The sequence below is a fragment of the Miniopterus natalensis genome, chromosome 8, assembly GCF_054644295.1.
Source record: "Miniopterus natalensis isolate mMinNat1 chromosome 8, mMinNat1.hap1, whole genome shotgun sequence".
Classification (NCBI taxonomy): Eukaryota; Metazoa; Chordata; class Mammalia; order Chiroptera; family Miniopteridae; genus Miniopterus; species Miniopterus natalensis.
Genome location: NC_142088.1, coordinates 79838526 through 79982704, shown reverse-complemented (window position 1 = coordinate 79982704; position 144179 = coordinate 79838526).

Genomic DNA, 144179 nt, shown 5'->3' with positions numbered 1-144179 from the left:
TGCTCATTGATTTGCAAATATTATACCAGCCTTGCATCCTGTGAATAAATTCCACTTGGTCATGATATATGATCTTTTGAATATATTGCTGGATCCTATTTGCTAATATTTTATTGAGGATTTTAGCATGGGGTACTGTCCTGTAATTCTCTTTTTTGTAGTATCTTTGTCTGGATTTGGAATTAGGATAATGCTGGCCTTGTAAAAAGAAATTTGAAATGTTCTTTCTGCTTTGATTTTTTGGAATAGTTTGGGGAGGATAGGTGTTAGTTCTTCTCTGAATGTTTGGTAAAACTCCCCTGTGAAGCCATCCAGACCAGGGATTTGTGTGCTGGAAGTGTTTTTGATTACTGCTTCAACTTTATCAGCAGTTATCTGCCTATTCAATTTTTATGACTCTTACTGATTGAGTTTTTGCAGGTTTTATTTCTCTAGAAATTTGGCCATTTCATCCAGGTTGTCCAGCTTGGTGGTGTATAGTTGTTCATAGCATTTTCTTACCATCCTTAGTATTTCTGCTGGGTCAGGTGTTACTTCACCTCTTTCCTTTCTGATTTTATATATTTGGGTCCTCTCTCTTTGTATGTTGATGAGTCTGACTAAAGGTTCACCAATCTTGTTTATCTTTTCAAAGAACTAGCCTTTAGTTTCATCAATCTTTAGTATTGTTTTCTTAGCCTCTATGTCACTTATTTCTGCTCTGATTTTTATTCTTTCCCTCCTACTACTTACCCTGGGATTTTCTTGTTGTTCTCTTTCTAAGTCTTTAAGTTGTAAGGTTAGAGACTCTATTAGAAGTTTTTATTGATTTTTGAAGTAGGCTTGTAGTGCTATGAACTTCCCACTCAGGACTGCTTTCATTGTATCCCATAAATTTGGAGTTGTTGTGTGTTCATTTTCATTTGTTTCAAGAAAGTTTTTGATTTCTTTCTTGATCTCTTTGGTAACCCATTCATTGTTTAAAAGCATGCTATTTAGCCTCCATGTGTTTGAATGGTTTTTAGTGTTTTTATTGTAGTTGATTTCTAATTTCATGCCATTGTGATCAGAGAAGATGCTTGATATGATTTCAATGATCGCGAACTTGTACAGACTTGTTTTGTATTCTAGCATGTGGTCTATCTTTGAGAATGTGCCATGTGAAATTGAGTATTTAGATTCTGAAGCTTTAGGGAGGAATGTTCTGTATATGTCTGATCTTGTGTGTCATTTAAGGTCAGAGTTCTCTTGTTGACTTTTGGTCTGGAAGACCTATCCAGTGAAGTCAGCAGAGTGTTAAAGGCCCTACTATGACAGTGTTGCTGTCAATCTCTCCCTTAAAGTCCTCTAGAAGTTTTTTTTTATAAATATAGGTGCTCCTATATTTAGGGTGCATATATGTTTATCAGGGTTATACCCTCTTGTTGGATTGATACCTTTAGCATTATGTAGTCACTTTTCTTGTCTCTCGTTATGGTCTTCATTTTGAAGTCTATTTTGTCAGATATGAGTATTGCTACTACAGCTTTTTTTAATGTAGTTTTGCATGGAAAATTTTTTTCCATCTCTTCAATTGCATCCTGTGTGAGTCTTTTGCTCTGGGGTGGGTCTCCTGTAGACAGCATATATTTGGGTCATGTTTTCGTATTGACTCAGCTACCTTATATCTTTTGATTGGAGCATTTAATCCACTTACATTCAAGATATGATTGATAGGTACTTACCTATTGCCATTTTAATTCTTATGCCTATATTTCTCTCTCTGTCTTTTGCTAATTCAAATTCCAGCAGTCCCTTTAACATTTCCTGCAATGCTGGATTGGTGGCGATAAATTCCTTTAGCCTTTTTTTATCTGGGAAGCTCTTTATTTCACCATCTATTTTGAATGATAATCTTGCTGGATAGAGTAATCTTGGCTTCAGATCCCTGTTTTGCATTAGCTTGAATATGTCATGATATTCCCTTCTGGCCTGTAGTGATTATGATGATAAATCAGCTGACAGCCTTATGGGAGCTCCTTGGTAGGTAACTGATTGCTTTGCTCTTGCTGCCTTTAAGATTCTCTCTTTGTCTTGAATCTTTGCATTTTAATTATGATGTGTCTGGTTGTGGGCTTCTTTGGGTTCTTATTGCCTGGGACTCTCTGTACCTCCTGAACTTGTGTGACATTTTCCTTGACCAGGTTAGGAAAGCTTTCTGCCATTATTTCTTCAATCAGATTCTCTATCCCTTGCTTATTTTCTTCCCTGTCTGGCACTCCTATGCTTTGAATATTGTTACCCTTCATGTTGTTCCACAGTTCCACTAAAATGTCCTCCTGCTTTTTAATTGTTTTTTTCTTTTTTCTTTTTGGATCTCTGATTGATTGAGTTTACTACCGTGACTTCTAATTTGCTGATCTAATCCTCAGCTTCCTCTAATCTACTGTTTATTCCTTCCAATGTATTCTTTATATCTGCTATGTCATTCTTAATTTCCTTCATAGTCTCCATATCTTTTTTCATGCTGTTAAATATCCTTACAATCAGTATTTAGACCTCTATTCCTGATAGATTGTTTATTTCCATTTAATTTAGCTCTTTTTCTGGAGACTTCTTGGGGGCTTGTTTTTTTGTCTCCCAATTTTGGCTTCCTATTGGGTTTATTTGTATGTATTAAGTAGATCCCCTAGGACTTTTAGTTTTTTGGGGGTATCTGGTGCAGGTCAATGTCAGATGCTATTTGTGACTGGTCTTGAGTGCCCTGTCAGAACTATCAACAACCCTTGGCTTGAGGACCTCACTATGGGGGCTGGGTGCATTTGGACAGGACCAAGATGCACACCAAAGCCAGCTTTTCCAAGGCCAGGGTCCAGAAGCAGATCAGGCAAAGACTCAAAGCACTCTGAGGTCTGCCTCTGAATGCAGGCTGATTAATCTGATTCTCTTAATGAGCCTCAGGCTGTAGAAGCTCCACCAGGTAGGCGGAGAGGTTTTCCAGCAGTGTGCCACAATTGCTTCCCCCTCAGCAAAAGCTGCTTGGCAGGTAAATGTCTGCCTGTGAAAGATGCCCTCTGCCATATGGAGAAATAACAGCACGATAATCCAGAGGGGTGCCCTCTGAGTTCTATCTCCAGAACTCACAACCCTAGATTATCCTCACACAGCTTCAGTTCACTCTGCCCTCCCTTTGCTGGAGCCCAAAGAAAGTGGCTGAACACAAACTTTGTGTGTTTTCCCTTTAAGAGGGTGCCTGCATTCCCAGCTGTCTCACTCTGGTAGACAGAAACCCTGCTGCTTATCACAGCCAGATGTCATGTGGACACCTTTCTCAGTTCTGGAGCTCTGGGCTGGTAAGCCCAGCTTAGGGTTTGGCCCCAGATTTCTCAGTGCGAACCACCCACAGCTGAAATATCCCTCTGGACATTCAGCAGCTGCCTGTAGGAGCCCAGCCAGCCTTCTTGTGCCTCTGCACTTCGTTCCAGTCTCTATGGGATCGCTGTTTTTCCTCTTTGGTTATGAGGGTGCTCTCCAACATGTCTTTAGTTGCAGCTTATTATGCAGGATTTTTAAATATATTTTAGTTGTAATTCCAGTTTGGTTCCAAGAGAGTGTCAGTGTAGCTTCCACTCAGTCCACCACCATATTTATTCTCTTTATTTTTAAGTTTCTTATGACTCATATGAATTTAACCTCCTCTCTCTTTTAAAATAAAAGTTACTATAGCACATTGCACTTCTAGGTGTGTTTTGCTTAGTAGAAGTGAAAGATGCTTGGGCCATTTTGCAACCTACCAGGAATCTCAAATGTTAGTGAAGCTCAGCAAAAACTCCTGAACATTTCAGATAGAAGGAAATTGAGTTGTGACAGTCCTATGGAAGCTCAGGTAGCATTTGAGCATAAATCAAATGTTATAGGTTTCTCTCTTTCTTTCCCGCACTATCCACCCTTCCTGCTCCTATTGTTTTTCTCCTTTATTTTTATAGAAAACCCTGGGAAGATGAAATTATATGTAATATGATTTTTGCCTATTTAGCTAAATTTATGTGCAGGGTACTGAGTAACAATAAACCAAGAAAAGCACAATCTAATAACCTGGTAAATTGAAAAGAGATTGATCAAATAAATGATCGAGTAAATCTAGTGTTAAATAAAAAGAAATTTAAAAGGTAGTGAAGAGTGAGTTTATTATAGAATTTTGTTGCCTTGTGGTTGATAGTGGTGGTGGATTTTTATTTTGTTTGGTTTTTAAGGTAGAGATGATCAAATGATTCAGTTACTTCACATTCATTTTTATCAATGAGAATGACTGAGAAGTATAAAAGAAAATAGGTAAGAGCAACAGCCAACCCAGATTCATAACTATTAACAGACAACTTTTTAGTGTTTCAAATAGTTTCACATCAAAAATTCTTAGAAATTATACTCAGAAGTTCAAAATAATGATGTGGATACCAGGTGATTTGCTCCAAACATCTGAATGTGGATAAATTGGGTCAGGAAAGCTGCAAGGACTAAATGTAAGGTGTCAGAATGAGCCAGTGATGAGCAGGACTCTGAGATGCAGCACGCGCTCAGGGGCAGGACTCTGGTGCTGGGATCCTGATTCTGCCAGCTACTAGCTGTGTGAGTGTGAACTATGAACTCCCCATGGCACAGAGGATGTGCCCGAGCACTATGCTAAGTGACTGACCAAACTTTACCTTGGCTTCCACCTGTACTAGGTCATACCCCTAAAGGGGACCCCAGGCCCATGCTGAGCCTTTGCTTAAGAAAATTCAATAAAGCTGAAGGACAAAATGTACTTTGTCTCATCCCACACTGCCAGAGTATTTCCAGTAATTTACCACTCCTCCATAGTCTCTCTTTTGGTTTCTCCTTTTCACTTACACACAGTCCCTTTTTATCCTCTCTCTGTTAGCTTTTTAAAAGCCAAGCTCACCTTTGAGCTGGCTGGAGTTTAGCTCAGTTTACACTGGAGTCTCTTCCTTACTATAGTACATGAGTCAACGCTCTCTTGCTGCCCTTAACAGGTCTCTGGTACCTTTTCTCTCTCACAGCTCTTTTTATGGTTGTTTCCTGCCTCCAAAATGGTAGTACTTACAATACCATCTTCTCAGTGCTGCCACAAGAATTAATGAATAAACTTTTGTAAATTGCCATATTAATGTTTATTAAAATACATTTATTTTTTTCCTACTAATCCTTAGTAACTCTATAAATACAGGGACTTAAACTTTAATATGACTTACCCATCATGATTCTACACCAGCTTGTAGTGATCTTCTGCCCCAGTCTACTATTCCAGTGTCAGAATTCAATGTCAAGTGTGTCAGTCCTTCCTCTCAATTACTCGCTCTGGTTCCTGCCTGCAATGTTCACTTCTGCTTCCTCTCTGACATTGTGACAGCATGTCCTACCTCTGTAATCTTGCTCAGTGTATCTTTCTCTACAAAATCATGCGTCCCTTTTCTCTGTGGTCTCAAGCCTTGTCATCATACACATGTCATAACAGCTAGTACAGGATGGATGGATATTTCTTTCTAATGTACAGGGCTGCAAGGGCATTTACAATTTTGCTTTTCAGCTCACAAGTTGTTTTTATGCCCATTGTCTCATTTAATTCTTATAATAATTCACAACATATTTTATTCTGCTACCAGTATATTCCATGAAGAAAAAAGTCTTGCATTGTAAATATTTTAGCCCATTTACTTAACCTGTGAATGGTGAAGCCAGGCCAGATATTCTTCCCTGGGCTCACTACTTATTAAATGACTGTTATTTGGAGACTTTGTAAATGGGATCATGACGTTCACTTTGGAAGTCTGTTGTGATACCCCAAAACCATGACATCAAAACAGACAAACAAAAAGTTGAAAGTGTCTGTCTCAGAGAAAACACTTAAAAAATGCTATTTGACTGAATGATTATTTCCTCCCAAAATTTAAATGTTGAATCCTAATCTCCAGTGTGATGATACTTGAGGCCTTTTTGAGTGGATTAGGGCCTGGTGGTGGGTCCCTCACAGGTAGGATTTGGACCCTTAGAAAGTCACTTTGCCCTTTCTACAATGTGAGGTCATAATAATAAGAGAGCTATCAATGAACCGGGAAGCGAGCTCTCCCCAGACACTGAATAGCACCTTGTTCTTTGTCTTCCCAGCCAGCAGAACTGTGAGAAGTAAATGTTTTGGTTTATATGCCACCCAGTCTATGGCATTCAATTACAGCAGCCCGAATGGACAAAGACAAAAATGTTTCTTCCTTCGTTTTTGTGAACAAATGTGAATAGGCTATTTAAATCTAAGAAAATACACATCCATAAACAACGCAAAGTTCAAGTTAGAGAAAACAAAGAGAGTATGCTAATTTCAATTTAACATTGTCAGTGTGGACTATTTCATGGGACATAAACTGGGAATGCTTTTCTTTAATAGAGTAGGAGGTTTCATGATGCATTACTGAGCCCCTAAATAGCTCAAAGATTCTCTTGAGTTTTCTGCCTTCTGCTTTTAAAGAAAGGAATAGTCTAGGCTTGAATTATACTGGTTGACTATTGTATTAAACAATCAGGAAATTTTGGTAATTGATTGAGCAATTAGCAAAATAAGGAAAATAAATTTTAAAAAGGAGTGTAAATGTAACGTGACTATGGTTAACAATACTGCATTGTATATTTGAAAGTTGCTAAGAGACTAGATCTTAAAAGTCTTCATTACAAAAAAAAAAAATATTTTTGTGGCTATGTATGGACATGAATGGTAACTAGACTTAGAAAAATGTAAAGAGGAAGGATTTTAATTTGATTCTTCTTATGATAATTAACGAAAATAGCAATTTCACTTAACATTTATTTCAATAGTAAAATTATGGTTTCTTGTCCTAAAGATTTTATATTCATAGTGTACTTAGCCTTACTAAAAATATATAAGCAGCTACTAATTCCACACCATTTTCTTTGCAGAATGCCTAAGTTTTGGAAAGGTGTGTAACCTCCTCAATGCCATAAAGCCAGCAAGTGGGAGAATGGGGTGTTGTGCACATCCTCTGTGAATCTAAAGAGCACATTCTCAAAACTTTCTGTAGAAAAGACACTTTGGTACCTATGTTGAATTCTGGGAGAAAAATAAGGAGGCTTGAGAAATAAAGTTACTAAGAAATCAGGATGGATGTGTGCACAAAGTGCCCATTTTAATGTGTAAACTGCCCATAAATTTGGAAACAGAATAAAAATTCCATTATACTTCTGTGATCTCAGACACATCCAAGCCAGCCCCAGTGTAGCTTAAGTGTACTAAATGCAAAACCACAATACGGTAGTTTACTCTAAAATATGTGTCTATAATTTTGGAACCCCAGTGTTCATGGGAGGAAATACCACTTTATATTTCATGTGGTTTGTTTGCAAAAAGACTACTTTTGTCCACACTTAACACCAATTCTCTGTATTTTTCAAAGATTATACAGGATTCAGCAAAAGTAGGTTTACAGTTGCTTGTATGGAAAATAATAAAATAATTAATAATAATAAAAGAATAAATGTTTCACATATTTACAACTGTAAAGCTACTTTTGCCCTACCCCATACAATCTCTGCAACTTCTGTTGAAAGATATCTCAAATAATACGAAAACCAAAATAAATAAACATTTTTTTATTCTTATACAATGATAAATATCCATGAATGATAGAAAAATAAATATTTATTTATTGTATTGACCCCCGATATAATGACTGTCAACCAATGGTTGTTGGAGCCAATGCAACTCCAACAGAATCCCCAATTTTGGGTGCAGTGAAGAAAAACTTTATTCAGTGCAGAACAGCTCAATTGTGATAGAGCATGGCTGTGAAATAGCATGGCTGTGAGATGGTCCTGAGACCAGGCCTTTCTCTGGCTAGACAGCTCTGCTCTGCTCCCTGCTGAGCTGCTTGGTGCTGCACTGATTTGCTCTGCTCTGGTGAAACATCTTCTGTCTTTCAGCTCAGTCAGGGAGACACAGGCATCAGTCTTCATGAAAAGTGAAAGTGCCAGAGGGGAACTGGCATAGATAGAAGTCCCAGACACTGACCCCATTAATCTATCTCATGCAAGTGACTACACCAATTCCTTGAAGTTTGATTAGTCCAAAAGCCACTATTCTGATTGGTCAGAATAGAGCCACTCTGGTTGTTTGGAGATCTACAGCTCTGATTGCATGGGGAAAGCCTCAGTTCTACTGGTTGAAATAGGATTCCAGGAACTCCTTTGTAACAACTGCTGGCTCAGATGGCAGAAACACTGTGCAGGCAGGCATTTCAGTGCAGAGGTGAGAGTTCAGTGCAATCTGTATTCTCAAGTATAGTTTGCATGAGAGGACCCTATGAAGAAATGGCTGCTAGGCTCTCCTTTTTTATTAAAATTTGAGGTCAGCCACCAGGAGTCTTTCTTAATTGTCTTCTTTGTCAGGATTTACATGACAAACCTAGTATTTTTATAGCCAATAAATATGTAGTAAATAAAAGAAGAATTGTAGAGGGGATAATATTTTTACTTACTAAGTTAAAGAATTAAAATAGTGCACTAGAAAGAATACCTACACAGACTTTACACTTAAACAGACTTTAATTTGAGAATTCCTCCACTTAGTCTCAGAATGAACTTAAACATATTACTTTGTTGTAACATCAGTATCTTAATTTGAATAGTCAATATGCTGATTGATGGAAATATAACAGGACCTTTCTGAAAATAAAATTAGATAACATATTTATTACTTTTTATACTTCTTACATGGCATATAAATTATTATATACTGGTCATATTGTTATATGCATAAAGTATAAAATAAAATATTCAAATCATAAACACTAATTGAAAACTTTTAACAATTGAGCTTATAGTAAAAGAAACAGTCTTCCCTAAAAAGCTTTTAACATATTTGAAAAGATGGGACAACATACTAAAAATAACATTTATTTTAAAATTTGTATAAGCAAAAAATGTCAATTAATCATATTTTTATGGCTATTGGTCTCATTGCAGTAGAGCACAAATATGTTGGGGAAGAACTGATATGTAATAGGTTTTAAACTTTCCCTCATAAACTTGCTATCAAAATGACTTAATGTGTTTGAAGTTGATGAAACTCTGCATGGAGAATTGAGCTACTTCTGCAAGTTAAATGAGAATCTAGGATTCAGTTTCCCAGCAGGCAATATGCCCTTGGAACTAGGTTTTAATTGACTACAACTGAGCCTGGGAGAAAGAGAATTTACAAGTTGAAATAGGTTCTCCTGGCCAATTGCCTTGAAGAGATGTGTTGGGTAGGAAAAGCTGACTGGTTGGGGACCAAAGGACTTTGTTCTTATGGTGAAATCTACCATGTTCTGGTCCAGATTCCTACAGGTTCTAGAACTCAGACTTGTCAGCATCCCTTTTAATAGGATTTGAAAATATGAGTTCATGCTAAAAACGTTCATGTGACCAATGTATAAGACTAAAGTTTCAACTAAGTGATCCATGGTAAAGAAAAACAACTACAAATTGTGCTGGAGTCTTGCATAGGAGAGACTAAAATATTCTCTCCCTATTGGCAGATTATATTGATGGGAAGACAAATGGGATTTGGTATGTCAATAAAATTTCCCCTACTTTCTTATATATTCAGAGCCCTAAGTTCCATCTAGATATATGAGCATCTAACTAAAGACTGTGCAGTTAGTGCTGGCCATGCATTCAAAACCTTGCCAATGCTCTAATACATGGACTTGATGAGTACCTCCTGAGGAAGGAGTTATCCCACACAATGTTGGCTGGGCTGAACATGTGGTGGCAAAAGCCAGAAATACCCCTTTAGAGCAACGCATTTGAAGAATTCCATAATTCTAACACATGGAGTCTCCAAGTTAGCCCTACACTTTTTGTGTTTGGACTGCTTTGACGGAGAAAGAAACAAGCATCTAGCCTTTAAGTTCCAGATAGTTGGAGATTCCAAGATGGTGCTGGATTCTGTGGATTCAGTGGAAGCTACACTGACACTATCCCAGGAGAAAACTGGAATTACAACTAAAATATAGAAAAACCATCCTGACTAATCAACTGAAGACTAGCTGGAGAGTGCCAGGATAACCCAGGGCCTAAAGTGGGGACTGCATATAGACTGGTGGGATGTGCGGAGGCACCAGAAGGTTGTGTGGGCTTCCACAGGCAGCAGCTGAAGGTATGGAGGGGTATCTCAGATATGGTGGCCTCTGAGGCTTAAACCCTAAGCTGGGCTCCCCAACACAGAGCACCAGAACTGAGAAAAGTGCCCATATAACATCTAGCTGTGAAAAGCAGCAGGGTTTCTATCTACAAGGAAGAGATGGCTGGAAACACAAACAACCTCCTAAAGAGCCAACACAAAAGGTTTCATGTGTAGCCACCCATCTTGGGCTCCAGCAGAGGGAAGGCAGACTATGAGGAGAATATAGAGGTGCTGGCTCAAAGGATAGAAATAGAGCTCAGAAGACGGCCATCTGGATTCCTGTGGTGAGTTATTCCCCCATACTGAAGAAGATAGCTTTGTCAGGCAGAACTTTGTCAGCCAGGCAGCCTTTGTCTGAGGGAGAAAGCAATTGCCCCACCCACTGGAAAACCTCTTAACCCATTCTGTAGTTTACACCTTGCTGCAGTCTATAGCCTGTTACTCATTAAGATAAACAGATTAATCAGTCTGCAGGCAGAGGTGGACCTCTGGGTGCTTTGAGTCTTTGCCTGATATCTACTTTTGGACCTGGAATTGAAAAAGCAGACTTTGGTATGCATCTTGGTCCTGTCTAGACACACTCAGCTCCAGCAGAAGGATTCAGAAGCCATGTGTTGTTGATAGCTTCAAGCAAGGTAATCAAAGGCAGTCACAAATAGTGTCTGACATGGGCCTGCACCAGAGACCATCCAAAAAGACTGAGAGTCCTACCAGATCTATCTAATATATAGAAACAAATCCAAATAGGCAGCCAAAATGGAGAGACAAAAAAGCCCCAAATGAAAGAACAAGAAAATTCTCCAGAAGAAGATCTAAATGAAATGGAGATAAGCAATCTATCAGATATAGAATTCAGAACACTGTAAGTATGATAAGAAAAGATAGGGAAACTATGAAGGAAATGAAGAATGACATAGCAGAAATAAAGAATACATTAGAAGGAATAAACAGCAGATTCGAGGAAGCTGAGGATTGGATCAGTGAATTAAAAGAGAGAGTAGAAAAGTCAATCAATCAGAGATCTAAAAAGAAAAAATAAAATACAGGGGGGCAGTTTAAGGGAGCTGTGGGACAACATGTAACATAACGATATTCATATCATAAGAGTGGAAGATGGGGAAGAGAATAAGCAAGGGATAGAGAATGTAATTGAAGAAATAATGGCAGAAAACTTCTCTTACTTGGTCAAGTAAAAAGTCACACAAATTCTAGAGACAGAGAGGTCCCAAGCAAGAAGAAACTAAAGAGGCCCACACCCAGACACATCATAATAAAATGCCAAAAATTCAAGGCAAAGAGAAAATATTAAAGGCAGCAAGGGCAAAGCAGCCTGTTACCTACCAAGGAACTCCCATAAGGCTGACTTCTAACTTCTCCTCAGAAACTTCTACAGGCCAAAAGGGAATGGCATGAAGTATTCAAGGTAATGCAAAACAAGTATCTGAAACCAGGACCAACATATATGCTGTCTACAAGAGACCCACCTCAGAACAAAATACACAAGATGAGAATGAAGGGGTGAAAAAAAATTTTCCATGCAAATGTAAATAAAAAACACACCAAAAACTGGGGTAGCAACTCTCATATCTCACAAAAAAGACTTCAAAATGAAGACCATAACGAGAGACAAGAAAGGTTACTACATAATACTAAAGGGATCAATCCAACAAGAGGATATAACCCTGCTAAACATGGATGCACCCAAAATAGGAGCACCTACATTTATGAATAAACTTCTGGAGGACTCTAAGGTAGAGATCGACAGCAATACAGTCATACTAGGGGAATTTAACATCCTACTTACTTCACTAAATAGGTCTTCCAGATAAAAAATCAACAAGGAAACACTGATCCTAAATGACACACAAGATCAGATTGATTTAGTTGACATTTGTAGAACATTCCACCCCACAGATGAAAATATGCATTCTTTTCAAGTGTACACAGGACATTCTCAAAGATAGACCACATGTTAGAATGAAAAATAAGTCTCTACAAGTTTGAGAATATTGAAATGTTATGAAGCATCTTCTCAGATTACTTTGGCATGAAATTAGAAATCAACTACAATAAAAACACTAAAAAATATTCAAACACATGGAGGCTAAATAGCATGTGTTTAAACAATGAATGGGTTACCAAAGAGATCAAGAAAGATATAAAAAACTTTCTGGAAACAAATGAAAATGAACCCTGAACAACCTCAAATCTATGGGACACAATGAAAGTAGTCCTGAGAGGGAAGTACAAAAAACAAGAACCATTTCTAATAAACCATTTAACCCTACAACTTAAAGACTTAGAAAGAGAACAAAAGTAAGGCCCAGAGTTAGTAGAAGGAAGGACATAATAAAGATCAGAGCAGAAATAAATGACGTCAAGACGAAAAAAATAACACAAAAAGTCAATGAAACCTGGTTCTTTGCAAAAATAAACAAGATTGATGAACTTTTAACCAGAATCACCAAGAAGCAAAGAGAGAGGATCCAAATAAACAAAATCAGAAATGAAAGAGTTGAAGTAACAACTGATCCAACAGAAATACTAAGAATTGTAAGAAAATACTATGAACAAGCTGGACAGCCTGGATCCGATTGCCAAATTCCTAGAAAAAAAAACCCTGCAAAAACTCAATCAGGAAGAGTTTGAAAATCTGAATAGGCCAATAACTGCTGATGAAGTTGAAGCAGTAATCAAAAAACTCCCAGCACACAAAAGCCCTGGTCCTGATGGCTTCACAGGGGAGTTTTTACCAAACATTCAATGAAGAGCTAACACTTAGCCTCTTCAAACTATTCCAAAAAACCCAAGAGGAAGGAACACTTCCAAACTCTTTTTACAAGGCCAGCATTAGGCTAATTCCAAAACCAGATAAAGACACTACAAACAAGAGAATTACAGGCCAATATTCCTGATGAACATAGATGCTAAAATCCTCAAAAAAATATTAGCAAATCTGATCCAGCAATATATTAATAAGATCATAGATCATGACCAAGTGGGATTTATTCCAGGGATACAAGGTGGTACAATATTCACAACAATAAACCAATTGAAAGATAAAAATCACACGATCATATCAATAGATGCAGAAAAATCATTCAGCAAAATAAAACAAAACATTTTTGATAAAAACTGTCAGCAAAGTGGGAATAGAAGGATCATACCTCAACATAATAAAGGCCACATATGACAGACCTACAGCCAACATCATACTTAATGGGCAAAAACTAAAACCATTTCTCCTAAGAACAGGAACAAGACAGGGGTGTCCACTTTCACCACTCTTATTCAACATAGTACTGGAAATCCTAGCCACACGGATTGGGCGGGAAGAAAACATAAAAGACATCCAAATTGGAGAGAAGGGAGTAAAACTGTCATTATTTGCAGATGACATGATATTATACATAGAAAATCCTAAAGACTCAATCAAAAAATTACTAGATTCAGTAAATTAATTAGGCAATGTAGCAGGATACAAAATTAACACCTAGAAATTAATGGCATATTCATACAGCAATAATTCACTCTCAGAAAGAGAAGCTAAAAAAAAACAACAATCCCATTTACCATTGCAACACAAAATTAAGATAGGAATAAACTTAACCAAGAACATAAAGACCTCTACTCCAAAAAATACATTACATTGCAAAAGACATAGAAGAAGATATAAACAAGTGGAAGAATATACCTTGTTCATGGATTGGAAGAATTAATATCATTAAAATGTCCATACTACCCAAATCAATCTAAAAATTCAATGTAAGCCCCCATTAAAATACCAACAGCACATTTCACAGATTTAGAACAAACACTTCAAAAATTTGTATGGAACCAGAAGATCCTGAATAGCCTCAGCAATCTTGAGAAAGAAGAACAAAGTTGGAGGGATCACAATACCAGATATCAAGTTATACTACAAAGTCACTGTAATCAAAACAGCCTGGTATTGGCACAAGTACAGGCATATTGATGAATGGAACAGAACAGAGAACCCAGAAATCGACCCACATCATTATGGTCAATTAATATTTGACAAAGGAGGCAACAGCATAAAATGGAGTAAAGACAGTCTCTTAAATAAACGGTGGAGGGAAAATTGGACAGGTACATGCAAACAAATGAAACTGGACCACCAACTTACACCATACAGAAAAGTAAACTCAAAATGGATAAAAGACTTAAATATAGGATGTGAAACCATAAAAATCCTAGAAGAAAATGTAGGCAGCAAAATCTGAGACATTTCTCGTAGCAATATGTTTGCTGATACATCTCCTAGGGCAAGAGAAACAAAAGAGAAAATAAACAAATGGGGCTACATCAAAATAAAAATCTTCTGCACAGCAAAAGAAACCATCAATAGCTCAGCTGGATGTGGCTCAGTGGTCGAGTGTCCACCTAGGATCCAGGAGATAGGGGTTCAATTCCTGGTCAGGGCACATGCCCAGGTTGCAGGCTCGATCCACAGTTGGGGGCCTGCAGGAGGCAGCCAATCAATGATATTCTCATCATTGATGTTTCTAACTCTCTCTCTTCCTCTCTTTTCCTCTCTCTGAAATCAATAAAGATATATTTAAAAAAAAAGAAAGAAATCATTAACAAAACAAAAAGGGAGCCCACTTATGGGAGAACATATTTGCCAATGACACATCTGATAAAGGGTTAATATCCAAAATCTATAAGGAACTCATACAGCTTAACAAAAGGAGGCCAAACCATCCAATTAAAAAATAGGTCAAGGACCTAAACAGACACTTCTCCAAAGAGGACATACAGATGGCCAAGAGACATATGAAAGAATGCTTGATGTCACTAATCATTAGAGAGATGCAATTAAAATGACAATGAAACATCACTCACCCTTGTCAGAATGGCTGCCATCAATTAATCAACAAATGACAAGTGCTGGCAAGATGTGGAGAAAGGGGAGCCCTAGTGCACTGCTGGTGGGAATGCAGACTGGTACAGCCACTATGGAAAGCAGTATTGTGTTTCCTCAAAAAATTAAATACGGAGCTGCCATTTGATCCAGTGATCCCACTTCTAGGAATATATCCTAAGAAATCTAAAACACTAATCAGAAATAACATATGCACCCCTATGTTCATAGCAGCATTATTTACAATAGCCAAGATCAGGAAACAGCCCAAGTGCCCATCAGCAGATGAGTGGATAAAAATGCTGTAGGACATTTACACCATGGAATACTATGCAGCTATTAAAAAGAAGGATCTCTTATAGTTTGGGACAGCATGGATGGAACTGGAGAGTATTATGCTAAGAGAAATAAGCCAGTCAGAGAAAGACAAGTACCACATGATCTCATTTATGTGGAATCTAAAGAACAACATAAACTGATGAAGAAAATAGATCCAGAGACATATAAGCATGGAACAGACTGAGGAATTTCAGAGGGAAGTTTGGGGAGGGGAGTGAGTGGGAGAGATTAATCAAAGAATTTATATGCAAAAATGCATAACCCATGGACACAGACAATAATAAGGGGAAGGCCTGGGAGTCAGGTGGACCTGCATTAGAGGGGATCAATGGGGAGGAGGAGACATCTGTAATACTTTCAACGATAAAGATATATTTAAAAAAACTGTTCCTGATAGTCGATCCTTTGTCAAAAACAACCATATCTTTTCCCTAATTAACCACAGTGGCACCATTCAACAATCTTGAGGTGATGACTTCTTGCCCAATCCATGTAGCATCTGCACCAATTTAAGTGTGATGAAAGTTGGGAGAAATTTGCAGTCAATGAGTTCTGGAAGTATCATAGAATCATGCATGGGGGGATTTAGCAAGACAGGGCCATGCTGAGCAGAGGCCAAAGAGAAAATGAGGTGACATGTAGAAAGAGCAGTGTGGAGCCATTATACCTGAAGTGATAAGATTAGTTTTGAAAATAAGTCAAATAAATGAGGAAGGAGCACACTAATTATTAGTTAGGTGATTAGATTAAATTAAGTACTCTGTTAATTTTGCAATTCTGAGACATTTCTAGAGAGAATACACAATGAAGAAATTGAGAAAATAATTACACATTTTCCATATTCTAATGACCTCTTCCACTTATCTACTGTCCTATTTAACTACTTTGATGCTTCTAAGACATAAGCCCAGAAAGAGCACCTAGAAACACAAAGGACAATGACAGGGGTATAGAATATAGCTGTTCATTTCCGTTAAGCTTTGGAGAGGAAAGCTGTTATGTAAATCTAATCAAAAAACCCCAAACGAGAAAATAAAACAAACAAACAATAAAACATAATGGAAGTGTGAACTTTATGCTTCATGTTTGAGGAGGATTCATAGCTTCAGAAAGCTTCAACATCCTAATTATGTGAAATAAAAGTATTTTTCCCGTGATGATTCATTGTATTCAAAAATAGGAGAGTTTAAAGTAATGGATAAAAATAGGAGTAGGAAACAAAGAATAAAAGGATCATAAGTGAAAATGTAATTTTTGTAGAATTATTTACCTTTTCTATTGGGATTTTTTATGCTGTTTTTAAAAGCAAAGTCACCTGCCTCTGCTGCGTTCCAGCCAGCACCCCTGACTTAGTGTAAGGCCACTCACATCTCTCCATAATCTGCTGTGCCAGTCAGAGAGGGGGGAACTTGGTGGGGAGTTCACTCCGCTCTTCCCTTTCTCTTTAGCAGCTTGCTTTAAGATTGCTTGAAGATAATCTCCTAATGGAAATGCGGCCTTTGCTTTATAAAGGTGGTTTTATGTAGTCGATAGCTATTAAAAAGTGCTTAATGGGGACAAAATATTTATTGGGCTATGTGCTAGCTTGGACAGTTTGCTTTAAATTGTACAGATGACTTAGTCTCATTTAATACTTGTGAGATTATTCCTGTAAAAGTAATTTTCCCAGGATCTCTCAGCTAGAACGTAACTGTGAGACTAAATGCCCAGTGCCTCTGATCCTAAGCCTCCTTGAAATATGTCACTGGATGCCAGAACCTGCAGTCATATGATTAGTAATTTTATATATATATATATGTATATATATATATGATTCCCTTTTCCTACCGACACAAATATATATTCTCGTTTTAGGATTAGAAGCTAGCAGCAGTGGGGGAAACGAGTAGCCTTTGGAGGATTTTGAGGTTGAATTATATTATCTAACCTTTATTTAAACATAATAACTATCACCCTGGCAAGTGTGCTAAGTGGTTAGAGCTTTCGCCCTTACACCAAAAGGTCGAGGATTTTATTTCAGGTCAAAGGCACTTTTGATCCCTGGGCAACCAGGGCATGTGCTGGAGGCAATCAATTAATGTGTCTCTCTCACATCCATGTCTCTCTCTCTCTATCTCTCTCTCCTTCCCTCCCCTCCCCTCCCTCCCTCCCTTTCATTCTCTAAAAAAATCAATGGAAAAAATATCCTTGGTGAGGATTAACAAAAATAAATAAATAAAATAAAATAAAAAGTAAATGTAAATAAAGAAACATAATCATTAAGGGTGCTGGTTTGAGAATAGACTTGAGGAGACAAACACAGAAACAGGAATGTGTATTAAGAAGCTACTTCAGTGTCTCATGTAATGCAATGGAGGCATTGAGAAGTAGTAAGAATATGGATATGTATGTATTTTAAAAGTAGAATTAATAAGATTTCCTAAAGAACTATGAGAGGAGTAAAGAAAGAATTCAGCTTTCCCCCCCTGGGTAAGTTGGAGGGTATCATTAAATGAGCTGGAGAATTCTCAAGGCAGAGTGTGCTGATGTATATGTGGTGGCCAGTTCTGAACAGTTTCAGCGAAATGGCAGACAAATACTGTGAGTAGTCTCTTACTTTAAAATGTATTGAGCAATATGCTGAAATCTTCAAAATGAGGAGGGTTATTCTGAAAGGTCCAACAAAGCTCTCTTCTGTGGACACCTAGGTCTGGAGAGTTTCAGAGAGGCAGGTACTCCTCCACCACACCGCCCGCCACAGGGAGACACAGTGGACAAGCTGAAGTGGGCATTGCTCTGAACTGTCCTTCCTGCTCAGAAGCAGGCTGGGGCTCAGTTGTCTTGAGAACAGACAGTGAGTGGAACAAGGCTAAGCAGTTACAGAGTTCACTAACCTGAGTGGACATAAACAAAGATTAGCATACACAAACACACCTGCTATGTAGACCACACAATTAGCCAGTGAGGCATTTTTATTCCCTCAAAGAGAAAAAGAACATATGGGTACATGACCCCTACAATATCCTAAGTAGCAAAATTCACCGGAAAGTTATCCAAAACATAGAATTCAAGTTGGCTATCTCACCAGCTCATATCCCAAGTTTTTAATCTAACAGATTCTTCAGGAAATAGCTCTTTTGCAAAGCACATGTTCCATTCAAAGACAAGTAAGGTAAGAGAGCCAGAATGAAGTCTATGGCTATAAATTACAGGAGGGGCAGGGGAAGAGAGAAAGAATCATAGCAGTCAAGACATAAAAGGTACATCGCTAAAAAGAATCATGTTATAATGTTGATATCAAAGAAACATTTCTATATTATGTTAGATATAATATGTCCTTTAAAAAACAACTCAATAACACAACAGAAGAATATAAATAGCAATTGATGCAATCCAAGAAAGAATTAAATAAAATATAAAACCATTCATATAAATATAAATTAAAAAATGTAAGAAGCCACTGCTAAAACAGCACCAGGGATATTGGAGGAGGTCTTGTTAACACCTAGCAGAAAAAAACCCAGAAACAAGTAGAGTGTTAAAAACAATAAAAAATTGTTTTATCTAGAAAAAATTGATAAAGGACAATTAGATATAGCTATTTGAAGCTACAAAAATTATGATAAAAAGCGTATATTCCTTTTCAACCCAGGCCAAAAATATATACATCAAATAACTTCAGAAAAGGGAGCCATTCGGCTTTGCTAAAGACTTACCAGCAGCAATAGGAAACCACGTAGAAAATGATGAAAGAAAGTCCACATATCTTCCTGGGAAGAAAGTGTGGGCCAAGAATTGGATGCTCACAACTTTGTTGTTCAAATGTAAAGGCAGAAAAAGCACTGTCCGTCTGTTCAAGAATTGTTCAAAAAGGCAAGAATTGAGGATACACAGCATTCCTGCTGCTTTTTAAAAAAATGCCTTTTTCTGAAATTGAGATAATTGTGTTTTTTTCTAAAAAAGTATGTTGAAAATGTTATGAATTTACATATATAATTAAGGCACAATAAAAAGCTGTGGAAATTATGCTGAGAGAAAACAATGTAATTTTTTTAATACTAGTCAAACCAAGAAGTGAAAAAGACAGGAGATGGATGTAGTATAAGTTTGTTTACTTCCTCATTTTTTATTCCAAAGACAGTAAATATTACTTAAAAATAAGTCAAGAAAGGTATACTTAAGTGTATAGTATTTTAAAATTATAAAATAATCAACTAAAAAACAAAAAAAATGGACTGTAAATCTTCCGAAGTATAAGAAATATAACAAAACGTAAAAAGCAAAAATTACATAAACTATAAACAAAAATATTTAAAATGTAAGAGAAAATAAGACAAGATAATTATGCAAATGATATACAAAGATGCCTTTTGATTCAAGCGCAGTGTTGGGCGATTGTTATAGATACCATATGGCCCAAAGAGACTGAAATACTTACTGTCTGGCACCTTACAGAAAATGTTAGCCACCGCCTCCTTGCAGTGTAACACAACTACTAAAGATACAAATGCCACAAATCTTTATTCTTCATATATCATTATATCAAAATGTATAAATAAAAACACTAATAAATTAAAGAAAGAGTAGTAAAAAATGCAACTTTATGATTAGTAATTAGCCTACATATCTAACTTCAGGATAGATCACATAGCAAAGCATAAGTAACACAACCTAACGACATAAATAAAACGGCCCAAACTAAAACAGGATGTGACTACAAGTGTATCATATGCTGTTAATTGGTATACGTATAGGATTAGTGTAGGGCAACCCTTTGTGAAAAAGGGTGCATTTTGAAGCATTGCTCATGACAGTAAGTAAACAAACAAAAATTCAAAAACAAAACTAGGAATAACAAGTGTTAAACAAGAAAAGAATGGTTAATCTATAAATGTGATGATAGATATAATGCAGTCATTAAAAATGAGAATTTATATTCTTCCAAGAAATGCTAAGTGAAAATATAAGCAAGAAGAAACATAACCAACAAACACATATATATGTAAATATGTGTGTGGGAAATTTCTTAGAGATTACATTAAAAATATGAAATGAGTTTAGCTTTCAGGATTAAATTTAAGGATGAGGGTTGGGAGGGGCACTGATTATTTTAGGGTTCTTTTCTTTCATTATACATTGACAATGTTTTCATAATAATAAAACACTTATTTAAAATGTAAAAAACATAGGTGTCCCAGTTAAGTGGAAGGAGTATTGCCCTGTGTTTTCATTGTTAGATAAGCATGGAATGTATTAGAACCAAGAGAATGGCTGGGGCATTTTTTAGTATCTCACCTTCTTAACCTTTGGTGTGGTGACCCATCCTCGGCTTCTCTGGATTCTGGGGAGACTTCTGTCATGACATCAGTGTAAAGGAAATTAATCACCGACTTCTCCTAGAGAACTTACTTGAATATAGTTGAAAGCTTCAATTTCCTGCTTTGCTCCTGGGATATCATGACCAAGAACCAGAAAAACCTGCTTGTATAATTTTGTAATATCCAAGCAATTCACATTCAGAGACAGTGGGCCGCAGGCCTTCCCTTCCCCTCATTTCCCTTTAATGAGATGCCCGATTTGGATGTCTCATTTCACACTTGTTTTGTCTCTCTGCAGGTGATGGGATTGGGGCTCATCACATGCTTATATCCCTAAATGTAAACACATTGGCACCTACTGACTAGTCTTATACAATATCACCTGAGTTCTGATTTAATAAGAGTTTTATGTGTTGTAGAATTTCTCCTTTCACTCTTAGGTAATCTCAGATCTGTGATTCAGTTTTTTGGGTTTTTTTGTTTGCTTTTATCTTAAGGAAACCTATAATTAGGGGAACAAAGCCTGTACTTTAAAACCTAATGAAGAAAAGATTTATTTAATTCTCATTAAAAAGCAAAATACAGCTTGAGTGCTATACCTTTTGACACATATGGAAACTCAATATTTAGAAATTATAATTTTGGTAGGTTTCTTGTATCTCTGCACATTAGACCTCCACTAGGAAAATACATGAAAGTGACAGGTGAAATGTCTCCCATCACATGTAAGCAAGAGAGCAGGATAGACGAGCACTGAAGGGAGTGTGCTGTCGACTTCCTGTCCAATTTGGCAGAAGGTGAGCTGCCAATCAGCCATTTGCCTTTCACATACTTGGTGTTTTCTTTGCCACCTAGACTCAAGTTTCTCAAGCAAAGTGTTGATCTTCCAGAAGAATGACATTCATGACTCCACAGCTCTCAAAACCAGGGTAGGCTTCTGTATTAACTATACCCAACGAGGTGTTATATGAAGAACACTTGGAATTGGTACACTGAGGTTTGGGTCAGTAGGTTGTGGGTATGGAGCAGTGAGATACCATATCTCTGGGACTGTGAAGTCGATTTTCTAACATGAAAGACCAGTAAGCAGGTCACAGAGGGAAAGGAAGGAGGTGGGTGTACAGAAAGAAAGAAAGGCAGAGAAAGGAGGGGCACAGAAGGGCTCTTCACGACTTTCTAGTCCAATCCTACTTGCCTCTGAATTATTTATAAGTGCAGAAAAATTAACTACCTTGATTTTTCTCAGCCCAAAATGGGGATTGTTATTCATGGGATTAAAATATCAATGGGAGTTTAAGTTAAGGTTTGATCTAGAACCCAAATATTTTTTCAACACTTTTTTTTATCTTGTTCCATTCCTTCACTCCACCTCCTTAAAATCTATTTCTCCACCCTGAGCCAATCTCATCCCATACAGTGGAAAATGATTGAAAGTATTTCCCATTGATAAATGCAGGCTGAAATACAGAAGGAAAGGGAGGAATATCTCTTTTTCCAGAAGTCTATTGAAATTCTCATTCTGCCTTCCCAGCTCAAACTGAGTCTCTGAACCCAAATTCTGAATCCAGTATTGTTATGGACTGAATTTTGTCCCCTCAAACTTATGTGTTGAAGCTCTAACCCCATATGGGACTATATTTGGGACTTGGCCTTTAGGGAGTTAAGGTTAAACGAGGGATCTCTCTTTCACACACACACACACACACACACACACACACTCTCTCACACACATGAAAGGGCAGGTGAGGACACAGAGAAGGCAGCCATATGCAAGCTCTGAGGAGAGGTTTGAGACCAACCCCAACAACACTTTAATTTGGCACTTCCAGCCTTCGGGATTGTGAGGAAGTTGATTACTGTTGTTTGGGACACCAGTCTGTGGTATTTGTCATGGCCACTCAAGCCCACTAAGACAGTGTATTACAGGCTCTGAGAGAACTATGGTTTGTGTGTTTCTTAAAGCATCATTGGATGGGCTTCAGCATTTCATGAACTCCTGAGTATTAATGTAAGTGGTTTAATTCCAGAAGATTCCTTACCATGTCCACTATAAAGGGGCATAGCTTTCATCAAATATTCAAAATATCTGTGACCCACAAACAAACTTTGTATCAGTTCTTACATTTCAGTGTGTATCAGATCACCTGCAGGCTTATGAAAGTGCAGGTTGCTGGACTTCACTCAGCCTCTGATGCAGTTGTTCTGGGTGAGGGCCAGTGACCCAGGTGCTGCTGCTGCTGGTCCGGGCACTCCAAGTTGAGAGCAACTGGTTTATATATAATTTTGAGTCTCCCTGAATAAATAGATCTTTATTTTCTGATGATCTCTGACTTACCAAAGACTCATGATTCACAAATATAGCTCTCCCATCAGCTCCTTATTCTTAGAATCAAATCTGGCTTCTGAACTCTACTCAGGTATCCCAAAGGAACCACAAAGATTTTGTATCCACAATTGAAATAAAAACATTTCCTCTAAAACCTTATTTTCTCACCTATATGCCTCTATGTTCTCCTTTCTACCCATCTCCCAAACCTGGGATCTGGAAAACAAAACACCTTTGAGACCCTTCTGAGGTCAAGTCATCTCACATCGTTAATATGTTTTGATTCAGTTGAAATGCTTTTTGTCCTCTTGGATGCTATTTCAGTCAGGCACTCACTTATTTCACCTGGGAGACTATAGATTGTGGAAGCTGCTCTTCATGCAGTCAGCTAATATTAGGATGTCAGAGACATTGTCATTTTCCTTCTGAATGCTTGTCTGAGCCATGTCTGGGGAAGCTTTGCTGCCTGTTGACTGATGCCCTGCATCGTCACAATCAGGAGGATGCAAGTCCCCGTATATATGTGTGCATGTTTTATTGGTCAGTCTCTCTGTAGTTTGTCTTTAAAGATCTCAAGGTGGGAAGTGAGAGATTAAATGTCTTTGTCAAGTTTAGACACACATTGTTTTTAGAGAGAGAGTGGACAGAAGGGAGAGAGAGAGAGAGAGAGAAACATCGACATGAGAGAGACACATAGATTGGTTGCCTCCCACACAAGCCCCAACCAGGGCCATGGATCGAACCTGTGACAGAGTTATGTGCCATTGACCAGGAATCAAACCTGCAACCCCTCAGTCTGAGGGCTGACGCTCTTACCACTGAGCCAAACAGGCCAGGGCTAGATACACATTTTGACGAGAATCCACCTGAATGCTCTTCTGAAGATCTTTTTACTATAAAATATTAGATACTTTGCAACACAAACAAATTGATGACTTCCAAAGGGTAAAAAAATAACCTGAATTTATGCATACTTAGTTCCATTATAGCAGCTTATTCCTGAGGCTACTTTAGGAGGAAAGATAATCATCTGTAGACAAATGCAATTTTGCCATGAATAAGTCTCTTAAGATTAGAGAATTAAGATTGACACTAATTATGCATAAGTCATTATTGTATTTATCTCCTTGGTTAGAGAGGAAGACACATATATAATGATGGTTAAATTACCAGTATTTATTCAGGTTGCAGTTAGAAATCTCCCTTCTCACGCCCTTGAGGAATACCATCTGGCTCAGAATATTGTGGATTGCTAAGTGCTCTCTAATAACAAGAGTACATTGAATTGATTTGAAGGAAGGTTTTTGTTTTGTTTTTTTCTTTCCTGTGAGCAGGAATGACTTACGTAATCTCTGTAACTTTAATTACTATATTACATTTTTGTGAAGGGATAGTTTTCTTTCAGTTCTCTCTCTCTGTCTTCTGAGAATAGATACTCTAACCAACATGGACATCTGGTATTAACTGATTGAATTATCTTTTGCCTGCCCATTTTTGTTTAGTGTTTCTGACACTTTGTTGTATTTGATGGTGACTGGTTGATATATCTCAGTCATTCTACAAAACTCCAGGTTATTATGTAGGTAAAGCTCAATTACTCTCTCTTTGGAATGTTTATGGTGAAGTGGAGAGTGGAAAGGACTTAATTAGGAAAGAAAGGGTTCCCCCGGCCAGGTGGCTCAGTCGGTTGGAACGCCGTCCCACACACAAACGATTGTGGGTTCCATCCCGAGTTGCGGTGTGTATAGGAGGCAACCCATCAATGTTTCCCTCTCACATCGATGGCTCTCTGTCTTTCTCAAAAATCAATAAAAACATATCCTCAGGTGAGGATTAAAAAATAAAAAAGAAAGGCTTGCTTCCCATTCGTGATGCTGTTGGTAAGCTCCTGAATTTCCAAGTGTCTGACCTTCCTCATTGGCTAAAAAAAGGAATAAAAACATCTTCTACTGCTTTCCATGGAAAATTATAAACTCTGAGAAATATATGACATTACATGGAATATCTTCTGTTTTTCCGTCTGAGAACTTGCAACAGTTTTAATTTGATATTTATTTTGTGACTCTTTTATCTGCCCCCTGTTGGCTACGAATTCCATGACAGTGCACACACATCTGCTCTGTGTTGTCGCTCCAGTGTCTCCAGATGCCTGGCACATGGTGGCTCAACCAATACGTATTTGTTAAATAGTTAAACAAAAGTTCAGTTTTAATCAGCAGCCATATGTGGATATTTTGCTTCATCAGTGGGTGGAGAAATTACCCTTAATGTTTTCTGTGTCCAGAAAGTGGGAGAAAGTGTAGTTAGGGGAGTGTTCAGCATTTCTATACACCATGATACGCAAAAATGTTTTCCATGAGGAACAGCCATTATTTATACTCAGAGCTCGGAGCAGTAGTGTTTGCATTCTGGAAACTCCTTGAGCTGAAGCTATCAGGAAATGCTGGACCAGAACTCACATTTAGATTGTCCCACATTATTGTCTCTGCAGCCCTGGGATATCAGATGTTTTTAATAGAGTGAACTAGAGCAGAACGTAGCTAAACCCTTCCCTTTCAGACAGATTGGGTACCTGATGTCCCAGTACATGGAGAGACTGGCCTATCACAAAGAAGTCTTTGAAGCAAGTGGTGGTCATCTTAAGAGTGTTAAATGTCTCCCAAGATTGCTCTCCCTGAGAGTATCAGTCAATTTAAAATAATGTTTGAGGCAGAGGAAAAATATTGGGATAATTTGATGTGCAGCCAAATTAGTAGAATAAGTTTCATAGCTGACATTTGCAAGGTGAATGGAAGGTATTAACTTCTTTCATATTATGGATTTAAATTTGACACCTTAACCTTAAATACTTAGCAGTTCCCCCACCTCCTCTTAAAATAAAATTTAAGAGATTCTTCTTGGGTCCACAGTACCTTATGCAAACCTCTGACCCAAGACCAGGGCATAATTTTGATATTTGCATTTGGATGTCTAATTATTCCAACATAATTTGTTAAAAGGCTCTGTAGCCCCTTTGGCTAGTCTCTGCACCTTTCTCAAAGCCAATGACCATATCTGTGCAGTGCTTTCCTTCAATTATTTGTTCATTTTCATCTCCATGCCCCTTTCTTCACAGATACCAGGCTCTGTTGATGGCTTTTGTTTTATAGGAGCCTTAAAGCCATGCAGTATAACTGTGCCAGTTTTATTCTTTTTCAAAATTGGTTTAGCTACTCTATTTTTTTGCCTTTCTACATAAATTATAGAAACCACTTATCTGTATCTATAACAAAATTTTCTGGGATTTTAATTAAAATTGAATTAAATCTATATATGAATTTGGACAAAGTCAACATCTTTTAAAGACTGAGTCTTTCAATACATGAATATGATATGTCCTCCAAATATTTAGGTCTTCTTTAATCTCTTTCATTAGATTATTGTAGTTTTTAGCATAAGAATCTGAATATGTTTTTAGATTTATAGCTAAAGATAGATTTTAGCTTCAAGTAAAAAATATTTCTTCATCTATTAAAAAAGTGTTATTTCTTCTTTGTTTCAAATTGTTTATTGTTAGTAAATATAAATACAATAGATTTTGTCAGTTGACTTTGAATATTGTGAAGTATTTTTTTGAAAACCTCATGAGATATCCTGTATGTACAATCTATTGTCTTTTAGTAGGGATAGTTCTTTTAGTTATTGTTCAGATCTATGTGTCACTTATTTTAATTTCTTGGCTTATGGCACTGAGCAGGACTTACAGTATGATGTTAATAGGATTAATGAGAGCAGACAGCTTGGCCTTGTTCTCTCTCATGATGTAGACTGGAGACACTAGTATTTGCACTCTCTGTGTATGTGTATGTCCGATTCAAATTCTTGATATTATTTCCCACCATGGCAAACTTGACTGAGCACTGTGGAATCTTCAGTGGCTTCCTGAGCCTTCCCACCTCCCTGGGGCCAAGCCCAGGTCCAGATAACCCTGCTAACTCAATCCCTTCTGCTGTGGAGTTGTTACCGTAGCTTCTCTGAGCCATTCTTGGGTGAAGGAAGGAGGCAGGCTGGCTCTGTATTAATTAATGCAGCAACAAGAAAAGTCAGAAAGATCTATTTTGAACATTTTCTTTTTTCCTGACTCTTCTAGAGACTCTTTCTTTAGGTGATGTAAGGCAATGGAGGGGAGAAAGCACCAGTCCAGAGTCACTCTGAGATGTGAATGAAAAGAGCAGGGTAGGTAGCAGGTAAATGCAATCAGCAACCACTAGCCAGTGTTCTTATCTCAATTTTCCTATTTTGAACAACTTCACCTCCTTCTTTGCTTCAATTTATTTTAGCTTCCTGCTTTTAGCTTTAGAGAATCCATTCCTCTCTCAACTCCAACCAGTTCAACATAGTTTCCTATAAGTCACTCTCCTTATGAGTAAATCAGTAGGTAATTACTGGGTAGCCACTCAGCCCTGGTGGCTACTAGGATCACCTGGGAGCCCTGAATCCCATGTACAGATTATGATTTAACTGTCCTCTAGGGGATTTTCCCAGATGAGTTTAATATGTAGATGGGGTTGAAGAATATCTATGTCATGCCGGGGTGGGGAGTTGGCCTGGAGGAGCAAAGGGTGGTAACCTGCCCTCAGGCTCTAACAGCCCACTTCAGGGGTGTGACCAGTCTGTAGTTGCATAGACACCACAGGAAAAGTTTGCCAGATGTCCAGTAAAGTGTCCAGGTCCTATAACAATGTCTGTGGTTGGTGCAAAATGAATGAACCCTGCTGGTCCCAGGGCTGAATTTATATGACTGTATTCTCTTCTTTTCTAGTAAGATTTTCAACTATATTTATACTAAGATCCAGGTGATTCCTCTGATCTGCCCAGTACTTGGGAACTGCTGATAACTAGCATGGTGATATATCATACAATGTAGACTAATGAGTCCAAGCTGGGAGGGAAAGCTGGGACCCTAGGCAACGAGGGAGGGTTGTTGGAAGAGCTGGGGCTGGAAATTCAGGGAGGCAACAGAGAGGCAGAAAGGACTAGATTTGGGATGTACCAGACATATCCTGGCAACAATGACAGAAAACTACTGTTTACCTCCAGATTCTAGCAAGCTCAGATGCATGTATAAGAAAATTATCTCTTTTAATCTAACATCATGCTTAGAAGTTATAGAGAACAAAAGAGTTCTGCTTTTATTTTTGACACTCTCTCTGAAAAGTGGACACTGAAATCTGTTACCCCAATTTTTTTTTCTTAAGAAGATTTTTGAATATCTTCTTATGCCGAAGTACTATGTTTGATGCTTTAATTCATTAGATATTTTTATTTGAGATCTATGAAGTTAATATTCTTATTTACATTTTACAGGAAAGAAAACTAGAATTCCAAGAAAATATGTAATTTGCTCAATAGTATTCAGCAAATAATAAGCAAAGTGAAGGTCTGAACCCTGATGTGACTGATTCTAAAGTCAGAATAACACCAAACATTTCCTTTCAGTGAAGAACAGCCACATCACTGTCAGTGCAAATTGTTCTGAGAGCATGTGATCCTCTTAGCCCTGGAAAAATATCTCAGATTAATTCAGTAAAATGCAATTATAGAAAATATAGGAATGTACATAGAAGTATAGCTGGAGAGATGTGATAAACCGTGGAACAAGGGAAAGGGATGAGCAGGCTTTGATCTGGTAGAATTTCACTCCATTTAATGCCACATTTTGAGGCTAAATGACCATCTCACAAACAGGAGAAAGGTCACAGTATCAGGGGAAGCAAAGGCAAAGCAAGTGGGATAATGCAGCAGGTGCCCTTTATATTTACTTTATTTTTATTTTTTGACCTTTAAAATATATTATTAAATAAATATATTTATATATTTGTACTTTGATTCTTTTTAACTTTATTCTTATTGTTGACATTATTACAGATGTTCCCATCTCTCCCTCCTTTTGCCCCCTTCCCCCAGCTTCCACCACCCCTTCCCTGTGGCCATCACCACACTGTCTTCTGTGTCTATGAGTTATGCATATATGTTCTTTGACTAATTCTTTCACCTCTTTTTATCCAGTTCTCCCCTCCCTCCTGCCTTCTGCCATCTATCAGTCTGTTCCATATATCCATGCCTCTGTTTCTATTTTCTTCCTCAGTTTATTTTGTTCATTAGATTCCATATATAAGTGATATCATATGGTAGTGCCCATTAGTGGTTGAGTGGATTAAAAAGGTGTGGTACATTTACTCAATGGAATACTATGTGGCCTTAAAAAAGGAAATCTTATGCCTTATGACAGCATGGATGGACCTGGAGATTATTATGCTAAGTGAAATAAGAAAGACAGAGAAAGACAGGTGCCCTTTTTAAATATTGATGCAAGAAATAGAGCAGCACACTTTCCAACTTTTGCTTGCTTTTTTTTTTTGCTTTGATTCCTTCCTTCAATCTGTCTGACTCAACCTATTCAGTCATGCTTACAGACTAACTGTGGCTTGCTGGCCTTGGCCAGCCTTGAGGAATTTGGCTCTCAGCCTCTATCTTTTCTCACTCCTGGTCTCATCAAAAAGAATGCCCCATCCCAAATGTGGTACCCAGGACTCAGGATCCAAAACCGATCTTGCTGAGAAAAAGCTGCCATTATAATAGAAAGAATGATGCATTTTTAGATTTATGTTTTATTCTCAATTAGTCCTTTGAGGTAGGAAGAGCAGACAGGTAGCTCTATCTGCCATATGAGAACCCTTTGGTATAAAGGACCTCCATTTTGGTTATTAAGTGACTCCTGACACTCAGCTACCTTTTCCATGACTAAAGGCTGCTGAAGAAGATTGGAGCCCTCACTGCTAATTCATTCTCCAGGTGGATTTCTAGGCTTAAGTAGAAAACTGCCACCATCACCTTCAACTCATATTCAATAGGAGGTGCAGAACTGGCGACACTGTTGGTTGCTTTATAAAGTGGCATTTAATTGTACAGCCAGAATAGCTCTTTTCTCCCCACAGAATATGTAATTCAATTATAATAGCATGTTGAGCAATAATGTGGCACTTTAGTACCAGATTGCTTTGCCATCATTAATTAATGCTCCCTCTCAAGGACACGCATCTTTTTGCTTCAAGTGCCTTAGATCTCACTGTCTTTTGCAGTTTAAAGTAAATCAGTCAAGCAGAGCTATCCTCGGCACAAACACTGCAATTCAAAGCATGGGGTCAGGTTAACTGGATCCTGTCAGTATCTGTCACAAATTAAACAATCATTGTCTAGGACACGGCACAGGTGGGCATTCTGTTTAAATCTATATTCTGCAGCTTACTTTTAATTGGAGATTAAAAGTCGATGAGTAGATTAATTTAATTTTACTCAGATGTGAACACTTGCTCAGTCACCTGTGTCTTCTTAATTCCTGTGTCCCAGGACAGGCACACATTAACCAAATTCATTTCACTTCTAGTTCTGGTTTTACATTTTGGAATACTGTAGTGCAGAGTCTCAGCAACAAGTCTGCCTGAAAGCATGCAGTGTTTCTGTATCCTCTAACCCAGAGCCTGGATATGCAAATCTCCCAGGAGCTTTAAGTTCACACTGAGAGAGATGTGCAGAGGGGATGCAGCAATTTGGGAAAGAAAAAATATTATTCATGACATTAAAGAATTTCAAGTAAGAGATAAAGATAATAAAAGAGACATTGTAAATTGAGTGATGGACTTAATCTTTATATAAACAATAGAACGCTGCTATTAATCCAATGCTATTGAGAATATCTCTATCAGGACACATTTTCTCACGTCTAGTGTTCATTAAGGACCCACTCTGCCCAGCACTGTGCTGCATATTGCAAAGGTGGGGTCTCTAAAAACCCATTGAGCGTTAAATCACACATGCCATTAGGTTTTTTTTGCTTGCTTGCTTGAAAAACAGATGTCTTAGCTTCTTTCAGCCTTAAAGAGTAAGAATCTAGCTGGGTTTGTTGGTGAAGATGTAATTTATCAATATAGTAATCTCAGATAATTCTGCTGAGCCCAGTCGGTCCTTAGAAACTCCTGCTGTTGGACAGAAACAGCAGGGTGTCCTGACCATCCTCGGTACCTGGTTATTTAACAAGGTATCATTTATCATTAGGTGCACTGGACACAAGGATCTACCCTAGGGTTGAGCAAAGTAAGACCTGTGGTCCAATCCTGGCCCTGACCCCTGGTATTTTATGTCGTAAGAATTAAGAATGTTTTGTATATTTTTATGTATTTGAATAAAATCAAAAGAAGAACAATATTGCAGGACATATGAAATTCATAGTGTCTGTAAATAAAATTTTATTGGAACACAAACATGGCCGTTTGTTCACATATTATCCATGGCTGTTTTCACACTACAATTTGTGAGTTAAGTACTTGCAATAGATACCCTACATGTTGTGAGTTAAGTACTTGCAATAGATACCCTACATGAACCACAAAGACAAGAATAATTTAAGTCCTATCCTTTACAGAAAGTGTTTATCAGCCCTTCATCCTGTATTCTGAACAAAACATTCAAAGCACATGCTCCACCAAAGCCTTTGGTGAGAAGTAGGAGGTAAAACCACATCAAAGAGCTAGTATGGAAGGTTATTCATCAGGATCAGAAACTTGAACACTTTATCCTGTTTCCCGAAATCCACAGCAAGAAGATGTCCTCTAGGAGAGGGGCTTTCAATTATGTCTCTGGAGCAACAGCAGAAGTCTTGCGCAAGAAAGTGGCAGAAATGCAAATTCTCAGGCTCAGCCCCAGACCTACACAATCAGACATTCTGGGGTTGAGGTCCAGCAATCTGTGTTTTAACAAGCTTTCCAGAAGATTCTCAGACACACGTGCAGTGTGTGGGGACCAGTGTTTGGGAATCACTGGGCTAAGAAACAGAAACAAATCAGAGAATAGTTACCACGGGTGGACGGAATCCTGTGCTACCAAGTGTACAGGTCCATCTCTCTGCTCACTGCCTGGTGTTGACAGAATAAAGACATTTCTAGACAAGCACAAAAGAAAAGAAAATTCTATTCTGTGGGGGTGGGACATAAAGTTGGAGATCCCTTATCTGAGATTTTAAGATAACAATGCTTCTAAATTTTATGTTGACATGAGTTTCTTGGCAAGAGATCAAGCACTGAGTGAAACTGATCATGCTTCTGACATCTTACATAAAAAGTCAATTTATGGCAGGTGAACTAGGCTCATTTTATATGCAAGAAATAGGATATCATTAAGGTAACTGATGCTTTACAATGATTTTCTTATCTCACACTCTCAAGAAATCTAAATAATTTACTGTGAAGTTTCTCACTCCTTCAAAGCACATTTTTAACAAGTCATCTTGCTTCCTTTTGAGAAATGTAATCTGAAAAAGACTCAAAAGGAAAAAAATATATATTGAAAGATAAGATCATAATACTAAAGAGTCTTTCCAGATGCCTCAGGAACATTCTCAGGCAGTGACAGATCAAATTTACTCCTCAAGATTCTTGACTATGCTATGTTTTAGTTTCTCATTTAAAAATACAACACAAAACAAAAACAAAGAAACCCACAAATGTGTTTCTTGGTGGTAATGATAATCCTTACACCATGACGGAAATGCACCTCCTATTTATTGAGCTCTCTCTGTATACCATGCACTGTCCCAGAAATTCTCCACAGAGTATCACAATCAGTCGTAGAAATCCAGTGAGGCAGATACCTTAGAGGAGAGACATGTCAATTGGTTTTGAGCTACTTGGAGAAAGAGTAGATTGAGGAGATAATCACAAGTATGAAAGGTTCTGGGTATAAAGAAATTCTTCTGGGAACAAGAGAAAATGTGCTGCCACACTGTCCCACCCTGGGTCTCTCCAGCAGAGGACACAGCACAGTTCTGTCTTGAGCCCCATCTCTGTCTCCACCTCCCACCAAGGCTTGGGAGCTTTGAGGGGATCTAACAACTTGTTCTTAGCACATATACTGATAGGCCTTCTCTCTGGATGGCACTGCCAGCAATCCATGGCGACAAGCAGAAACCAGAGTAGGAGCTGCAGAGCAGGGCAGAGTCAGTCAGGTCAGAGGCTGCTGGTGGGAATAGTGAGCTGCACAGTGGGCTTCCCTGGACTCCTTGGGAGCTTGGGGGTTCTGGTCCTCCCTCTACTCAGCTAAAGTCTTTATGGCCAGTGGATACGTGGGGCCTGATATATCTTTCAGGATTATATTATTATTATTATTATTATTAATTTGAGAACTGAAGGTGGGCCCACTAGGTCCCTTTGCACTATAATTTGGTAGTTTCAAGTATTCTAGGATTGAAACTGATGGTAGCATTTATCTTGCAGTCCCAAGGGACAAAGGCTCAACATCATCTCTGGGTGTAGGCAAAAAACTTGCACCTCAGGCCCCGGGTCAGTTCAGAAGACCAAAGAATAAAACACTATAGACATAGTGCTTTCTCCCATAGATACACACCTTCTCCATTGGAGGTTTGGACCTGAGTGGGGCTGTGATGGGTCAGGAGGAGCAATCCAGCTCATCAATCTTGACTACTTAACCAACATTTTCACAAGATAGCCGATAATTTCCTCTACCAGAAAGATCTTCTCTTTTTGGTTCTCTCACACATACACACTCAGAGGTGAGCACAGTTACACTAACATTCAGATCCACACAGAAAAAGTACTCCTGAAAGCAACTCAAATATTTTACTGCTAGTAGACCACTTTGTGCTTTACATGAATCATCAATGAAGAGGGGATGGAGGAGATAATTAGAAGTAGGAAAGGCTCTGGGTATAAAGCTCTCTCACATAAGCTGTCACATTTAATCTCCAAACAGGCCCAATAAATATTATTATCACTACTTTTCAGAGGAGGAAACCAAGTTCACAAAGTCACAACAATTTATTCAAAGTCACTCCTAGACTTGACCTTGGGTTTTTTAGTGACTCCTCCCACCCTTTACATTGTTCTCACAACTGCAAGTCTCTCAGCCCTCGAGGTGCCTCTTGAGGTTGTTGCAGAAGCAAATGCTGCCATCACAGGCCATTTCTACTTCACTGAAGGCATTGCAGTGGTCCAGTTATTCCAACATATTTTCAGCCTGGTCCCGTCATTGGAAATTTTAAAATAAATTCATCCCTTTGAGCAAACAACAGATCCAAATGAGCTCTAGCAACCAATTTTGCCTTTAAGACTTATTGTCACTGGGGTTTTAACCATGTTATTAGTTCTGATGTTTCAAAGAAAGAAAGCACACTTTGGAACACACACCAGAATCTGAGCTCTGTGTGTGGAGATTTCTCTTTCTCCCAGTGGGCCCTGGGAGGTTATGGAAGATGAGCTCATCTTGTCTTTTTCTTCATCATCTTTGTCCCAGAGAACCTTTTGGAAATAGCTGTTTCACCAAAGAAACGATTGTCAGACTTATTATTTAAATAAATACAACACAATTCTGTTGGCCTCTGACTTGAGAAAAATGCCGTAGCAGAGCTGCTTTGGACAGGGTACTGCTGGTGGCAGGCTGCCCATCTCAGAACAAGGCTTCCCATGAATTTAAATTCAGAGTGAAGCTACTTTTTGGTTATTATGCATTAATCTCTTAAGTTAATTTTAATGTCCTCAAGATGTAAATCTTTTACAATTCAGAGATGAACTAATATAAAATATTCATTGGTTCTGAATAGAAGTGGCCGCCAATTTCAGCTCTGTCCTACAAGCTTCTGCAAACGGAAGAATATTTTAGATACAGTCTGAGTTATGACTCAAAATTATTTCATGCATATTTAGAAGTTGTATATTCATGACTGTTTTTTGTAGGAACATTTATTGTTGACTACAGTAGTTTTCAGTTAGCAGATCAGTCCTGCATTGTGACTTACCTGGCTGTACCATCTGTTAAAAATGTTAATCCTGCTGAAGTCCTTCAGTTTGCATATGGTTTTGATACAGTCATAATTAGCTAGTTATTAATAATAGGCAAGGAACAAAGGGAAGGCCAGACATTATTGGCATGTTGTTTAAGCTGAAATTTCATATTGCAGGGAACTGGGCAAAAGGAAGATAGACACATGCCAAGTAAAGTTGGGGTGACTAGGGAAGGGGACAGAGATCATTGGCCAGAATGGGCTTGGCCAATGCAAGCAGGCAAACATTTGGGAATACATAATCTCCTAACAAAGGAGCTTGTGTTCTTGTTTCTCCTCTCTTGGGATGCTCTTGTTGCATTTGACTCTTGGCTTATGGGACTTTTGCCCGTGTTTCCTCCATAGCAATGTGGCCCTGCAGATCCCACATGCAATGGACTGATGGGCTGCAGCTGGAAACACAAGCTAAGCTAGCCTGATGCTGGACTAGACCCAGTTGCAATATGGAAAGGAAACTCTAAACACAGGCTCTGATTTTTAGCTCTACTGAGGCCCCAGCTACACTTATATGACCTGACTAAGGGAAATGGGACTTTGGAAGCCCAGGGATGTAATTCCATGGAAATAAAGCTTTCTACCATGTCTCATCCTCCCACTAGTCTCAGAAAATTCTTTTTCTCAGGATATCGAAAGAACTCCACCCCAGCAGCAACCAGGAGAGACGAGGGACCCACAAAGAGATCTTTTAACGTATAGGAGAGGGGACCATCTCCTCTGGTTGCTGCTGGCATGTGCCTTGACTGGAATGCAATTGGCAACCTCTTGGTGCATGGGACAATGCTCGACCAACTGAGCCACACCAGCCAGGGCAAGATATGCCATCCTTAAGCAGGCATCTCCAAGAGACACTTGGAGCGAATTGCTTTCATATTTTTAAATTTTGTCACAGACTCCTCTTTCTAGCACAAGCCTTTAGATACAGCCTAGTTCTTCATGGAGCTATGAGAAATGTCTAGTGAGATTAAAAACAAACAAGCAAACAAGCATGATTTTCTAAAATTCTGGGTTTCTGCAAGACATATTTTTTTTCTTAAAAAAAGCATGTTCTTGAAAAATGTTGAATGAGGACATTGACTCAATACTTAACAAGGTGATAATTGTCTAGATTAGTTTTATGATTCTGTGAGGACTGGACGACCACCATCAACAGTTTCCAATGATGGTGATAACATATCCAAATTAGTTGACATACACAGTTTTAAAAATGAGCCAAACATGTACATGTTGTCTGTCTATATAATACCAAATAATCTATTTGACTAGAATTTATCATTTATAACTTGTTTTTCTCCTCTTTGGTCATTATGTAGAAATATCTCCACCAACCTTAAACTGAGTTTATGCATCTTTGTATCTCACAAAATCGGTCTTGGCTGGAAGGGAAAGAACTTCCACTGTTATTCTTAGGCAATACTCAAAGCCTGTTTCAATGGTCAGTATGTTTTAAAATAAAAAAGTAGAAAAGATGATGACAAAAATAATATGAGACAGAGAGACTTCACAGAACACAGAAATAAGACCTAACTATCTTCTGGAACCAATTTCCTACTCTTAACATGAGCATTTGCTCTATTACTCCCCCTGACAGTGCCCTGTAAATCATGCTCTCTCCTTGGCGCTCTTCAAGTGCCATATGTTGCTCTCATTATTGCAGCTTGCCTGGGGCTGTTATGATAAGAATCAGATACATGCAGAAATGGAATGGAATAAGAATGCTTATGGATAGTTTCCCCCTGGCTATTGCTAGGTTATAATAAACATGTTAATTCTTTCAATTTTACTTCATAAACACCATCCTTCCAACTTCCACTCAATTTTTTTTGGTGTGAGTGATCATCATACCATTATCATCCAAAAGCACTTATTGGATATATGCATGAGAATGCAATTTGTTATTCAAAGCAAATCAGACAGCCTCAAGTTACTCACCTAGCATTCCAATGTTAGGAGAGAAGCTGAGTGCAGGAAAGTGCATCTTCCAACCATTCGTACCTGTAAAAGAAAGAAGAGCTGCAAGGTGCTACTACAAGTTAAGATGATGAATATGTGTTTTATTTACTGGCCTTTAGATTTGTAGTTGAGGTGATATAAAATCATGCAAGGTAAACTTTGTAATTTTACACAGGGATTGGAATAGTTAAATAAATTATTCAAATATTTATTGAGCATTTATTTTATAACTTAGAACTGTAGTGACATTGCAAATAGCCAAAAGAAACTTTCCCTCTCTCATAAATTATATACAGGTGACACCTAAAAGAAAGCTATGACCACATAGTTAAACCCTATCTCACTCATTTATTACACATAATCCAAGTTTAATCCATATACTCTCCCCACTTTAAAGATTAAAAATTTAGACTTGGAACCTAATTAGAAGTTGAATCACAATGTAGGAAACATCTCATGGTTTTAAATTATGTTCCTCTGTGCTGTCTCTATGCTGATAGCAATTCAAGATGGTAAATGAAAGAGTGCTTTCAGGAGAAAAAAGGACTTTACAGATTATATTGGAAGTCCCAGATGAAGAAATCACAAAAGAAAAGAAGAGATAAACAGAGGATATAGAACTTGGAGAAGTATTGAAGATACTGGGCTTAGAACAATACATTAGGAGAAAGCTGAAGGATTCCAGATTAAAGAAACAGCCCACATGAATACACCTATAGGAAGGAGCAAGCCCCTTATGAAGAAGGGTACATGTGGTTTTTTAAAAAAAAAAAAAATTGTTTTTATTCTCACCAAAGGGTATTTTTTCCATTGCTTTTTAGGAGAAGGGAAGGGAGAGAGAGAGAGAAACATCGATGTGAAAGAGACACATCAATTTGTTGCCTCCTGAACGTGCCCAGACTTAGTCTGGGAATCGAGCCTGCAACCAAGGTATGTGCTGTTGGCTGGAATGGAACCCGGGACCTTTCAGTCTGAGCTCCGTCACTCTAACCACTGAGCAAAACAGGCCAGGGTGGTATGTGTGTTCTTGATCTATCCTGTTTGAAGAAAAATTGTAGTGACAAAGAAATATGATTTTTTGCCAAGTCATTTATCCCCTTTCCAGCTGGAGGCTATGCCAAGCTTGCTGAGCAGAAAGAAGATGTGGGAATTCATCTCTTCTATCAGCTTAGAAGCTTCCACTCTGCTTTTGAGCATCTTCAAATTACAAAATTTAACTTACATCAATTCTCTTTCTATCCACTGAAGGAATATCACTTTGCCAGTGTCTCCCATTTTCCTAGTGGCTTCACAATTTTTATGTGTGTTTCTAAGTCTGAGTAGAGCAGAGCTGGAGGCCTAAATGTTATTTTAAGGATCAGGTGAAGAAAGTAAGAACAGTGCCCTGAGCAGATTTCAGACAATAAACCCCTTCCCCTCACTTCAGCCATGCCACAGTAAATCCTGATCTCCTCCCTCAGACTGCCCAGCCTCTGCCCTTCAACAGTATATAGACTTTTAAATCGCCACTGTTTAAATATTAAAGAGGTAGCTCAATTAAAATTAGAATGAATTTACCATTACTTTTCAAAAAAAGTAAATATTGAGGACCTGTTGGTGAAATCATTGAACTAACTTTGCATCTCTTTGGCTAGGAAATCACCACTGGGCCCAGGGACTGGTAACTAACTTGTCGTGGTGTGATAACAGAAATGGAGAGCCTTTCTGAGTTGTGTTCACTGCAGTGTCACCTGCTGACCTGGAATAACACAAAGATTCTAGTTCATGGGCTGCAAATTGGATCCAGCAGCCCTCTTTCCTCATCTGCCCCTTCCTGTCTTCTGCACTTTATGGATTTCCAGGTGGCTGGATATAATCTAGGCTTGTGGGGCAAGGAGAGTGCAGTACACAATCTGCCTCTGACCAGCTGTGCATCACTCTTATTTCCTTTTGCTCACAAGTCCTCTGTGGGCCTCAAGTTTCTCCCCAGCAAAATTCTGTAAGAGCCATTCAATTGAAAGATCCTGTGAAATAAAACTTTAGGTCCCAATCAACTGGATGACAACTAAGTGTCTAGAGATAAGACATTTAGTCATTTAGTACCTTTGATAGTAAATTAGTATATTAAACTCAGACATTTCTCTATTCCCAACCAATCTTTTTCTTCTATCAAAATGTTAATTAGCAAAAAACATTTATAAGTCTGAATAATATTTTTTATTTTCCCAAGTCTAAAGATTTTGAAAAACTACTAGGGTACAAAATAATGAGTCTGGAGAGAGAGAGAGAGAGAGAGAGATTGAAACACACAAATACCAATTTGTGAGTCCCTCCTGTGGGCCAGGTGTTGTGACACTGTCAACACATCTTGCAAGGTACCTAGGATTATCCCCAACTTTCTAATAATCTGTTAGAAAGTAGAAGTCATAACTTATTTGTATTTAGAGTCCTTGTGCTCCTATCCTGGCACATGTTGCTATTCATTTTGTTAATAAGGGAAGTGATAGAGTAGGCAGCTAGACATGAGTGGAACAGCAACCGTAGTCCAGGTAGAGAATGTCACCTTGGGTGGAAAGTTCCAGGTGCCTAGCAAAGGGAAAAACTGGGAAAACAAGTACTGTAGCCGAAGATTTCTCCCCCAGGGCAACCTTTCCTCCCCTGTCTCGTCCCTAGTCATGCAGTTTAGACCCCTTTAGAAGAGGAACTGGAGCTAGAGAAAAGCCTCTTACGACTCCCATACAAGGAGAGGAGAGGACAGGACAGGCTCCAATGGTCAGCTGGAAGAAGGAAGCAGTTCCTCCCGGCTAAAAGGAGTCCTTGCCAACACCCCAGAGCAGCATTTTGAGCACCCGCTCTATTCTTTTTCTCAAGTGTACTTCCTCTGCTTGATGAATAAAATTTCTCTTGCATTAGAGTTGTTGGCTCTGAACTCTTTCTTAGCTGAATTCAAGGACCGATGTCTATCTCCACATTGCCTGTTAGCAGAAGGAGAGAGACAGGTAAGCCATTCAATAGTTTTCTCAGGACCCAGGTAACAAGGAGGCAGAGAAGGGACGGGTCACCCTTTAACCATCAAGTTGAGCCATCACTGTTGTTGCATCTTTAGTCAGAGCTAGCCCAGTAGAGCTAAGCATCATCCTTAAGCAAAGGAAAAGCAAAGAAAACAGCAATGTTTTAAACCTTGAACATACTCCACATCCAAACGTCCCACTGGCTTAAGAATAGCTCTTTTTGCTGACAGTGGATCAAGTGAAAACATGACATATGAAGGGCTACAGCCAGTCCCCATTGTCTTGGTTCTGTGTAGTGATCTATTTTTCGGAGAACTCCACTGAAATCAGAACTCAGTTATGTCAAATGTACTGTATTTAAACAATGATTTGTTCTACATGGTATTTTGGGACACAACCTCCTGGGTGGTGCCAATGGTTCATTCATATAACAGACTGCCATTAACAACAGCCGGCCATTCTTAAGCAATGTATTCTACAAGACATTTATTGCTAATATAAACTACTTTCATTTATTTATTTTTCTTTTATTTCTTTCCATCACCATTTATCCCCCCATACTCTCTCCCACCTCCACCCCACCTCTCTGATCACCACAATATACAGATGATTTGTGGATTTGCTGGTATATAGATTGGGCACTTAACACTATGCAAATGACTGAAGAATCCTGGAGATGCACGTTGCTTCTCCACATTTCCTCACAACCAAAGACAGAATCAAAAGATTTCCCATTACAGCAAACTCAATCACTCAGTCTCTCACTCATTTATTCATTCTTATGCTTTTATGTTTCCCCTCAACAATGAATATTTTTAAACACTGTCACCTATTTTAAAAAAGAAAAACTTAGGGATTCAAAGATGAGAAAGGCATAGTTATTTTTCCTAAAGACTCGATTTGGATAGGTGGCAAATATAAACGCAAGCCTTGTGCATGCAAATACTTGGAAGATAAAGGCATCCACAAGGGGCCTGCACTGTTTTATACATTTTTACTCTCAGCATCCAAATTTAGAATAGTCCAGGTTATTTAAACTGTCCTATACTGGGCTTTCTGCCTCTAGTATAACCTCTCTGAATACAATTATTTTAGTTATGGCCAGGTTTTGTTGTTGTTGTTTTAAACATGGAGAGGGGCACTGGAGTCTTCTTACCCATTTTTTCAAAATAAATGTTTTCATTGATTTCAAAGAGAGGAAGGGAGAGGGAGAGGGAGAGGGAGAGGGAGAGGGAGAGGGAGAGGGAGAGGGAGAGGGAGAGGGAGAGGGAGAGGGAGAGGGAGAGGGAGAGGGAGAGGGAGAGAGAGACATCAATGATGAGAGAAAAATTGATCGGCTGCCTCCTGCACGGCCCCCACTGGGGATGGAGCCTGAAACCCATGCATGTGCCTTGACTGGGAATCAAACAGCAATCTCCTGGTTCATAGGTCAAAGCTCAACAACACTGTGCCACACAGGCTGGGCTGGGCTTGGCCAGGTTTTGCGAAGCAATCTTGTGTGTTTTATACTTTGCTTTATTGTGTAATTGATTGTGTGTATTTCTTGTGGTCTTTTTGCTCACTTCCCTTTTTTTCAATGTCTTTACAGGGGTTCATGCTAATACATATATGTTTATTATATATCTTGGGTGCTTTTTTTGCCTCATTCAGTGATAACAGACAGTGGAGAAGCGAGACCAAGGTAATGATTCAACCCAGGACTGTTGGATTCCTTCCATTCTCTCTGAATCCTTGTCAGAGCCTAAACACCTGGGAGCTGGGATCCTGTCTGGACCAGCAGGAAGTTAATTGGTTTGAAATGAAGCCTTATATGTCACAGGTCCTCTATGAAACCATTGGCATTTATTTCTCATTAGCAAAATAAGGTATTCAACCCAAGATGTGATTTTTACCCTCCGACAGGCAACCTTCTTGTAAAAATGCAGTGCCTGCTTTTTGTTAATTCGGGTGCATCTTACCTGCACAGCGTCAAGAGAGAAAGCTGTGGCATCCTCAGGAAATTGTTCCACTCACCAAGGCCTGTTAATCTTAACAACAGGCCCCTAATAAGCAAATAATCTTTGGAGTTCAATGTTCTGAATGCCTCTGGGACTTGGATTTGTTTTCAGTTTCCTTACTTGACCAATTTTCACTAAACTTAGCAGAACTTTATAGATCATGGTTTGAAGTTGGGTTGTTTTTCATAGTTCATAGGAATAGTACTTTTTGTCTCTCATTCTTTTTGTTTCATCTGACCTCAAAGAGAAGTGTACTTATTTGGCTAACTTTCACTTGAGGCCTAGAGTGACCTTTCTAAAACAAAATCCTGATTCCTTCCTTTGTAATCCTTCAGCGACCCTGTTTTTTTCAGGGTATGTCTTAACTCCTTAATGTCCTTCTTGATCTAAAACCTGCCAAAATTCAACCTCATTGCTCAAATTCTCCCTTCACGTTCTAGGCTCAGCATTCCTGCAGTGCTCTGCAGGAACCCAAATCCCACTCATTCCTGGCCTTTGAGGTCTGTCTGGAATTTCCTCTAAGGTGAGACAAGATGATTTTAAGTTGCTCATGGGAAGAATGCTGAGATAGTCATTCTAAATAAAAAATTTTATTTATGATAGGATGTATGGTAAAATAAAAGTTAAATTTTTATTCTCCAGGGAATTAGTTTTATAAATTTGATTCATTTCCATTTTAAAAGAAAAAAATATTGTAAGAAGAAATAAGGTCTATCTACTTGTTTGTTCCCCCAGTAATGTGTTAATAAGAGAATGAACAGTGATACATAGAAATAGCTGGTATAGAAATTATTGACCATCACTTAATTTTATATTAATTAGTGTACCAACACCTACTCAATAATAAAACCCCCAATTTTCATAAGTTTATTTCTTCCATTGCAGGTGTTTCTAGTTGGGGTAACTCGCTACCATATGGCGACTGAGGGACCCAACATGCCTCCATTGGCTTTGCAATCTTTTAGTGCTTCGGGGTTTTCCCTTCCGGATGCCAGATTAACAAAGAGAAAGTAGAGACAATGCAGACTCTCCTGAAATTCCCCAAGACTACAGCAGCATGTTTAATGTGTGCTACATTCACAGTGTGGGCTCTAATCACAGGGCCAAGCTCACTGCAAAAGGAGAATTGAGAAATGCATCTTGTGACGGAGAATCTTCTCACGGGCACCAGAGGGGGAGGGTGAATGTTCACTATTTCTGACAATTTCATACCAGGTCATACATTTCCTATGATTCCAGCCTTCAGTATATTTCTCTTTGAAAGTTTGTGTTACAAAATTAATACTTTGTTTTATCCATCAATGTCAAAGTTTATAGAAAGAAAATAAATGCCCACTTACAGGGAGTGTCTGATTCTTCAACCTAGCAAATCAGTGGGCCGGCGTCTCTTCTCTCGAGGGAGAGCAGGAGAGGAGGTCCTGCTCCAGCCTGCAGCTGTGTGCCCCGAGTGCCCTAAGCCAATCAGCAATTCCGTCTTCCAGGCAGTTGCAACTGGCCAAAAAATAGCCATATGTCCCAATTTAGATTAATAGAGCCAGGTATGGACATTTTTTTTTACTTTCATAGATAGTGAAACCTTGCTTTTTTTTTTTAGTGATTTTAAAAATGAGAAGCAATATGGTATGGAATTGATGTCCATAAGCAAAGAAAAAGGAACGACTCATGGACACCGAGAACAGAACGGTGATTGCCAGAGGGAAGGGGTGGTGATGGGAGGTAGGAGAGGGGATGGAAGGAGCCTTGACTTGGGGTGGCGAACACACAGTACAATATACAAGCGCTGTATTGTGAAATTGCATACCTGAAACCTATATAATTTTATTAACCAATATCACTCCAATAAAAATAAATAAATAAATAAATAAATAATAAATAAGGAAGTAAATCATTTTTAAAAAGACAAGGAGAATTCAAAAGTAAAGTTGACAGGAGGGTGGGCTTAGAGAGTTTATTTCGTTGACATGCTTTGGGCATCTGAATCAGTCTCTCCTGATTTTACCTCTTGGATTTTCTTTTTGCAGATAAATTCCATTTTGCGTATGTCTATATTGAGCATTTTTCTATCAATTGAAATAGAATACCAAATAAATATTATTGAGTTTAAATTATCTGGTAAACATTCTGGAATCTAATTAGGAAAAACAAGTTACTTATAAAAGCTAAAGGAAACACCACTTCAGATGAAATTGCTAATGGATTTTCTTTCATTGATAAGCATGCTTCCCCCTAAATAAAATATTGATTAACTTGTCCAACATGTGGTGAATAAAAAGGGGTGGGAAGAGAATAATGAATCATAAGCCATTTGAATATGAAAGGAGTAAAGAGAGTGTGTGATTGTTGTTTTCTAGTGTTAGAAAAGTAGAGTTAAACAATACCAACACATTTCTAGAACAATCCAAATTTGGTCTAAACAAAGACTTGAAGGTACATAATTAATTGGAATAAAACAGAATAATAAATTGTATTTCCATAATGTAAGGTATCAAAATATGAATTGTGTGAATGAGTGAGTGTGGGTATGTACTTTATATATTTACAAATATCTGTAAGTATTATATATATATATATATATATGTCAGATCCTTCTCTAGCGATGACATACATGCTATCATGCCATTTTTGTTGACTCACATCTGGTACGAATAGAAGAAATTGATAGATAATATGAAAACATTTTTACATAATACAGTGTTAAATACATGACAAGTATTATTACTCTGGGTATGCTTATGCAAGATAAAAAATTAATTTCCATCAAAATTCAAGTGTGGAGATAATAACAATATTTAAATAGACTAGAATAAAGGAGTCATTTATAAAATTGCATTGAAAACTAACTAAATTATTTTAAAAGAAAATTATTTGCATTATATGTAAATACAAAGCTTTCAAAATGCACTTAAGCCTATAAAGTAAATTTGCCAAAGAGCATTATCTTGTATATACTGAAAATTATAAATATAAGTATGTAATTACATCATTAACATTATAATGTATTTTTAAAATCACCATAATTTATGCAAAACACTAAAAAAATGACATAAAATCACGCAGAAGATATGGTGCTGCCTAATCACTGCAGAAATCAGAATCAAAAATTGAAAAATGAAAACTGCTAAGAGGTGTAAAAATATATTTAAACATCCTGTAAACCAGAAGAAAACAGTCTTAAAAATCTCAGATTGCCTTCATGTGATTCATATTATATGTGAGACTTTTCAATCATCTGAGTTTCTTTTATTTCAAACCTTTATGCTGTGGGTAAGGCAATTTAGCAAACAATTTTAAAGATGGTTGCAACATATCCTGCTAAATTGTCTTGTTTTTCCCCCACAAAACACTTACATAGCACAAATACTTTGTCAGATCAATAGTAAAATACTCTCTAAATGAAAACTGAAGACCATTAATCAAACCTAAATCAAAGTAAATGGCTTAACTTTACTCCGTTTGGAGATTAAATCTAAGCATTTAAATACACACACCATAAAATGTATGGTTTACAATATTTTCCACCTATTCAATTTCTATATGACAGTAATATTGCCAAATTTGAGGCCTTATTTTATTCAGGAGCTGTCTTACAAATTACTTTACGAGGTATTTTATATGCTTTAATAGCAGAGACCAATGTTAAACATAATTCTATAAGAGGTAAGAATTGACATGTAGAGACCTGAGGGGAGGGAGTACATCAGACTGAGGTGTGTGCCTCGGGCTTTAGGATCCCGGCTGTAGGATCCTTTCCTCCCCTTTTCCCCAGGAACTGCACACTTCCCTCCGTCTCTTATGCTCTAGGCCACCTCCCCTTACCTAGTATAGGGCCTCTTCAAACAGGGCGGGAAGGACGTGTCTGGCTGAGAAATCCACACGTGCTTCTGCCTTCCTCTCCTGTCCAGTTTGGGAGGGTTTGGTTTCCGCCCTTTCCTCCCCTCCACCCAGGGCTTACAAGCCCTTTGGTTTCTCATTGGTTTCTAGCTACATTCTGGTTTTTGAGCTGATGAGGGCCCATTGCCCCTCACGTGCCTGGGCTTTTCCTCTAGCTCTGAGTTTCTTGGTCATGTCTTCCTCCATATGAACCCATCTGCTTGGGGCTGAGCCCAGCCTGATCTGCCAGAGCTTGTTATAGGATTTCTGCCTCCACATTCCTTTTACTCAAAATCTGCAGCCTAGAAATAGCTCCACAGAGTAAACCTTCACCAAGAGCATAGAGAAATCTCCACCTTCTACTAAGAAGGACCAAGGCACATCTTTTTGTTGTTGTTCCTTAAAATTAAAAGAAGGCCAGACAACAGACCTCTTACATAAAAACAGAACAACATTTATCACCATATTTTTCAAATATGTACCTGTTATTACCAAAAATCCCCCAAAAAACAAACAAACAAAAACTCACACACTTTCCTAATAGTATTTCTATTGGTGATATAAAAACTAAGCTGCCTGAAACTAAGACCTTAAGTTTCAATTGGAATATACATTGATTGATTATAGTGGAAGGAAAAGAAGTGTGTATGGCTATAAGCAGTTTCTATCTAGTAAGCAGTAAAACTAAATTTATTCTCTGAGAAGTTTTCATTTATCTAGATTTGAGGCAAGCTTGAAATGGATCTTTTAGGAACAAAAAGATCAAACAAGTACTTACTGTTAACATAAAGTAAACCTGTGTGCTATTGACTGAGGAGTTCAACCAGGTTTGATAAGATACATAATTTTGCATATGTTTTAGGTGTCAGAGTTAAGAATTTGTTTGCCTGGTAGGAATGATTTGATAGACATGCATAGTGCACAATGCGACGTGTACACTGTTGCAGGATATTGGCATGCGTGTGCTCTTGTTTGAGCTGATAGTCCTGGGAACTGAGATGCCAAGAAGCAAGCAAATTGCAAGTGAGGCTTCGACGGTGCCTCCCCCTTCCTGATGGAGAGGAAGTTTGCCAGGATTCAGCCTGCACTGGAACTTGAATGTCCCACAAATGGCATTATTTAGGAAAGGAATGATTTTGGACCATGTACTTTGATGTTAGCGTTATATTGGTTTAGTAAAGGATGTGATGATGTATGGATAAAGTTCTCCTTGAAGTAAAATTATATTTCCAACATAAGTACCCTGAGGTAAGACTTGACTTTGGATGGGACAGGAGGAGCCGGGAAGTCATCCATGAAGTAAATGAAGGAGAAAAACCTTCCATTCCTAAGGATTTAAGGATAATTGAATTCAAGAGTGCAAGTATTCATAAAAGAAATCACATTGTGAGCATTAGCTGATTCTCCCAAGAAACAGGAATAACTTGTTTAAAATAATTCCAGATATTTTTTGTTCCAAAGCTTACTTGTGATCAATGGCAACTAATCCTTTAGGCTGCTCAGCCTAAGACCTTGGAGCCACCCTCAATCCCTCTCTCTTGCTCACAGAGCACATTCAGTCTTCAAGGAGACTACAAAGTAGAAACACTTCAGAACACTTCCACTTTGCACCTGTTTGCCCACAGTCTACTGTGGTCATATGTCAGTCAATGTATTACTGCCAGTTTTAATCTGTTCAGGTGAGTGTCTCCCCATGTCTCTCAAAATAAAAATTATATCCCTTTTAATGGTCTAAAAAGCCCACTATTATCTGGAGCCTCATTACCTCTGTAAATATAAATTCTATTTTTCTCATCTTTGTTCATTCTGCTTTTACCACTTTTACTTACTTGCTTTGGTTAAAAAAATGTTAGGGCAGGAGTGATGTTTGCAAAAAGGTAGACTAAGAAACTCTAGTCGCTGATTCCTCCATAGAAACATTAAATAAACAACTAGACACTGACGAAAATAACATTACAGAAGCTTTCAAAATAAAAATAACAAAACAAAACCACTACAGCAACCAAAAGAATGTCCAATAAAAAAATACAGATGGTGAGAAATGTTGTTTTTACCCGCCCTTGTTCCACCTCCTCCCTGGCAAGGCGTGGCAGTGTGAGAGGATCAGTGGGCCCATCCCGAGTTCTCATCATGAAACACAGAGAGCAGGGCAGATGAAATGGTAACTTTATACCCTGAGTGCAGGTTGCCTGAGTGGTTTGTCTGTGGCACCTAAAGTAGAGCTCAAAATATGGGAAGCAGTGGGCTTGGGTTATGAAAACACACAGGGAACTGTGGACCAGTGGACACACGGGGCGAAGAGGTTACACTTCACCCAGCAACACCAAAATGCACATTTTACTCAAGTGAACGTGCAATATTATCTAGTATAGACTATATTTTAGGCCAAAAAACAAATCTTAATAAATTTTAAAGAACTGAAATCATACAAATTACCTATTCTATCACAATCAAATGAAACTACAAATCAATAGCCACAGGAAAACAGATGTTTATGAACATGTGGACATGAACAATACACTTTTCAACAACCAACAGGTCAAAAAAGAGATCATAAAGAATTTTTTTAAAATATGTTTTTATTGACTTGAGAAAGAGAGGAATAGAGAGGGAGAGAGAGAGAGGAACATTGGTGTGAGAGAGAAACATAGTTTGGTTGCCTCTCATACACACCCAGACTGGGAATCAACCTGCCACCTGGGCATGTGTCCTGACTGGGAATCCAACTGGCGACCTTCCACAGCATGGGGCTATGCTCAGCCAACTGACCCACACCGGCCAGGGCAGGAAAAATAAAAATGAAAACATGAATGGTTCTTGAGAATATCGTGTTGAGAGAAATAAGTCAAATGAAAAAAGTGAAGAACCATATGATTTCACTCCTATGCGGGATATAAAGCAGAAAGCAACAAATGAACAAAACAGTATGGTGGTTACGGGAGGGAAAAGGTGCTTGGGGAGGTAGATGAGAGTAAAGGGGTCAAATATATGGTGATGGAAGGAGACTTGATTTTGGGTGGTGAACACACAATGCCATATACAGGTGATGAATTATGGAATTGTGCACTTGAAACCTATATGATCTAATTAACCAACGTCACCCCAAAAATTTAATAAAATTTAAAATGATGAGAACACAACATATTGAAACTTACGGGATGCAGTAAGAAAGGAATGTATAGCTATACATGTTTACATTAAAAAAAAGGAAACTTAACTCATAGCCTAACTTGATATCTTAAGGAAACCTAATCAATAACCTAATTTTATATCTTAAGGAAGCAGAAAAATATAAACAAATTAAACCCAAAGCTAGCAAAACAAAGGAAATAATGAGGATTAAAAACTAGCCCAGAGGTGAATGAGAGAGAGAACACAAAACTGAGAAAATCAATGGGATGAAATGGGTCCTCTGAGCAGGGCAAAAACAATGACAAAACTTTAGCTAGATTGACAAAGAAGTAAAGAGGAAAGACAAACAAATACATAAGAAATGAAAGACTGAACATTCCTACCAATTTATAAAAGTAAAATGTATTACAAGAGAGTGTTATAAACAATTGGATACCATAGATCATATTACTTCAATCAAATGGACAAGTTTCTAGAAAAACACAAACTATTAAGACTAAATCACAAATAAATAGAATATATAAATAAATCTTTAGTTAGTAGATTGAATTAGTGGTCTACAATCTCATAACAAAGAATAGTCCAGGGCCAGATAGCTTTCCTGGTGAGTTCCACTAAAAATTAAAAAAATGTTAATAACAATTCTCTTCAAACTCTTCAGAAAAATTGTAGAGTGGGGAATACTTCCAAACACTTTTATGAGGCTAATATTGTCCTGATACCAGAACCAGAATAACATATTATAACAAAAGGAAATTATAGCTCCTGATTTCAAAACTTATCTCAGAGTTACAATAAAAACAAAGTGGTTCACAAACTTACTCCATACACAAGAACAAATTAAAAATGTATAAAAAACTTAAATGTAAGCCACAAAACCATAAAAATTCTAGAAGAAAACATAAGCAGTAAAGTCAGAGACATCCCACGTAGTGGAATTTTCACTGATACATCTCCTAGGGCAAGAGAAACAAAGGAAAATATAAACAAACGGGACTACATCAAACTAAAAAGCTTCTGCACAGAAAAAGAAATCATCTTCAAAATACAAAGGAACCCCACTGTATGGGAGAACATATTTGCCAAGGATGAATGTGATAAGGGGCTAATTTCCAAAGTGTACAAAGAACTCATACTACTCAACAAGAGGAAGACAAACAATCCAATTAAAAAATGGACAAAGGACCTGAATAAACACTTCTCCAAATATTACATCCAGATGCCAAGAGACACACGAGAAAATGCTCAACATCGCTAATCATCAGAGATGCAAATTAAAACCACAATGAGGTGTCACTTCACACCTGTCAGAATGGCTCCATCAACAAATCATCAACTGACAAGTGCTGGCGAGGGTGTGGAGAAAGGGGAACCTGGTGCACTGCTGGTGGGAATGCAGACTGGTGCAGCCACTGTGGAAAACAGTGTGGAGGTTCCTCAAAATATTAAAAATGGAGCTGCCTTTTGACCCAGTGATCCCACTTCTAGGAATATATCCTAAAAATCTTGAAACACTGATCAGAATGAATATATGCACCCCTATGTTCATAGCAGCACAGTTTACAATAGCTAAGATCTGGAAACAGCCCCAGTGCCCATCAGTAGATGAGTGGGTAAAAAAGCTGTGGGACATTCACACCATGGAATACTACACAGCTGTAAAGAAGAAGGATCCCTTACCCTTTGGGACAGTATGGATGGATCTGGTAAATAGTATGCTAAGTGAAATAAGCCAGTCAGAGAAAGACAAGTATCACATGATCTCACTTATATGTGGAATCTAAAGAACATAATAAACTGATGAACAACATAGGTTCAGTGACATAGAAGCATGGAACAGACTGAGGAGTCTCAGAGGGAAGGTGGGGGTGGGAAGAGATTAACCAAAGAATTTATACGGATATATGCATAATTCATGGACACAAAGAATAGTGTGGTGAAGGCCTGGGAGGTGGCAGGAGTGGGGTGGAGGAGGTCTATGGGGGGAGGGGATATCTGTAATACTTTCAACAATAAAGGTAAATTAAAAAAATAAATAAAACAAAATGATATTGGCATAAATGTAGAGATATAAGCCAATGTAATAGAATAGAAAGCCTAGGAATATACCTGCTCATATATAGTCAAACAATTTTCAATAATGGTGTTAATGCCATTTAAAGGGCAAGGATGGTCTTTTCAAAAACTGGGGCTGAATATTCATATGCAAAAAAAGAAGTGGGCCCCTTATTTCACACCACAGGTGAAAATTAACTCAAAATGGATCAAATATTAAATATATCTGTAAAAGCTCTAAAACTTTTAGAAGAAAACACAGGACAAAAGATTCACAACATTTACTTCATTAATGACTTTTTGGATATATCAAAAACAGATGACAAAAGTTAAAATAGATAAATTGGAATACATCAAAGTAAACACTTTTGTGCATTAGCAGAAACTGCTTAAGCAAAAGGAAAAGGAAACCATAGGATGGGAAATTATTTGTAAAGCGTATATATATGATGCGTTAATATCAGAATACATAAAAGACTCTGACAAATCAGCAACAACAAAACAAATAATGCAATTAAAAAATAGGCAAGGGATTTGAATAAATATTTCTCAGAAGAGGATATGCAAATAGCCAAAGAACACACGAAAAAATGTTCGACCTTACAAATCAGTAGAGAAATGCAAATGCAACCTTCATAGGATAGCTATTAGCAAAAAACGAAACAAGAACAAAACCAAAAAAGCCTAGTGTTGGCAAGATTTTACAAAAATTGAAACCCTTTTGCATGCTGGCGGGAATGTAAAATTGCGCAACTGCTATGGAAAACACTATAAAATTAATCATAGAGTCACCTAGTGATCCGGCAGGGCAATCCCGGCTGTATACCAAAACAATTAAAAGCAGGGGCTGGGACAGGTGTTGGTGCACCCACAGCCATCGCAGCGTTCTTCATGGCTGAGTGTGGGGCGCATCCATCAGGGCCATTAGTTGGCAAATAAACAAAATGTGGTAAATACATGCAATGAAACATTTTCCAGTCTTACAAAAACAGAAATTCTAACATATAATAAAACATGGGATAATCTGGAAGACATGCTAACGAAATGGCCGTCACAAAGTAGCCTATACTGGGTAATTCCACTTTCCCACTTGCGTGGCATGCCAAGGGTAGCCAGGTCCACAGAGGCAAAGGCAGAATGGTGGGTGCAAGGGGGGGGCGTCGTTTACTGGGAACTGAGCTTCAGTTTGAGAAGATAAAAAGTGTTCTGGAGACGGATGGTAGTGATGATAGCACAACTTGTGAATATACTTAATGCTATGGAATTATATACTTGAAAATATTCAAAATTTCCAATGTTGTATTATGTATGTTTTGCCACAACTTAAAAAAAAAAAGCCAGCAAGATCCCACCTCAAAGTGTTTGCACTGACTTTTGCCTCTGAATGGAGCACCCTTGTCCCAATTTATCTACACAATTATTTATTTTAACTATTCCAGTCTTTGCTCAAATGTTATTTTTCAATGTGTATAACCCTGAGCGTCACACTTGAATACAGCATCCTACCCAGAAGTGCCCAAAGTACCTAAACCAAATCTATTTTTAGCAATACTTATTGTATTATACCTAACCAATTATTTATTTATAATGCCCACCACTTTCGTTTTTCTCCACTAGAAGATATACATAAAAACATGTTCCCCACATGAGAGCAAAGATTTTTATCTGTTTGCTTCACATGTATTTCCAGCATCCATGACGGTGCCTAGCCCACAGTGGATGCTTCATAAGCCTGAGTCCTTAACATTGAAAGAAAGTTGCTGTATAATTAACTACACATGGGATGTCATGCCTGGGCGCGTAGGTACAGAGACAAACCAAGCCTAATTACACGCTGCTGTGCAGGTTTTACATCAAAAGGTCAGCCACGATCTCAGCTGATTTGAGGAGCTAATAAGCAAATAATCTCTGTCCAAGCTTGAAAATAGTATAGGAAATAAACACTATTCTATGGGACTTTTAGTCTCGGAATTCCTAGAGGTGGTCTCAACAAAGCAGACGGAAGACAGCGAGAGTGCAGAGATCAGTCATCAGAGCCAACTAGACGGTCAGGAGGCAAACAACCACTCCATTTCATTTATGACTATCTCTAGTTGCACCCAGAAATATCTGGTATTGTGGAACCTAGTAGAAAACTGGTTACCAGCAGTCAAGAATGACATCTCAAAGCCATTGTGTTTTGTAATATTACCAGAAATATTACTTCATAATTTGGTAAAAAATAAAATAATCCACTTAATCTCATAAGAATGCTACTTTAAGATAAATATGAAATATCTTTTAATTTTATAAATGTCCTATTACATTCTCAATTTTGTTGAATTCCTATCTATCTGATTTCAGTGTAAAAATCTTCCAAGTAGCAAAAAAGTTATTTTCTTTTCTAATTAAAAAAAACCATAAAATTTAATTCTATAATATTCCTTTATGTTCATTGTAGAAAGAATTGAAGAAAAGTTATAATACTAATCAAAACTTTCTTGATGAATCAGTTTATACAGTCTTATGTACTGTAAATGCAAATGTAACAAAATAGTCAACAAAAGAAACATATATAAAAATATGTAAAATATATAAAAAGGATATTGAAAACAAGTAACATAATTCATAAGTATATCTTTCAAAATATACAATATTTAATGAACATCTCAAAGATAGTCAAGTAATTTTTCTAAAACATTTATTTCTGAGATTGCAATGAAGTGTGTTATCACCAAATATCTATTTCTGTTGCAGAACACAATGCATGGGGATATAACTTGATGATTTACATATTAATTTTCTCATCTCATTCTGATGAACAGAAAAATGCTTTAACATAAATGCAGTTATATTTGCCAATTTATATCTACTCAAAATAGTTCCCCAGATTAATTGTTGGTTTAATCAAATCGTTCTTACCAATTTCAGAAGCATTTGGGAAAGAAAAATGTATCAAGTTGAACAGGAAGTAACACTTTGCTCGAGGTAACTAATATCAACATATTTTTATTTTTATTCTATGATCAATTATTTTAAAAGGTTGCTTTATAATACAATAAATTGTGATTGATACTCCTAGCCAATATTGTAGCACTTTAGGAGATAAAACAAATTTCAATAAAAACAATTATAATAAATCCTCTGAGCAAGGAAAAAATAACTAGTTTAACTGAGATTTCTCACTGGGCTTAAAAAGGCATGAAATTAAGGGCAAATGAAAAAGCATTACAATCCATGGCTATAGGGTACCCCCAACATTTGATGGATTTACTCCATTTCAGGACAAGTTTTTAAACTGCTTACTTCACGTGTGTTCCACAAAACAATTATTTTATGTGAAAGCTTCTAGCGATTGTCTAAATGGCTGAATGTAAATGCACCTCTCCTGGCTCAAGACTCCCCTGGGCTTAAAAACTGTAGCTGAGTATTACCTGATCCTAATTCAAGGGCCGGTTTGTTTGTTAGGTCTGCTTTTGTAAAGTGGACTTTGCTGCTCTCTTAATTTGAGACCCTGGGCTGCCAAGATATAAGCATTTTGTTTTAAATTCTGTTATAGTTTACACAGTTGTATGAAATTGGGTATAATTCTGTATATATATACATAGATACTCTAAGAAAATATTGCTTACAGTTAAGCAAACATGATTTTAATAATAAATGGATGTCTGTTAAAGTTTTTAAAAAATCCACAACTATGTACTATTAATTACAAAATATATTAGTAAATAAACATTACCCGAAAGCACCAGGCCCTTTGCTGGGCCCTGGAAATAAAGGCAGCATCTCTGAGGTCAAGATGCAGTAACCAGAGGGTCAGGCACAGTTGCCTGTAGGAGGCGGTCTTGCATATTAAAGGCACATTAAGAGTTAACTGATTGAGCAGAGGGCAGGGCTAGAGGACAGTGGACATCATTCCCAGAAAAGACATCGAAAAAGAAATTGCAGAGCACATGCAGGAAACTAATAAAGTGCTTTAAGTTGCTGACCAGTAAAATGTAAGGCAGGAGGAAGATAAGGCAGGAGGAAGGTACCTGAGACTCCGAGCTGTGGAGGGAGCCTGAATTATGTCTGTGGGTAAGGCAGAGCCTTAGGAAGAGTTTAACCAGGGAACTTACATCAATGGACAGAAAATAATAATTTTATTAGGTGAAGCAAAACAAAAACAAAAAAAGAATCAAAGTTTCCTAAAATAACCATCAGAAAATACTAGGAACATGCTTTTTGATATAATTTTATAATTCTTAGAATTTTTTCTCTGCTATGCAGTTGTTGCTCTGCTCATGTGAGTACAACTGATAGCTCTCAGCCAAATAATCAAGGAATCAGGGAAAGCTCTATGAAGTAAGGTAAGGGTCTCGGCTTTATCTAAAAACCTGCACAGAATAAACAGGCTTAAAGGAAGGTTAAAAAAGAAGTTTAATTGGCCATTTATTTCTTAGAGCCCTCGTTGAAACTCCCCTCTAACCATCATGTATCCCTGCATCTGTCATTGCCAACTGCCAACTTTATTTAAAACACCAAGCTCCTCACGTCCATGCCTTGCACATACTTTTCCTTCTCATTGTATTTAATAACATTCTCGTTTTAAGGTATAAGACAGCACTCCAGGCTCACCTAGTACACTTCACTTCTTGCTCCACACCTGGTGAACTGGGTTCCTGGATCCAGCTTCACCAAGGGGGTATCCCCCATACCAACAAACAATTCTCAGACACCAGCACGGTGTCCAAACATTCAACTCAATCCTCACACTATCTATTGGAAGATAGTATCGGATTCCACAGGTTAAGGGTTCAATCTTAATTCGGTCCAACAAGACTGTCCCCCTTCCTGCCCCCTAAGCACACCTTAGGCACTAGCCACAAGCCCAGCTCACCTGTGCTTCTGACTCCCTGGTCACAGACTAGAGGTTCCAATGCTACTCTGCAACGCAGAATGCCAACAAACCCCAGGTTGCCAACTGTACTCTGACTGATTGGCTATAAATCAGAGGTTTCCACATCTCCCTTGTTGGGGTCAATTAATTTTCTAGAATGGCTGGCAGAACTCAGTGAAATGGGTTACTTAGTCCATCACTGGTTTATTGTAAAGCCAGATGGACGTGGGAAGTTTCCGTAATCTCGAAAAGCACCACTCTCCCCAAATAGCTATGTGCTCACCAATATGGAAGCTCTATGAAACCTACCCTTGGGATTTTATGGAGACTTCATTACATATGCAGAGTTGATTAAGTCAGTTTTCATTGGCAATTGATTGAATCTCCACCCCTTCTCCTGACCCTGGAAATCAGTCGGTGGGACTAAAAATTCCAACCCTCTAATCACATGGTTGAATCTACTGGTAACCAGTTCCTATCTATAGTTTCTTCCCCAAAATCACCTCATTACCACAACAAAAGGCATTCAATATTTTTAACCAGCAGGAAATTCTAAGGGTTTCTGGAGCTGTAAGCCAGGAGTTTTGTATGAAGGCCAAATATACACAAGATAAATATTTTGGTCCTCTGAATGGCCAAATCTATATCTCATATAAATCAGAATATTGCACCTGGAATTGGCTACTTATCTAAGAAGTTTTGGTTCTTTAGAGAAAATATTATATTATCTGTTGCAAGGGAGGCCCATTGTTACTGACTTAGCATTAATTTTAGGTCATGTCAGTCAAGAGTTTTGTGTGTGTGTGCATATATATTCTTTTAAAAGAGAAAATACATCATGAGTCCATAGCGATTTTGAAAATGTTAAAGTTGATTAAAATGTGTAAATATACATGTAGCATGACTTCATTTACATAAAACTCAATAACATGAAAAATTAAATAGTTTTATTTGTGGATGCATTATAAGGTGCTAAGCCTGGAAAACAAAGTGAGTAAGTGATTTCCATTCCAGGGAAGATAAGGTTACCTACAGAGGAGAAGAGGCTGTGATCCAGAAGAGGAATTCAGAGGCCTCTGAGAGTGCTGACTATGCTCCTTCCCTTCATGGAGGTAGTTACATAAACTGTTGTTGGATTTAGAGTAGTTGGCTAGGTTGTATATTTGTCCATACAATTTTCTATATGTGTTAAATTTCACAGTATAAAGTTAATTTTTAAAAAGTTGCTGTGGCCTGCTCTTCTCAACTCTTCTTAAACATCGCTGACTTTAGTTTCCCAGCTTTCTTTGCCCAACTATGTCAGTGCTATTTTTGATATTGCATGCTTTCAGAATTTCATGCACAGCACCTAGGGCTTGTTGGAGAAATAATACCAAAGACTTCTAATAAATAAGCACACTTTGATTTGTTAGATTATCTTTATGAGGACTTGTTTGGCACTATTGGTGCATACTTGAGTAATAACTCCACTTTTTCTCATTAACTGAATTATCAAAGGTCCATAATCCTGGCCTCTGCTTTAATTTGTGTTCAATATATTTTAAATAAAAATATTTGCTGAGCATTTTATATGTGCCTGGAACTATGCAAATCCTTTTGTAAGCAGCACCCCCTCCATCATCCTAAGGATGTTTTGATGATGTTGATGAAATATATTATTGGGAAATTGGACTATTGGGAATATTTTTTTTGCACTCAAAGTCTATAGCCAGTTAAAAGTTATATGCTATTTTTATTTATTTGGATTTGAAATTATAAGAAATGAATCTGTTCTCTGACATGTGCCTTATTTATAATATGTGCATGGCCCTTTAAAGCAAGATAAATATTACTTTTCATTACATTAAAGGGACTCAGATGAACAGATCACTCATATTTTTGTTTTCTGTTTGTTTTGTTGTTGTTTAGAAGTAACTGGTAAATGGTGAAGCTGGTGTTTAAACCCTGTGTATAGTTCTCTTACTTTTTTAAAAAATATATATTTTTATTGATTTTAGAGAGAGAAACATTGATCGGTTGCCTCCTGTATCCACCCCAACAGGGGAAGGAACCCACAACCTGGGCATGTGCCGTGGCCGGGAATCAAATCCGCAAACTTTTGATGCGCAGCACAGTGCTCAACCAACTGAGCCACTCTGGCCAGGGCCATAGTTCCTTTACTTTAAATCTCACTCCTTACAAGATTTTACTTCAACTCCTCTATTCGCCATGCCTGTTGCATCCATCCTACTAATCACCACAAATGTGACCCAATCCTATTTGCAAACCAAGCTTTTGCCAGCATCCATTTGTGTCTCAGACCCTTGTTAATCCCAGACACTGGGAAAATTCACATAGATGGATGCAATCCAACATACTCACTAAAGCTGGAAATATTAGTTGAAAAATAGGCAGCCCTGTTAGGGCTTTGTTGCCATTAAAAATGGAATAACAGCTAAAATTAATAATTTTTGAGGCAGTATATAGAAGAAGAAAATTTGGTTTGGAAGTTGAGAAGTATGGATTTGTGTCCAGTCCATGGAACGTATGTGAGGTAGAAATGGGCGATGCTTTGGCAGCTTTGCGCTGTTCTACAGGTTCACAATTCTCTGCATTCTGGCTCCAACCCATCTTTCCTACCTAACCAATCCAGTGTTCTCTTCCCCACTCCCAACACACAGACGCGTGCGCACACACACACACACACACACACACACACACACACTCGTCAGTCTGCTTAGACAGTGCCACCCTGGGAGCCGTCCCCAGAAGCTATTACTTGCCTTCTTCCTAAGTCAGCCAGACAGTGTTCTACCATTTTGATTAAGGCTACACACATGAAATAAACTGACCTAAACTAGTTCACTCAAGCAAAAATGGAAGCAAATTATGCAAAGGCTGCCCAGGGAATAAAACGCACCTTGGCCTTTTGGGACCTCCAGAAAGGTGGGAGATGTGAAACAGGGAGGGGGGCCAGACCAGCACAGTGGTGCTGGGGTACAAAAAGGTAAACTGTCATTTTCTGGATGCTTGAGTGGACAAACGTGTGAGTTCAAAACTCTAGTGGGCGGGGAAATAGCTTTGTGAGCTTTACCTCCTGGAGCTCCACCAGGTTCTCACAGGGAAGGTTAGAGAAGACTCCCCACATCCTCCTAGAAAGATGAAGAGAAAAGTGGAAGTTTGAAATATGCTAGAGAATTCTGTTTTTCTCAACAATGTCTGTCCCAAAGGGAAGGGATACTATTTTACCTGTGACTAACCTACTGAGGTTTGATCAGAGCCTAACTGACCTGGGGAAAGGGAAAAGTCCAACTCTAGCCCATTCTAGTCTTTCACATAGGGAAAGAGAAATACCCCAGTTCCCTGCCGTCCCTCCATCCTGTCACACCTAAGGTGCTGGAAAAAATAGTCACTTATGATGTTCATGACTGACAGGCACCAGCTCAGCAAAGGGTGTGATCTAATCGTAGAAATGCAGACCACCTTCCCTCTCCCCACACCGCTCCACCATGTCACAGCAGGCCTATTTACCAGAGTTCCTTCGACCCAGTACATCATGATGAGCTTTCAACAAAATATTAGAAGGCGAGCTATAAGAAAAGATGCACAGTTTAAAGAGACAGAGCAAGCATTAAAACCAGACTCATGCATGGTAGAAATGTTGAGATTATCAGACCAGGAATTTAAAAAGCTATGATTAATATGCTTAGAGTTCTAATATAAAAAAATAGACATCATGCAAGAACATATAAATAATGTAAACAGAAAGACAGGAATTCTAAGAAAGAAACAAAAAAATGCTAGAAATCAAAACCACTGTAACAGAAATGATAAATGCCTTTGGTGAGCTCCTTGGTGGACTGAGCATGACTGAGGAAAAATTCTGAGCTTGAGGATGTATCAATAGAAACTTCCAAAACTAAAAAGCAAAGAGAAAGGGCTACTAAAAAAGTGAAACATAAAATCCAAGAACTGAGGGACAACCACTAAAAGTATAACATTCCCATAATTGAACTACCAGAAAAATAAAAATAAAACAACAGCAGATATATTTGAGGCAATAATGACTGAGAATTTCTCCAATGTAAATTAGAAACAAAACCCAGTGAACATCAAGTAAGATAAAAAACAAGCAAATATAACACTACACCTAGCAGTGTCACATAGTCAAACTGCAGAAAGTCAAAGAGAAAGAAAATAAAACTGAAGGAAGCCATAGATAGAATACCATAACCTATAGACAAGTAAAGATAAGTCTGACTTCTAAGAAACAGTGCAAGCTGGAATAGAGCGAAGTAAAGTGTTGAGAGAAAAACCCACCAAACTGGAATTCTGTATTCTGAAAAGTTATCCTGAAAATAATAAAATATTGTATGTCAACTTCAACTGAAAAATAAAATATTATTTTTAAAAAGTGAAGGAAAATATAAAAACTTCTCAGCAATCAAACAGTGAGGGAATTTGTTGTAGGTAGATTTATTTTTTATAAAATGTTAAAAAGAAATTCTTCAGAGAGGAGGAAATTAATATACATCAGAAACTCCAAACTATTTGAAGAAAGAACATTAGAGAAGGAATAGGTTTTCCTTTTTCTTAATTGATTTAACTGATAACAATTCATGTAAAATAATAATAGAAACAATATATTTGTTTATATGTGCTTGTGTTCATGTTTATGTTTGCTTACATGACTTATAAAAACATATATACATTTATATAACTATAAATGAAAGGAATCACAACAGGTACTTGTACTCCCTGTGAAATGGTATAGCATTATTTGAAAATGGGTAAACAGGGCAGGGAAATGATTCTATATAATGCTATAATGTGGATAGATGCTATTATATATTTGTCAAAAGCCATAGAGTGTACAACACCAAGAGTAAACCTCCTTGTAAACTATGGAATTTCAATCCTAGCATTGTGCCAGTGTAGTTAATCAATGCAGCAAGCATACCACCTGGTGGAGAATGCTGACAGTGGGGAGGCTGTGTATGCCGGGGGGAGGTATGTGGGATCTCTGTAGTTTCTGCTCCGTTTTGCTGTGAACTTAAAAAATGCTCTGAAAATAAAGTACATATAAAGAGAAAAATAAGAGCAACCACTGAGCTTCCTCACTTTGGGTGGGATGTCAGGCGGACGCCTGCCACTGCTGCTGGTGATCTGTCTAGGATCTGATTGGATCTGATCTGATACAATCCAAGGAGCTGTAATCAACGCTGACATTTTAAGTTAAAACTATTTAGTTGTTTGTTTTAAGTAGTAAAAATAAGAGTGAAAGTTAGCCTTTTAAATAAAGGTAGTATCCGGGACAGGTCTGGCTAAGGTTCTACTGCTGAAGGGCAGGTGCATCAGAGAAAACTGCCCTTTATTCATTCATTCAGGAAAATGTATGTGGTAAGCAGTGTCTGGACACTGCTTAGTGGGGACACACACACCTGGGCTATAACTTCCCTCTAAGGCTAAGCTGGCTCTCTTTAGATGCATCCCCTTCTCTCTTTTGGTGCTCACTCTGGAACTAACCTATTTCGACTCAGATTCCAGCTTCAACTCTTTCTGTTATGTGACTGTAGGCAAGTTAATTTGATCTCCCTCTGCCTTAGTTATCTCATTTGTGAAATGGTGATTATCTAATCCATTTTTTTGAGTTGTGTAGAGGCTGAAATTAAGATAGTCAACCAACCACTGACACAGAGCCCTCATCATAGGGTGATTGCTACTGATGGATTGATTGATGGATCTTGGACTCTCTGGACTGGGCATGGCAGGCCAGCCAGGGAGCACTGATGGGTGTTAATTAAGGTGGGACTCACAGCTCCTTTTCCAAGGGGGAGGACGTGTCTGGGTAGGATTTGTAAGGTCAGGGCTTCCTATGGTCTTGAACTGCACACTGAAAGGTCATTTGAGTCTATGGCTCCTCATACGCAAGACAGAAGCATGGCTGTTTATTATCATAATGAAGTATTATGTACAGTACACAGTTTTATGTGCTATAGTTTTATAAGATTGGCAGCACAGTACCTTTGTCTACACCAGCGTCACAACAAACACCTGAGCAATGCCTTGCACAATGACATTAGAATGGCTACAGTGCCACGAGGTTATGGTGGCTACCACATTACTAGGCAATAAGAATTTTTCAACGCCATTAAAATCTTATGAGATGCCATCATATAAAGGGTCTGTTTTAACTGAAATATTGTTATGTGGTGCATGATCATATTGAATTTGTAGATAAAATTGGAAAGAGCTGACATCTTGCCAATATTGAGTCTTCCTAGTCAATGATATGGAAAACCTCTCCATTTATTTAGTTCTTTTGATTTCTTTGATCAGAGTTTTATAGGTTTTCTCAAAGATTTTCTACATATTTTGTTATACTTATTAAATGTTTTATTTTGGGGGATGTCAATGTAAATGGCATTGTGTTTTTTATTTTCAAATTGCACTTGTTCACTGCTGGTATATAGAAAAGTGATTCATTTTTATATATATAACTTTGTACCTAAAAAATTGTTTTAATTGTTTTTTAGTTCAAAAAGCGTTTTTTTTTGTCAATTATTTTGGATTTTCTATATGGGAAATGAACTCATCTATAAACAGAGACAGTCTTATGTGTTTGCTTTGCAACTGACATCCCCTCCCCTCCCCTCCCCTCCCCTCCCCTCCCCTCCCCTCCCCTCCCCTCCCCTCCTTTCCTTTTTCTTCACCTCTCCTCTCCATTTCTTTTCTTGCTATCTCTCTCCTTTCCTTCCTTTCCTTTTTTCCTCTATTACCTAGGATTTTTCAATACAATATTGCAAAGAAGTGAGAGAGGACACCCTTGCCTTGACTTTGATGGAAAAGCTTTTAGTTTCTCACAAACAACTATGATCTCAGTCATTGGTATTATTTTTTATAGATATGCATTATCAAATCAAGGAAGCACCCCCTATTCTTAGTTTACTGAGAGTCCTTATCAAGAGTAGGTGTTGGATATTCTCAAATTGGAACCATACAGTATTTGGTATTTGTCCTTATTTTTGGTAGAAATTCATAGGTAGAAAGTTATACTGGTGGAAAAAATATCCTTTTGCTGACAAATAATTTCTACCAAAATGTTGAAAAATATAATGTAAAGTTTTAAAGGACGTTCTCCGGTTAATATAAACACGTTGGGAAGTCGAGGCAGGACCCCTGGCTCACACTGTCTACACATGACCAAGGAGTACAGAGCGGCCTCCGCTGCACCGTTGATTCCTCGCGATGTGTTCTGTGCTGATCCGCACACGCGTGCTGCTTAATTCTACCTGATGTTTTTCCCCACAGGGGATGCAGAGTTCTGCCATTTCTGCTGTCACAGTTAAGGGGGGCAAGTGGCAATGACAGAGGCCTGAACAAGAGAATATGTTTATGATTCTGACATAATTACCATTCTGAAGTCAAATTAATATTAAATTTATAAAAACAATGTTCTATAAATAATGTATTTATCATTTAAGGGCATCCATGGGTTCTCTCAAGCCGGGAGCACTGCTCTGACAGGGCTGAGGCAGGCCAGGGACTGAGAATAAAATTGTTCAGTGAGGTTTAATTTTTATGCATGTTTTATACATGAGGAAATGGGAACATGGAGATTAGATCACACTCCAGCTGTTTCTTTGTAAACTGTTGTCCTTTTTATGCTACTCCAAGATAATAAGCACTTTTTTCTCCCTGGCGTTACACAGGATCACAGCACAGAAGTGGTGTCAATCTGAGCCACGCGCAGCTCATGGCATGTCCCTTCCTCAGGAGGGTCACCACGGATGGTCCCTTTAGCGGGTGCCATCAAACTGTCCTTTTGGTTTTTACTGAGTTTATTTATAAATGTGAGTCAGCAAGGTTAAACCAATCACTAAAGGTCGCCCAGTATGTGCGTGTGTGAGGTCCTACTGTGCTACTCAACAAGCAGTTTATTCATCTCTTCTCTTCATTAGGTTATATTAAAAGTAACCAAAAAAGCTTTTCTTGATCTTCTAAATAAAAATGGCAGCCTAGATAAACACAGTGCTCGCCTCCTCCTACAACCACATCAAAATTACAAGTGAAGTACAGAGAATTCATTATTCAGAACCACCTGAAATCGAGCAGAATGGAAGTCATACAACAAGGGAATTAAAGAAGACGCCAGAGACTGGTAGCAGGGGTGGAGGTGCCGAACCAAGTGGTTCCACACCCGAGCGTGGCAGATAAAAATCAGGATAGACATGTCCCCCCTGAAAAGCCGGGAGTCCCAGTCCCACACCAGCCCCACCAGCCCAGGGACCCAGTGCCCAAAAGAGACGCCCCCATAACTTCTGGCTGTAAAAACCAGCGGGGGGGAGGTTGCGGGAGGCTGACTGCTGGGGTCCCAGGCTTTCCTCTTAAAGGGTCTACTCGGACTTACTTGGGCTCACTCCCTCTGCGCTGCAGCCCTGGGGCAGCAGCTTGACAGGCACCAGGCACATACGGCCTGGCATCAGGGCGGGAGCTGGAGGGGCAGCTTCCTCCCAGACAGAAGTGCTGGCAGAGGCCATTGCTCCTTTGATTACCCCCCCCACCCCGCACAGAGCCTGCAGGTGCCATATCTGAGTCTCCATCAACCTGGCTCACACTGCTCACCCTGCCCTGGTGATTCCCGGAGACCCTGCCCCTGCCAACCTCTGGGCCCAACCAAATAGCTTCCAGTGGCTTTTCCATATGAATGGCCTGTCTTGGCTCATGCTTCAGACTTTCCTAAAATCTTTTAAACAAACAAACCAAAAAAATGCTTTTATCCTTGATAAAACTTCATTTCAATTTACAATTTACTAACACACAGGCTATCTTCCATGCCCTTTCTCTCTATAAAATACACACTGAAAGAGATGGGCATAGAAACATGTCAGTCTCTCTACAGTAGCTTTCTTAAGTTGTATATGGAGATGAATTTATAAAAGTAACAAATTAAATCATATGTCCATTGTTTCATATACCTAAGGTACTGTTTACACGATCTCAGAGATTAAAAACATTAAGCAAATTTATGGTGTGTAAGCAGAAAGAACATGTGTACCGGTTATTAAGAGAAGACATCAAAACAGCCCAAATCCCCATAAAATGGACATCCTGTATAAAATGTTCATCCTTGAAGGGGCGGTCTATCCAAGGACTACCCTAATCAGTGTGCTTGGCTTGTTTAGGCCCTTCCTGAATGCCACCCCTAAACATGCTTCCTTCTCACAGTATCTCTCATAGGGGACCAGCCCAGTGGAGAGAGATTGATGACCAAGCATGGCGGGCTGCAGGCATGGTGCCCAAACTGTGATTTTGTTGTCAGCATTTGGGTGACAATGAGCTTTGCAGAAACTGAAACAGGCTGGTAGACAGAGCTCCTTGGACAAATGAAGCTCAAGATGTTTTGACATGTTATCAAAACCCGCTAATTACTATGCTATATTTTAATTATTTACAAGTGCTCGTTAAGAGGCTAGTGATCACACCCCGTAAGTGAAAGTGAGTGGGGCTGCGGCTTAAATATGTTTCTTCAATTTCCCTGGCAGTTACAATAGTAAACTGGCATCCATATGACATTTTTCCTCTTGAAATGTTAATACATTTCTGCTTATGACTAGTACTTATGACATCTCCTTATGACTAGTCCTGCACTTTAAGCACCTTCACTAAAGGTGCTCTATAAATACGAAGGTCATACGTTTCTCTCTGTAAATGCTGGGTTTTTTCTATAGTTGTAGCTGGTATTTTTACTCTGTAATCTTCCTAATGCATATGTGGTTCCATCTTTGAATATCAGATAATATTTCAAACATCTGTCCTTAAAGAATTGCCATTATATTACTGGAAACCTAAGGGTTTACTGAATTGTAGATATTTATCAGATAGCTTAGTTTATTGTAAAACTTGGACAAAGGTTAAAATAACAAAAGCATAACCCAAACATGAGGTGATCAAGGAGAGATTGATCAGGGTATGTTTGTGGTGACTGGGGGATAGAAATGCATTCTAATGGGTACATTTGCTAGGACTGCATTGGTTAGGGGCATGGTATCATCGGTTTGCATAAACTGCTGACATTGAAAGTATATTAGTTTCCTATGTTACTGTAACAAGTTACCATAACTTTAAGACTGTATTGTCTTATCTTCCTAGAGAAGCACAACATGAGCCTCACTGGGCTAAAATCGGGCGCAGGCAGGGGTGCGTTTCTTTCTGGAGGCCCTAGAGGACACATGTGTTTCCTTGCTCCTTCCAGGTTCCAGAGGCTGCCTGGGTTTCCTCTGACCACTGTGTGCACTTAGGTAATTCATGTGAGTCATGTTTATATAATAGCTGACAACTGTACAATTTTTACAATAGAGACTCACAGGTAAGCCTCACAGATAGGGAGATGTCTCTGAGTTACAGAGTTTGTCCAGAATGACACAAAAAGGAACAGACCCTGCAGAACTGTCATTAACTCAAATAAATGCTTGTTAAATAGATGGCCTACGTCCATGATCTTTCCCTTAAAGGGTGTCACAAAAGGGAGTTAATTATTGATGATAATAAAGTGAGTCTTTCCCCACTGTGAACTTATTCTCTGAGACTAAGTCCATAGAAAATTAAATAATCAAAATAACTCTGAAAAATAATGACCAAGTTTAAATGAATTGAACAAGTCCTCATAACTAAACCCTTTAGGCCAGCCATAGTGCCAGGCACTGTCAAACACACTATGAAATGGGGATTCAGGTGTGGACTCTGTTCTCAAAGAGTTAATAAATAGGTTGATATACTAACATAAAAGCACATGCAATCTGTTGATATTTGTATGAGATATAACAAGAGCAATGAGAGGAAACTACACCCAGCGCTTTGTAGTAGAAATTCTCTTAAAGGATGGGATTTATATATGACTTTGATCATAGTCTTTATTTCTTAGTCATTTAGTGCAATGTTTCTCTAATTTTTTATTTTATTTTATTTATTTTATTATTTTATTTTATTTGTGTCAACACACTTTACACCCTTTAACTTTTATTGAGGACTCTGGAGAATGTTTATGTGAGTTTCAGCTTTCAATATTATGAGAAATTAATTTTTTCTAAATATTAACTCTTTGTCATTCAAAAGTAATTGCAAACTACATGTAGTGTTTTATGGAATCCACTATATATTTTTGAAAGAACATTTAAAAGTCTAGCCTGTATTTTAAGTAAATCTTTTGTCCATGCCTGATTTTGTAATACTGTGATTTGATCATTTAGAACATATCAATTCACTAATTTATGCAGATCTCCAAACTTTGACACCTTTTGTATATAATATAAAATTATATATAATATCAAAAAATCACAATCATTAATAGCATCACCAATTTTATGAGAAAAATACTATTATGAAGCAGCCTGTCATATTCATGTTGACCAATGCACATTTTCCAAAATCTAATTTTCATTTGAAATGTTGGAATTTATAATTGGCAAAAATAGTTTTTATTATTTTCCTTGAGGTGACAATCTCACTTTCTTCATTTTCATCCAAATGTTTTCAAATATCCAAGTCTGAATAACCATAATTTTTCTCTCATGTAAACATTCGTGTAAAAATTGATTTCCGTGAAAAAAAAAACACTTTTCGCTTGAGTATCAATCTCACAGTGCTTTTCCCTTAGGCCCCCATTGCATTTCAATATGCAGCAGAAATGCTTCATGTGGCCTGTGTTTTTTCCACACAAAATATTAAAAGGAGGTGTATTATTGAGTTATAGTTAATTTTTATGTCTTTGTCAAGACTATTATCAAGTGAAACTAGCATTTTGTTTTTTCTGTGAGGGCATGGTGGTGATGAGCAGGGTGGCAAACAGCACCAAGACTGGTTTCTCTGCTTGATTTGTGCTGAGGCCATCAACGATGCCCACCATCACTGTTGCACCATCAGTGCCAATGTCAACACAAGGTTTCTCAGTTTTATTATGAAAATAATTTTGACCTTGCAGATCTCTAAATTGTCATGGGGACTTCAAAGACACTATGAAGCACACATTGAGAGTCACTAATTAACAACATGTAGAATAAATTTAACATAAATAAATAAAAATAAATAAATATCCCAGGTCATCCAGTGTTGATATTTTTGTGCATTAATTGTCCAGATATTATTTTTTTATGGAAAGACCATGTGTTTTACATAGTGACACGTGTATAGTAGGCAATAAAGAAATAAGGCTGACTAACTAGATAAGGAGTACAGACTCACACACACACACACACACACACACACACACATCACATACCTTGTGCCTACATTGACCAGAATGATAGCAACTAGTCAAATGTGACTATTTAGACCTAAGTTAAACTTTTCTTATTTACTTTATAACATATTGTCAACATAATTTTAGTCAAACAAACATAAGATATAGAAAAAACAATATAATTTCATTTTTTAGGTTTCCAATATATTGAATCAAATAATGTTTGATCTAATTGATAAATATTATAGTATTTGCATTTAACTATTAGAGAAAACTTTTTCCTGAGAGTAATTTTATTGCTTTTTTTTTTTTTTTTTTCTGAAAATATGTATTTGGAGAAAAGATGAAGACATGCATCTCCATTCTGAATGGGGGACTATGGTCACATATGGATTCCCTATTTTGTTTCCATTACTATCAACCTCATTAACTTACTAGTTAATAAATATATAACTAGATGCATACATATTATTTCATTAATGCTTAACGTTTTCAGTATCTTTGCATATTTCCTCTCATTATTACCTCACTTTAAATCAACAAATCTGAAATTTCTTGATCACAGTGCTATGGATTGTTTAGGACTTTTAATGCATATTTCTAAATTGTATTCCGGAAGAGCTACAATTTTTAAACCTTACTAGTGTTGTGTGAATATAATCATAGTTTATTCTAACTGAATTCTATATCTCCTTTTACTTTGCCTAATCAATGTGATTAAAATTTATGCTATTCTGTAATTTTAATTTGTATCATTGGTTTGATTTGAGTTATTTATTTATTTATTTATTTATTTATTTATTTATTTATGTTTTAAATATATCTTTATTGATTTCAGAGAAAGGAAAGGAGAGAGAGAGAGAGAGAAAGAGAAATGTCAATGATGAGAGAGTCATTGATCGAGCCCACAGACTGGGCATCGAACCCCGATCACCTGGATCCTAGGTTGATGCTCAACCGCTGAGCCACGCCTGGCCGGGCTTAAGAAATTCTTTTAAAAAAGGTAATCTCATGTTGTAGGATTCAGAGGGGAAAAAGAATGAAAAGCGGATTTTTCAGGGGGAAAAAAAGAAAGACCTGGGCTACAATTATTCAACTGAAGAGTGCTTCTTTTAGCATGTAGTGATTGATCAAATTTTGGTTCATCTTATGTGTTGTGGTCATCCTGAAAGAACAGGAGGGTCTTTTACTCAATGCTCATGAAAACTGGTGACACCACACACATACCAACAGGCTACAGAAGGTTTATTACTCAAGTACTTGAGGTTTCTCTGGAGAGCAGGGAGACCTCTTGAACAGTTCCAAATGATTTGAGAGAGGGAGGAGAGAGGAGTGGCCGGGTGCTTACTGTGGTGAGGGGTGACGCCAGTGTGAGTGTTCCCATGCGCAGATTGGGACTTAGGTGGTCAGAAATCTTTCACTGGTACTGAAGGAAACAGTGTCCAGGCTTTCTTATCAGCTTGTCCAGACGTGGGGCACAAGAAGAGGAAAGGGTGAGATTTAAAAGCTGTCAGCAGTCATCCATCGAAATATGTGCTCCGACTCCTCACAGCAGTGTTTGTGTGTGTGGCTATCCTAGAGCACTCGCGTCTATGCACAGGCAAGGCCCTTTATACATCTACAAGAAGCCCCCACCTGCATGAGACTGCAATGCTCCCTTTGGGCTTTTGTTCCATAGCCTTAGCAGTAAGTGCTTCTTTTGTTTTCTTCTTTCCATTTCATTTGTTCAAGAGCATCCTTAAAGCCTTGGAAAGCTGCTTTTTGTTATTCTTTTTTCATGTAGCCTGAAGTTCTCAAGAACTTTGTAATGCTTAAAGTATTTGTAAAACTCATGTCCCTAAAACCTAATAAAAACAAAACTGCTTTGCCTTTCAAAAAAATGTCTTTTTTTGTTGTTGTTACTAGCACAGACACAGTCCCCAACTCCAGTTTTTTTCCCTGGTCCTATAAATGTCCACCTCATGAAGATGTAAATGACAGCCTCCACTTAAGGGAATCCTAGGTGTCCCATAGGTGGCAAGCAGGATTCTGAGATAGTGTCCAAGATACTACTGTGGGGGCTACACACCCTGTGTAATTCCCAGGGTTTGTCAATACGATTGCATAGTCGTTCCCAAGAAGAGGTTATGTGGCAGGGCACACTTGGCATCAAGAAAGGGAGGTTATCCTGGGTTGACATGACCTGATTAAGTGAACCTTAGAAAAGGGACGGGCTGTTCCCAAAGGAGCAGATTCTCTGTCGCCAGCTGCAGAGATGCAAAGGCCACCTATACTGAGGCTGCAGGTGATTAAAAAACCTGTGCGCAGCCCAGCCAGTGTGGCTCAGAGGTTGAATGCCCACTTGTGATCCAGGGGCTCAGGGTTCATTCCCACTGGGGGCAAGAGCCAGGTTTGCTGGCTGGGTCCCTGGTGGGAGGCTTGAGGGAGGCAGCCAATTGACGATGCTCTCTCTCACTGATGTTTCTATCTCTCTCTCCCTCTCCCTTCCTCACTCTGAAATCAATATATATATATATATATATATATATATATATATATATATATATATATATATATATATGTAAAAGCCTGTGCTTGGCCCATGGAGTCCTCCTCAACTCCTCTGGCAGCTCACCCCCCTCTGACTTTGACTCTAGTGAGTCAGAGCAGTTAGTGTTTTATTGAGAGTCCCACTATGGTCCACGTGCTGGTCCTAAAATGGCCACAGAAGACTGAGCTCTTTAGTGAAATATTTCCGTTATGGTTGAAAATGTCCTCAAGTTCTTTGAATAACTTCAGTCAGGTAAACCCAATCCTACATTGTCCTTTTTATTTTTGTCAAAACCTCATTTTTGACCTTAAGTAGTATGACTCAGCTGATGATTTACCATATCTCTCAAAATTGTCCACCGGAGGCAGGGGCTGGAATGGAAATTTGGCAGAGCAAGGAATCTGTCTGACCCTATAAAAGATAAGGCATCCAGAATAGCTTTAAGCATCTGGATATTTTAAAAACTGACCGCACTTCTTAATTCAGTGGCTTTCAAGTATGTGCTTCCTTGGATTAGTAGAAAATATTGATTTCATGTCTTGAAATAGGTTAAAAAGGTATGTGATTTATTTAGCACAGTTTCCCTCTAAATTGCTAAAACAAACAAAAAAGGCCAACTACCAGATAATATGAATTTAAATGTTAGCTAACATTTCATTGTTCTTACACAGTTTAGCTGTATTTCTGATTCTGAAAATCATATAGTATAACTTCACTTTTTTCTGCTTTGTGATTGTCCTAACAACTTACCTCCACATTAAAGTACTGTCTGTGTCTGCCTCCCCAGCCCAAAAGCTTCCCGTGGCCAAAAGGTCAGTGCTTCTTAGGCCATCACGCAAAGAGAAGTAAACCAAAGTACACTGCACGTCTACTGTCACCCAAACACTGTGCCTTTGGCACTCAAGGCCACATGTCAATACTCACCAAGAAGCATTAAGTAGGCATGAAAAGTACCATTTTGCAAGGGAAGAAAGAGAAGAATAAAGAGGTAAATCACTTGTTCTAATTGACTCCCACTTCTCCCCAGTTACTAAAAAGCAATTGTAAGCAGCTAGGAGAAGGTCATGGATGCTGCTCTGACTTCACTGAGTACAAGTATCCCTGGTTTCTCACAATAGGAAAACAAATTATCTTAATCCAGGTGTTTGTTCATGAGGATTGTGCATCTGAGTTGGGGTCATCCCAGCAAAACCCCACAAAGAAAAAGATATGATCATGATCATAACAGATCACTGAATGAAAATCTAAGAGCATTAAAATTGCATAAGAAAATTGTGAGTTAATGTAAGCACTTTTGAGAAAAATAACAGAAGAGATAAGATGAGGATGGTGACATTGGTCTCTAATTGCGGCAACATGCTGGAGACATAGAATTACTGAAAGGATGCAATGTGAAACTCGAATCGAAGCCAAGCTGCTCATGAAGGCAGGAGACTTCAGCACCCTTCCCCCGATGTGACAGAAGCAGAGCTAGACCTGAGCAATATCTACATAATTTAAGGAATTTTTATTTGTAATTTTTAGGTAAATGTTCCAATATAACACTGTAAAATAATGGAGAGGAATATATTTTTTCTCTTCCTAACTGTTTGAAAATCACCAAGTCTTATTTTAGAATACATTAAGTCAATCTACTATTAATCACTAATTTGGGATTTTTAAAATTCCAATTATTAGAAAAATGGAATTTCCCATTTGTTAAAAGGTTTCTTCTGACCTTTGGAAAACTTTGTTCTTTAGTTAACTAATTGTATGCAAATGAAAAATCAGTGAGCATATTTCTATGTAAATTTTACATCATTTTTTCTCATTTTTAAAGTATCTCTAGTACTTTCCCCGATTTTGTGCCAAGAGCTCAGGAGTGTGATTTATTTATATTTCAGTGTCTGCTGCTGTGCACCTGAGGTGTGGAAACAGTTTGTGCCATCATTAAAAACTCATTTTAACAAATGAACACAGAAAGCCTCACCTCCATCCACACACCTACCTCCCTTCAAATGAGCCAGGAGCACTTGGGTTTAAAATTCCATGGAAGCTGAAGTTCTCAGCCCAAATCCAAAATGTATTAGCACAGTCTTTATCATGACATCACCACCCGACAGGACTTAGAAGCCCTCCTCTTGCTGACACCCATAAGCGGTCCAGGCTAGATGTCAGGGGAGCATTTCTAAGTCTCATGTGTCCTCAGGCTGATGCCCAGGTGGTGGACACAGAGAGCACAGGGAAGGAGGAACATGGACAATTCTTGATGAACGTGTGGTCTGTGACCCCAAAGTGCAAGGCATTTTATATATTTCATGCTATTAAATACACATAACCTTGCAAGTAGTTGTCATTACTCATTACCAAGTGACAAATATTAGTAATAGGTTTGAAATAAATAGCCCAAAGTAAAAAAGAAAAAAATAGAAAGCAAGAGAGTTAGAATTTAAATCTTGGTTTTTCTGAGTCCAATTTCTGTGAGGTTATATAATTTATTTGTTTATTTATTTAATTTTTTTGCTTGTTTGTTTCAACTCCCACAACTCTCGTCTCTCCCAAACATATACATACATGTAAACACAGAGGTTGTGCTTGGCCTTGCCTTATATATATAAATTAAAAAATATTACTCATGGGCTATACCAGAAGGGCTTTGCAAAGGAATCTTATCCAATGATAATTCCCCATTGTGTTTATTTTTCAGTTTCTGAAATTCCCACCATCTTAGATGTGGACTGTTTGTTAGGAGTTTCGCAGCTCTAACTGCCCACCTGTTAATTTATTCCGCAGAAGCATTTTCCCACTTCAACTGTGTCTGTCCCTTGCTCTTGTGATAAACCTAAATTAAGTAAACAAAAGGTATGATAGGTGAACCACCTGAAACAAGGGCATGCTCTTGATTTCCAGTACCAAGCAGGCCCAGGATGTTAAGCGGGATCCCGTGATGCAGAGCACACAGGAGCCTGTCTGCCTGTGCTCTCAACAAAAGCTACAAGGCGACTGTCACAGCCCAGCACCCTCCACCCACATGTGCCCCTGCAGGGTCCTGCCCAACCCTCCAGAGGCATGAGCCCCCTCTTTGCAGTCAGACTCAACTGGCCCAGGCCTTCCCATTCTCGGGGGAACAGAGGTACAAAGCCATGAGGGAAGAGTTGAGATTTTCCTTCTTTAATTCTTGATTCCACAAATTTGGGGAGGTTCATAAACAATATCCACCTTGGAATGTTATAAAAATTACACAGAAAATCTCTCAGTGCTCAGGACATATTCACAGACAGGCATCGTATCATTGTTAGAAGGCAAGTTTGATTTTAGTATTAAACATTGGCTGCCATCATCCCACACGATGAAGGAGTCGATGTCTATCTAACCCCTCAGGTAATAAAGGCAAGTGGTAAACTAACAGTCACATCTACATGTATGTGCTAAGTATTTAAGAGTTATTTGTAAAAAGCAACCATTACACACATATTTTAAATAAAATAAATATGTATTATTTAGCCATAATATATCCATTATGCTACTTTTTATCTCCCTATTTATATATTTATCTGTGTAGAGGAATAAAATGAGCAAATCGGTTCTATGTAAGGCAGGTGTGTGACCCTTCAAGGACAAAGCATAGAGCGTTTTATAAACAAAATAAGCTCTTCAAGAAATTAAAAACTATACATATGGAAGGTTCAGCAAATACTAAAAAAATATACTTAAGAACTAAATTCATGATGCGGTTGGGGCATGCTCTGTGCGCTCAGAAGGGGAGAATTTGGAGACTGGGGAGAGCAGAGAAGCATTTTGGATATGGAACTTAAATGAATAAGGGAGATTACTACTTTTTGCCAGGCATTAAAGATGGGTATAGGTATTTTGAATGGCATCTCATTTAATTTCATAATGCTTTAAGGTGGCTATTGTCTGTCATCATTATACAGATGAGGAAACTAAGATGAAGGTCGCAAAGCTAATTTAAAGCAGAACAGGTTCTTGGATTTGTAATTCTTTAATTTTCACTAAAGGCTGCCTCTTCAAAGAAGAAAAGAGTCCTTGGTTATTTCAGGCAGAAGGAACAGCAACCCAATTCTGTGGCACACAGGGACAGGGGAGAGAAAGACATGTTGTTGAAGTCAAGGGAAGTTAAAGGATGGTTAAAATTATTTTATTTCAAAATAAGGAAGAAAATAAAAAATAAAATCATTATAGACTATAGCACTGTTCAGCACTTTTGAAGTGTTTTGTACATAAATTATTTGCCAACATGCAAATTTAAACAGCTTCCTTGACTCATCATTGTCGAAAGGATATTGTCCCAACTTTTAGGTGACATTACAAACTGGCCACTCTCCTCTACCACTTCAGTACACTGCGAGCACACACACACACACACACACACACACACACACACACACACACTCTTGTCCATTCTCGGACCCTCTACTACTTCATATATTTCAATTTTTTTCTTGTATTGTACTTAATTTTATAGAAAATCTGTAAGGTTTGGGATTGTTTTCAACTTGGATTTCCATGTGCATACTTTCGTGTTTTTACCCATGACTTTGCCCACCTCCTTCTTGTGTTCATATATAATTTTGTGGGAAGTCTGAAAATGACTTCTCCTCTTGTTTAAGACTCCAGTCCAATGTCTCTCGTCTGTAAAGTGCTCCCTGGTCTCTGTCACTCCAGCCAGCTCACTCCCAAGTTAGTTTGAAAGCTGTCCTCTTTGCATATTTCTGTCCCAGCCCTTTTGCTATGTAATTATAATAATGTGGTGCTGCTATATATCTTCCCTAACTAAACCATGGACTTCACAAAGGTAAGAACCCTGAGTTACTCATCTCTGTGTTCTCAAATAAAGTCAGTAGCTTGATAAAGAAAAACTTTTGAATGTATTAGTGAAAAAAATATGTATCTTTTAGATAATTAGTTTTTCAAAGGCTAAAGCATTTTCCAATCCTTTTATTTGAAAAAAAATTAAAAAATAAGTGTAGCAGCTTCTGACAAAGCCCTAATATTCCCTGGCTCCTGTCTTCATTCACATCCTCATGTGACCTCCTCCCCTGAATGTGGGCTACAACACGTCACTTGCTGCATCCAATAGAACAAGACAAAAGTGAGAGAATGCCATTTAAAAAAATGGTTTATAAAAAAACTGTGAATTTGTGTGCTACTGACTCTCAGTCTTTCTGTTGTCAGTTGAAATTAAGCTCTTCCATGGGATTGCAAGAAAAGTGACCCATGCCCAGGAGATTGTGGTGTGGCAAGAAGATTTATTTGTGATATAAAAATCAAAGGAGTTCTCCTCCTGGGTTCCCAGTGTCTTATCTCCATGCATCCTGCCATGGAAAAAGTCCAACTGTGTCTTCAACAAGGCCAAAACAAAGGCAAGTGTCCTGAGTTGATGTTTCATATGAAAGCTTAACCCTTTGGAGTCCATGCAGTCTGCTGTAGGTCCTGGGGTGGCCAGTAGACCTGCGTGGTCCTGTGTTCCTGGGTGGGAGAGAACACAAATGAACTGGGCAAGAGTCGGTCAAGGAGCAGGACACAGAGAGAGTTTCTTTGTTAAGCTGAGGTTATATTATCTTGGCCTTGGGAAGAACCAGAATCTTTTTCAAAATAACCAACTTCCCAAACTTTCGAGGGCTTCTGATGGTAACACCTCCTGAACAAAGATCCCTTTCCCAGGTTAGACTGACAGGTCTCCATGGTCAAGCACCTTCCCTGCATCATTTTCACTTTATTGCACATGTGCTTACCTCTTCCTTTTGTTCTATCCCTTCCCCCAGCAATCTGTGGGGAATGGGCTGGTGGTTCCCTAGGCTTGGGGGTGGGGAAGCTGTAGCTCCTTGCTGAAACAAACAAGCTGATGCTCCACAGCCTTAACAAGCTCAACAATGTCTGACTTCCCTTGCTCCCTTCTTATTTTTCAATAACTAGCTACCTATGGTAACTCTTCCAGTTAACCAGCTCCATTGAAACCAGCTTCTATGTAAAGAGGACCATGTGGCAAGGATTTGAGGGCAATCTTTGCTAAACAGCCAAAGAAATAAAGCCTTCAGTCGAACAGCTCACAAGAAAATACATCCTGCCAATAACCACAGCAGCACGCTTGAGAGAAGATCCTTGCCCAGACAAGCCTTGAGATAAGACCATTGTCTTTATTGACATCTTGATCACAGCTGGTGGGAGACCCTGAGGCAGAGGGGCACAGCTCATCCACATCTGCATGGTGATTTACAGGAACTATGAAATAATAAATGCTGTTGTTTCAAACCAATATATTCGAGGCAATAATATACATAGCTATAGATGAGTAAAACATTACACAATATAGTTTAAGCTTTATTGAGTTTATTTGCACATGTACACACACACACACACACACACACATACATCCCTTTGCAATCGTATTACTTTTCATGATTTGTACAGCCTGAGTCCAATCTAGGTACATAATATTGAAATAAGACGTCATCAGTTGTTTAAATAACTCTTAGGAATTAAAATGAGGCCATATGTCTCATAAGTTATAGGATATAAAATGACCCTTATATAAAATAAAATAGCCCTCATGTCTCACAATAGAAGGCAGAAACTTATGAAATTCTCACTAGAGAAAGAACTTCTGAAAATCAGACAAATGACTTTTAAAATACATCAATTTTTATTGAATCAGATACTTATAACCCCATTTAATATGACTCAGTCTCAAATCTAGATTGAGATCCTTTTCAGGGTTTGGCTGGTCTCAGGAAATGGAAATGAGTTATAGTCGAAAAATTTTACAATGAATAATCATATATTTTAATAACAGCATTTCAGGACTGATTCAACCTGTTCCAGAAAAACCTATTGGAAGTTATTCTTATTGCCATCACCTCTGAGTAGAGAAAATATTTTGTTTTTGTTTTTTTTTCCAAAGTGCCCAGGGATCACATTCAGCATCTTCAGTGAAGAACATTTAAGAGCCATGTAGTTAGCATCTCGAAAAGACATAAAAATAGCAGCAGAAACGATATAAAATAGAAGTACAATTGAAGTGAAAGTGTCAGTTAAACTTCTCCAGTACAATATACTTTAAAGAAATGTTTATTTTAACAATCTTATCTGATTTTTATCTCTAACTTGAAATTCTAAGCTGAAGGAGAGCTGATTGATGGAACTTGAAACCCTGTGAAATATGGCTATCAGGCAACTAGATCAAGAGGGTCAAACCCACTGTTTCTTCTCAGAGCACAAAGTAGAGACCACACTAAGTATAAAGTGATATACTTCCAAATGCACCGTAATAGCAGCACAACTAAGGAAATTTCTTCCCAGAGGAAATGAAATTGCTAAAGCAATGTTTATTTACAGTAAAGAAATAAGTAAAAAAATAAAAATTAAAAAAAACACATCTTATTTGACCATATTGCAGAGCAGATCACCACAGACCAGAGTTCATACTTTACGTAACTTTTTCCAAAAGTTACGTAAAGTGAGGAAATGCAACAACATTACCTGTGAAATGGCAAAAACACCATAAAAGCAAGTACAGTGGGAATATAAAAGAACGACACTTGAAGTATGCATGTGTACACGTTTGAGTGTATTTTTTTTAATGCAGCAGATCTTCCAACTTCAAATGAGGGCTGTTGACTTTTCTTTTGAAGAAAAGATAAATATCCTGGTGATGCCCAAAGTGCCTCCGTGATTCAAGGATCCTCCTTGAGGGCCCTTTGGAGTAGGACTTGAGGGAGCCTTCAGCTGGGATGCTCACAGAAAGGCAGGTGAGCCAGCGAGTTTTAGCTGATGGGCTGAGGTGGGGTAAGTGGCATGAAGCCAGGTGAGCTGGACCATACGTGCTCCGCGTATGAGGGGCAACTTCCTCTCAGCGCTGGCCAGCCGTTGCCATGTATAGACTGAGATGCCAGTTTCCGTGTATGGAATCTATCTTGTTGAGGAACTTTCCTTTATTTAATTTATTTAGTGTTTTTATCATGAAGGGTATTGAATTCTGTCAAATGCTGTTTCTTCACCTATTGAGATGATTATTATTTTATTTTTATGTTGCAGTCATGGATAAACATAACTTCCTGATGGTTTATAATTAGTCTAGTATGCAGCTGAGTTTGGTCTGCGCTTTCTGTTGAGAATTTTTCCTCAATATCTAACATTGGTCTGTACATTTATTTTTTATCATCATCTTTGCCTAGCTTTGTTGTCAGTGTAATTCTGGCTTTAGTGAATAAATCAAGGAGTATTTCCTCATTTTTAACATCTTGGAAGAGTTTAAGAAACATTGGCATTAGTTCTTGTTAAAGGTTTGGGAACTTTAGTAGTGAAAGTTTTGATCCAGATCTTTCTTTGTTGGGAAGTATTTTATTTTTTATTCAATCTACTAACTAGTTATATATCTGCTCAGATTTTTTATTAGCCATGATTTAGTCTTAGGAGGTTGTGTGTTTCTAGGAATTTGTCCATTTTATCTAAACTATCCAATCTGTGGGTGTATAATTACCCCAGAATTCTTTTACAATCCCTTTATTTCTTTACAGTCTGTAGAAATATTCCCATTTTCATTTCTGATTTAGTAATTGGAGCCTTACCGCTTTTTTTCTTGACAATCTAACTGTGTGCTAATTTTCTTGATGTTATGCAAGAACTGACGTTAGGTTGTATTGATTTACTCTACTGTCTTTCTGTTCTCTCTCTTTTTTACCTCTGCTAATATCCTTACCATTTTCTACCTTCTGCTAGGCTTAGTTTATTTTTTTAGCTTCCTAATTCGTAAATTTTAATTTTGATTTGGCATCTTTCTTCTTTTTAAATGTATGCATTTGTAGCTATAACTTTTCCTTCTTAGCAGCACTGCTTTCACCATGAGTTTGGTATATTGTATTTTTTTAAATATATCTTTATTGATTTCAGAGAAAGGAAGAGATAGGGAGAGAGAGAGTTGAAACATCAATGATGAGAGAGTCATTGATCAACTGCCTCTTACAACACGCCCTCAACTGTGGAGGAGCCGGCAACCCGGGCATGTGCCCTGACGGAATCGAACCGAGATTTCCCGGATGCTAGGCCGATGCTCAACCACTGAGCCAAGCCTGGCCGGGTAGTATGTTGTATTTTTGTTTTCATTTATCTCAAGGTATATTTTAATTTACCTTGTGATTTCTTTTTTGAATTATTGCTTACTTGAGTATGTTTTTATTGTACACATATATTTCCATATTTTATTCTGTTATTTATATTTAGATTCACTTAAGTCTTGTTTTTTCAGTTAACATAAGACTCTTCAGTGTGCACTTGAGAAAATGCCAGAAGTTGTTGGAGATCATATACATATATATATTCTCCCCAAAATGTATACACACTTTAACAGCTAATAGGTGTTAAAATAAAATAAAATGTATTGTAATAAACACTGCCTTTATAATTATTCAAAGTGTTTGTGTACATTTTTGAGGAAACTATATATATATATATATATATATATATATATATATATAGTCTGTTAGATCTAATTAGTTTATAGTGTTAAGTCCTCTATTTTCTTATTGATCTTCTGTCTAGATGTTCTATCCATTATTGAAATTGGAGCATTAAAGTCTCCAGCTATTATTATGGAAATATGTATTTCTCCTTTCAAATATGGCAGCACTTGCTTCATATATAATCCCACTGCCTCTGGCCCCAAAGTTACAGATGAGAAATCTGCTAATTTTGTGGATAAGCCTCTGCTTTCTTGCCACTTTCAAGATTCTCTCTTTGAATTTGGCTTTTGGCAGTTCTATCATAATATCTCTCAGTGTAGATCTCTTTGAATTTATCCTGCTTGGGGGTTTGTTGAACTTCTTGGATATAAAGATTTGTGTATTTCTTCAAATTTAGTGAGTTCTTAACATTTCTTTAAGTAAACTTTGGGCCCTTTCCTTCTCTCTTTTCCTATTGGGGCGGACAAAGTGCACAGTGGTGGTTTTGATGGTTTTCCATAAATCCCTTACGAGTGGTTCATGTTTTTTTAGTGTTTTATCTTAGTTCTCCTTGGACGCATTCACCTCGATTTCCTGTCTTCAAGTTTTCTCATTCTTTCATCAGCCTTCTTAAATCTTCTGTTAAAACCTCTGGTTAATAGTTTATTTCAGTCATTATGCTTTTCAACTCCAGAATTTCCTTTAGTTTTTTAACAAATCCTTTCTCTGTTGTGGTCTCACTTTTTTCATATATTATTTCCATGATTTCTTTAAGCTCTTTGTCCACATTTTTCTTTAGCTGTTTTAGATTATTTAAGACAAATGATCAAAAATCTTTATTTATTTAGTCAGATGTCTGGACTTCCTCAGTGATGATTTCTGTCAACTTACTTTGTTTCTTTTTGTTAGCCATGTTTTCTTGTTTGTTTGTATGCCTTATAAATGTTGTTGCAAACTGGGCATCTGACTGTTAAAATGTGCTATAGAAATCACACACACACACCCCACTTCATCAGTGTTTGATTTTTTTTTTTTATTATTAAAAGTTGAAATAGACTTTATTTGTAGACTCCCTTCATTTTTTTTGCAAAGATTTTCTTATCAAATATGATCACTAGTTCTCTGTACCTTTAGAACATGTTCAACTAATGTATAGACAAAGATTTCTTCAGTATTAGGAATTAAAATAAGGCAAAATAGACACACCAAAAGCTCTCATAAAAAGAGAATAGCAACCTTTCCCATTCTTTATAGGCTGGCTCTGTTTGGGGGCATTCCTTCACCCTTTAGCTAGGCTTGATCTGCACCTAGGAATCACCCTTTCTTAGTGCTTTTCTGAGGATGTGTGCCTGGGCCTTATTGTGTCTTTCCTATATTTCCTCCTATACATAGAAGCTTTTGAAAGTTCTCATTTCAGCTGCTCCTTCTGGCCTTAGATATCCTGTTGTGTGTTTTCACTTCAAGTCTCTTGTCCCTGGTGCTTGTGGTCCTCCTATAATTTTTAGGAGCAATGCCTGACTGGATCACCTTGCTTTAGTCAATAAGGTATCCTCCCACACAGAACAGACTTACACAATAATTTTAAAATAAGATCTGTCCTGCTGCTTTCAGTGCAAGGGAGGACAACAGGGGCCAGTTGCTGCCACTGAGGACCAAACTTGTCACTGCACCAAGAGGGCAAGGGTGACTAAAAATGTCACAAAACTTTCTGTTTTGAAGACTCCTTTCTCTTTATTGTGCATTTTCCTGGATATTGGAAACCTCTATTTTCCAACACTCTAACAATATTGGATTACATAGCTCCTGGTTGTTCTTTTGATTTTTCTGTGAGGGAACAAGTACTTGGAGTTTTCTAGTCTTTCATTTTGCTAACATCACCTCCCTGTTGCATCTATTTTTAAATCAATCATTTAAAAATGCTTGTATTGATTAGTGGATAATGATATGCCTTATTTTTTTGATTGCCAGTGATACTATACACTTTATATAACTTTATGAAAGAGGTATATATTTGCATTTTATGTCTTTTATGATTTTGCCACTTTTATATATTCAAGCTTTTCTATTAAATTTAGATATATTTTACTGAATACAAATATTATTCATTTTTATTATATTTTAATTGTTTTTAAGATTTCGAGAATAAAGGCTCAGTGGTTGAATGTCGACCTAGGATCCAGGCAATCGGGGTTCGATTCCCAGTTGGGGCACATGCCCGGGTTGCGGGCTCGATCAATGGCTCTCTCATCATTGATGTTTCTGTCTCTCTCTCTCCCTCTCCTGTCCTCTCTCTGAAATAAAAAAAAAAAAAAGAAGAAGAAGAAGAAAGGCAGTTTTATCATATGAAATTTATGATATATAACAAATATTTAACAGCTGATTATAATTTAGCAGATCTTTGTTATCCTGAGAGTCTATAATTGTAGGCAATATTTTTAGACTATTATATATAGATATTAAAGTTTACTTTTTTCACCCTAGGGAATATTAAACTTGATTTTGTCTATTTCCTCTATTTTTTCTATTGAAATATACAAATGTATTTGTAAATAATGGAAGTACATTTGCATGTTTATTGTTTCTCCTCTCCACTTGTATGTGGGTGGATTGCTTTTGTTGAGGCAGCAGAGGCTCTTGCCAAGGCTGATAACTTCCCTTGCTCAGGGGGCACTCCGGGCAAGGTTTGCTGCCTAGTGTATTGATCTCCTGATTTGACTACTCTTTCTGACATCCTTACCTTTTGAGTTAGTGGATTTGGACACTATACACCCAAACATTTCATTCATCTAGATAATGTTCATATAATTATATATTAACTTTTCATGGGATAAACAATGAAGACATCTTGGAAATTCTAAGTAATTTGAAATTATTCACAATTTTTAAATCTTCTTTAATCAGAAGATTTGGGAGGAAAGCAAGAACAAGAAATAATGCTTTTACCAAGTTAGGGTTGGGCAGGCTTACTTCCCATACACACCAAAGGTTTTGGAAAACAGGGAACAAGATAAAGTGGAGTAAGCAGAAGATACTGAGTTTGTGTCTGAGCAGAAATAAATGTTCTCAAAGTATTACTCTTGAAATTATCTTACAAATATAAACATTTGCTGACATATACTATGTTTATTTCATGTGTTTCTGAGGACTTATTTTTCCATCACCAGCTTACCTTTCTCACATACCACCATAAACTCCCAAAAATTATGTTTTAAACAACTTAACAAGATGGTCTCTTGTACTGTATCCTTCATTTAATATTTCAATTAAGTGGTAAAGGGTATATATTCTGCTTTTTCTCAAGGCTGGACCCTACTCTTTGTATTCTTAGAGTATAAAAATAAAGCACTGTGTTTTCATTCCTTATCTAGCTGTTTTTACAGCTTAGAGAAGTCTGTTTGGGTAGGGGAAAGGGAAGCTTGTTGCCAGCCATGAGAATCTACAGGTCTGCAATAAATCTACAAATTCCTGTAGATGATGCCAAGGGGAAAAAGCTTGAGAAGCAGCAGATTTGCACTCCTTCAGTCCCCTCCCTTTTCCATGCTCCCCCTTCTCAGGAGAAGAGGCACTTTGCATTCTCACCCTCTCATCTCTTTTCTACTTTCCCTCTCCATCCTTATAAAAGTTTCTGCCTGCACTGAGATTGTTGAGATGGGGTTTTAAGGGCAAAATTCCCCCCACCTTCTTCAGAGGCTGTCTTTTGAATAAACCTCTTTCATTTTTCATCAGCAATTGTCTCATGAGCTTGGCTTTCATTGTGACAGGCAGCCAAACCTGGGTTCAGTTATAGTATCACTTTTGAAGACACTATAATGTACTGGAAATTTAATGAGTTTTATAAATATTAATTTTTTAATTGAAAGTCAGATGAGTATGAGTAAATAGGGAACCAAGTTTTATGACAGACTTTTTCAATAATGTTATACTAATAATTAAATCTACATTTTAAAATAATTTGTATTTTACAATACATTTTGATATACATCATCATATTTTTTTTCATCCTAACAAGAGCTTTGTAGAATAGATGCTGTTGATGCTTTTGTTATCATTCTTATTTATGGATTAAGATTAGTAAATTCAGGTGTTTGATCACAAAGTGCAAATAATTATAGAGGCAGGTCTCAAACCATATCTTCTAACACTAACTTCATATATATATTTTTTTCAAAATAGCATAAGTGATTGATAAAAGATGTTCTGTAGACAATCTGAGAATAAAAGTTTGCCCATAAAATGTTAGAAATAAACTATGGCTACAATAATCAAATATGTCTATAAAAAATTCTATGTTCCTGCCATCATTTCAGGATTTTGAGTTGCAAAGCATTTTGCCATAAGCAAAAATAGGAGATGACAGTGGCTTGGATAAGATAAAGAAAAATTGAACTAATATTTTGATCAAAATCAAAACTTTTCATATGCAGGATGTATATCATTTCTGACAAAATAGGAAAGTAAAATTTGTAATGAGATAATTGGCATGTTGGATAACATTGTTGTTTCCAAGTAGAAGATTTTGTAACCCAGTTTGGAAAGTGACAAAGTTCTTCTAACATTTTATCTGTAAGTGATAAAACTACATAAACATAAAGAAAGATAATATTTAAAAAGCCAGAGTGAAATATTTAGCAGAATTTGCAATCAGTTACATACTTTTATGAAAAATCTATTTTCCTATTTGAATCATAAATACATATTTGTAGAGTGTATTATTTGTAATTCTCATATTTAGTTATTTACTTTATTACAATTTAGATCTTGCTATGCAGCTCAAACGGCAATATTATATTCTTAAGTTTTCCTTTTCATCTTCATTCTCAAAATAAAATATAATATGTGACGTCTCTTGTATTAAATTCATCAACCCTACAGTTAAAAAATTTCCTGAAGAAGAGAAGCAAACTAACAAATAGAAAGCAGAGTGGAAGTTTTACAAAAATGTGTACACATTTCCCCCTGAAACACTACTGGCAATATGTGTGTATGAGATCATTCTGATCTCTTAAGGTGTAATTATTCACATATTTCTTTATGATTTAAATATATTTGTTATTCAATTTCCATTTCCTAAAACATACACACCCATGAACGTTATATCTAACACCTTCTAGTTTCGATGCTGGCAAATGTTAAAAACATTTATTCACTCTAAAAGAAATAAAAACCTGATAAAATATGATAAATTATGTTAAACTCCCCACTATCCATTTCCATAAGATCACATAACCTCATTAGACATATTCAAAGGTTAATTATTGATGTTCTCCCTTTCTTAGACTAAGAATTGATAGTTACAATAAAAATAACTTTTCTAAAAATAATATTATATATTTATATTATATCTTTTTAAAAAAGTTTTTGAAGTTACCTAATTCAATTCCACAAACAACTGTAGAGGAACTAGAAAAGGGTTTTCAATTTCCTTTTGACACATACAGAATCGGAGGCTAAAACAGAGAGCCAGATTCATAGTAAAGTTGTTAACACACAACCTAATATGAAGTTCCATGTGTGGAAGTTAGTTTACATGCAACCCTGTTAGAACAGCAGAAGAAGAAATAGGAGGAATGCTGTAATAAATAAAGTGATGATAACTATTAATTGAAACTCATAAATTACTGTTGAGAAAGTAAAATGTTACAGCCGTCCTAGAAAACAGATGACACTTTTTAAGGAATATCTAACATACAGTTACCATATAACCCAGCAAGCCCACTTCTGAGTAATTGCCCAAGAAAAATGACAATTAAAAAACAAACAAAAAACTTTGTACATGAAGTAATCATAATCACCTTAAGTTGGACATACCTTAAGCGGCTTTCGATGCTTGAATAGGTAAACTATGATGTATGTATACCGTGAAATATGAACTACCAAGAAAGGACATAGAACAAATTATTGTAATATACAACTTAGTTAAATTTGAAGACATTATCCTGAATAGAAAAATCAGTTTGAAAAAGTTACATACTGTATGTTTTCTCTTATGGGACAGTCTCAAAAAGGCAATACTGATGTGATGAAAAACACAAACCAGTAGCTAGCTTCCAAGGGTTAGAGTGGGAAGGATTGTGCAACTATCAAGGGGGATGATGACGGAGATTTTTAGGGTGATGAACATGCTTTGGTTCCTGACTGTAGGGTATCTATAGATATTTTTATATTTATCAAAATATATTTTAAAATTTAGTTTTACTGTAAGATAACTTTAAAACTAAAATTAAAATATAAATACAATTTTTAAAAAGCTCTATGCAGATCAAAGAAAATTTAATTAATATTCTACTACTGTTTGACAGAGTAAATAACGTATACAATTAAAAAATAATAATAAATATTTATTTTATAAAATTGGCAATTGAAAAAAAAGTAAAGAAAGATTACCTAAACCACACTGTCTTTTCTGAATAATGTTTACAAAAGTGTTGTTTTCAATCACGGCCAATATTTTCCTGATATTTTATATGACTCCAAGTGTAACTTTTTCACTTATATGGCTGTCAAAGTAGCCACATTTGGAGGAATTAGGTTCTCTACTTTTTGAAAATCAGTGGATGATAAGCTTTAAGAAAATTTTATATTATCATTGATGCTGGGAGACCAGCTAGAAATAATACTCTCAAAGAAGTTGGCTAAAATAATGGTAGAAATTTTGTGCAAGATTGTGGACTTATTAAAGAGGAATTATCTCTATCTCCCTTCTAGGATTTTTAAATTCACAGTAGATATCCATAAATATGGAAGACAGATTCATTAATTCTTCAGAGGCATCCATTCACAGTTTTATTTTATTTCTAATTAACGTGCTAGTAAAGAGTGATCTAATTCAATAGCAATATGTTAACATTCAAAAAGCAAAAGGATGATACTCTGTGGTTAAGTTCAGATTTTATTTAAACTACTTCTTTCCAGATTATTTGGATCAACCAATTCAGATAGAAGTTGTTGCATTTGTGGCTTTTAAATTACAGTTTTTTAAGGTCAAATTCATAAAATCTTCTCTAAGACCAGATCCATGAGTTTAGTACCTAGTTTTCTTCTATGTAATCTGTTTCAGATCTTATAATTAGGTTTTTGATTCATTTTTAGCTAATTTTTGTACATGGGGACAAACTGCAGTATAGTTTCATTCTTTTGCATGTGGCTTTCCAGGTTTCTGAGGACCCCAAAGGCATGGGAAGTAAAGCTTCTGCATAGAAAAATAAAACAACCTACAAAACAAAAAGGCAACCAACCTAATGGGAGAAGATGTTTGCAAACAACTACAACAGGGCTTAATATCCAAATATATAAAGTACTCATATAATTCAACATCAAACAAACAAACGATGGAATTAAAAAGTGGGCAGAGGGCCTGAATAGACACTTCTCCTAAGAAGACATACAAATGGCCAACAGATATGAAAAGATGCTCAACTTCACTAGCTATTAAGGAAATGGAAATCAAAACTACAATGAGATGCCACCTCACACCTGTTAGAATGGCTGTTCTCAGCGGGAGGAGCAGTAACACGTGCTGGAGAGGGTGTGGAGAAAGGGAACCCTCGCTCACTGCCGGCACAGCCACTATGGAAAACAGTGTGGAGGTGCCTCAAAATTATGAACAGAGTCACCATATGACCCAGCAATCTCTCTCCTGGGTATTTGCCCCAAAACCTAACAGATATTTTTTCCTAAAAATGTATGTACCCTATGTTCATTACTGTATTATTCACGGGGGCCAACACGTGAAAATAACCTTTGATAGAGGACTGGATAAAGAAGATGCGGGATGTGTACCCAGTGGGATACTACTCAGAGATAAGAAAAAATGAAGTATGGCTGTTTGCGACCACATGGATGGACATTGACAATATTATGCTAAGTCAAACAAGTCAGTCAGAAAAAACTCAGAACCATATGACTTCACCCATATGTAAGATATAAAACTGCAGCTTATAGACACAGACAAACAACAGTATGGTGCTTACCAGAGGGAAGGGGGTAGGAAAATATATGGTGACAGAGGAAGATTTGACTTGGGATGTTGGGCACATAATGTTACATACAAGACTATTATAGAAGTGCACACTTTAAACCTATATAATTTTATTAGCCAATGTCACCCCAATAAATTTAATTTTAAAAAATCAAATAAATAAGTAAATAAATACTAAATTACAGTTTATAAAATGCACAAGTAATTGAGATGAAGAAAATCTGCATAGTAGTATTAGGGATGCAACAGGATACATATTTGATGGACAAATTTTATAATAAATAATATCTATTTAAGAACACAGATACACACCTTCACACACACACATGCACACACACACACAGAATATTTTACTCTTTTCCCAAAAGGCTTGATTATTTCATTTATACTTATGTCATGCATAACCAGAGTTTCTTCTAATTTATGTAAAACAATATGCAGAAACAAACAACAACAATTCTGCATTCTATTTCTTAATATAGTAAAGTCTTACCGTGCAGATAACAGAATTTACTCTGAAAATAATTTTTATTTCAATAAATCACAATTCATAATTATGGATCTGCAGTTGTCTCTTGGGGCCAAGATCTGACTGTATGAGTCGAGTGCACTTGATTTCCCTTGCTCTTTCTTCCTTGGCTTCTTATATCCACATAAAGCTCAAGTGTCTCTAATTCCTTATGGTTACCACTGACATGAAAATTTCTACATTTTTACTTGTTTGAGACAGTATAATTATCTTTAAAATGAAATATTCAGCCAAATATGCTTCTTACCTTCATGTGTTTTGTTGTGGTTGTTTTTATAAATTTTACCTTGATAAGTTCTGTCAGATGGTGTCTTTTTATTTAATCATCTTTTAATCATCTTTTTTTTTGTTTAACTCTATTGCTTTCCTTTGATGAAATGTCAGTGTTGAGCCAACTTCCTAAAACTCAAATCTGTGAAATTGTAGGTCCATCATTATTATATTTTTTATTCAACGTACATAGATCTTATTAACTACTACATATATTTTATAAGTAATAATTAAAGTGAAAATAGTTTCCATAATGGATTTGAATTTAAAGTGTTTTCTTTTTAAAATTTTCTTTTATTATATTAAATTTATTTGGGTGACAATGGTTAATAAATTTGTATAGATTTCAAGTGCACAATTCTATAATACATCGCTTGTATTTTGCATTATGTGTTCACCACCCAAAGTCAAATCTAGTTCTGAAATTGTTAATATATAGGAACACAATGAATTTTCTACATTGATTTTGTATGCTGCAACTTTACTATTTTAATGAATAAAAAGACAGGAAAACATACCTTTATTTATTTTATTGGATTTATTTTATTGGATTTATTTGTTTTCTGTATAAAGATAATTATTCTAATATATGCTTCTGAAATCCAGTTTTATAAATATCTGGATCAAATTAATTATAAAATTTGTAACAGAGGATTTCATTTTAAGATATGGAGACAGACAAAACAAAATCTAGTACTATCACTTGAATTTTCAACTCTGATCATTCTAGTTTTGTCAAAAGTGCTCAAGGGTCCAGAAAGAGAATTTTTTGAAATGTGTGTGACCTTCAAAATTCAGACAGAAATTAATTTGGATCTCAGAGGTTTCAGGGACATTATTAAAATTCTCAAGTTTCTGTAACCTATAAAATATCAGGTTTTTTATTTGCAAAATGGTAATAAATTACTTATTTATTAGTAAAAAATAGTTGATCCATCATCATGGGGAGTGTGTATTTAATATATAGTTTTAATTGCCAAGCCAGGGAAGCTAGGTTATATGCAATACCCAAAACTAAAACATTACACTTTCTTTGAAAAACAAAAGGTTATTTCTTATTCATGTGTCATGTCCACCGAACCCAATCTGTCGGGATAGACCTTCTCTGGAACATTGCCAGTCTTCATGGGAAAGGAAAAATCAATATCACTGTCTACAAACAGTTGAAATGATGTTTTGATCACATGATCTGGGCAAACCTCAGAAGGATGAGGGAGAGTTAGCTAACCATGTACCCAGAAAAGAAAGAACTGAAATTATATATATATATCTTTTAAATATATATTTTTTGATTTTCAGAGAGAGGAAGGGAGAGGGAGAGATAGAAACATCACTGATGAGACAATCATTGATCAGAAGCTTCCTGCACAGCCCCTACTGGGAATGGAACCCTCAACCCTGATGTGTGCCTTGACCAGAAATCAAACCTCAATCTTCTGGATCATAGGTCAATGTTCAACCACTGAGCAACACCGGCTGAGCAAGAACTGGAATATTAAAAGAGCTGTAAATTTCCATGGCTCCTTTCTCCACCATCACCTGAGTAAGGAGTCACAGATGACAACCACCAGAAAGCTGGCCTAAAACTCTTTTATTGCCATGTATATCAGTAGCAACCCACCACTACTCATTCACTACATTTTAGATTAGTGCCCAGTTTATGCTAAAGAAGAAATATTGTTTTTGAAATTCAATATAATATGAGATTACATTAACACTAAAATTTACATGACCCTGGATAATATACATTTTATGCATACACAGTAAGTTTCTTAATCATCAATATTAAAAACTTCTGTGCTCCAAAATACATAATGAGGAAATAAAAAGTCAATCCACAGACAGGGAGAAAATATTTGTAAATCATTTATTTGTAAGAGACTTATATCCAGAATACATAAAGAATATTTACAATTTTAAAATATCAACACAAATAACCCAATTTAAAAATGGGTGAAGAATTTCAACATATGAATGGCTGATAAGCACATGAAATGAGGGTCAGCATCACTAGTTACTAATGAACTGAGAATCAAACTCACAGTGAGATAACACACCACACCCAATAGGGGACTACAAATTTAAATGATGGTAATAATAATATTAATAATAAGAAATATTGGCAAGACGTGGATCAATTATAACCCATAGAATTTGCTGATGGATATATAACATTGTACCAAGGCCATGGTACATTGAAACACAGTTATATTTTTTTTTAATGTTAAATATGGAGTTAAAATAAGATCCATCACCTGGCCGGGCATGGCTCAGCAGTTGAGCATCGACCTAGGATCCAGGAGATTGGGGTTCGATTTCTGGTCAGGGCACATGCCCAGGTTGTGGGCTAGGCAGCCGATCAATGACTCCCTCATCATTGATGTTTCTATCTCTATCTCTCCCCCCTCCTTTTCTCTCTCTGAATTCAATAAAGATATGTTTTAAAAATATAAATAAATAAATAAATAAATAAATAAATAAATAAATAAATATAAATAAAATAAAACAAGATCCAGCAATTCCATACTTAAGTATCTACAAAAGTAAATGAACACATATGCTCACACAAAACACATGTGCATCCAAGTTTACCACAGCGTTAGTCAAAATACCCAAAAAGTAGAAACAACCCAAATGTCCATCAACTGATACAATTTGCTGTATCTACACTTGGAATATTACTAAGACACAAACAAGAGTGAAGTACTTATATATCTTACAATATGGACGAACTTCAAAACATTATATAAGTGAAAGAAGCCCTCAGGTAAAACCACACTTTGCGTGAATCCACATCTGTGAAATGTCCAGAATAGGAAAACCTACAGAGAAAGAAGGCATATGAATTACTGCCTTGGAATTGGGAGGCTAACTGCAAACAGTCGTGACATTGTTTTCTGTTTTAATGAAACTGTTCTAAAATTAGACTGTAGTGATGGTGGCACAACTTTGTAAATATATTAAAATCCACTGTACACTTAAAACAGGTAAATTGTATCACATATAAATTATGTTGTAATAAAGCTGTTATACCACAAAGGTTTTCTTAAGGTGGTGGGAATCCTTTCCTTTTACATTCACATGCATAGAGGGAGAAAGAGAGAGCACCCATCTAGAACTACTATTAAGGCATACGTTTAGGGATGGAACAGGTGTGAGAAGTTAGGTGGGAACATTGGACTCAATGCACGTATTTCACAGTTAAGAAGCATGGGACAAAGGAAGAACATGGGTTTGGGAATCAGGTTTAAATAAAATTTTACTTAACAGATAAAAGTAAAGAATGTGATATGAGTAAAATAATGTTAAAATTAAGCCATTCATCAGCACATTGAAGATGGAAAGATACCATGCCTAGTCACAGATGAGCAGCATTTACTTGACCTCTATGGGACAGACAGGCAGATGGACTCATCTAACTCCAAAGACAGTTCTCAAGTCATTGTACAGCAGTTCTTATTTTAAAGTAACTATTTTTTAATATTTAACAAATGTTTTAATTGACAGTTGACATATAATATTATATTAGCTTCAGGTGCACAACCCTGTGATTAAACACTTGTATAACTTACAAAATGACCACCGCAATAACTCCATTACCCATCGGACACCTTATATAGTTATTACAATATCATTGACTATATTTCTTATGCTATACTTTACATCCCCATGGCTATTTTGTAATTACCCAGTTTAACTTCTTAATTCTTTCACCTTTTTCACCCATCCCCCCAAAACCCTTCCATTTTGGCAACCATCAACATTTTACCTGAACATGAGTCTGTTTCTGTTCTGCTTGTTCATTTATTTTGTTTGTCTTTTTACATTCTATATATAAATGAAATCAATTGACATTTTTCTTTCTCCGTCTGACTTATTTCACTCAGCACACTATACTCTAGGTCCATCCACATTGTGGCAGATGGTGAGATTCCATTCATTTTTATGGCTGAGTCATATTCTAATAATGTATGCACCACTTCTCCTTTATCCGCTCATCTACGGATGGGCACTTAGGTTGCTTCCATATCTTGCCTATTGTAAATAATGCTGCACGAAATGTATGCAGTAAACATATTTTTGATTTAGTGTTTTGGGTTTCTTTGAATAAATACCCGGAAGTGGACTTGCTGGGTCCTTCTTTGTCTCCTGTTATAGCCTTCATTTTAAAGTCTATTTTTGTCTGGTAGAGGTATTGCTACCCCAGCTTTTTTGTTATTGTTGGCTTCCATTGCCATGAAATATCTTTTCTCATTTTTTTCCTTTCAGTCTATGTGTGCCTTTCGCTCTGAAGGGAGTCTCTTGTAGACAGCATAAGAAAGGGTCTTCTTTTGTTATCCATTCAGCATACATGTCTTTTGATTAACGCATTTAATACATTTGCACTTAAAGTAATTGTTTACAGATATGTATTTATTGGCATTTTATTATTCTTTTTTTAATATTTCAAAATATGTTTTTATTGATTTCAGAGAGAGGAAGGGGGAGAGAGAGAGATAGAAAGATCAATGATGAGAGAGAATCATTGATCAATCCTGCAAACCCCCTACTGAGGACTGAGCTCACAACTCGGGGACATGCCCTCACCAAGAATTGAGCTGTGACTACCTGGTCCATTGGTCGATGCTCAACCACTGAGCCACATGGGCTGGGCCATCCCATTGTTCTTGTTTTTGACATTTTATTCTTCCTCTTGAAGCAGACCCTTGAATATTTTCTGTGACACTGGTTTGGTGGTGATGGACTCCTTTAGCTTTTTCTTGTCTGGAAAGCTCTTTATCTATCCTTTGATACTAAATGATAGCTTTGCTGGGTAGAGTAATCTTGGTAATAGGTCCTGGCTGTTCATATTTCTTACCAATCATGCATGGCCTTCAAAGATTCTGTTGAGAAATCAGCAGACAGTCTTATGGAAGCTCCTGTGCAGGTAACTAACTACTTTTCTCTTGCTGCTTTTAAGATCCTCTCTTTGTCTTTAACCTTTGGCATTTTAATTATGATGTGTCTTGGTGTGGGCCTCTTGGGGCTCATCTTGTTTGGGACTCACTGTGCTTCCTGAAATTATATGCATATTTACTTCGCCTGGTTAAGGATGTTTTTGGTCCTTATTTTTCAAAATAGATTTTTGATTTATGGCTCTCCCTCTGTCTCCTTCCCCACCTCCATGTTGTGAATGTTTGTATGCTTGAAGCTGCCCTAGAGACTCCTTATGGTATTCTCATTTTTTGGATTATTTTTTATTTTTGCTGTTCTAATTGGGTATTTTCTGCTACCTTATCTTCCAAATCACTGATTTGATCCTCTGCTTCATCTAGTCTAATGTTACGTTTCTTTGTATCCTCATTTTGCTGAATCTCTGTTTGTTTCTATGCATTATGTAGAGTTATATCTCACAGCCTTGGTAGAGTGGCCTTAGGTAGCAGTTGTTCTGTAGGGCCAGGTGGCACAGCCTCCCTTGTCACCCAATCTGGCAGCTCCAAGTGCACCCCGGGTTGGGTTGTAACTGAGCCTTGATTGTTGTTGGCACATCAATGGGAGAGATTCACCCCCAGGTTGATTGGCTGAGAGGACTGTTCATGACAACCATGAGAGATCTGCTATACAGGGGCCAACTCCATAAAGCAAAACAAACTTCAGTGGGACTCAGGTACCAAAGGATCCCACCCCTTCACTATGTCACTGGTGGAGGTGGTTTGGTGCCTCTTAGGCATTGTCTGAAGCTGTCCACTGGGTGAGTTGGCTCTGGGACCAACTGCCTTTGCCCTTCTGGGGGCACCCAACATGAACAGCAAAGCAATCTGGGGATGGCTGATACTTTTGCTTGGTTTGGAAGTACCCAGGAGAGGCCAAACTGAGAACCAACCCTGGTTGCTGCTAATGTCAGGCCTGGTCCACTTAGCAAGAAGTATGTGGTATGCAGATGTCAGATGCTGTTTGGTGGAGAAGCTTTAGGGAAATCTGAAGCATGGGCCAAGACAAGCTATTCATATGGAGAAACCAATGAAAAGGGCTTGGCTGGGACCAAGATTTGGGTGTAACAGAGTCTCAGAAATCACCTAGGCAAGGAGAACTGTGTTAGCTAGGTTGATGAAGACTCAGATATGGCACCTGCCTGCAGGCTCCAGGGTTGGGAGGCTCAACAAAGAAACTATAGACTTTGCCAGCAGTTCTTTCTGGGAGAAAACTTCTTCTTTTGGTCTTGCCCTGATGTCAAACAATTCCATTCTTCCCCACATGTCTCTGGCACCTTTGGAACTGCTGTCCCAGTGCTAGAGCTCAAAGGGAGTGAGTCTGTATAAGTCAGTGTGTAGACGCTTTAAGAGGAAAGCCTGGGACTCCATCTCACTGAGCCACACTCTCCACTGTTTTTTATTGCTAGAAGTTATGAGAACTTCTCTTCCTGATACAGGAACCCTCTGCTAGGGTTTCTGGTGTAGAGCTGGGACCGCTGGCTCCTCAGCAGTACCTTTGCAGATGAGATATTTTTCTCAAATTTTAACTGCCACAGTGGGTGTAGGACCAGCCTGTTTCTTATCTCCATCACTCCCACCAATCTCAGTGTGGCTTCTTCTTTATGTAGTTAGGTATAGGGCTTCTCTTCAGCTAGATTTCAGGCAGTTTGATGAAGGCCGTGCTGTAGTTTAGTTAGAGTTTTGATGTGACTGTGGGAGGTTCCGAGTACTGTGTTTACTTACACAGTCATTTTGACTGGAAGTTTCAGGTTTAATCATTTTGAATCCCCTTTTTAAAATTTATCTGGTGAAGTAACCTTTGCAAGTTTGTTGTACAAATTTAAAAAGTTCACCTTGGAACATATCCAGCATAATACCTGTCACATACACCCTCACACAGCAGTCAAGAAGATTATTATCATAAATGAGAGAACAGTCATACTAAAAGATTCATTTCCTCCCCTATAAAATAATGATAAAAATATTCCTTTTGTGTAGCAAATACCTTGACTAATTACTGTGAAATGTCAGACAGCATCAGTTGTTTTCCCTTTAGGGACATACAACCCCCCACATAAACATACAGAATGCTTTAGATTTTTCTCACATGACTTGATCATTGGATTTATACTCATTTGTATTTTAAACATAATTAATCATTGTGTGAGGAAAGGAGAAACAAAAGTATTAAAAGAACAGAAAAATAAAAAAGTTGAAGTAATGAGACAGGAGTTTTATATCTGTCACTTCACATAATCTTCACAAAACATTGTAAACTCTATTTTATAATCCCCGTTTTTATATTTGAATATTAATATTATAAAATATGTAAAATAAATATAATATGAAATACTATAAACTTAGGAATCTCTATTTACACATTAGAAAACTGAGACACAGAAATATGATTTGCATAAGGTAATTTGCAATATGCAGAAACTATGTCTCATTCAAATTTCATGCTCTTTTCAAAATATCACTTATTTTTCTATAAAAAACAAATTGTGGATTAGAAGTATTGCAAACTTTAAAAAGCAGATGTTAAACTTTACTAAAAGAATAAATGGAGATTTATTAATCAATCTAGACTACTTCTTCTGACTGACAGGACAGAATTTGGAAGCTCCAAACAAGATCATTCAAAAGGGGGGAAAAATCCATACTTCACTTTGGAAAATAATCTTTATAAATCTCTTTTATATAAACATGTTAGCGACGTGTTTGAAGCCTTAAGAGCTACAATAATTTTAAGTTTTATCCAGTTTTACCCTTTGGCATAGTTCATTTATATTCACAATTATTGCATTGCAATTAAGTGTCAAATCAACTTGAAATAAGAAATTTCTTTGTAAAACCTCTGTACTTCTTAATGAGCATTAGTTGCTGCACAATATTTATTTATTTATGTATTTACTTTTATCTTTTCTATTTATCTCTGATGGTTCCTTGTTCCCTCCCGAGTTTGAAAGTATTTGGTTTCAACGTCTTATGCTCTTTTATATTTTCTGCAAAGATCTGTATTCCTTGTTAAGTGCTAAGAACATTTTCTTAAATAAAGGGAGCCTTAAATATTAGATATTAAATGTTGGCCTGCTTTAGAAAAGCAGAAATATTTTGCAATAAGTATATAAGCCACCAACAGTAAACATATTGAATAACAAAATGTTCATGGAGCTCCGTATTTTTGTAATTCTAAACTTATTCCTAGATTTTGATTTTTCTAACAGCAGTTAGTGTATCACTGCTTTATTATGTGCAAGGCATTCAGGGCACATTCAGGGAGGCAACTGATTGATGTTTCTCACATCCATGTCTCTCTCTCCCAATCCCCCTTCTTCTCTCTTTAAAAATCAATAAAACATATCTTCAGGTGAAGATTAAAAATAATTTTTTTTAAAAAATTAAAACAATCCTCAACCAGAATGTACCCCAACAGGAAAGGGAGCACAATGTAAAGAAATATGCCCATTTGGGGACTGGCTAGTTGATCTTACACAGACGCCTAAAACCAAAGGAAACTTTACATTTTTATTAGTTTTTGTAGACACCTCTCCTGGGTGGGTAGAGGCATACCTCGCTAGAACAGAGAAGGCAATTGAGGTAGCAAAACTTCTACTCGAAGGAATAATCCCTAAGCTTGGACTCCTCACAGCATTCCAAGGGACACTGCACCATTGTTCACTTCAGAAATCACCCCGGAGTTAGGACAGGCACTGCAGACTCAGTGAATACTGCATGCCTCTTGGAGACCCTAAGTTACAGAAAACACTGAGAAAATGAACCATAAAATAAAGACTGTGGTGAAAATATGCCGGGAAATACATTTGAAATGGAACCAGGCAGCCTTTGTTGCTTTGCTACAGATTACAGTAGTGCCCCAAAGTGGGCTTAAATTAAGCCCTTTAAAAATCGTTTATGGGAGACCTTTCTAAATTACTGTTTTAGAAACAGCAACTTCAGATTTAGAACTTGAATAAAAAAGCAAGCAATATATACAACACTGAGGGCAAACACAACTTTGTACAAGTTTACTCTCTGCAAGTTTACCTGCCTGAAAAGCGCTTACACCTGTTCCAGCTGAGAGCCCAGGCCATGCTCAAGGTCCCAAACAGCAGTAAGCTGAGAATGGACGATCCCCGTGACCTCCTGCTGACAACACACTCTTCCCTGTAGCGCGTGGGAATCAAGCCTTGGACCCACCACACATGGATAAAGCAGGCACTGCCTGAGGAGGACTCAGATCTTGCTACTGCTATTGGTACCGCAAGGAAGAGCTGGACCTGCACTCCCAAAAGAGATTTAATTTCATTTTTTGAAAGGGACAATGCTTCTGAAAGCTAAGTGACAATGTTGCTTTGTATTTTATTGTCCGTTTCCCAGGCAGTGTCTTCCTCTGCAAACTTATCCCACTGTTGGTTGTGATCGCCAAAGACCCGCTCAGGATCGGATCCCAGGGATAGTTTAGTCTCTCCAGTTTCTGATTTCACTACAGGTCCCCCTAATTCTAGGCATACCTCTCACTAAATACTCAATTGATTGTCTACACAATAGGTCTCACTTTGGAAGCCTATTGGCAACACTGTTTCTTGAAATATGAAGCCGTCTCCCAGCTTTGCTTGTTCAGCCCTGCCATCCTCTAGACACCGCGGATACAACTTCCATAGCCAGCAATTCTCCCCCTCATGCAGAGGTCTCCCTCCATTCACGACCTGCTTCTTCTGCTAGTAGAGAGAAAGAACCTCTGGACCTGGGAATAAGTAAGGCTATGCTCCTTGAGAGCAGGAAGAAACTACAGAAGATGAGACCACCCGCTTAACCCTTGGAAGGTTACAAGGGTCCAGAGTTTTGAAGGGGGGATTATAACCGTAAACAACCAGTCAAAGGGGCAGACCATGCTTTGGCTGTGCAGAGGATGAAGGTGCTCCAGGATCCAGGGGTGCCCCAAGGGCTGCAACTGGATCACCTGGCTGTGTGGGCACCGCGTCCAGCGCCGAGAGCTGGGCTGAGCGCTGCGGCATCTCCAGGCTTTCTGATAGCAGTTCTTGCAGCCTCCCTCCCCAACGGCCCTGCTACAGTCGTCAGTCAGGGAGCACCAGGAGATCGCCTCCACGGGCCACAATGGCACAGGGGGAGTTCTTACCCAGGGTGTGTCAAGTGCTAGAAAGATGAATTGGTAGGGCCGGCACACACAAAAATTTAGCAAGATAATTGCAAGGAAAAAAGACCTCTACTTTGTACCCTATTAGAACCCTGGGTTTGAGAAGGGAGAAGAGGTGTGTTTTGCAATGGGAGTCCACCATTCTCCCAGGTAGCTGCACCTAAATAAACCTTTTTATTTTTGCACTAGCACCTGTCTCATGAGTCTGGCTTTTGTTGCAGCAGACAGATGAACCTGTGTCTTTTCAGATAGAGGTGGACAACATTTAGTAAAACTCAATACATGTGCAGAAAGACTGGAAAGGCTGAAAAAAATTATATTTAGAATGCATAAATTATATATAAATATGATGAGAAATAGACGATCTAATTTTAAAATGGACAATACATTTAAAAAGCAAAATGTCCCAGTACCACACAGGGCTCCCCAGCTCAGAGTAGCAATGCCAGGAAAAAAGGCTCCACAACATCTGGCTGTGAAAATCAGTGGAGCTTATCTCCATCTGGGTGAGATGGAAGGCTGCTGGAAACCCAGGAGTCCTCTTAAAAGATCCACATACAGATTCACTCACTAGTGGGCACTCACCCTCACCTCCACCAGAGTTACTGTGACTGTGGCTGGGAAGGAATCAGAGACATGCAGGGAGAAACTGAATTGTGTGTTTTTAGGGCTATAGCTGGAGGGGCAGTCACAAAGCAGGCAAGAAGGTGCCATCTTTCCTGTGTTGAACCCACCCACACCCCCATAGGGACAAATCTGAATCTGGGTTTAGTTGGTGAACTTACATCAACAGAATAAAGTTTATATAACAAACCCGTATCTAATATTACACTCAATGGGAAAAAGCTAAAAGCATTTTCCTAAAGATCAGGCACATGAAAAGAATGAACACTATCACCACTTTTATTCAGCATAGTTTTGGAAGTCCTAGACACAGCAATAAGATAAAAAAAGAAAAAGTTATCCAAATTTAAAAGGGAAAAGTAAAACTCATTATTAGGAGATGACATGATACTATACAGAGAGAACACTAAAAATCTTACCAAAAACTATTGCAACTGATAAAGGAATTCAGTAAAGTAACAGGATACAAAAATAATATTTAGAACTCAGTTACGTTTTTATAAACTAATAATGAACTATCAGAAAGAGAAATTAAGAAAACAAACCCATTTACAATGGCATCAATAGTACCTAGGAATGAATTTAATAAAGAGGTAATGGTCCTATACTCAGGAAATTTTAGAACAGTATAAAAAGAAATTAGTGAAGGTACAAATAAATGGAAGTATATACTGTGCTCATAGACAGGAAGAATTAAAACAGTAAAAATGCCCATGCTACCCAACACAGTCTATAGGTTCAATACAATCCTTATGAAAATATCAAGGCATTTCACCCAGAATGAGAACAAATAATTCTCAGATTTATATGGAATCACAAAATATCCTCAACAGTCACAGCAGTGTTGAAAAAGAAAAACAAAATTGGAAGTATCATGCTACCTGATATTAAACTATACTACGAGACTATGGTAATCAAAGTGACATGGTACTGGCATCAAAACAAACACCTAGATCAATGGAACACAGCAGAAATAAACCCTTGCCTGTTTGGTCTATTAAAATATGACAAAAGAGCCCGGCTGGGTGTGGCTCAGAGGCTGAGCATCCACCTAGGATCCAGGCGATAGAGATTCGATTCCCGGTCAGGGCACATGCCCGGGTTGCGGGCTCCATCCCCAGTCAGGGGTGTGAAGGGGGCAGCCGATCAATGACTCTCTCATCACTGATGTTTCCATTTCTCTCTCCCTCTCCTTTCCTCTCTCTAAAGTCAATAAAGATATATTTAAAAATAAATAATAAATAAATAAAAACTATGACAAAAGAGTCAAGAATATACCCTGGGGTAAAGACAGTCTATTCAATCAATAGATGATTGAATGAAGATTTAGTACGTATATACAATGAAATATTATTTGACTTTTAAAAATAAAATATTAGCCCAAGCGGGCATGGCTCAGTGGTTGAGCATCGGCCTGGGATTCAGATCATGGTTCGATTCCAGTCAGGGGACAAGCCTGGGTTGCAGGCTGGATCCTCAGTTGGGGGAGTGTAGGAGGTGGCTGATCAATGACAACTCTCTCATCATTGATATTTCTATCTCTCTCTCCCTCTCCCTTCCTCTCTATCTGAAATCAATAAAGATATATTTTAAAAAATAAAAAATAAATTAAATTAAAAAATAAAATATTATCACTTGTGACAACATGGATGAATCTAGAGAATATTATGCCAGGTGAAATACGTCAGACAGAGAAAGACAAATACCATATGATTTCACTTATATGGAGAATCTAAAGAACAAATTAAATGAACAAAGAAAACTCAAACAGACTTATAGATACAGACAACAAATTGATTTTTATCAGATTGGGAAGGAATCTGGGGCTGTCAACAAAAGGTAAAGGGGTTAAGTACAAATTGGCAGTTATAAAATAGTCACAGGCATATAAATTGCAGCATAGGGAATATAGTTAATAATAATGTAATAACAATGAATGGTGCCAGGTGAGTACTAGACTTATTGGGGGGATCATTTTGTAAATTATATAGCTGTCTAACCACTATGCTATACACCTGAAACCAATATAAAATAATATTGAATGTGAACTATAATTGAAGAATAAAAGAAAAAGAGAGAAAACCCTGAAGATTCTGCCACAAATCTGTTAGAACCAATAAATAAATTAGGTGCAATTGCTGGAGACAGAATCAACATATATAGATAAGTTGTGTTTTTATACACTAGCAACAAACTATGAAAAAAGAATAATGAAAACATTCTTATTCACTACAGCAGCAAAATCAATAAAGTACTCAGGAATAACTTTACTTAAGGAGTTCTAAGATCTGTACACTTGACTCTAAGTGGATTAAATACTTAACTGTAAGGTTGAACTTCCTAGAAAAAAAACATAGGGAAAAAGCTCCTTGACAGGAACCTTGGGAATAATATTTTTGGATATGACACCAAAAGCATAAGAAACAAAAACAAAAATAAATAAATAGGCTTACATGAAACTAAAAATCAATCTGCACTGCAAAATAAACAATCAACAGACTGGAAAAGCAACCTACAGAATGGGGAAAAAATACTTGCAAATCTTATATCTGATAAGATGTTAATATCTAAACTGTATAAAGAACTCATAAACCTCAATAGCAAAATTACAAATAATTCATTTTTAAAAATGGACAAAGGATCTGGATAAACAGAAACCTATAATCTCCTCACCTTTAATACCATTATCTAATCTTAAACTATTCCCTCCCTCCTACCAGAAAACCATGATCCTCAAAATGTGTTACCATACTTCTTGTTTGCTTTATAATATTTACATTTGTAAATACCTCCTAAACAACATAGCTTAATTTTGTTTGTTTAAAACATTTCTGTAAATGGAATCATTGCACTCATGAAATTTCAACTTGTTTCTCGTGTTCAGTATTAATTTGTGAGATGCATCCATCCTGTTGCTCATTGCTTTAATTTATTCATTTTCCTCTATGTAATATTTCACCCTTAACTTGTTCAACCTAGATAGACATTTGACAGATGATAGACAATGCTTTTATCTTTAACTTTCACAATCAATGCTTTTGACAGATGATAGACAATGCTTTTATTGTTGACTTTTATAATCAATGCGTTGGACAGATTTAGAAAATGCTTCCAAAAACATTCTTTCGTATTTAGGTGCTCGTATAAACAGTTATCTTGTGTTTATGCCCCAAATTTAGAGTTGCTGAGTCATAAGATAAACTTACCTTCAAAATCAATAAGTAATGGAATTCTGTTTCCCAAAACTGTTATGCATTCCCACCAACATTGCGTGAGAATTTTCTTAGCAATAAAATTTTATTTTTGCAAATCTGGCATCTCTCATTATCATTTTACTTTGCTTCTCCTGGGACAATTATACCTTGAAACTAATGAAGTTTGAGTTCCCCTGCTAAATGATAATTGCTGCACATTAATGGCAGTCATGTGACTGACAGTATGGATTATGTTATTTCTAGCCACCCCCGTATAGGAATGATTCCCAGAGGTATTCCACTGAATCATCCTGTGGCACAGCATGAAGATGTTGTGTCAAAGGTTTTATCAAGATGTAACAATGTACTAATCAGATGATACTAAAAGTTACATTTAATAATGTTCTTAGAGAAATTTCAAATAAAATGTTAATTGGATATTAAAAACAACAATAACTGAAGATTAAATACAGATAAAATAATAAAATGGTTTATTAAATGAATACATATTATTCTGCTGTAACAAAGCATATTCTTATCCATTTGGCTACTCTATGTCTTTTTTTTTTTTGTTTTTTTGTTAAGCATATCTTTATTGATTTCAGAGGGAGGAAAGGAGAGGGAGAGAGAGAGATAGAAACATCAATGATGAGAGAGTCATTGATCAGCTGCCTAGCCCGCAACCCGGGCATGTGCCCTGACCGGGAATCGAACCCTGATCGCCTGGATCCTAGGTCGATGCTCAACCGCTGAGCCACGACCTGCCGGACTACTCTCTGACTTTTGATTGGAACATTTAATCCATTTACATTTAAGGTTATTTTCCATAGGTACTTATTTATGACCATCCCCCCCACTCTATGTTTATGTTCTTCTCTCTATTTGTTCGTCATCTGAAAGGGCATTTTTTGCAAGCTGGTTTGGTGGTGCTGAACTCCTTTAGACTTCTTTTGTCTGGGAAACTCTTTACTTTGCCTTTGACATTAAATAATAGTCTTGCTTGGGAGAGCAGTCTTGGCTGCAGGTTCTTACTTTTCACTGCTTTGGATACTTCATGCCACTCCCTCTGGCCTGAAGTACTTCTGTTGAGAGATCAGCCATCAGCAGACAAGTGGATAAGTAAGCTCTGGTACATGTACACCATGGAATACAATGTAGCTGTGAAAAAGAAGGAATTCTTCCCTGCGGGACAGCATGGATGGGCCTGGAGAGCATTGTGCTAAGCAAAATAAGCCAGGCAGAGAAAGACAAGTGCTACATGATCTCACTCATATGTGAAACCAAGTTGTGGGATAAAATTACTAATCTATTCTTTAGCAAAAAACGATTAAAGAAGACTGATTAATGAACATTTACTCCTTTATAATTTTAGGATAACATTAAGTTTTAGTACCCTAAAATATATTAATATATATATATATAATATATATTAATATATATATTAATCCTCACCTGAGGATATGTTTTTATTGATTTTTAGAGAGAGGAAGGGAGAGAGAGAGAGAAACATCTATCAGTTGCCTCTGCACAGCCCCTGACCAGGAATCAAATTCGCAACCTAGGTGTGTGCCCTGAGTGAGAATCCAACCAGCAAACTCTTGGTGCACAGGAGGATGCTCCAATCAGTGGAGCCACCCAGCGAGGGCTGTAACTTGTTGTATTAGTGACTGTGTTTGTATGGTCACAGGATTCTTTCCTTCTTCCCTCCCTTTCCTTCCCTCTGTTTCTTCCTTCCTTCCTCCCTCTGCCCCTCTCTTTCTTCTTCTGTTCTCTTTGAGGGTGAAGTTCTTTAGAAAAATTGCTGTGGCCTAGGCTGAAGAAAGTGTAATCTCCAGGAATACAGAGTCACACAGAGCCCAATTTAATGCAAAACATGGAGAGGTTACCAGAAGGACTCGCAGCAACTGGGTATATGTAGAGAGGGATGGGGGTGAATTGTTGATCAAAGCCAGGAAATGAAAATGAAAGTTTAAAGCACAAGCACTTTCTGGGACTTTGACAGAGTGACAGCAATGTGATCCTAGGGTTTGCTAAATTGTCTTTAAAGTCTCAGAGTCAAGTTCAATTGTACAGGCAAATTGTGTATTTAATATCTATACTTTTGTTAACATTCTTCCAGTTATGAAGCTGTCCTCATGTGAATGTGCTCATATGTATGTCATGAGACTGCAGTTCAGTGAGGCCAGGTGCAAAAACTTGTGAAATTAATGCAATTTGTCAAGAAATAGAAAAGAGCCATTTAAAAAGTGTAATTAACTAATATATTTGGTGTAAAAAAGGGACTTAAAAGATTGCCATGAAAACCTGTCAGAAAGGGAAAATTCTCCTTGATCAATGCATTTTATTGTAACCAACTGACCTCATCTAAATAAAATAAATAAATAACATATGAGTTTTTGTCATGACATTTATCAAAACTAAATTCTAAAATAAGTTAATTCAGTATCTCTCCAAAGTCAGCCCACTCTATAACCAAAGTATTTTTTAATCAAAATTAACATATGTGTTTTGATGAATAAGTTTTAAATTTGTTTCCACATTTATCATTTCTATTAGTAGAATAGAGATTTACACCCCCTCATAAAATATGAAGAAACAAGTATATTTATAGTTCCTTTCACCTAATCCATCCCCCATCCACTGATTTTATGGGCATCAAATGAGATGTTTTTCTCCAAAACAATAATTTTTAAATTATTTTATGTCATATGGTTATTTTAATAATTTTGATATTTATAGTATATATTATAATCCATCATAGTTATAAAATTGATGTGTTTTTAAATGTACAAACCATGCATTGCATTTGCCATCATTTTATTGACAAAATTAGTGCCATGAAAACACCTGGAAATTAGAGAGGAAGGCTGGTAAATGTGATGTCTGCCTGGGCAGTTTAACTATACATTTACATATGTAAATGGTAGAAGAGATTACACATGTTGACGGACAGCTACCATCTCTGCTACACTCGCATTCATAGGGCCCCTCTGGCCCTAATCATCAGTGGCCACCCTTCTCACATGGAGTGCATATCCGCCCCCACCCAGGGAAGACACCCAAGTCCCGTCAGTTGCAGGTGATGTGCGGGCCTCCCTTCAGGTCGGGCCGTGGTGCTCTGCAGCCCCGACAGGCCACCTAACCCACCTTATCATGACAGGAACAAGGAGACAAGGTGAGTCAATAAGCCCTCTCATTCAGAATAGGGAAGACTGGGCACATAAGCACCACGTGTCCTCGTGGAGATAAGTTCCTGCGGACAGGTGCCCTGCTGTGGCGACGGGGAAGCTCCTTGTTTGGATGCCAGCTCTGCTTCCTGGGAGCAGCCGTTTGGTCCAGGTTCCCCACATGCCCTTGGCCTGCCTTCCCAGTAAAGCCACTTGATCTCTCTCCTGCCGTCTCCGAAGTGGTCAGGGGAGTATGCATTCCTCGAATGTATGCAGACCCCTCCTTGTGCCAGTTACTAGGCAATCATTTCTCCGCTCCAAACCCCCTTTCTGTCGTCTGCTTTGCGATACTGCTGCTGGCACTGTGCAGGCCACATTTCTGCTTTGCCAGCCGGCTCCCTGGTAGTCTGCCAGCAGTGGCACTAAAAGGGAGCTTTCAGGCAGAGGCAGAGAGCAGAGATGGGCTCTTTCCTCCCTGCTCTGCAGGACGCTCCCTCCCCACAGCTGCAGGGTTCCTCTCATCCGGCAGCTGAGGCCAGGCTGGCGTCTGTCCAGCACCCGCAGGCCCAGCCAGGCGGCACATCCCTCAGGGGCACAAGCCCCAGCCCGGCAGTTTGGTACGGAACCTCTCCTAGAAATGTTTGAAATTTAGTAATTTCAACCTTTCCTTTGTTCCTTTAGCTCTTAGGATGAGTTGATTCCTGAAGTGACTATGTTTAGAATATCTTAATCTTACTCTTTTTAGCCTTTTTAGTTGTCTAACTAACAACTTTATGTCTGATTAATAATTCCTTAGATTACATTACGTCTTGTTAAAATAACTTTTGTGATCTCTGCCTCTTGGCTGCACCTAGCTGATACAGACATTGATTCCAGAAAAGGTAATAGGAAATAAAATCACTAAAATAGGATGCTTATACATAAGATATCCTTTTGTAGATTACATAAACAGGACAGGTTCTTTTATAACCAATCCCCACGTACGCTGGTTAAGAACATAAACCAAATGACCGACCCTTGTGCAGAAGCATAGCATAGCGGTTGAAGTCATGGGTTTTAAAGACAGAATACCTGGGTTCACATCCTGGGTGGCAAGTTGTTTGCTACATGTCTTGGGTCTCAATTTTTTTCATCTGCACAATGAAACAAGGAAGCTGATAATAGTAACCTATCTCGTAGATTAAATGAAAAAGTGTATAGAATAGTTCCAGTTCTAGTAACCTTCATTAATATACATGTATATTAATATGAACAAAATTGGTGGTGGGTGAAAAAGAGCAAAAATAAAATTATAATGGAGTGTTTTGTTTTTTTAAAATATGTTTATTGATTTCAGAGGAAGGGAGAGGGAGAGAGAGAAACATCAATGATGAGAGAGTCATTGATCAGCTTCTCCTGCACGCCCCAGACTGGTGATTGAACCCGAAACCTGGGGCATGCGACCTGACTCGGAATCGGACCACAGTCTCCAGGATCATAGGTCAATGCTCAACCAAGGAGCCATGCCAGCCAGGCTAATTGTTTTTGATACATTTATTTTCAAGATCTTAGGAAAACAGATGTGGAGCATGCAAATGAGATTGAGAAGATGGCTCTAAAAATATGAGTAGGAATAGATGGAAGTTGAAGAAGTCCATGGAATCCAGATAGAAAGCCAAGGCTGTGGAAAAGCATAACAGGGGGCTCAGAAGGAGGCAGAGCCAGGCACAGCGCAACAGCAGGAGAGGGTCATAGATGGAAGAGAGGGCCTGAGGGTCTTGTGCTCTGGGAGAGGTACTGGGCCTCTACTGGCATTGATAGGGAGTCATGCATATATCTTAAACAGAGTCATTCTCTGCAGAGACTGTATTTTGGAATAAAATTCTATAAACAAAGTAATAAAAGTTTTAAAAACTGCCAGAGAGAGAATCTGTACAACTTGTTGCCTGGTTGGATGGTGCTGGGTGCAAGTAAGAAGAAATATTTTCACATACGTACTAGTTCTTAGTTACACAGCTGCTGCATAAAGTGAAGTGCAGGTGTGCATTTGTAAGTATGAAAGTGTCATCCTAAGGTAACATGGGCTTACAACCATTTCCATAAAATCCTAAAATTAATAAAGATCAGGAACAATTTCTTTTTTTAAACACAAGAAGCTCACCCTACATGGACTAATTTGTGATAAAATTGACTGGATCTGATAATCAGTATTTATTATTTTAAGTGTCTCCACTTATGTAATAGTTACATAATATTTATCCTTCTTGCAATTTATTTTTAATGCAGGGAAGGTATATTATAAAATGTATTATATGCACACTGAATTAATATGCTAAAACTATATATATATATGTATATATAAATTCTGAAATACTCTGGTACCGGGAGTTTTGAGATAAAAGATTATGTCTCTGTGCTATATTATTATAAGAATTCAATAACATTATTATCCAAGTAAGAGCAAGGAAAGTGGTCAAAGTACCTAATTAAATGCATTTCAAATGGAGAAGAGAAAAATAATTATTTCTGTATACCTCACATTATCACAGCCGGATACTGTTAACATCCACTCTGGTGGACAACACAAATCCTTCCTAAGGTGGTTGCGCCCAACAATGCCTCCCATGAAGCAGCCAGAGTAAAGTGTCTGCTCTGACTGCCATAATTGTGTCAATGAAGAGGAAAGCAGAAGCCCAGGGGAGACCACTGCACATGTTCAAAAGGCTGTAGAAAGAGCACTACCTAGAAATGAGAACAGCCTTGTGGTTGAACCACCTGCTTACAAACAAGTGCTCCAGTACTCACAAGCTCATGATTTTATTAATTTAGGGAGATCCCTTTGTGTTTTCACATAATTTAAAATAGTTAAAATGTCATTAAGATATAGAAGCATTTGCAATAATTACATGCAGCCTCTGACACCTCCTTAACTTAAAGGGTCTTAGGACAGTGAACCTGAACTGACTTCAACCTATTTTATATTTCCCTTAGGACTCAGCACAGTGTTTCTTGCATGTTTGGTATCAGAAAACCCTTGCTGGATGCACCAGTCTTTATGTTCTCTTCTAGGCCATCTAAGGATCACTAAAGCCGCTTGTAGGCTTTAACTATGAATAACGTATGATGTTCACTGTATGGGTCTCTGGGTCAGCAGTGACCACATGGGCAGTGTTGTCCAGATTTTCTAAGTCCACTCGAGACCTAAAGTTCTGTGGATCCTTCTCTTGATGTACCAACACTTTCCCAACGGCCATGTCACTGCCGCATGTACTGAGTTCTAGGATGTACTGTGTTTTAATTCAACCTCATGAAGTTTCTCTTTGGTTGTCTGAATGAGTTGTAAATATCTTTTACAGACAGACAAAAGCATGGGAAGGCAGTTGGGTGTTATACTATCAGAGACCATTAAAAACTGAGAATCTCCTTATGTAACTTTTTCATATGATTCACAACTTGGTTAAGAAGAACATTTTTGAGACATAATTTCTTCTCAAAATTTGTAAGTAAAGTCATTGCTTTCATATAAATTATCCTGTAGAGAGGTCTGATGTCACTGTGATTTTTCCTTTCGAGCTTTTTTGTGCCTGATGCTTAAAGGACTCATTACTTAACCTTGAAGTTCATGGTTTTCACTAGGATATGTCTGTTTTAGCGTTTGCTGCATGTGCAGTAAAACAATATACCCAAGAGATATATTTGAAAAGAGTCTTTTATGGTCAAATAATTAGGTAAGTGGAATATAGTGCATCACAGTCCTGAAGAACCATGGTGCACAGGAGCTTGTCGAGGCTCCGACAGACCCTGCAGCCAAGACTCGGCGACCACGCTGCACCCTCCAGACTCTCCAAGTATCCCACCCCACGTTTCCTGTCCCTTCTACCACATCCATGGGCAACCATTCCTTTAGTAAGTGTTTTATAAATACATGTACCTTCTAAGAGATGTTGGTACCTTTTGAGCTTTTTCAATATATAAATACCCGTGTTACAAAATTGGGAAATCCTTGTCATAGTGCATTAATGATTTTTGTTCCTCCTTTGGTTTTTCTTATCTGTTCAAAAACACTTAATATTCATTTCTTCACCTTTATTTCCAACATTATTTCATCTTTGTACATTTCCATGACTATATGAGGAATTTCATCCCCAAAATCACAAGAATTGTCTTAAGTTCTAGATTTTAGAAAACAGAAATGAACTTTCACAGATTTCAGCAGAAAAGGCATTTATAGAAAGCATATTTAAATATTCAAATATCTTTCTGAAACAGCAAATGAACTGAGAACTAGGTTCAAAGAGCTGGCACGGTGGCGGCAAGATGCAGACGAGGCGCCACCAGAAGCTGCCTGCCTCGGACCCTGCACAGGTTCCACTCCAGACGGGCGGCTGTCCTCTGGGCCTCCGCCGCTCCAGAGCCTGCCTGGGCGCTGATGAGGGCTTGATTCACTAGAAACTAGCATCCCCGCCTCTCTATGGACAGCGTCACACTCGAATTCCTGAGCTATGCTACCGACTGCGCCAACCTGCGGCCACAGGGCCCAAGGGAGGACTCGGGATTTTCCCTCTCTCTCAGGTTGAGATGTTCTCCAGCTTAAAGGATGTTCTTGGTAGACAACACACACACACGTCCTGTATGCCTCGAATCTGCTGCTTGAATTTTCCTTTTTCCTTACCTTTAATGTGTGTTTTCTATACCTATGCCGATGCACATAAGAGTTTATAGCACCCATTCTTTATATTACCTAGCATTTTGCTTTAAATTTCTTCTTGCCTTTCCAGTAGATTTTAATCTCACAGCACTACCCTCTCCCACCTCTCATTTCAGGAACCCCTGCTCCATAAATTGACTGAGACAGAGTCTACTTCTCTTCCCTACAGTGAATCTTGAAAAGCAGGCACCTCTGCCTTTTACTGCCCTTCTGACATGCCAGAAGATTTCACAGGCTTAGCGTTACATTTCCTTCCTCTTTATTCACCTTTTGAAAGGAAACAACTAAGATTCAGCATCTGTTCCTAAAGAACAGTGAGGATCATTGTCTTTGGACCTGTGTTTACATTTGGCGTCTCCTCTTGACCCAGTAGCTGGAGGCTAAGTCCGCAGCCCCGGCATGTGCAACCGGCCAGTGTCACAGGGGATTAAGCAGGAAATTCTCGGACGTTCCAGGCACCTAAAATCTCTAGAGGCTTATGGGCTGTCTTGCTGTAGTTACAGTCAGTGTCAGGGAGTAAAGCATCCTCTTTATGTAGAAACTCCGGTCATCGTCCACCCCGACAAGGAGTTTGTTCCAAAGCTTCCTCCCTGTGCCGACACCTATCACCAAGGACACCACAGGGGGCCGCTTCTTGGTGTGAGTGACTGGGCCTTGGCTTGACTGAATTATTTCACACACATTTCACTAGCCCCTTTCTTGATGCTGTCGTCTGGCATGTGAAGCGAAAGGACTTACCAATACCTTCCTTCTAGGTGTGGCCACCCAATCCATGCTCCTCCACGGTACAGTCCCCCTCAAATAAGACTGGCATCGGTCCTAGCGCTGCCTGCCCATCAGGGCAGCATGTTTCAACTGGGGGACCACCCTCCCCTGGGTTCCATGGTCCCCCACGCCTGTGACTCTGTCATTCACTGGAGCCAAGTGGCACAAGCGTTCTCCTGACATCCGGGCTCTTCTGTCCATTCCAAACTATAGTGAACTTGTGGAATACAGAATATTGTTCAATCACTTTCTGCCTTCACAAAAAGAAATTTCAGTCCTATCCCTTCCTTGAGCAGTGTTATCTGAACATCACCCTTCCCAAGGCAGCAGCAGTGGGCAAGGCTCTCAGTGGTCACAGGCTCGTGTTTGTCAGTGCAGAGGTGACAGGAACGGAGTATCTACTTCTGCCCAAGCTTCAGCCAAGTCCGCATCTGTATGAAATTTTAAGCATTCTCATTTGATCTCACACTACTCCATTTCCTTACTTGTAAGTAAACTGTTATGTACATGCCTTTGGTCCCTGACTTTACATATTTTTAAAATTTTTATTTTTATTTCTAGTCCAATTTTTATACCAACACAGAGAATTACTTTCCCACTATTGGACTGGATTGCAATTCAAAATAATTCATTGGGATGCCTTAGATGAGTCTCACAGCCTGTCGTAATATACTGTTACTGCTTATTTTCATTGTTCTGATAAAATTTTAAGCACATTTTGTCCCCGTGTTCTTCTTTTGGACTTTCTGTATATTCTTCTAGCTTTATGGCGAAAGTGCTAAATACAATAGTGGCAAAGACAAAGTGCAGGCCACGCTGTGAGAGCCTTGCTTTCAGACATTGCATGTCCACTCACCACTATTACCACTTTCCTCACCTTATTTCTAAGAGTGACTTGTGAAGTGGTTAAGTTTTGGTTATTAATAACTTAGTTAAAACATGATAAAAATTTTCAAAAACTCCCTAATTTAAATGAAAGTATCATAAAAATGTAATGACTATACTTTGTTTTAATGAACATAATTTTTTATTAGTGTGTATAAAATCCAGTATCAATAATTTGTCTAGAACTCTATTGTTTCTAGATTTAAATTTTTGCCACATATTTCTATACATCTCACTTGTATCATTTATTAAAGATCATAACTATAATACATTAATTTCTTTGGACTGTAAACTTATTTAAAGTAACTTGGTACAAAAAAAACAAAAACAAGTTTGTATGTTGAAACAGTTGCAGTATAAATTCTAGATTAAGTGCTGTTTGTTTTTACAATTTTACTCTTTATTATTAAGTATGTTTTACACTAAAAACTATCTTCTGTGATAAATTGAAAACAAAATATTTTGTCTACATGAAATATATATTTGAAGAATAACGCAGAGAAGTTATGCGTTTTGTTGTATGTCATATTCTCGTATAAGTGTAACCACAACAACCCTAACTTCCCATTATCCACACCACCCCCTCCCCTTCTCCCCCACACCCCTCACTGTATTGGCACCATTTTTACCTGCCTGTGACTGCTGCCTCATCGAGTGATGTGTAAGTCTGGAGTAGGGAATGATTGGACACATGTATAGATTGTATTAGAGCAGTTAATCAAAGATGGGGCCCTTAGGTAACCTGTTTCACAGTCACCTTATATTTATTAAAAATCCAGATTTACAGACGATGTCCTGCTACTCTCCTCTGTTCCCCCACCTACTGAGTACAAATGACCTCTGGGGCTGGAAACTGGGATTCTGCAGTTTAGATAAACACCTCAATTGATTCTAAAGTGTTCATCTCAATAGTGGCTATAAACCATACTTTAGCTCAGGATCTTAAAGGTTGTTACATCATTTCTGTAGAGAGTAAACAGTTTTATTATTAATTCTATTAAAGATGTGGAAATTGAGGCACAAGTGTTTTAAATTAATGATCTATGTTTATTCACTGAATTATGGACAAGCTAAGATGAAAATTATAACTCTAAATTTATAATCTACTGTTTTGTCTACCATATTATACACAAAAATGGGCAAAAGTAGATTTACAGTCATGAGTAAGCAAAACAGAATTTATTCTCGTATTATATATTTTGTAAACTAACAACCGTATACCTACTTTTGCTCACCCCCCTATATAACATTTTTTCCATTACTGAATGACTTCATATTCATATTGGGTTATTGAAATGCCTTGATTATGAAACTCTGTGGAGAGTGGGGTGAAGATGAAGATATGATAGCTTACCTTTTGGTTTGTTAGTTATTAGTTTATGCAAGAGTATGAATTATTTCTGTTGAATTTATGTCTTTCTTTTAGTAGCAATTATTTTTAAAGCAAATGTATTTGCAACTTAACTTTTCTAAAAATGAAGAAATTGTAGTCTTTATAAAAATAAATATTACTAACACTTAAGTTGAAAATGTTGTCTTCCCTTAGAAAGGCTTTAATTTAATTTAATTTAATTTATTCATTTATTTATTTACCTTATTTTATTGTTGACAATAGTAAAGATGTCTCCATTTTCTCCCCCTTTGCCCACCTTCCCTCCGCCTTAGCCCCCTCTAGCCTCTGATCACCATCATAGTGTTGTATGTATCTACGGTTATGCATGTAAGTTCTTTGGCTGGTCCGTTCACATTCTTTCACTACATGCACCCCAATGTTCATAACAAGTTCATTTACTATAGCCACGATCTGGAAACAGCCCAAGTGCCCATCAGTAGATGACTGGATAAAAATGCCATGGTGCATTTACACGATGGATTCCTACACAGCCATGAAAAGAAGGAATTCTTATTTGCAACAGCAAGGATGGACCTGGAGATTGGTATGCTAAGTGAAATAAGCCAGTTGATGAAAGACAAATACCATATGATCTCACTTATATGTGGAATCTAATGAACAAAATAAGCTGACAAACAAAATAGGAACAGAGGCATGGAAGAGATTGGTATCTGTCAGAGGGGAGGCGGGGTAAGGAGATTGGATGAAAGGGTTTGTTTGTTTTGACTGAACAAAATCTTCTCTGCACAAAAATTATTTCACCTAAAAATAAACATTTCTTAATAGTTAGTGAAGTAGAGCAGATTTTCATATATCTGTTGGCCATTTGTACGTTTCTTGGGGAGAAATGTCTGTTCAGGTCCTCTACACATTTTTAAATGGGATTGTTTATTTGTTTAGTGTTGAGTTCTATGAGTTCTTATATATTTTGGATATTAACCACTTGCTGGAGCTGTTATTTGCAAATATCTCCTCCCATTCTGTTACTTGCCTTTTTGTTTTGTTGACAGTTTCTTTTGCTATACAGATCTTACTATAGTATCATTCATTTATTTTTGCTTTTGGGGCTCAGTTCATAAAATCTTCTCTAAGACCAAGGTCCATACATTTAGTACCTGTTTTCTTCTATGTAATTTATTGTTTCAGGTGCTATATTTACGCATTTAATTCATTTTGAGTTAATTTTTGGATATGGGGGCAAACTGCAGTGCACTCTCATTCTTTTACTTGTGGCTTTCCAATTTCCCTAGCAGCATTTACTGAAGAGGCTTTATTTTCTCCGTTGTATGTTATTGGCTCCTTTGTCAGAAATTATTTGCCCGTATACGTGTGGTTTTATTTCTGGGCTCTCGATTCTTTTCCATGTCTGTGTGTCTGTTTTACTGCCAATACCATGCTGTTTTGATAGTCATCGCTTTGTAGTATAATTTAATGTCAGGGCGTGTGATACCTCTGGCTTTGTTCTTTCTTTCCAGGATTGCTTTGGGTTTTGGGGGATTTTGGGGGGGTTCCATACAGATCTGATGATTTTTTATTCTATTTCTTTAAAAAATGTAACTGGGATTTTGATGATGGAGATTGCATTAAATCCATATATTTCTTTGGGAAATATGAACATTTTAACTATGTTGATTCTTCCAATCCAAGAACATAGTATATATTTTCATTACATTGTGTCTTTTTTAAAAAACTGCTTTTATTTTATTTATTTATTTATTTATTTATTTAGTTAGTTAGTTAGTTAGTTAGTTAGTTAGTTAGTTACTTTTATTGGTGACGGTATTACACATATCACCCATTTTCTTTCCTTTACCGCCGTCCCCCCAGACCCTGCCCCACCCCAAGCCTTTACCACTCTATTGTCTGTGTCCATGGGTTATTTATATATGCATATAAGTTCTTTGATTAATCTCTTCCTGTCTTCTGCACCACCTCCTGACTGAGATCTGTCAGTCTGTTCCATGCATCCTTGCCTCTGGTCATTAGTTTATTTTGTTCATTTGATTGTACATATAAGTGAGATCATGTGATATTTCTCTTTCTCTGACTGGCTTATAATGCTAAGCTTAAAAATCTCCAAGTCCAGCCCGGCTGACGTTGCTCAGGCGTTGAGCATCAACCTCCGATCTAGGAGACTGTGGTTTGATTCCCAGTCAGGGCACATGCCCAGGTTGTGGGCTTGATCCCCAGTTGGGGGTGTGCAGGAGGCAGCCAATCAATGACTCCCTCATCATTGATGTTTTAACTCTCTCTCTCTCCCTCTCCCTTCCTGTCTCTGAAATCAATAAAGACATATTAAAAAAAAAACAACCGCCATGGTCCATCTATGCTGTCGCAAAGGGTAAGAGAGATCTGTTTTGTTTTTTTTTAAAACAGCTGCATAGTACTCCATGGTGTAAATGACCCACAGTTTTTTACCCACTTATCTACTGATGGGCACTTGGGCTGTTTCTGGATCTTAGCTATTGTAATTGACATTGCTATGAACATAGGGGAGGATATATTCTTTATGAGCAGTGTTACATGATTCTGAAGATATATTCCCACAAGTGGCAGCTCCATTTCTCATTTTTGAGGAACTTCCACACTGTTTTCCATAGTGGCTGCCCCAGTCTGCATTCCCACCATCAGTGTACCAGGTTCCCTTTTCTCCACACCCTCGCCAGCACTTGTCAGTTGATGATTTGTTGATGGAGCCATTCTGACAGGTGTGAAGTGATACCTTATTGTATTTTAATTTGCATCTTTTTAATGATTAGTGCTGGTAATTTTTCCATATATCTATTATATGTATGCCCTCTTTGGAGATGTGTCCATTCAGGTCTTTTGCCCATTTTTTAATTTGGTTGTTAATCTTCCTTTTGATAACTTGAATTAGTTCTTTATATATTTTGGAAATTAACACCTTATCAAATGTATCATTGTGAATATGCTCTCCCATTATAGCGGGTTTCCTTTTCATTTTGATGATGGTTTCTTTTGCTGTGCAGAAGCTTTTTGGATTGGTGTAGTCATGTTTATTTTCTCCTTTGTTTCTCTTGCTCTAGGAGATGTATTGATAAAAATTCTGCTACTTGTGATGTATGAGATTTTACTGCCTATGTTTTCTTCCAGAATTTTTATACTTTCACAATGTACATGTAAGTCTTTTTATTTTTTTAAATCCTTACCTGAGGATATTTTTTCCCTTGCTTTTCTGAGAAAGTAGAAAGGAGGGAGAGAGAGAAACATCAGTGTGAAAGAGATACATGGATAGATTGCCTCCCAAATGAACCTGATAGGGGCCAGGATGGAGCCCACAACTGAGGCACATGCCCTTGGCTGGAATCGAACCTGGGAACATTCTGTCCACGGGCCAACGTTCTAACCACTAAGCAAAATTGGCCAGGGTGTCTTTTATTCATTTTGAGTTTATTCTTGTGTACAGTGTAAGTTGGTGATCTAGTTGCATTTTTTTGCATATATACCTGTCCAATTTTCCCAACACCATTTATTGAAGAGACTGTCTTTGCTCCATTGTATGCTCTTGCCTCCATTGTCACATGTTAATTTATCATAATGGTGTGGGTCGAACTTTTAGGTCTCTGTTCTGTGCCATTTATCTATATGCTTGTTCTTGTGCCAGTTCCAGGCTATTTTGATTTCAATGACTTTGCCGTATAGTTTGATATCCAGTATTGCGATCCCACCAAATTCGCTCTTCTTTCTCAAGGTTGCTGAGGCTATTTGGGGTCTTTTTTGGTTTCAGATAAATTCTGGGATACCTTATCTAGATCTGTGAAATATGCATTAGTATTTTAATAGGGATTGTTTTGAACCTACAGAATGCTTTGGTTATTAGGGACAATTTAATGAGGTTAATTCTTTCAATTTGTGAACACAGAATATACTTCCACCTATTTGTATCTTCCTCTATTTCTTTTTCTTTTTTTTCAATGTCCTACAGTTTTATTTTACCCCCTTGGTTAAGTTTATTCTTAGTTATCTTTTTTTATTTGTTGCAATGATAAATGAAATTGTTTTTGTTTTTTTTTTTAGTTTTTCTTTCTGAGAGTTCATTGTTGGTATATAAATATGCCATCAATTTCTAGATGTTAATTTTGTATCCTGACACTTTGTGGGATTCATTTATTAAATCTAATAGTTTTTTGGAGGATTCTTTAGGGTTTTCTATGTACAGTATCATGTCATCTGAGAATAATGGCAGTTTTATTTCTTCTTTTCCACTTTGGACGCCTCTTAATTTTTCTTCTTCTCTGATCACTGTGTCTAAGACTTCCAGTACTATGTTGAATAAGAGTGGTGAAAGTGGACACCGCTGCCTTATTCCTGTTCTTAGGGGAAATGTTTTCAGTTTCTGTCCATTGAGTGTGATGTTGGCTATAGGTCTGTCATATATGGCCTTTATTATATTGAGGTTTGATCCCTCTATTCTCACTTTGCTGAGAGTTTCTATCAAAAATGGGTGCTGGATTTGGTTGAATGCTTTTTCTGTGTCTATTGATATGATCACATGATTTTTATCTTTCATTTTTTTAATGTGATGTATCACATGTACTGGTTTGCAAATATTGTACCACCTTGCATCCCTGGAATAAATCCCACTTGGTCATGATGATCTTTTTAATATATTGCAGGATTCAATTTGCTAATATTTTATTGAGGATTTTAGAATCTATGTTCATCAGGGTCTTGGCCTATAATGCATTTTCTTCGTAGTGTCTTTATTGGTTTGGAATTAGGATAATGCTGGACTCCTAAAATGAGATTGGAAGTCATCCTTCCTGTTGATTTTTTTTTAATAGTTTGATGATCATATTTGGTCTATCATTTTTGTTTTTTTAATGTTTAGTAAAACTCCCTGTGAATCCATCCATTCTAGTATTTTTGTTTGCTGGGACTATGTTGATTATTGCTTCCATTTAATTAGTTGTTATTAGTCCATTAAGGTTATCTGATTCTTCCTGATTGTGTTTTAGAAGGTTGTATGTTTCTAGGAATCTGTCTCTTTCATCCAGGTTGTCCAATTTGCTGGCATGTATTTTGTTCATCATATTTTTTTACAATCCTTTGTGTCTCTGTGATGTCAATTGTTACCTCGGTTCTTTCATCTCTGATTTTATTTATTTGAGTTCTCTTTCTTTGTTTCTTGATAAACTTAGCTAAGGGTTTATCAATCTTGTTTTTATTTTCAAAGAACCAGATCTTAGTTTCACTGATGGCGGGTAGTTTTTTGGATTTTTTTTTTTTTTTTTTTTTGTCTCTATGCCATTTATTTCCACTGTGATCTTTATTATTTCCTTCCTTCTACTTACAATGGGCTCTTTCTAGTTCTTTTAGTTGTAGGGTTAGATCATTTATGTGATTTTTTTGTTTTGTTTTTTGAAGTAGGCTTATAATGTTATGAACTTCACTCTCAAGACTGCTTTCACTGTGTCCCATAGATTTTTGTGTTGTGTGTTTATTTTCATTTGTTTCCAGGAAATTTGTGATTTCTTTCTTGATCTCATTTGTAACTCATTTATTGTTTAAGATCATGCTGTTTAGCCTCCATGTAATTGAATGTTTTTGAGTGTTTTTTTTATAGTTGTTGATTTCTAATTTTATGTTATTGTGATCTGAGAAGATGTTTGACAGGAATTCAATATTCTTGAAGTTGTAAAGGCTTATTTTGTGTCTTGGCATGTGGTCTATCCTTGAGTATGTTCCTTGTACACTTGAGAACTTTGGGATGAAATGGTCTGTATATATCAATTAAATCCACTGGATCTAGTGTGCTGTTCAAGGTCATTGTTTCCTTATTGTGTTTGTTGTTGTTTTTTGGTCTGGAAGATCTATTTAATGATGTCAGTGGGATGTTAAAATCCCCTACTATTACTGTATTACTGTCAATCTCACCCTTAATGCCCTCCAAGATTTTAAAAAATATATATTTAGGTGCTTTATTATTGAATACATATATATTTACCAGAGTTTTCTATGCTCTTATTGGAAAGATTTCTTTAGTAGTGTGTAGTGACCTCCTTTGCCTCTTTTATGGCTTTTCTTTTGAATTGTATTTTATCAAATATGAGTATTGCTACCCCCTCTTATTTTTTATCATTTCCATAGACATGGAAAATTATTTTTCATCCTTTCACTTTTATCCTGTTTGAGTCTTTTGTTCTGAGAGGGGTCTCTCACAGAGAGCTTATATATGGGCCATGCTTTCTTATTCATTCAGGTACCCTCTGTCATTTTATTGGAATGTTTAATCCATTTACATTTAAGGTTATTATTATAAGCACTTATTTATTGCCATTTTAATCCTTTATGCCTGTGTTCCTCTCTGTCTCTTTCTTCTTCTTACAGTAGACCCTTTCACATTTCTTGCAATGCAGGTTTGGTGATAATTAACTCACTTAACCTTTTTTTTTTTTTTTTTTGTCTGAGAAGTTCAATTTTCAATAATAGCCTTGCCGGATAGAGTAGTCTTGGTTTCACATCCTTGATATTCATTGCTTTCATTACTTCAATGCCATTGCCTTCTGGCTTGTAGTGTTTCTGTTGAGAAATTAGCTAATAGATTATGGAAACTCCCTTGTAGGTAACTGACTGTCTCTCTCTTGATGCTCTTAAGAGTCTCTCTTTGGCTTTAATGTTTGTAATTTTAATAATGATATGTCTTTGTGTGGGTCTTTGGGTTCATCTTAATTGGGACTCTCTGTGCTTCCTGAACTTGTGTGACTTTTCCCTTCACCATGGTAGGGAAGTTTTCTGTCATTATTTCTTCAGTCAGGTTCTCTATCCCTTGTTCTCTTTCCTCTGATACCACTATGTTGCTGCTGTTGTTTTGTTTCATGTTGTCCCAATGGTCCCCTTAAACTGTCCTCAGACTTTTTAAGTATTTTTTCTTTTTGCTGCTCTGATTGAGTGATTTTTTTCTACCTCATCACTAATTTGCTAATTTGCTCCTCTACTTCTTCTAATCTAACCTTAATTTCTTCTAGTGTATTCTTTATTTTAGCTATGTCATACTTTACTTCCAACTGGTTCTTTTCCATAGTATCTCTGTTCTTTTTCATGCTGGTGAGAATTTAAAAAACATTACTTTATACTCTGTTTCTGATAAATTGTAGGCCTCCGTTTCATTTAGCTTTTCTTCTGGAGATTCTTCTTGTTATTTCATTTGCTGCATGTTTCTTTGTTTCACCATCTTTGTTATTTGTGTTTGTTTGGGTGTATTGGATAAGACTACTTACTATGCCTTCCAGTGTTAGTGTGGTGGTCTCCATGACTTACCCACTGGTGTAGTCTCCTTGATCTTTTAAGCTGGTTGCTCTAGGAATGTCCCTTGTGTGCGTTATGTGGGCCTTCCTGCTGTATTTAGGTCTTGATTTCTGTTCTCCCATTCATGGGTGGGCTCACCCCTCAAACTTGATGACTGTGAATCTTAACCTCGATCACAATAGCTAACTGTTATACAGTTGTTTTGTATCTGTTATCTGTGGAGCTTAATAGATTTTCTTTGATGTTGTTGAATCTACCTCTTTGGTTTGTCATTCCTGAGCCTCCCAGGAGGTTCTTTGGTCCAGACCATTGTGAGTCACTGCACAATGGGCCTTTTATGGGTGTACACTTCATCCACCACCTTCACACACCTTGAAATGTCACAGTAATATTTTTCAGACCTCTCAGGGCACAACCAGCCCATTGTGTCTTTTTCAATCTGTTTTAATAATGCTAATAGTTTTCCACATATAGAGCTTTCCCATCCTTTGTTAAGTTAATTCCTAGGTATTCGTTGTTGTTATAATTGCAAAAAAAAAATGTTATTTCACTTCTTTTTCTGAAATTTTATTATCTGTATACAAGAATGTAGTGCATTTTCATACTTTAATTTTGTGCCCTGAAACTTCACTGAAGTTGTTTATTTTTTTCTAATAAGTTTTGGTGGAGTTTTTAGGATTTTTTTATGTGAAGATTCACGCCATCTGCAAAAAAATGACACTTTTACTTCTTCATTCCTAATTTGGATGCCTTTTATTTCTTTTTCTTGCTTGATTGCTCTATCTAGGATTTCCAGTACTATATTGAATAAGAGTGATGAGAGTGGACAAATATAAATAAACTACAATGGGATAATACCTCACACCTGTTAAATGGCTATTATCAACAAGACAAGTGAAAACAACTGTTAGGGAGGTTGTGGATAAAAGGGAACCTTCACTTATTCCTGTTGGGAATGTAAACTTGTACAGCCTCTATAGAAAATAGTATAGAGCGTCCTCAAAAAATTAAGAGTAGAGTTACTATATGACCCAGCAACCCTTCTTTTAAGTATCTACCTATAAAATTTGAAAGCATTAATTGACGAAGACATATGCATCCCCATGTTCATTGCAGCATTATCCACAGTGCTCAAGTCATAGAAAAAATCAAAGAGAGAATAGGAGGTGGATGGTAATAAATGGTAATGTGGGTCAAATATATGGTGACAGAAGAGGATTTGACTTTGAGTAGTGGGCACACAAAGCAACATGAAGATTATATATCATAGAAAACTACACTTGAAACCTATGTAATCTTATTAACCACTGTCACCCTAATAAATTTAATGAAAAGAAAAAAACAAAGAAAGGCAAAATAATAAGTAAACATTTACTTTTTCTAATAGAACACAGTGATGATCGAGAAGCAAATTCAGTAGTTGCTCTTCACTGCATAATGAAGAAAATTCCAGTCATTCCATATTTTGGCCCTATCGCTGTGAACACATTTGTGCAAGAGGCATCAATTTAGACTCTTTTGACATTTTAAAAATGTATAAGGTGTTCTAATTCTAATAACCTCTTGTCCCTGAGACTCAAAATACCATTTCTATATTGACAGAAAGTTTCTCCCATGAATAGAAAAACATCATTTAAATAAAACTCTACTTTTCATTTTATATCACATTAAGAAGAAGGTAGAAAGATATGATAACTAGAGAGAGCAGTTTATTCAAGGATCCACTTTGAGGACTTTAAGGAAAAATAAGTTTCTACATAACTCAATTGGCTGATTATTATTGTTAATCTTAAGTTGGCCAGGTAAATTAATATGACTTTTTTCTAAACCACAGACAAACCTCACTAACTTTTGTAGAGAGTGCTTTGTGGCAAATATTTTCATTGTATTATCAGTGAATGATTATCCCTGGGAATAGGCATGATCATAAACAGTCACAGCAGGCAGACTGCCTGGCATCAGGCATCTTTGGTACAATTTAAAACAGTCACGCTTTTCCTGCTTTCTACAGTGTCCCCAAAGTAAAATCGTGGTGTCCTAAACTACTCAAAGGAACAAGACTTATCTTACTTTCTCCTTCTTGTAGAAAATTGAACACTGTAACATATTTTTGAAAATGTGTGCTCTCCTAGGTTACTACACCTTTCCTTCATGTGGCAGATAAATAGGAGTCTATGTTCTTGGCTTTATTAGCTAGAGGGATATAGCATTTACGTAATATAAAACTTAAGGATCTACACAAAATACTTAAAATATCAAATGTGGAGAAATATTAAATTCAGAAAACCATCAAAAGCATTGCTGCAATGCTGACCATTAAAAAATCAAAGTTAAAAATGTCTTTGGGGTCATCAATTATCATTAAATTAGACAATTCACTGTAAACATAACTAAGGGTTAGATTTAAAGAAGGGACAGAAAACCATGCATTTTTGAGAGTGGGCTTCTCTTGTATACGTGAAGAAGGTGTGGAATGAATGACACAAGCAGCAAGAAAGGACAGGCTTCCCTTCTTAGCATTTTCACTGGTACCGACAGTAAGAGCCTGAAATCCAGGCTAATACGTTCTCAGAAAAGGGTGGTTTAAGAACATGTTTTACCCCCCATATACATAAATTTATATTTACTCATATCAACAAGTATTTGTTTATTTCTAAAATGTTTTACTGGCATTGACAACTTTATTGATAATAGTACAAAATTAGAAATAAAATTAATATTTAAAAATAAAATATATTACAGCATATAAAATCAATGAACTCATAGGCTGTTGACTCAGTGATTGTTCACATTTGATAATAACTACCTGTGAAGATAATTATGATGTATAATTATAAAGTTAAATTGGTCGTATTTGGATAACAAACTATGATCTTTTTGTTTGTTTGAGGGTACTTATCCAATTGTTTTAACAAATATTTAATAAAGTGTGTATAGCAATAAATACAACTTATCTTGAATACATATTACTAAGTGAAAGAAGCCAATCTGAAAAGGCTGCATACCATACGATTCCAACTCTGTGACATTCTGCAAAGAACAAAACTATGGAGATGGTTAAAAGATCAGCAGCTGCCAGGGGCTGGGGTCAAAGAGAAGGAAGGATGCAGAGATGGAGCACAGAATTTATTAGGGCAGTGAAACTACGCTATGTGATACCATAATGATGGATGCATGTCATTATACATTTGTCCAAGTCCATAGAATGTACAACAGCAAGAGTGAACTGTAATGTAAATTACAAACTTTGGGTGGTAATGATGTGTCACTGTAGGTTCCTCAATAGTAACAAATGTACCGTCTGATGGGGGATGTTGATAATGGGGGAGGCTCTTCATATTTGGGGGCACAGGGATATGGGAAATATTTGTACCTTCCATCAATTTTGTTCAGAACCTAAAACTATTCTTAAAAAAATAAAGTCTTAATTTTACAAAAACTATGCACACACATAAATGTCACCCTGGTTGGGTGGCTCATTTTGTTTGAGAGTCATCCCAATACAACAATGTTTTGAGTTTAATATCAGTCAGGGCACATATAAGAATCAATCAATGAATGCATAAACAAGTGGAACAACAAATAAATGTTTCTCTCTCTCTTGCTCTCTCTCTCCCCCTCCATCTCCCTCTCTCTCCCAGAAACTATCAATCAATCAATCAATCAAATAAAAATTCTTAAATGTCAATATGGGTTCTATTAAAGTACATTATTTAAAGTAATAACTCTAGGTGCTGTTTCAAACAAGCCCCAAAACCCTAGCCCAATCTTAGACTACTTTTAGCAATAAATAATATAATTCACAAGATTGGTAGCACTAAACCCCATCTTGTATTTAGAGCCTAACTGGTAAGTGCTTTATATGTTCTGTTTTCAACCTCTGAAACTCATATTGATATACATCATTATATGTTCTTTACAAATGTGGAAACTAATGGCTGGAAAACTTCAGTAACTTACCTAAAATCACACTGTAATTAAGTAGAAAAGCCTGGATTCAAATCTATCTGTTTGTGACTTCAAATTCCCTTTTCTCTCCCCCTGGAATTATTAATTCACTGTTCATCCAATCATAAGCCAGTACCTTCATGGTAACAATGAGGGAACTCAAGGTGACATTTCTCAAGGCTTCATTAATGATTATTTTAAAAGAAGACAATCTATCATCACTTTGACCAGTGTTGAAAATTGTTTTTATAAAACTTTAACTCTCCACTGTTAGGAAGCCCCCATGTGATTAGCTATCACCATTCCTTGATTTACAATAGCTATCAGTTGGGGACAGTCACTTTTAAGGGCATCCATGATCCAGTGAAGTGATTTGTCCCTGGCCTTACATAATTATAGTCCAATTGGTTCATGCAGAAACTATCTAACTGCTCAGACATTTATTATACTATCGGCTTTGATTTGAGCTTTAATTAATTAATAATTTATTCAGTACCTCCTTCAAAGAAGCCTGCTGCAATTAATATCCATATATCACTTCAAGTGTCTATATATACTGTGGAAACTCAATAAAAGGTGCCAACTAACTTCATGCCTGTTGGAAAGAGAAATATTTTTTAGGTAAATATGGTGAAAATAAACCTAGTAGTTGTATTGAATCAGTTGATCTTTCATTGGTTAATACAGGGACATCATCCGACATCAGATGAGAGACAATTGTTCAAAGCCATGTAATATCAGAAAGAGCTGCATAACCTCAACTGCTGTGCCTACTTTAGAAAGATCAGCTATGGTATTTCCACAAACCTGTTGGAGTTGGACATAGCAGGCTTCCTTGGGGGTTAGTTGCATGGTGACCCTGGGCTTAAGTCCCATCAGTCCCTGCAAGATAGCACCTCTTCTCCTGAACACTGGGGTTTATGCAGGAAATGGCGGGTGCATTCTCTTGTCAGTAATAACACCATGCTGTTTTTCTCTAGGGAAAGGAGTCAAGATGCATCTGCAATGGAGAGAGTTCACCAGCTCCATGCACGCCATGTACATTCTACAGATAAGGATATAAACTCCCAATTATAAATAAAACATAAATATAACTAATGAAGGTAGTCAGATCACATGCACAGCATACAGATAAAGGAACAAAGCATTTTAACTTAGAAGCCTAAACTGCAATGAATATTTGAAACTTACCTATATCAAAGGGTCAAATAGATAAAGAGCCTGTGATTTATTACCTGAATTACTGTTAGGTAAATGTACTGCACACAGGAGTGAATTAAGGCAAAAGCCCATCTTTCCTTCGCACCTATGAGTTCTTCGCTTCTGGGGGCGATGCAGGAATTACTCTGTTCCCTCAGTTTGCGTTCCCAGGTCTCTCTATACTCTCTCTTAGCCAAAGACAACTATGATTCCTCTACCCATGAACATATATCTCCTGTGGTTCTCATCTCAGGTCAACTGTCAACTTTACTTCATCATAGATTTTCATAAAGCCTTAAGCGCAGAGCTAAGGAGAGGGATAAGAGAGAAACAGCATATTTTTTATTAACTGAAGTTAGAGCTCCTTCAAAGTCAGGGACTCCAGAGCTTCCCCTTTGATCTGAGCTGTCTTTTTCCATACACTTCTTTGTTATGATGTTTGCTCTGCTCCATTCAGAACCTGCCTCAGTTTGGAATTCTATCCTTAATCTTCCCCCTGGTTATTGAGCTCTGGTTACCTGCAGTCAGAATTCACTGGGTCCCGACACAGAGCCTGCCTTGGTTTCTGTGTCTAACCTGCATATATAGTAACAGTCTCATGTTCCAGTTGCATGCACAGCATCCTCAGGACTTACATTAGCACCCTGTGTATTACAGAAAGCTTACCTGTCTTATCTGCTGTGGTCATTGCCCAGCTTCCAGAAATTTTGTTCTTCTTTCTGGATGATTTTATTTTTCAGAAAAGGCAGCAGAATTCTACCTACCTACATAACTCTTATAAGCTCCTTAGACGTTTATTGAAAATTGCAAAGCTGTGGAGTTAGAGAATTATAGAGAAACTAAATAGGAAGTGAAATGATGACCATGCCCTGCCTCTTGCTCTACCACTTACTCAACCTTCATGAGAGAAGAGGCTGTGACTGAAATGAATACTTCAGATCCTTAAGCATCAGTAGATAATATTTTGCACGTGTGAGGTTCTCCAAGTATTCTTTTTACCAATATTCTGCATTTAGGTAAAGGACAACTCTAGCTAACCAGCTGTTCAAAGCAAAAACCCTTGAATCATTTTGATTCCTTTCTTCTCTCCTACCTTATTGCAAAGTCCTTGGCAAACCCTGTCAGCTTGATTTTCAAAATGTGCCCTCCACCTGCCAACTCCTCCCTGTGGTTTCTGCTACCAGCCTAATTAAGTTCTCAGTCAACTTTCGCCTGCACAATTAACTATGAAAGCATGTGTTTATTTCTGGGCTCTCTGTTCTGTTCCATTGATGTATGTGCCTATTTTTGTGCCAGCACCATACTGTATTGATTACTGTGTCTCTAATATTGTTTGAAATCAAGGAGTGTGAAACCTCCAACTTTGTTCTTTCTCAAGAATGTATAGGCTATTAGGTATTTTGTGGTTCTATACAAATGTTATGATTATTTGTTCTAGTTCTGTGACAAATGCCATTAGTATTTTGATAAGAATGGCAATGAATTTGTAGGTTGATTTATGTATTATGGAAATTTTTAACAATATTTTTTAAATCTATGAACATGGTATATCTTTTTATTTATTTGTGTCTCAATTTATTTCATCAGTGTGCTATGGACTTCAGAGTTCAGTTTTTTCCTCCTTGGATAAATTAATCCCCAGGTATTTCATTTTTTTGATGCAATTGTAAATTAAAGAGTTTTCTTAATTTCTCTGATAGTTTGTTATTTTTGAGTATATAGACACAACAGATTTCTTAATATTAATTTTGTTTCTTGTAACCTTACTGAATTCATTAGTTTTAATGGTTTTTGGGTGAAATTTTTAGTGTTTTCTATATATAGTATCATGTTACCTGTAAATTGTAATAATTTTATTTCTTTTATTCTTATTTGGATACTTTTTATTTATTTTTATTGTTTGATTGATGTAACTAAGACTTCCAATACTGTGTTGAATAAAGTGGTGAGAGTGGACATCTTGTCTTGTTTCTAATCTTAAAAAAAAAAAAAAGCTTTCAGCTTTTCACCATTGCGTATGTTAGCCATAGGTATGTCAAAGATGGCTTTTACTATCTTTCATACATACCCACTCCATTGAGAGTTTTTATCATAAATCGATGTTGAATTGTGTCAAATGCTCTTTCTGCATCTATTGAGATCATCATATGATTTTTTATTCTTTATTTGGTTTATATGGTGTATCACATTAATTGGCTTGTGAATATCAAACCATTTTTGCATACTAGTAATAAATTCCATTGTATCATGATTTATGAACATTTCAATGTATTTCTGAATTTGATTTGTTTCTTTCTGGTAGTCATTACCTATGTTCATCACATATATTTCATGGAATAACTTTGGAAGTTTTTCCTTCTCTGGCACTTTTTTGGAATAGTTTGAGAAGGATCATTATTAATTCTCCTTCAAATGTTTAGTCTTGAGCTTTTGTTGTTGTTGCTGTTGGGATAGCATTATTCTTTTTAAAACAGAAATTTTATTATGTGATTCATTAGCTAGACATTCTTTAAAGCCCAGCCTTGTGGATCAGTTGACTGTCATCCCATGCACCAAGAAGTTACAGGTTCGATTCCCAGTCAGAGCAAGGGCCTGAGTTGTGGGCTCAACCCCCTGCATGCAGGAGGCAGCTGGTTGATGTTTCTCTCCTATCAATGTTTCTTTTTCTTTTCCTCTCCCTTCCTCTCTAAAATTTCAATAAAAACATATTTTAAAAATGCTCTTTAATTTTTTTAAAATCTCATTTAGAGTAAGCACAAAGACCTTATCATGGTCTAAAATATACTGAAAGTTCTGGTCCCTGAATACCTCACTTATGTACTTTTCTCGTCCTTGCCATCCTCCCACACTGGCCTCCTGCCACAGACACTCTCCCACCAGAGGGCTTTGTTATATTTTATTTATCTATCTGGAAGTCTTCTGCAAGTAGTAAATACACAATCATAATGTCGCACATACATCACCACTAACTATTTCCATAACATTTCCTTGTACCAAGGGGAAACTCTGTACTAAATAACACCTCCCCAATCTCTCCCTTCTCCCAGAAATTACAACCACTATTATACTTTCTGTATCTATGATTTTTTTTTTATTTATCTTATGTCATATATGTGGAGTCACACAATACTTATTCTTTTGTGTTTAACTTATTTCTCTTAACAAATGTTTTCAAGGTTCATACATGTTATTGCAAGTATCAAAATTTTACGGTGTTATAAGGCTGGATAATGTTTTATTGTATGTATGTATCATATCTTGTTTATTCATTGTTTTGTTGATGGGCATTGCTGTTTCCAACATTTGCCTATGGTGAGTAATGGTGTTACACACAATGGCATACAACTATTCAGTCAAGTCCATGTGTTAAGCTACTTTGGGTGTGTACTTAGAGGTGGGTTTGTTGAGTCATATAGCAATTTTATGTTTAACTTTTTGAGGAACAAGTCAATTTGCAACAGCTAAAGAGGGGCTCCAACTACTCCATATCCTCATTAATTCTTGCTATTTTTCATTTCGTTGATAATAGACATCCTAATAGAAATTACAAGGTATTATATCGTGGTTTTTATTCTCATTTTCCTAAACACAAGTGATTTGAAGATTTTTCATGAGTTTTTGGTCATTTGCATATCCCTTTCTGAGGTGACAGAGAGTGTAACCCAGGGAACAGAGGCAGCAAGGGCACTCGCAGCAGCCATGGGGACAGGAGCAGGGGCCTGGGCCTGGGAAACCGTGACACTGACTCCTTGGGGCGGTGCACATCATCTTTGTCTCTTAGTTCTTGCTGAGTCATGGGCCTTGGGCAGATGCCAAAGCACCGAGCAGTGGTGGCCCGTGGGCAGAGCATCCCTGCTCGGGCTAGGAAAGCTTTACCTTCTCTGAGTGCCTCCGCCTGGGATGCATGGCCTGGGCTCTGGGAGACCACATCTCTGAGTGGTCCACCGTCGGCCTCCCACTTCATCCCCCCTGATCCTTACCCAGACCCCACCCTTGCCCAGGAGCTTCTAGATGAAAATCAGAAGGAGATTCAAGGAACCAAATGAATGGTCAGCCCCCACCACCTGCTCCTGGCCTGTGTGCAGAGCTCCAGCCAGCTCCACCACCAACCCCACTGGCTCCTGGTTGCATTGAATGCAGCTCTCAAACTGGTCTTGTACTTGCTGAATAAATACTCTTGTTCTTGCCTTTAAAAAAAACAAAAAAACAAAACAAAAAGAGAGAGAGAGAAATGCCTATTTAAGCCATTTGTCCATTTTTAATTGGGTTTCTTTGTTTTGTGTTGTTGAGTTTTAGGAGTTTTGCATAGCTTGGGTAATAACTTTTACCATGCATATAATTTAAAAATATTTCCCCTCATGCTATTACCCGATATTGATAGTGCCCTTTGATCACATTTCTTTTAAATTTTGATGAAGTCCAGTTTACCCCTCTTTGTTTTGTTTTTGTTGCCTGGCTTTTGGTTCATATCCAAGACATCACTGCCAAGTCTAACACTTTAAAATTTTCTCCTACGTTTTTGTATAAGGGATTTATACTTTTAGCTCTTGCACTGTGGTATTTAATCTATTTTTACTTGTTTTATGTTTCTCATCAATGAGGGTTCAACTTTTTTATTTTACATGTGAATATACAGCAGTATTTTAAGCACTGTGTTTTGAAAATTGTTCTTTCCCCATTGAATAGTCTTAGCATCTATATTGAAAGTCCTTTGATCATATATGTGAAAGGTTATTACAGGCTGCCCATTCTATTAATTACATATATATATGTAGTAAAATATATATATATTACTATATATATAGTAAGATTTGAAATGAGAAAGTAAGAAAGAGAATATGAGTCCTCCAAATTTGTTCTTTTGCCAGAGTGTTTTGGCTGCTCCAGTTTCCTTGAGAACCCAAATAAAATTCAGAACTCTTTCTTTCCAATTTATGCAAAGAATTGCTATTGTGGTTTTGATAAAAATGCATTGAATCTGTAGATAACTTTGGGCAATAATTTCATTGTAACAATATTAGGTATTCTAATCCATGAACACAGGATATCTTTTCATTCATTTATGCTTTCTTTAATTCTTTCAATGATAATTTGCAGTTTTCAGTGTATAAGTCTTTCTTTCTGGTTAAATTTATTCCTTAGTATTTTATTTGAATTATTGCTACTATAAATAAAATTATTTTTAAAATTTTCTTTCAGACTAATATAGGTTGTTTAAGGTGTATTTTATAATTTCCACAGATTTGTGACTTGCCCAGTTTTGTTCTGTTATTGAGTTTTAGCTCCACTCCATTTCATTTTGGTCACTAAATATACCTTGTAAGATTTCAGTGCTTCAAAAAGTTTTGAGACTTGTTTTGTAACCTAACATATGTCTATATGGAGAATGTTCACAGTGCACTTGGAAATAAGAGTGTATTATTTTGTTGGATGGAGTGTTCTATATATATATCTGCTAGATCTACTTTTTTACAGTCTTGTTCAAGACTCTATTTTGCTATTGATTTTCTCTCTAGATGTTCTATCCATTATTAGAAGAGGTGTATTGAAGTTTGTAACTATAACTGTGAACTCTATTTCAGCCTTTAATTCTGTCAATGTTTGCTTTCATGTATTTTAGGGCCTTCAATATTTGATGCATACATGCTTATAATTGTTGTATCTTCTTAGTGAATTTACTCTATTTTCAATATATTTCTCCTTTTCTGTCTTTTAAAAATATATTTGATGTCAAGTCTATTTTGTTGGATAGCAAGCACTTCTGTATTTTGGTTACAATTTACATGAAATATATCTTTTTGTTCTTTAAATTTCAGTCTATTTCATCTATTTAGACCTAAAACAATCTCTTACAAACAGCAAATAGATGGATCATAAATATTTGTCTCTACCAACCCTTACATTTTATTTGCAGAAATTACATTTACTTTCCAAGCAATCGCTAATAGAGAAGGAATTACTTCTGTCACTCTGTTTATTGTTGTATGTATGTTTTATAGTCTTTGTTATTCACTAATTCTATTACTGCCTCTTTCTTTCATTTCCATTTGCATGAAATATCATTTTCCATCCTTTACTGTCACTCTGTGTGTGTTTTTCATGCTGAGGAGGGGCTCTTGTAGACAATATATATATGGATCTTGTTTCTTTATCTATGAGATACCCTATGTCTTTTTTTTTTTTTCTGTATTGTTAAAAGTATTACAGATGTCCCCATTTTCCCCTCCATCGATCGCCTCCACTCTGCATCCCTCCATCCCCCCAGGTCTTCTCCACACTATTGTCTGTGTCCATAGGTCATGTATATATGCATCTAAGTTATTCAATTAATCTCTCCTTCACTTCCTACCCCTGCTTTTCCTCTGAAATTTGTCCAACTGCTCCAGGGTTCTATATCTCGGTATCTATCTTGTTCATTGGTTTATTTTGTTCATTTCACTTTGTCCACATATAAGTGAGATCATGTGATATTTGTCTTTCTCTGCCTGGCTTATTTCCCTTAATATAATCCTCTCCAGGTCCATCCATGCTGTCCCAAAGTGTAAGAGCACCTTCTTTTTTACAACTGTGTAGTATTCCATGGTGTAAATGTCCCACAGCTTTTTGATCCACTCATCTACTGAGGGGAATTGGGTTGTTTCCATATCTTAGCTATTGTAAATTGTGCTGCTATGAACATAGGGGTGCATAAGTCCCTTCTAATTGGTACTTTGTGTTTCTTAGGATATATTCCTAGAAGTGGGATCACTAGGTTAAATGGTAATTCCATTTTTAATTTTGGGGGGAAACTCCATACTCTTTTCCAGAGTGGCTGTACCGGTCTGCATTTATATCAGCAGTGTCTTTTGATTGGAACATTTAAGCCATTTACATTAAAGTGATTATTGATAGGTACATATTTATTGCCATTTTGTTCTTTATAACTCTGTTCCTCTGTTTTTTGTTTCTCCTTAAAGAAGTCTCTCTAACATTTCTTGTAATACTGGTTTGGTGGTAATGAACTCCTTTAGCTTTCTCCTGTCTGTAAAGCTCTTATTTCTCCTTCAATTTTTAAGTGATGGCCTTGTTGGGTAAAGAAGTTTAGGTTGTAGGTTCTTTATTTTCATCACTTTGAATACTTCTTGCCATTCCATTCTGGCCTGTAAAATTTCTGTTGAGGTATCAGCTGACAGTCATATGGGTGCTCCCTTTTAGGGAGCTAATTGCTTTTCTCTTGTGGCTTTTAGGATTCTTTGTCTTTAACCTTCGGCATTTTAGTTATGAAGTGTCTTAGTGTGGGCCACTTTGGGTTCCTCGTTTGGTATTCTCTGTGCTCCCTGGTCTTGTATGTCTATTTTCTTCAAGTTAGGTGAGATTTCTGCTGTTATTTTTTCAAATAGGTTTTCAATTTCTTGCTCCCTCTCTTCTCCTTGGGGTTCCCCCATGATGCAAATGTTAGTACACTTGAAGTTGTGTCAGAGGCTCCTGACACTATTCTCATTTTTTAATTTGTTGTTCTGATTGGGTGTTTTTTACTTCCTCATATTCCAAATCACTGATTCTATTTGCCGCTTCATATTCTCTACTGCTGATTCCCTGTAAGTTATTCTTCATTTCAGTCAGTGTAGCCTTCATTTCTGACTGACCCTTTTCTAGGCAGTTGAAGTTCTCACTAAGTCCATCTACTCTCCCCTAAGCTCACTGAGCACCCTTATAACCAGTGTTTTTAATTCTGAACCTCGGAGGTTGCTTGTCTCCATTTTGTTTAGTTCTTTTTCTGGATTTTTGTTCTGTTCCCTCATTTGGGACTTGTTTGTCTCCTAGTTTTGTGGGCCTTCCTGTGTTTGTTTCTATGAATTAGAAACAGGATTGGTGGAGGGACATACTATAGCAGGTGTTCTGTAGGGTCCTGTGGCACAACCTCCTTGATCACCCAAGCTAGGTACTCCAGGTGCACTCCCCATGTGGGCTGTGTTCACCCTCCTGTGTTAGTTGAGCCTTGATTGCTATTGTCATGTCAACAGTAAGGATTTACTCTCAAGCTAATCAACTGCAAAGACTGGCCACCACTAACCACCATGAAGGATCAGCTGTGCAGGGGCCCACCCCAGAGAGCAAGATTTACTTCAGTGGGACTCTGATACTCACTGAGGCCACCTTTGAGTGTGTTGCTTGTGAAGATGGTTGGGTAGTGCTTAGAAATGGTCTGAAACTCTCTACAAGGTACACAGGCTCTGAGGCCTCCCAGGAGTTGCAGACAATGGGCAGCTGTCATCTGCGTTCTGCAAAGGGCTACCTGGCATGGTCTACAGTGTGATCTGCAGATGATTGCTACTTTTGCTGGGCTTGGAGATGTGTGGGCTAGGCCAAGCTGTGTGGACCAAAGCTGACTACTGCTATTGCTTGGACTGGAGCCACTTAGCAAGAGGTACAGGACACTGAGGCCAGATGTTGCTTGTTTGAAAGATTTTAGGAAAGTCTGAAGCATGAGCCATGACAAACCATTTCTGTGGCAAAGCCACTGGTAAGAGCTTTAGTGGTCCTAAAGTTGGGTGTAGTGGGGCCTCAGGGAATCATCAGGATGTGGCAAACAGTGTGAGCCAGGTTGATGGAGACTCAAACACGGCATCCTCCCACCAGCTCTGAGTGGGGAGGATTCATCAAAGGAACAATGGCCTGTGCCAGCACTTCTGTCTGGGAGAAAGTTGCCCCTCCAGCTCTTGCCCTGATGCCAGGCAATTAAGTTCCTCTCCATATGTCCCTGGTTCCTTTCAAGCTGCTGCCTTAGTGTAGGAGCTCAGGGGGAGTGAATCCAAATAAATCTGCTCATGGACCCTTTAAGACAGACTTCCTGAGACTTCAGCAGCTTCTGTCTTACTCAGCCACAACCCACACTGGTTTTTACAGCCAGAAATTATGGGGATTTCTCTTCCTCACTCTGGAACCCCAGGCTGGGGGATCTGGTGTGAGGCTGGGAAAACCTTGCTCCTCAGGTGGAACCTCTGCAACAGAAAGATCTCTTCCGATTTTTAAACATCACATGTGGGTGTGGGACCAGCCTGTTCTGCATTTCTACCCTTCCTACCAGTCTCAATGTGACTTCTTTTATCCCCTTCCATTCAGCCAGATGTCAGGTGGTTCTGAATGATGGTTATCTGTAGTTTAGTTGAAATTTTGATGTGGTTGTGAGAAGCGCAAGTACCATGTTTACCTATGCCACCATCTTGACTGGAAGTCTGGCACTTTTTTACAAAGCTAAATGTAGACATACCATATGATTCAATAATTGTCTTCCTATTGATTTACCCTCACTTGACTTACAATTGTATGTTGATACAAAAACCCATACGCAAATATTTTTCAAAATATATATATTTCATTGATTTCAGAGAAAGGGAGAGAGAGAGATAGAAATATCAATGATGAAAAAGTCATCATTGATTGGCTGCTTCTTGCAAGCCCCCAACTGGGTATCAAGCCTGCAACCCGGTCATGTGCCCTGAGAGGTAATCAAACTGTGACCTCCTGGATCATAATGCTCAAATGCTGAGACACACCTGGCCAGGCAAATTTTTATAGCATTTATATTCATTATTGTCCCAAGCGGGAATCACCAAAATGCCCTTCAATAAGCAAATGAATGAACTCAATGTGTATATTCATGAAAAAGAATGCTATTCAATGATAAAAAGAAATGAGATATAAACCTTCAAAAGATATGGATTAATCTTAAGGGTGTATTTTTTGCAATGGTGATAATCTGGGGTAGGAAAATGCAGAGACACTGAAAGTTCAGTGGTAGCCAAAGGTTCAGAAATAGTAAGATATTGTGAATAGATGAAGCACAGGGGATTTTTTAGGCAGTGAAACTATTCTGATGCTGAAATATGACACTACACATTTGTCAAAATCCATAGAATTTTACAGCTCAAATAATTAACTTAATGTATGCAAATAAAAGAAAGAGGTCAGGTGACTCCAGGATTGAATGTAGAATGTAACGAAGCAACCTATATTGCATATGAATAAAATAGCACATATGTGAAATTAATATAGAATAATTATTTTGCAAAGGTACAGGGCAACGTTTTAGAAATTAATGTAGTATGTAAGAATAAAAGTAAAAGAAACTATACATAAGCACTACATTCAACTCGATAAGCCATTTCCCATAGGAGTGCAGAATAACAATTCTAATACTGCAACACATGTTTAATGGCACTGAATAATTAAGTAAATAGATGACAGATGGTACAGTCAAGTTTTACTCTATTGGAGTAATAGGCTGCAGATAAGTAAGACATGAGGCCAGAAGGATCAGTCATTAGATAATGGGTTAGAATTTCAGACATAAGTATGTACTCATCTTTAACGTAAGATATATAGAGATCGTTATATATAAATATAGGTATGTTGTATACATAAAGTAGTAAACACACATATATTTCCTTGCTCTATCACCTGATATGGCCCAGGACCAATGTCATTTCAGTAGCAATGAGGGCACTTAGTATTCAGACCTTGGTTTATAATACCATTCTTCAACCCAAGGAACTATGGTAATTTGGAGAAATGGCTAATTCTAGGACTGAGGCAGCAAATATACAGGGGAGCCTAGAGCATGTAGTACTGGTCAGTAAACAAGTGCTCAACAAACAAACAAACAAACAAACAAACAAACCCACAGTAATAAGGGTATACGACAAATGAACATAGTAACCAACTGAAAAAAGCTCCAAGTCATCAAATCTGAAATAATTAGAGCAACAAAGTAAAAAATGCAATATAGGATTATGACCCAAATTGCAAAATAAGTATCCAGGTGCTCATGCTGATGTAAATGAATGTCTGTATAAATTGGCAAATGAGAGAGGTGAGGAAATATTCTTGCAGAAGAACTGCAGATGATGTAAGTAGATGCTCCACTTTCAGGGATGTGAAGCACACCCTTCTGCTCTCAGTGAGGCTGCACATTCTGCCTTCTTTCTAAAGAGTACAATACAGGAAAAAAACACAAAACATTAGGAAATTTTAAAAAGGAAAACCTGACAACACAGCCTCATCCAGGTAATGAAGTTTAACACAAACAGCAATGAATCATGCCGATAGTGTGCAACCTTGATGTGCAGTAGGAATGACTGTACCTCTGGGTCCTCTTCACCAAACTACAAAACCCTAGTCTAATCATAAGAAAAACATCAAACAGGCTTCGAAGGAGAGACATTCCACAGCATACTATTACTTCTCAAAATTTCAGAAAGGTCAAAACAAGGAAATGCTCAAAGAGGAGCCTAAGGAGATTTAAAGAGTAAATGCAATGTGGTGTGTAGGATGGGATCCTGGAACAGGGAAAGCACCTTAGGTTAAAATAAAACAAAGCAAAACAACAAAACTAAATGATTGTGAATAAAGTTTGACCGTAGTCAGCAATAATATGCCCACATCAGTTCACTGATGATAACAGTGCATCCTACTGCAAGATGCTAGTAACAGGGCAAACTGGTTGTGAAGCGCGCAGTGTGTAGGAACCCTAAACAATCTTCTCAATTTTTCTGTAATCTGAAACTGTTCTGAAATAAATAAAACTATTTAAAAGTGAAGAAAAATTAAAAATGTCCTCAGACAAAGAAAAACTAAGGAAATTTATCACTAGAAGGTATGCCCTGTAAGAAATATTGTTGTAAGCTATTTTGGAAAAATGCCTGGGTCAGTCTTACATTATTAGTGAGTGTCATCATCGAACGGTGCGGAATTTTGTCAGATCCTCTTTCTGATCAGTTCTAATCTGTCCTTTCTCTCATTTGTTGACATGTGTTTGTTTTTTGTTTGGTCTTCATTCTGTTAATGTTGTTAAATCAATAGATTCTCATATGTTGAACTGCCTTACACTGTAGACATTAATGTAACCTGGCCTAGATGTGTGATGCTTTTACTATGTTGCCGAATATGGTTTAGTAGTGTTTAGCTGAGGATTTTTATATAAATATTCATTAAAAAACATTAGTCTATAGTTTTCTTTTCCTGTAATGTCTTTGTCTGGCTTCAACATCAGGATAGCGCTGGCCTCACAGAATGCGATGGGAGATTGACTTTATTCTTTTAATATTTGGTAGAGTTCAACAGTAAAGCCATCTGGCTCCGGGCCGCTCTCTGTTGGCAGGGTTTGGTTAATGATTCAATCTCCTTAGTAGGTACAGGTGCATTCAGATTTTCTATTTCTGCATGATTCAGTTCTGTGATTCTAAAAGTTTGCCAAATTTATCTGTTATCCAATTTTTTGACATATAATTCTTCATTGTACTACCTTATGACTTTAAAAATGTCTGTAAAATCAGTAGCGATATCCCTACTTTTCCTTTTGATCTTACTAACTTGAGCCTTCTTGCTTTTTCTTTAGCAAATCTGAGCTAATTTTGTCAATTTTGTTAATCTTCAAAAAACAAACTTGTTTTCTTTCATTTTCTCTTTGTTTTTCTGTTCTCTATTTTATTTAACTCTGCTCTAATCTTTATTCTTTTCTCCCTTTTGCTACTTTGGGTTCAGCTTGTTCCCATTTTTCTACTTGCTGAAGGTATAAACTTAGGTTTCTAAATTGACATATTTCTTTTTTGATGTAGGTGGTTACAGCTATTTCCTTCTTAGCACTGCTTTCACCACCAAATACAGTAAGTTGGTAGTTGTGTTTATATTTTCACTTGTCTCAAATTATTTTTTAATTTCTCTTGTAATTTTTTATCTGATCCACTGGTTGTGTGTGTTGAATAATTTCCACATATTTGTGAATTTTCCAGTATTCCTACAGTTATTGATGTCTAGTTTTATACCATTGTGATATGGCAAGATGCTTTGTAAAGTATAATCTTTTAAAATGTATTAAGACTGGTTTTGTAGTATAACAGATGGTCTATTTGAAATAACGATTCATGTGCACCTGGGAGAAATGTGCTCTCTGCTGTTTGGTGAAGTGTTCTGAATGTGTCTGTGATATTTCATTAGTTTACCATCTGATTCAAGTCTCCTATTTGGTCGTTCTATCCATTATTAAAAATGGAATTTTGAGGTCTTTCACTGTTACTGTAGAAATATCTCTTTCTCCCTTCAGTTCTGTCCAACTTTTTTCTTTATGTCTTTTTCCCTTTGTCGTGTGTGTGTGTGTGTGTGTGTGTGTGTGTGTGTGTGTGCGTGTTAATGAAAGTTGGTAATTTGAGGAAACAGCAGCTACCTCCCCAGATTTTGCTGACTGGCTCTTTGCCAGGGCAGTCATCTCTAACTGGATGGGTATGCTTTGAGGCTAGAGATGAACCCCAGATGAAAGCATGATGCATTCTCAGATATGTTCTGAGCATATTTCTTGATGGGACCTGCATGTAGCTTTCTCAATTGCCCAATATACATGACTGCTTTTGAATATCATAATTTTCTATAGTGTCATTACAGCACCTCAGGACCTCAGATAGTCAGTTGTATGCTTCCCCTCATCATCTCTTGCTCCAGGTGTCTGTGGGTCTGTAACTCATACAGTTTTTATGATCAGGGGCCACTGAATTTCCATTCTTGATAACTGAATTGAGCATGGTAGAGACTGGTCTTTCAGAAACCCCCCAGACAGGTTAAAGTGTTAAAAGTAAAATCTAATCTGCTTAATACAGTTCAAGGGAGGGAACTAGGGACCAGGTTATCACCTTCTCCACACCATGGCCTTGCCTTACCACGCTGAGGAGGGGTGGGCCAATGTTGAGTAAAGATGCCACAAATCTATTACTTTAAAGTTGGCTTTTTCTTCATCAAAGAATCTATTGGTACTACAGACATTGGACTGTTTGGCGGATTTCTTATTAGGTTAGTTCAATCTGTTTCTGTTTCTGTTTCTGTTTCTGTTTTGTTTTGTTTTGTTTGTTTGTTTTCAGATGATTTCATGAGGGAGCAAGGAGTTGGAGCTTTCTTGTTTGCTGACTTTCTTGTTGACATCACTTCTTCAATTAGCTTAGCCATGTGCTGTTTTTTAAATGAAATAATTATGAGAAGAGTGTCAAAAACATGTTGCTACTTCTGCTGCTGGTATGTGTGTTTTTATGTGTGAGTGCATATATTTCTAATAAAAACATATGTGGAGTTCCATGAAATTATATCTATGAATGAAAGCCATGGGGTCTTTTTGTTTCTATATTGTAAGATGTATTGATTCAAGTCAATAACCATCATTTGAGTACCAGGGAAGGGACCGGGCATTGTGTTAAGGATCAAGTATGGAAAGTAAAATAAAATAAAATTAGCATCTAAAGGGTTTCACAGTTTAAAATTAGCATCTTAAGGCTTCACAGGAAAGTGAACACATTTTGTTAGAGTTTGGGAGTTGCCAAATGAATAAAATATATGTGGGGAAAGGAAAGGAAATAAGAAGTTAATATATGTATGTGGAGGTGTCAGGAAAGATTCTCAGAAAAGCAATAAGAGATAAAAGTTAATGATCCATTAATTTGAATTAGTCTTATATTTATATTTATTTATTATTTATTTATTTTAAATGTGTTTGCATTTATTTATTTTTTGTGAGAGTAGATGGGGAGTGAGGGAGAAAAGAGTAAGTTATCCATCTTTTTAGATATTGTGGCACCTACAATACTTCCATTAGTCCAATATGGCAACAGTGATTGGGGCATGGGGCAACAGATTTGAGTGATAATACAAAGAGGACAAGGCCTGTGCCTGAAATAAAGTGTCCTAAAGAATATATAAAGAAGGGAATACATTCCTTAAAATGTGAGTTAGAAGAAAGAGGAGACGTCTGCTAAAGGAGAGAGAGGCATTGACCTAAATCAGCAGGCCTAAACTGATGTTCCTAAGAATATTGTTACAAAATATTAAAAGCATATAGAAAATAAAAATAAGATAAAGTCAGTTTCATACCTCCTGGGTAAAATAATTCAGGTTTCTTTGTTTCCTTTGTTACCCATGATACTTCTGAGAGCTGTGGTTTGCTAACAGCCCATGTACCTAGGCACACAGCATCCTTTTTTACTTTGGACTGTTAATTAGCATCTCTTGAAAATAGCATTTGCAATGTCAAGTTTGAGAAATTATGATACTTTTTAAGGCACAGAGAGCTAGCTCTACCCTCTCTGTCCTCTACTAGGATAGAGTTCCCTCAAAAGACTCTCTTCTCAGAGTCATTTATTATTAACTTTTCTCCAGCTTCACTGAGATTTAATGGACACCTAACCTTGTGCAATTTTAAGTTGTACAATGAATTGATTTAATGTATTTCTGTATTGCAAAATGATTATCCCTGTGTGGTTAGTTAACACCTCCAGCACCTCACATAATTGCCATTTCTTTTTATGTGGTGAGAATATTTAAATTGCTGCTATCTTAGCAACTTTTAAGTATATAACGCATTATTGTTAAGCATAATAGCTATGCTGTACAGTGGATCCCCAGAACTCATTCCTCTTATAACTGGAAGTTTGTAAAACCAGACATAATGGGTCCTGGCTGCCTGTCACCGCTTGAGCCAATTAAGCAGAGACAGGGTTGAATCATACATGAGCATTTATTCCAGTATTGCCAGCAAAATGGAAATGCAGAGGTCATCCAGGAAAATCTGCTATACCCGCTGCCCTCCATAAACCAGTCCCTTATATTGGGTAGAAGAACAAAGAGAGCAGAAAGGAATAAGAATGGGTACAATGGTATGCGGGCTGGGGGGTTTGGAAAGGGTGGGGCACCTCCAGGACCCCTCTGGTTCTGTAACAAGGTTGTTAATCTTTCCATGATGATAGTCAGTTAAGGAGAATGGGCCGCACTCACACTCCAACGTCAACTCCCAGGTCCCAGGGCGTAAATCTTCCAGCCAGATTAGAAAGTGCTTTTTCTAATTAAAACAGAACAATCACGGTCAACAGAGCATGACCAACATCTCTGCCTCCAACGTTTGTTCCCTTTGACCAACATTAACTTCTAGAGTTCATTTTTCTAAAATTTTGGACTTATTAACTGAAATTTGTATACTTTTAGCATATAATGAGTGCTGGAATTACACATTTTATTAAGAAGCCTGACATTTGCACAAGTTGCATCCCTCCCATTGTCTGTACTCACTTATAAGTAAATAAAATGGGTGTAATTTATGAAAATACACATCATTAGTGTTGTATTGAGTGGTCATGTTTATCAACTGCTGGAATCATATTTAAATTATTTTTTAAATATTTTTGCAGACTTAGATTTCCTGTTGCTGTTCCATTGTGATTACTATCCTGTATATGTTGTCAATATTTAGACTTATGTTTAATTGTCTGGCATCAACGAGTTCTTATCTCCATAAAATGTATAAAGAGGTGAATAAATGGTGTCTTTTAACTGGACTTAGGAGGGCTGCTTAAACAAAAAAGAAAGAAAAGAAAACTGCTAAAGAGCCACTGATTCACCCTGGACACATATATGGCTGTACATTAGCAGCTCTGGGCTTTATCACTGAAACTCAAGGCGTCTTTGCCAAAATATTTTATCTAAAATAGCCACGCCTATCCCTTCTCTTACCATGGATGCTTTTACCCTTCTTTCTTTTTACCAAGCTATGTGTCAGTGCCTGAAATTTGTTATTTACTTTTAGAAATTGATTTGCTGACTCATTTCCCTGTCATCTTCATAGAGAAAGTAAACTGTATAAAAATGGGAATGTCTTATTTTGTCTTGTTTACCACTAAATTCCCATTATCTAGAACAGTGACTGGCACAGGGTAGAAATGGAAAGGCACAGGATAAGAAGGAAGAGAAGCTGGGAGAAAAGAAAGATTAAAAGAAGAAGTGGAAAAAAGGGCAAAAAACCCTAAGCCTCTCCTGCTTTGCACACTTGGTGACTCCCAGCAGAGCGTTTAGCGCAGGTCTTTCAAGTCACAGGCCGCCTGGCCCATTTTCTGTCTCCCTTGTACCCTGTAACCACTGTGTGCCGTCTCTTCCAAGCCTTCGGTGCTACCATGTTTTCCCCTTCGAATCTTTCTGCTATTATCGCTTCTGACCTCTTAGAAAAGGGTCACCCCAGATCATTCTAACAAGTATCTTTTCTTTCTCAAACTCCTTTCAGATTAATCTTCCTAAAGCACACATTAATTCATGCCCACTTGAAAAAGTTAAAAGTATTCAATTATGCATAGAACAAGGCTGAACCTTCTTAGCCTCACATTCAAACAGATTCTCTCATAAAATTGCCCTTCAGCTTCTTTGCTTTTTAACCCTCGCCTGAGTATGTTTTTATTGGTTTCAAGAGGGAAAGGAAGAGAGAGAGACAGAGAAACAGAGAGAAACAGAGAGACAGAAGTGACAGAGAAGCATTGATCAATTGCCTCACATACGTGCCCTGACCAGGGATCAAACCCCAAACCTAGGTATGTGCCCTGGCAGAGAATTGAACCTGCTACCTTTTACGCCTTTGGACAACACTCCAAATGAGCCACCAAGCCACGGCTGTCTGGCCGTCAGATTTTGTAGCTGATTTTAATCAGTAGTGGTGAAGCATCCTGGCTCTCACACAGAGCATAAAGATCTCATTCTGAAGCCATGCAGTTTGGGGCAAATTTATTATGTTTTCTGTTCCTAACTTTTACATAGAAAAAATATGTAAAAGAAGAGTATCTGTGCTGGAGAGTTTGTGCTATGATTATATGCTACGAGTGCCTGATTCCCTGGGTTCAAATCTGAGCTGCTCCATGTGTACTATGTAATATGGCCAGTTACGTATCCTCTTTGTGGCTCAGCATTGCAAGTGTAAAATGGACTGCACAGTGTTCTTATAAGGATTAAATGAGTTAAACGTTTTAAGGCTCTTAGAGAACATAATAATGCTTATATATGCATATTCATAAAGTACTTATGTTTTTACTCCAATTTTCCCTTAAAAATAGATTTTCTACTGGTCTCTTTCTTTTAATTGCATTTATTTTTAACTGAAGACTTTTGACACCTCTGACAATAAAAATCTTTACTCCATAAGTCTCCTTCCTGAAACCTTCCCTGGTCCCATGCTGAAGCCCCAATCTATCTTCAAATTTTAATGTCTCTGTTCACTAAGACTCCAATAATATATTGCTCTTGTTCTTCATTCACTGATTAATAAAAAATTAGTTTACAGTTAATTGAAACCTACTTTTGTAGGCACTATGCTTTTGCTATATAGATAAATGATTTGTAAAAGTTAAATTACAGTGAGTTATCTGCAAAATG